We start from the raw sequence: 138,666 nt of genomic DNA on the forward strand, positions 1-138,666 counted from the left end.
ACACGGGAAAGAAATTTCGATCGTCTTTCGTTCGCCTACAGTCCTTTTGTCCTACACCGATTCCATAGTATGGAATTAATAGAGAAGATTTAGCAGCAGGACTCTCCAAATCGCCAACGTACGACAAGGTCAGTAAATGCAATGTCTCTTTCCCCCTGGGATTGATGGTATTGAATTGAATAAGTCCCAATCTGCGAGTCTAGAATTGCGAAATTCCTTTGCAAAAGAAATGGTTGTCGGCTAGTTCTAGTAGAAGAGACTTAAAGACGTTTTAACGCTGTAGATTGATTTTGATGCCTGATTACTGACGTGATCAGTATATTGTTAAAAATTTCATCAGATCGATACACCACGAGATTCCTATACGATCAAAAGACAGCAAGGCGTCGAAACGACTTGGAGTAGTATTTGATAGCAGACACCCACTTTGGCCTAGGCGATGTAAAGAAGAGGCATGCACACTGCACCGCAAAGTAAACACTGAATGACAGAAATAGAATGTGGCAGAAAGTGACAAAATGATGTGGCATATGTGACGGAAAGCGAGGTTTTACCATAGCCTTTATAAAGGCCATATATGGTTTTACTATTAGATCGTGGTCCGGTAATCTCGAGCGCTGTACCGTGGGTTAGTAACAGGGCTGGGCAAAATCTACTACCTGAGTTTCGATTGGTATTTCTTCGACCATATACTATACCTATTTCATTGAACTTTGTGGCAGTGCTGTGGGTTGGTCCCAACTTCACAGACATGTCATTTCCATTAACGTGAGTAGTTCTGTTTCGTATGCTACGACACGACGACCAATCGAGGATTACAGCCTTCATCAGCGGAATATAGTAGCGAGACTCTCGTCGATAAATTATCTCTTAGTGGCAAGGAGTGTATAATTTCAGTACTGGAATCATTGTGCCCAGCCCTACAGTTCGTTATCTATAGATATATTTCGACTGAAGTATTTTATAGTCCAGACCGCCAGACTTCGTCTGAGATTTTTCTCGCTCTTGCGATATTTGGATTGATGATATATTGCTTTGCAAATAAATGATAGGCCCAGTTCCAGTAGCTAGTTAGTCCAGCTCAGTCTTGTGCTGTTTCTTGTTTGTGGTTTCCTAAAAATTCCGTAACGTGATTGCGATTGCCCGATGGTCAGCCTGATGAAGGAAATCATCCGCTCTGATTGCCCATCGTCCTCGATGTCGACTGTGAGCGCAGTGTTGCATGGTTTATTCACACCTGGTGTTGGACGGAAAAGTAGACCACGGCAGTGTCTGGGAAGTGTCATGGTAATTCGTCATCACATTCACATCAGAAGACCGTCGTCGCCAGTGACCGCTGCGAGCATAGCGTGCCGAGAACGAGAAGCTCGCTCCGAGGTATCGGTAGCAACTGAATGTACCGTATGATGAGTATGTGAGTATATCGTTGCGTTTGGTGTGATGCGGCATTGACTATATATGTTCAGGTCATCATTGTTAGTCTTGAAATTCCAGACAGAGTGAAGCTGTTCTAGTTTTTTGGAGAATGAGCAGAGGTTATTGTACATTAGTGACCAAACAATCGCACATAATGCAAGATAGGACCCCGAAGGTGACCGTGAGCCGTGACCAGGGCGAGGTCTTGTGATATTGCCTTGTCGGTTGTTCTATGTAGTGGTACATCGCACAAAGCTGTGTCTCTTATTTGAAACGTTTTGACCAGTAATATTCCATTGCTCAGCAGTGTTACTGAATTGATGAGATGGCACAGTACAGCGTTGGCACGTCATGGGGCTTGAACCCCAGTTGAATCTGGCCACGGACAGGACCTTCCGCTAACTGTGAAACTGCTAGGCCCTCGGCACAGCAGGATTGCATGGAAATACCCCGGAACCGGAAGGACTTAACAGACCCTCGCATCCCCCTCGTCAAAGTAACTCGAAGGTGCAGACGAAAATATATGCTCCCTTTTCTGTAGGGTAACAAATGAATTGATTTTGACCACTGGTATTGCGGAGCTTGTAGTCGGTCATCTCCTTCTAGATGTAACAAAGTGAACCTTCTTTGAGATTTATTGAAAAAGCTATTATCATTATTAGTATGGACGTAGCCTCTATATCAGTATTAGCTAGAATATATCCGTTGAAATAGCTCAATTCAGCTGTTTTGAACAATTTTGACGAGAGTTTGTTAATATCTGAAGAGGCATTTCTTACCATCGGAACACTATTGAGTCCATGGTGGAACACTTCAGACTTCAAACAATTTCTCTTACCACATGCCCTAATTGAAACAATGTAGGCCGGTCTATTCAAGCACCCTGTTTGGAATCGGTGTCCTGTGCTCTCACTATGTTTTATTTTTTCATTATTTTTCATCAAATTACTTCAACTTGGAAAATCATCGCTGCTCACCTGATATATCAGGCGAAACGGCCAGCGATTCCAGTCATGTCAAGCACATTTAAGTTTAGACCACTGGCACTGCAGGATCGTCAATCGGTAAGCTCTTGTAAACCCACGACCACGAGTGCTGTATTTAACAAGTTTGTACTTCTATTTTGTTGTATTGATCAAAAATAATATTTTATCCTGTATTTCGCGTCATTCTGGGTCTTCATTGTCATCAGAACTTGCTAGACTACTGACTGTGTTTGTCATGCTATAAATTGCAGAAACTGTGACACTGTCCTGGACGTGAGACAAATCTTGAAATTTTCGCCCCATTCCCTTCAAGTGTGTGGATGTATGTGTTATGTACATATCTAAATCTCTCAAGTTCTTGTCTTGCCTTTTGACTCAAATATCTGAGTCTATATTTGGTCATTTTACAATGCCAAAATGTTGTAGGTTCGATTTTTGAATTAACAATCCTCCATGATTTTTACTTGAATGGAGCACTAATGATTGCTGCATTGATGGAATACGAAGCACTAATTATTGCTGCATTCATGGAGTACGAGCGTGTGGCTGCGATTGCATGTTGTATTTCAATGTCTGTAGATGCCAGTAATGACAGCTACTGAGCGCTTCGGATTTACGCTTCGATTACTTTCATTCTTCAATATTATTAAGCTCGAGTTGAGTTGTTGACTGGATTTTAATGTCTGCATTAACGGAGTGAATGACCACATTAAACATTGTGAATGATACCAAGGCAAGATGGGCAGGGCATTGTATAGATATCGAAGCTTGTGGCATGATCATTGATCAGCCGTCCTGGATTAATCTTGGAGGTATTACATCTCATAACTTCATTCATACTCAATTGATGATGTCTGGCATTGGTTGCATCACTCCCAAACCTGATCACATTTTTATTAGATATAAACCATCAAAGCTATCAGTGCGATTTCAAGTTGAATTTCAAATGTCGATTCATTTAATATTGTAAAATTCAGGGTCTATCGTAATTGTGATTTGCAGAACAATGAAAAGTCAATATTTCAAGCCCAGTCTACTGTTGAAAACAACTCTAGGAGCCCGGCTGATCAGAATTTTGATCTAATACAGATATTGCATATATTTTTGCTGATAGTGGAGGTATTTCATGCCGATGTCAAGATGGAATTAGAAATTCTAATTTGTGACTGTAATTTGAAAAAAATATCCCCTAATAAACATTTTTTTACAATAACACCCAGCAGAGAAAGAAATTAGTGTTCCCATTTAGACAGGCACAGGCCTACTTGTAGTTAAAGGAGCAACTGCATGAATTTTCGACTGCAAAGCGCGTGAAGATTCAATCTGCTTTGAGATATATTTAAAAAAAATTACAAGTTAGTATAGCCTACTCAATTAACCTTATCTTAGGAAAGTTTTTGCAACTTTGTTTTTTACAGCTTTCGGCAGCTTCCCAAATACTTGTAAGATATGTAGAATGCTGTTTGAAGGAATCTTGTAGTGCAACTTTTGTCCATTTTTTTTCATGCAACTTTCCACGGATTTAACTGCAACAAAAACTTGCCCTAGTTTTAACCAAACGAGACATCGTATGGGAAAACTTTTTCAGAATGAACAGCTGAACAAAATAATTCAATGTCAATGTTTCACCAATTGTTTACAAGTAGATAGGCTACGACATATCTTTTGAAATCCCTGTAGTTAGTTAATAGATATCGAATCTGTGTAGCAATGACACATTGCAGTCAAGTTTCCTATGGCATTTTCAACAGTTGAGCTTTTTGTCACTGGATGCGAGGTGGATTGCTGAATTTGGTGGTGACTGGTTAAAATTTCTTATTCGACCTAGTTCCGTGTACATGTACTAGTATGTCAACTCATGACTACCTATTGTAGAGCTCTGTATCTGTAGACCGCTTATTCCTCTTTTCCTCCTAATTGTCTTTGTGATTACATTGCACATACCTTGAATAGTTTGAATCATAACCAGCAGCCCTCATAATGCTGGCAGACTGTGACTCTTTTTGCTCCAGTTCGTAGGTTAGTAGTTGTCTGATTGTGGTTATGACCATAACAGCGACTCATTATACGATGCGTCATCTTCCGTTATGCAAATACAGTCATGATTGTGTTTCTTGTAATTAGCTTGTGTCAATGAAAGGCGGCTGTGACAGGCATCAGCTATCAATTGGTAGATTGCCAAACATGTAAATTGCGACTTAGTTTTGCCAGTCCCGGGTGTGCAGGGCATCGTACATGCATAGAATCCGCATGTCAAATATATAGTCATGATTGTGCTTCCTTGTAATTTGTTTGTGTGAATGAGAAGAAGAATCAATGACCTATGATAGGTTAGGCGTTACCGCTAACTCTGGATTATTTAGTCTCTGAATTGCCGGTGGAATTTCGTTATGAAGTCAGGTTTCAAATCGATTTTAGCACGCACGCGTTACACAGTGGATCCCGTTATCATTAGTGAGCCGGGAGTGGAAGAGCGAATAGCTTATCCGTTGTGATCGAACAATGCTCTCTCGAAAGTAAAGCGAACAGGAGGTCTGCGGGGGATCGATCGCACAGAGCGGCCCATTTCGCAGCTTTCGCGCACGATACGCCATTCATTATTCATTGCAGCTGCTTACGATTCGCGAACGGCCGCCCTGCGTAGGTCATACGCTTTCATCACTGACCTGCTTCGATCGAGAAGGTTAAACGCGCGCTCGCTACGAAGCCTTTCTCGGCCGCGCGTTTATTACGTCGATTCGAGTACTGCGACAAGAGCGCGGGGCGGCGAGGCGTGACCAATTGCTCTTCAATCTTATCGAGTGAACGCCTCTCGAGTCAGTACTGTGCTTTTTTGCCTCTTGGCGTGCGTTGCACAGGCCTGGCTCCCGTTTGGGAATTGGGAAACGCCTAGCTCGGCAGTTATTCAGCGGAGCATGGTTGTCAGTTGTCAGCCTAATCGTTATCGTGTACGTCGTCTTGTCTGTGGTAATGTTATGTTAAGGCCGCCGTTACATCGGAGGAAAAGCGCGTCCATCGATCCGTCTCCCACTGTTAGCGAGACGCCCCGCTGGCTATTGATTGAGTAATCCGGCTTTGTTCGCTTCCCGCGTTCTCGGTGGGTGCCAGTAAGTTGAAGTAGTCGGTCATTGTAAGGTTGTTTGAGCTTATATCTTGTTCAGGTTTTATTCGAGTGCCGGGTTCTTTCCGAACGGCGGAAACTTCATACGTTTGTGCGTCTCGTGTCATTTTTGTATTATGCAACTTGTTCGTTTCATGCTAGTTGCATAGTAACAAAAGTGATCATTCGACGTTGCAGAATAGCATCTATTCCCGTAGTATCGCGAAGGCTCGCAGTTACGGGCGCGCAGCTATCGAACGGGTAGTAGGCGGTGTTATGTCTGCCATCGCCTCGGGTTATCGTAGTCGCTCTCGGCACCGGCTTCGACATTTCGATTTGGTAACGAGACTCCGTCAGCCTACTGGTTTCCTCGACTCTAATATTGCATCGCTATGCCTAACGAGGCTCGGCTTTGATATAGCTACCGAATGGAATTTGAACTGCCGCGATCTCCCGCCGCCTGCGCTCGTTGTAAAAGACTTCATTGAATTCGGCTCCCGTGTTGACTCAAGGCGGCATGCGTGTTGACGAATATAACGGGTTACATCAAGAGAAGGTTTCAGTTCCATTCGAGCTTAGTGTAGCTCTCGTTACTTGACATAAATTCCCCTTGTCGACTTGTGTTACCCGTACTGAGCGCGCTTATTTTTCGATAGTAAGTCGATAGTAGTAAGATATTTCGATATACCGGTTCGGCTCAAAACTCGAATTCAGGCTCCGTTCTCCGTCTCAAAGCGAGTCCCCTTCTTTCGTAATAAAAACGCTTGATGTTACGATTTATTCCGAAACAATCGTCTATAAATCGCGAATGCTGTCTCGCGATTTGGAATGGCGTGCATAGATTTATTGGACTCTGTAGTCAACTCTGCCAATACGATTCCATGATAATGTATTATATATATATATTTATGTATTCCCACGGTTGAGTTAACTCTATGAGCGAGAATCAGTATTGATCGTGGGATAACCGATTACTGCGCTTATGATTGTAGTCCGTTACGGAACAGTGGAAATGTAATGAAATTACGCGGGTCCAAGCAACCTGACGCAGTGACATTTCAAATGAATCGATTATGACGCTACAAGCGAATGCGTTGCGGTGCGAACCTGGGATTAAAATTTCGTCGTAGGCGAGGCATTCGGAATACTGTTTTGTAATATCGACCTCCCTTTGTTGTATTTTCATCATGAATGTTCTTCTACGGCGGCTGTCTAGTGGTACCCTCGAGTTGCCCCACCATCACGTTGGTGCTACCTTTGCGGAGGTTACTTACGGAGGTGGGCGTTCTAACACATTGTAAATTCGATATTGGCGTGCGCAGTGCAGCATTTGCTCGTGTCTAATTCTACTGAATTTTCGCCCTATGAATTATTCAAGTGCCAACATGGATAGCGTCGTTGAAGATATTTATTCGCCTGTCATAACAGCGAGTTCAGGCTACGGGAACGGTTTGCGATGGGTACTGGTCGGAAGTATATATCTAATTATCCACTACGATGGTTTCCTCTCGAGATCATATGTCAGGAGTGATGAGTGACCCTATTCGTGTTGAAATGATGTGATGCGTAACGATATTCCTTTATAATCATCCCAGGTAACAAAACTACACTGGTTAACATAGATTGCGCCATTATACATCTGCTGCTGCACCTCAGGTACCGTTATCTTCTCTTCATCAACTTAGCGAATCTAACAGCTACCGATACATTATAATAACCGTCTTCACTTGCACCACCCATAGGCATGGCACAATTTTATTGGGTATAAGTCTTGTGAATTGAGCACGTTATCGATTTGAAAACTCGTAAGAAAAGTGAGACTTATAGCCGATTTACGGTCACCAAGTCCTATCGTGGTAATACTGCACTCGTGGCCAATGGCCATGTGAGGTTTTCTGTTCATGGAAGCCTGTAGTTATATTTTTCGCGATATATGATAAGAGTCTATTGGTTGCTGGGATTGTAGGGCGAAATGCGTCGGCGACGGCTTCAAAATCGACGAGAACATTCAAATCGAGGGTTCGAGTCCGACAGACGGAGCAAGACGTCGAGCGACTGTATCCTTCGACGAAGAGGATGATACTGGTTTGTATAAAAACAAACAGCAAAGGATTAGCCGGCTGATAATCTTGCAGGAGCGAAAGTTTTCGACAGTGACATTGCGTCACGGGTCAATTATGACGAAGTGAGCAAAGGACGGCATAATGTTCGAAGTCGCTAATTGCGGGGCGAACGCACCCGTGGCCAGACTTGACAACTGGATATAATTCTAGTTTTTTAATTAGAGCGAAATGCCGGTAATCTGATTCTAATATCATCTGTTTCTTTGCTTCAATTAGAATATAATTTGCGAATTGATGCTATGCTCTAAATTCAGGTGTCTCTAACAAGCGGCCCGCGAGATTATTGTGCGGCCCGCGTCGCCGTTTCAGAGTTGTTGATATACAATGTTCTTTCCAATTCTCTACTAGTTGCTGACGATTACCCCTGACGAGTGTCAGCCGAAAATATTCGGGTTCATTTCAATATGAATATACTATTTAATTGTATATTGAAGTTCTGTACCTCCAAGAAGCTCTTCGTTTTAGAGTTCGGAAGTATTCGACAATATTTGACTGCCACGTATCTTTTTTAATGTTGAACGACTTGAAATTCGCACCAAATCTTCTCAAAAATCATCAAAACCACTTATCAAACTTCACTATTACATCACTTTCAAAAGTCACCATGAAGTGCCAGATCAGCGATTACGTCACATTACCTGTTTATAATAGTAAAACATGACCCGTTGATGATTCGTGACTGGAAATTGTGATTTGGACTTGGGCGCGGCCTATTGGCGAATTACTCGAAATCGGAATGAACGGGTGATAAAATAAAAATGACTATAGAGTTGAGTCGGGAAACGTTGCAATCAGAGAAGGACTTGTGACTCAGAACGCCGCGTCTTGTTACAACCACGGACGCAACAAACTATTAAATTGCTATGTGTAATAGTAATATGTCGAAGGTCGTAGCTTGCCGAAGTTTCTGAAGTGCGGGACAACATAAAACGAATGACTGTCGTCGTCGTTCACTAGGCGCAGTACAACGCAATCCCGGAATTGTAATCAAGTTATGGATATGTCAATTTGACATGATATGATCAATAGTCTACTTATCAGAAGTGTACCCAATACCCGGATGAGGCTCTACTGCGAAAATGCACTGATATCTGATCAATCTTTGTTAAATAGTGAAGTTTTCTTCGTGTAATTGTAACAATCGTAGAGTTTTACAATGCGGTAAGACACAATGCGATGGTACGTCAAATGTCCGCAACAGCTGCAAAATTATAACCCGACAGCTTTTACGATGTCCATGTATGTCTACTATTTCATGGTGTCTGTAACTAATCATTTTGACAAACTATGCCGAGTACAACAACAATTTCCTTCGTGCCAGTCGTGAATTTCCAACGGTAAATCCCATATTCACGATGGGTGTAGAATGCCAGTCTGCAAGGTCCCGTCAAATAAGGCCTACTTGTAAATACATCGAATACCCCTAGTGCTAGTGCTGTGGCCCGCGACGCCATCGAAAAGCAGGAAAATGTCCCGCGAGCACATTTGAGTTTAAGACCCCTGCTCTTATTTTTATTCTGAACCATTTCTGTTTTCCCGAAAATTCCACAAGAGAACTGTTTAATACGAAACGAGACGAGCTTGTCTACACTGTGTACGAGTGTACGTGCGGCCTTTTGCCATTCTCTTGATTTATCAGAATGAACTGATTCAATTTTCATGATCTCGCGAGTTCTGTAATACTAATTCTATCTCATTTTAAAAAACAATGGCTAGCACCTAGCATGATTGGAGAATTGTAGTTACCAGGACCGTAACTGCCGCACCCCAAAACCCCCAATTGGGGGGGCCCGAGCTCGAAGGGGGCCCAAAATTATTTCGTGGATTAGCATAAATTATAGAGTATATTTTTTTAAATTCAAGCAACTTTTTGAAAAGTTTTTCGCTCTAGGCGCGATTTCAAGTTGCCAAATGGCTTGAATTTTGAGTACTCTTTCCCCAAGAAAAAATACGCAACATTTATAGAAATGGGCATGTCGGCATTGGCCATTACCGCGCCACGATTTACCAAGACATATAAAGTTTTAGGCCATGTAACATGCTACTCCAAGAAGTGGGCCAGACGATCGGCAGCGAGAAAACCTTGGCCGAAAAGGACCGCCCTTATGTTGACCGAAAACTTCGCTATATATACAAAATAGTGAAATACAAATAGGTTTAACTGTCCATGGGCGCCTAAATGACTGGCGCCGAATATTTCTCTTGGCAATCTGAACATCACAAGACAAATACCATCTACCAAATTTTCGCGCTTCGCGCGCCTAGGTGAGAGAAGCTGGCCCATTCCAAGGCGGCCTATCTAGATGACAAGTATAACGGTAAACAGCGGATAGCGTGAGGGGAGGTTCGGTTCATCATTGTGAGGGGGCCCAAGACCAACGTTTTGGGGGGACTGACGTAGTGCTGTTATGGCCCTGGTAGTTACATAGTTTCATGACCAAGATTCCCATTATTATCAACCCGCGTTGAGTAGTGAGGTGTGTTACGCGCGTTGCAGAATACTTGGACCTACTGGACGAGAACGCGGTGCCGGTAGAGCTTTGTCATCGCGAACCGATGAGCATTGCGAAAAATTACTTGCGGGACCGAGGCGAATACATGCTCTGCAGTGTGAAAAGTTAGTGACCTTGAAAGTTAAAACCACGGCTGGCTAATGTTGGCTTCCGAATGACAGAGACGAAAGACGGTTTGATCAGGGACGCGACACCTTTGCTATCAAGACCGCCCATCGACTTGCAGCGTGAGTTCGGTAGTCTCTCATGCAGACTGGCCAGAAATATTTACTCTAAACTTCCTGTACCATTCCTATCTTGGACACTCATGGTCAGGATATATTGGGTGCGACGTAATTACGGCAAGTCTGAAATTCTTCAATTATCAACCTGGGAAACAGATTTGTAGCCTATAAGCAGAGATGGTTAGTAACGAAATACTGCAGATCCATGATCGTCCAACTATAGAGATTGCCCTACAATCTCTATCTAGTCCAACCATGAAGTTTATATCTCGCGATTCATCACGCCGTATTCTGGCAATCTATCCTGTAGTAATTTTCTTCATTCATGAAATGCCACGATTCGAGTAAATCGAGGAGATTCATTTGCGTAACCTACTTTCATTAACGTCTGGAATATATTGGTATGTCTTGAGTAATGTCTGTGGATTAAGAAGATCTAATACGCCCAAGACAGGACTTCCCGGTTACGTAGCAAGTCAGCTGAACATATAGCCTAGTACTTCGGTTAGCTCTTGTACTCCGGAAATCCCTAAAACCAGCACTAGTACAAAAGACGCGATTGTCGCCACGCCACGTTAGCGCACCAATACGCCTCTTCAACTGATCCGTATTATCGTTCACCAATTCGTACAGATCGTATCATGAGCGCAATACGTGCGCTGGATCGCTTTAAACCAAGTTCGCACAAACCGTCGAAGTCCGAAACGAGACGCAGAGGCAACAAGAAGAAATTTTGACGAGTCTCAGGCCGTCGTCAGCTTTCCATCATTCGTTCTGCTTCTGTTGTGAATTTTTTTATATATATTATCCGTTATGGCTCTCGAATGCTGTCTACTTGTAAACGAGAACGATCACAGCGCAACTGCTGAGGACTTTTTAACAGGATAGGCGCCTTACGAATCATTTTACCACATCACCGCATCGTTTACGTAAGACTATAACGCTCACAGCGGAAGTTGAATCTCATAGTATAGTGATCAGTGGTGGCCCTATGAACGAAGGGGGGGGGGGCGGGTGAGACTTACCGGAGGGGCCCCTATGAGTATCTAACCGTAACTTCTGGGGGGGTTCCGCCCCCCAGACCCCCCTTCCGCATATCTTATAATTACCTATCTTTCACCGCGTCAAGGTTTGGCCAGATGCTGGATTCGGCCATATCTATTATTGCATGTGTGCAAGGATAGACTACATCAAAACTAAGCAATTCTACCGCATGCAGAGACGTGCTGATTAAAGGGATGCGGGACTTTTCTAACAAATGCAGAGATTTGATGATGATTGACACCTCTGTACGGAATCATATTCTTGCTTGGTACACGGATTTCCATGTTTATTCGCTATTATCCCTGAAAAAAGCGCATGAACCAAAGAGGGGGGCCCCTTCGACCAGGGGGGCGGGCGACCGCCCACCTCGCCCATCCCAAAAGCCACCACTGATAGTGATGTAGTCCGTAGTGAATAGTAGGCCTACAAACTTAGCCTTTTCTTGAAATTGGCAATTCTTGGGCCAACCTATCGGCGTTGTGATTTCGTAGGGGCAACCCGAAATCATGTGAGATGCGATCATGAGGATCTGTCAAATTGGTCAGGTAATGCGTAGTATAGTCAATAATGCCTACCGACAATTCCCGGTATGAATCAAGATACGAGCGAATGGCGCTATCGCAAGAGTCCTGATTGCCTTTCACGCCAAGCTTGCCCAGAGCCGAACTGTGTCTGGAGTTGTCATTGCATAATAGTGGAGTAGCCTATTCACGTAGGGGTTTCGCGTTCTAGCCGTTTTTTTAGCCCGTGGGCAGGCACCGAATCGTCGTTGTAGCCTGTAGGGTTGCATTTAAAACAAACGGTGTTTTAAAACACTTAGTTTAAAACATGTTTTATACAGTGTTTTGAAAAAATGCCTTTACCAAAGAACAATTTTTTTTAATTAAAGTGGTAAAATTATGCCATAATTGTGTAAATAATTGACAAAAACATGTTGTATGAGCCTACGGATAATTAACACTCGATATAGCCCACGTATATGGAATATGGATACGGGATGGTTGCAACCCTCAAAATAGTCGGTTCAACAGCAAATAGTAGCCTATACATATATTTCGTCAAAGAAGCTATTTTTACTCTATATTTTCAATTGTCAATGTTAATCCCCTATGACGTCACAATTGAATATCCGTGACGTCATGGATTAAAAAAAACATGAAAACAATAAAAAGCATGTTTAAAATTAGGGCCTTGTTTTGAACATGTTTGTTATAAATTGATTTTTGTTTAAAATTCAACCCTAGTTGCATTTAAAGCAAGCATGTTTAAAACATGGCCCTTGCTTAAAACATGTTTTTTTAAGTCATGGCGTCACGAATATTCAATTGTGACGTCATAGTGAATTGCCATTGACAATTGAAAATACAGGGTAAATATAGCTCCTTTGGCGAAATATCGGTACTATTGCTATTGAGCCGACTATTTTGGGGTTCCAACCATCCCGTATCGATATACGTCGGCTATATCAGGTGGTAATTGTCCGTAGGCTCATACAACATGTCTTTTTGGTAAATATTCACACAATTATGGCATAATTTTACAACTAAAAAAGATACAAGTGTTTTAAAACACCGTTTGTTTTAAATGCAACCCTACGTCGATGTATTCGAGTCGCGGCTTGAGATGTCCGGGCTGCAAACGTATGTCCAACGTTCGTGCTTTGAACTGAATGCACCCCGATTGATAATGTGCTGTGTCTGTGTTGGCGTATATAAATGAACTATTGATTTATCACACTTGTCTCTTGGTATCATTAGTGCTGACTGTGATTATGTGAATTGTGGCTGCGCGAAATCGATAGTTCCGTCTGTTCAGTAATTTAAATCGTTGTGCAACAGTGTGAAATGTCCACGAGGGCACATTCAGATACATAGGCTTCTACCCCCCGACTGCAAAATCTAAAAAAAAAGGCAAGCTGTTTGCTCCGACTCGCTGAGTAGGTTGTAACAGTGCCGGCAAAGATACTTTTACACTCAGCCGAAAAAAAACCTACATGTAAGTAAATCTGCACATGTTCGTAGCTTATTGTTCCCGCTCGGAGGCGGCTCGTGCTATAGGGAAATTCTGTTCAATAACAATTATTTACCATTTATAGACGCACAGGTCGCACAGCAATCAATATATACCGAATTCACAACGAAAATAGCATTATTCTTGTGCTTTCGCTTGTATATGCCCAATATAGCGGAGTCTCTGCGAAAATCGAATTCTCTTCTGTGTCTTCGCTTTGTAACTGCCTAGCCGGGACATGCCCCGGTAGCGCTCGGTTCGTTCTCTCAAAGTCCCTCACAATAAAGAAATGGTGATTTACTCTCTCATATTCATCAAATTACCGAGCAAGCGGGGCAACTTTGTCTAGTTGCCCCTACAGTGTGATGCAACAATCGTATCTTTATCTGAACTCTGTTACCGTCCTATGCGTTGAGTCGACCTTTGCTGGTATAGGTCGATTTTGACGGTGTTTAGCAGCATAATAATTCTTGAAACTTGGTATGTTATGTCGTGATGGTGATATTTAACACTGCTCCAAGTTTCAGGGTTGCTACTTGAAGATTAGGGTAGTAATTTCGTGTCCGAAGTTCAGTGTGAGCTGAACCGTCATGTATAGCAAACAGATTCTACTCAAAAGCCGGTCGACGCTCGTTATTATGCCATTCGCCACCACCTATATCTGTAGAAATATATTTCCGACGCTCGTTCATATCAAATCGAAGTCGCGGATTTTCAAGACACGGCCACATATCTCAAGAAATGAAGTGTCAGAATTCGCTACCGTCTACCCAATTTCCACACAAATAGTGTGATGATAATTTGTTGCTATTGTCAATAGCTTGCGGTTAATATTCGCAAAACACAGATGACGGTTGCACGATAATTCAGCTAAATTTGAACGAAAACTTGGGGGGTCTGCGGGGTCCTTGACGGTCCAAAACGGGTCCGCGAAGACAAAAAGGTTGAGAACCACTGGTCTAGAAATTGTCCGTTGATCTAATCGTACGCGGGAGGAAAGGGCAATCTTACCTTTTTCCCGACGTATCTCGATAAAAATGAATGGCTGAGTTACAAGCGAGGATAAGGACGCCTTGTTATAAACTTTTACAGTGCTGGTACCAGAGGCAGTGTCTCTAGTTGGAACGAAATTGAGTATCGTGATCTGAAGCACGGTGTCTCGATATTACCCGATGGTAGACCTTGCTCGGCTCTAGTTGACTTGTTTATATTCCAATACATATTTTTCCGAAGTAGTAACCACTAGTGAATTTTCAAAATTCCTAATGTTGAAAAATCGCTTTCTATCAACTTTGCTGCAATAGCTATCTTTTTTAATATCATATTGACCATCCCCGATTTCATCCGCAGAATCCGAGCGCGGTTTCAGCATATTAAAACGCACCGGGACTTTTCTTGGAATCGGGATGTGTAAAGATATATTCTCAACGCTTTCATTCTGGGTATTCCAGATTTCAATGAATTCATCATTGAACATTTTACAACTATGAAATCACGCCGCACGCAATAGGCTACTGATACAAACGTTAACATATGAAGGTATGAACTACTTTACTTCATATTATTTCCCGAATAATTTGAAATACGTAAGCCTAGTTAACCATGCCTAATGTCTATACCCCATATAAACTGTGTGTGACTACCACGAAGTCACATTTTCACTTCAGAATACACTATTGTGACGTCATTTAGACCAGACATGGGGTAATCGCGATTAGTAATCATAATCGATTACGACGATTACAGCATTTTCAAGTAATCGTAATCGCAATCGATTACATTCGAAAAAATTCCAAAGTAATCGTAATCGACTGCTTCCCATATCTAATCGATTTCTTTGTGAAAGAACGATTACTTTTTCTTCGTGCAAGGACTATGACATAAACTGAACATTCGTAAACAAGGAAGAGATATTATACCACGTTAGAGATAGCACAAATGTATGATTTTCAAACGCCACTGCTCATTATTACGTCAGAAGTATTAGCCTTGCTCGTCATTGCGTAAGAAGTAGTAAATAGATATTCGATGTACATTGCGGCGTGATTGTGAGCACACCCGCAATGATATCAACTACACTGGACGACAATTTTGGGGAAAAATTTGTTGACTTTGATTTTGCACTTGATGTAGGCAAATTTTGGCGTGCTGACTCCAAAAATAACGTTGGTTTTCTTCCATCACATCATGTTTTTGCTCTTCACCATATGCCCAAAATATGCAAATTTTTACGAATTTAGCCATATTACTTCTCGGTACCATATAAAAATCCACACTTTTACCATATAATAAGTTATATAGCCAGGGGCTCAATTGAATTGTCAAGAAAAAAAGTTGCTGGTATCGACCTAGGCCGATGCTTTCGACCATTTTTGGTTGGAGGATGCAATCATCCGATGAGATGTCACACACATATTTGATACAACTGGAAACTGCAGGATACGGCTGGAAAGATAAATATTACATTTACTATCAGCTATAGGTTCAATGACCCATTCAGCTTGTCCAGTGTAACTTGAGACTCCTATGCGCTCGATAATTTGGATCAAGAGGAAGATCTTAGGGATAGCCGGCTAATGATGAAGATTTTGAAATCGAAGATGATTCAGAACGTAGAGTAGTTCGACTAGTTCATTAGCACAAGATATTGATCTGACATAAGCATTGGGACTCACAATAGAGATCTTCGGAACTTTTGACATCCTTACGAAGTGAGAAAAGATTACTTGGCAAAGTAGAGAAAGTATATCACTTTCGATCAGGAGAAACAGCCTTTTCTTCATAAGCCTACTTTCGGTAGCTTTGTGTATTGCAGTGATACTGGCATTGACGTGATTCTGTTACCATGGATTACTGGAGGAGTTAGGAATCCCGATATACAACGCAAGTGAATACCAGATGCCTGTAGGTAGCTCAAAAAGAATCCTAAAGTGTGACGTTCTTCAAAATGCCAATGTCTTAAGGAGCAGTAGCAATTGCACACTCAGTTTCGTCTTCGCGAATTATACAGAAACATTGAGAATAATACAGAAACATTAAATTGATTCAATATCAAGAGCACGATTGGATCATATGTGTCAACTTTGAAATATCGTGTTTTCTTAGTGGTCAGACAACAAGGATGCACATTGCACATGTAACTCTGATATAATACACATATAATACACGTGTGCCACGGTGATATGTTTATGTCGGACAGCAGACGTTAAAAAACGATAAAATAGCTAAATACTTTTCCTGAAAACCTTGACATAGTCAGAGATGGGCATGGAGAAAATGTCCCCCAACATCTGAAGATGACGGGAGTCAGGTACCAGAGTAGATTGGAGCTTACATATGTTAGCTGACTATTGCTCGAGTATCAAACTAGACAACCTATAGAATTATTGGTCATTAGCGTATATATGGACCCTGAAACTCGCACTGTAGAAGCAATATCAGTTTACATCAACCAAATAAAGCAGTGAAAATGTTTATTTGAAGTCTATTGATTTACTTTCGACTGCTTGTTGTTTTTGAAACGTTTTATACAATAAACAATAAATATTAAAAGTAGTGCTATTATGTGGGTTATAAGACAATGTGGTGGGTGCCTAACCCAAAAACTTAACGTGATGGAGAAAAATGGAAGTCATTTTTTTAATTCAGTGCCCAAAAGTTAGTCAAATTCAATTGTCTGATCAGAGTCAACAAAAGTTGTGTTGACCAGTGTTATCAATACACTCCAGACGCCACTACCTCGCTGCAGGATAATAATAATCACTCTTACTAGTTTAATATAGTAAGTTATGTATTGATGCTAGGTTATGCTTAATTACGCTTTAGTTTAGATCAGTGGTTCCCAACGTGGGCGATATCGCCCCCAGGGGGCGATTTGGCGGTCTAGGGGGGCGAAAATAACGAAGAGGGCGATAGGGGGGGGGGGGGCGAAAACGGACGAAGGGGCGATAGAGGGCGAAAACAACGAAGGGGGCGATGGCGCGTTAAAACGGCTGTATTGGAGTCGGGACCGTAACTACTGCACCCCAAACCCCCACGGGCGGGCGGGGGCCCGAAATCGAAGGAAGCCCGAAATTATTTCGTGAATTAACATGAATGATACAGTCATTTGTTAGAAATTCATGCGACTTTTTCATGCGATTTAATCTTTTCATGTATCTTGTTGTTGGGGTACCCGTCACCCAACAAAAATAAGCATGATTTATGGAAATGGGAGACTTCGGCGTCGGCCATTACTGCGCCACGACGCACCAAGACATAAATGAAGTTAGAGGCCATGTTACATGCGACTGCGAGAAGTGTGCCAGAACGATCAGCAGCGAGAAGAAATTGGCCGAAAAGGAACGCCCTTGCGCTGACCGAAAACTTCGATATATATACATATATGTATAATTGCCCATAGGCGTCTCAATGGCTGGCGTCGAATGTTACTGTCCTGGCGACCTTAATACTACAGGACAAATGCCATCCCACAAGGAAAAAATTATTTGCCAGTGAAGAAATACCAATATGAAATCATGTCCGTCTTTTAGTTTGGTACGTTTTGACGATTTCCATATCTTCTGACATAGCAGATATAGGAGGTCACGAAATAGCATCATGTAAAGAAGTCAATATATCAACGATTCCGCTCGAAGATGTTTAATTATTATTTAGGGGTCCTACCCACATCGACCATATTGACCGATTCAAACGTGAATTATAAAAATTTGTCGCGCCCCGCGCGTTTAGGCGAAATACGGTGACTCACCAAACAGTACATGAAATAGGGTATAGTTGATATGTAGCGACAAAATGCCCACTGGCTGAGGGGGACTGGGGTTTGGTTTATCACCCTATGGGGCCAAAGACCAACGTTTTATTTGGGGGGGGGCGTCACGAAGGGCTGTTTTTCGGTTCCCAATATTTGGGGGGCGATGATTGGTGTGGAGCTTCAAAAGGGGGCGATGAGTCGAAAAAGGTTGGGAACCACTGGTTTAGATTATGAATATGAAATTTTGTACTCGTCAAATGAAACATTACGATTTCCACAACGAAGCATTAAATCAACAGCTGCTGATATATATATCATGACACAGCCGTTCTTTGCCGTTTCTCGCAATGGCAGCTTGTATAGTATATATATTAAGTGGACGGTAGAATTGTATGTTCACTTTATCTTATTCTCATGCGGCTCTATTTGAAACGGGCGCCAATCGTTATTTCGCATTTATTTACTCAACATTCGAACCTTCCACCATAGCCATCCGCTTCCTCACCAGGTTAAAGCGTGGGTTGTAGCTAGAATCAGGACCAAAACAGCAATTCATCCCCGCTCTAAAAGTTGGTCTCGGGCCCTGATACGGATATCCTGGTCATTTTTCAAGTTGATGACTGCATTTCGTCAATAATATGCATTTCGTCAATAATATTGGTAATTGCATTATATTATTACTCTCACAGCCCCCGATTGTCATATTTACCTATAGAGCTGGGCGCACGTAATTGATTAATTATAACTTCTAGTATATGTTGTTATAATTATGTTATAGTATGTTGTTGAATCGTTACCTCCCGTCTGTTATATAATCAAAAGATATTGTAGTCGCCCAAACGCAGCAGACTAAAAGGAAAACTGTCGTGAGACGCCCGCACAAATTGTCATGTCTTCATTCCTTTGTGGGTGCGTCTGGTGACATATGAGATGTGCGGCTGAGATTGGAATGACAGGACTATTCGCCACGCCCACCCAGCTCGACTATTTACATAGGACATATACCTAAAGTTCCGGTCAAGGTCTTTGGTAGCACACTTCGTGGAGTCGGACGTTCGCCGAAACTGCATATGTCCTTTGGTGTGTTATGGCGCGGTAATGACCGGAACCGAAATGCATATTCCTATAAATCATGCTTTTTTCTTGAGGGAGACAGGTATGCATTTCAAAATCAAGCTATCTAGAGGCCTTAAATCGCGAAGCTCGAAGAAAATTTCCAAGTTAATATAATCTCTCGAAAATACTCCATAATTATTTGACTTTTGAGTCCCCTTCGAGCTCGGTTCCCACCCTATTGGGGAGTTTGGGGTGCGACAGTTACGAACCAGGCAAGAATGCAAATCGTTGGGTGCGATAAATCGTCCCCTATAGAGTGGGACAATTAGTACATTATGACGTAACAAGCAAAGGGCGTCTCATTTATAAAGGAAGTTGTTATCTCATTAGGTCTTTTCATCGCAATCCTTAATTCCCTATATTGTCTTCCAATATATCTTCTAAGATTAGTTCTGAGAAGCAAAATTAATGTAATCGTGAGTAATCGTGATTACTTTTCCAATTTAATCGTAATCGTAATCGACTACTTCCTGATTTTGCTGTAATCGTAATCGCGTGATTCAGAAGTAATCGTAATCGCAATCGATTATATTCATGAAGTAATCACCCCATTTCTGGTTAGGACACAGTCGCGCTTGGCAGGGGTAGTTGCACTTTTTGCTTGCAAGCCATTGTATCATAGATAACAGAGTGATATGTAGCTAACCCATCATATAGCTCTTTGTTATGCAAATAAATGAAAACAGAACCATACCATGAATAATTTATAGCATGTTTTTGCATCACTCCTTTATATTTGATCAAAGTTGCAGCAAAAATTGGTATGAAAAATAGAGAAAAGTTGCAAAAAGTTACACTATAGAATCCCTCCAAACAGCTTAAAACATTGATAGTATACATAGATTCTGAGTATCTAGGAAGCTGTCAGAAGCTGTAACAAAAACTTGCCCTACAAATCACTTGAGCAGATAGAATAAATTCCCGATAATATTGACCGATTAAATCAATCATTATATTAAATTTTCGCGCATCGCGCGTTTAGACGCAATAAGGTGGCTCACTAAAAAGTATATCAAATGTAGCAGATAAGTAACGGCAAAAATCGGACAGGCTGCGGGGTGAGGGGGCAAACTCCCCAGAAGTTTGGTTTATTACCCTATAGGGGCCCAGACCAACGTTTTTTTTTTTGGGGGGGGGGACTGATGAAGTGATGTTACGGTCCTGAATTCATTACACTACAAGTCTACTAAATAGATCTTCATAAATTCCAGTACTTAGGCCTAATGTACGAATTTGCTGAGTAACATTGGACTTATTGCCGTTTAGCCTATACTTGACTATGAGCCGTTATTTTGATGTTAGTAAAATTATGTCGAAATTGACTCTTCATAGAGACTATATATACAGGTCTATGACTAGCAGAACTCAAGATATATCCTTGTCTGCCGCGTATTCATCTATGCGTTCGACGCTATAGTCTCAAGCATGCATGCCTACTAAATGGCCTACTAAAAACATGTCTCAAGAAGTCTCTTTACCGGTTCTCAGAAGCGGCCTTGAACGGCTCTATACATAACTAATATACCTCATTTTAGCGTTTCAGAAACCTGAAATCTCATCAAACTTCACCATCACAACACTTTCAATAGCTACCATGTGGTGGAAGATCAGCTATAGTATGTCACATTTCTAGCTCATGATGATAAAACATGACCCGTTGATGATTTGTGACTGAAAATTGTGATTTGGACTTGAGCGCGACAGTTCGTGAAATTACCTCGAATTCGGACTGACTGCCGGGTGATAAAATGATGATGACTCGAGTCGAGTCGGTTTGAATGCTAAATTTAGAGAAAGACTTGTGACTCGGAATCACCGTGACCTTGTACGACCATGCACGGACACAACAAACTGTCAATCTGTCATGGGGAATAGTAAGATATCAGAAGGTCGTAGCTTGCGCTGCGTAGCGTATATAACTATTAACTATAACCATGTCAGTATGGAACCCATTGGCATTCTGTTGTCGCGATGATGTATTGTTATAGTTACATCCTTGGTGATCTTTGGTCTCCTCATTCATGTTATTATCGGCGGTGGCGAGTAAGGTATTGGTACCATCCACAGCTGTAATCCCAATAGATTCTTCAGCGATCGGACATTTCTATTCCAAGGTTCTTAACCAGGGGTCCACGGATGCCTTCGGGGAACGAAGTACTATACATTTGGGGTATGAGATGCATTGTGGAATTAGGGCCATATGCTATCCAGAGCTTGAAATTATTTTGCAAACCAAGAAAAAGTGGAATATTTTCGGGCTAATTCATTCAACTGAAAAATATTCTTCGCGCTATGCCCGATTTTATGTGAATTGGCTTTTTGGTTGGTAACATCATAACTGGTGTTGAAAATGGACAGAGACACGAGAAATCTCATTGAAAGCACAAGGGGTATGATCGCTAAAAAGGTTAAGAAACACTGCTATTATTATTACACAATAAATATTATATTTAAATTGTTATTGATCTGCTCCAATCGAAGGCAAATCTAATGCAGATTTAATTCGAGTTTTGTAATGACATGAACAATAGCCTACTATCAGGGCTCTACCAGAAACCCAGATTAGGCTACATATCTCAAATGCTCTAATATCAGAACAATCTTTGGTAACTTAACTTCTAGAATATTCATCCTATAATTGTGGCACGTTAAATGTCCGCTATAGCTGCAATATAATAACGCGACAGCTTTTACGATGTCAAGATGCATTTATGCTCTCGCATGGTGTATATAACTCATTATTTTAACAAATTATGCCCGGCACAAAGACAATTTCATTCAAATATTTGGAAATGTGATTTTTTTCGTGTCAAGCGTGAATAGTACAATAGCGAATTACATTTTCACGATGTTTGTGGAATGCCTGTATCCAAGGTACCGTCATATAAAACCTATACTTGGAAATTATACATTGAATATCCCTATTACTGATGCTGCGGCCCGCGGCGTTATCAAAAACTAGGAAATTGACCCGCGAGCACATTTGAGTTTGAGACCTCTGGTATAGACAGACAGTTCCAACCAGAAATGAAGATAAGTAGTGCAATTCTAAAATTATGTGCGAAAACACCTAATTTGCATACACGAGGTCAAAATTTTGTCAAAATTAAGTTTTTTAATGCTACAAAATGTAGAAATTTTTGATTTTTCAAGTCAAAATCTTCCGTGTGTTAGGTAAAAAATATCGCCGTGGTAATTAGTAGCTTTACAATGCATGTTTCATATGCAGGTATACGACCAATCAAGATTTCAAGACTTCCACAATGGAAAATAGTATCAGGTGGGTGTCTGATTTCGAAGACTACTCCAAGTCGTTTCGACATTTTCTTGTCTTTTATTTTATCGCAGTCTTGTGGCGCATTGAAATGATGAACCCAAACTGCTATCATGTATGCAAATGTAAAATGCACGTATAAGAAAAGGATATTCTCTGTGAAATACGGCATCAAAAGCTCCGAAGCAAACTGCGCGCGTACCTTTGGTACCTCATAATCTCAAATCCAATCACCATCACCAACTGGCTTTACTTACGTAACATTTTGGGTATCGTTTTCACGCGACGGTTTCATGTTTCTCTGAGGCTTTATGAGTATCGAAAGGAATCGCTACTTCCATCTCGATATGCCGATATTTAGTTCAGGGATATCTACACATCCCTGATCCAATATACATAAAATGTATGCCCATAAAAAGGGATTACAGTGTTTGGGAAAATAACTATATCCGGAGCCGATCGTCGGCCCCCGTTGTATCCATGTGAAATACCAATATATCATATGGGGTTATGACGAACTGTGCTAATTTCATATCAATAAAATGAAATTGCTATAACTATAACTCCAAGACTTTTCGGATACTTTTTGGGACTTATCGGCACACCAAGGTTCTCAAACTGATTCAAAAGTGAAACGATATGGATATGAGTATGACGTACCATTCCCGACATTCGAAAATTGTTCGGGCTGTATTTGTAAAATGGATATTGCGATGTCAGCAATCACGTTATGTAATGACACTGACTCAGAAAATACATAAATATTCACGCATAGACTATACAGATGCGCAAATAAATAAGGATAAAGAAAATCTTTAGTTCGAGTTAACGACTAATGAGAGGGAAGGATAATTTCAGACTACTGACTAAGTATGGGTGTGCAAGAACTACGTGGTGTTTGTTCTAATAATACCCGTATTTTAATTTATTGATAAATTATATATTTTGAAATTCCTAAACATCCTCACTCATTTTTTCTGTTAGTTTACCAGTGACTATTTGTGTATTCTATAAATATCAAGAATAACGACAGTCATGAGCGTGCGGAAACTTTCCCGCGAGAAAAATAATAACAAGAACGTTGGAACATGTCGACTATCCGCTTGAGTTTGGGGTTTGTAACTTAAACCTGCTACATCGCTACCCTCGATGTCGGTGCTTTTCCCTCAAAGCTGTTGTTCCCAAAATAGTTGCCACGACAAACAATGGAAAAGATCTCTTCTGCAGTGACTGTGATAGTTGATACCCCACCTTTCTTTGAGCGCTATGCGGATTCGGACGATGCGTTAAAATGGACGGGAATCGTCATACTCAACCCCCGCCGACGGTTCTTTATAGTGTGGGACGGAATTTTCAGTCATATTGGACCCAACGCCCACTCGGGACGTACCCAGTATCGACGTGGGGCGCTCCGGTGCCATCAAGTATATATAATGGGCATATCCTAAGAGCAACCAACGATTCCTTGGATCCACTGCGATAGTGCTTGCGATAGGTTTTAACGAATCCTTGATTTTGCACCAAAATGAAGATGACTAGCGTGGTACTTATTATCTTGGTTACTCTGCTGGTATGTTGATATATTGATACGACTATATAGATGTAGGACCGACTTTATACTTATTTGCGACGAAGCAGCGATAATTGAACCCATATTCAAATTCGGTGCCACTTATCACGAACCGATATTTTATCCCTAACATATGATTGCGACGATACGTATTGATCTCATTCTGTAGCGTATGCGACTCTGCGAGTTATCGCTGAGAAATGTGAGATATGACATGAGCAATGAGCAACGATACTATCCCATATGAATACCCATGTTGATTAAAGAGATTCTATTAATGCCTCACCATGAACCCCTCGTTAAGAGAATTTGGCATTGAGGCATAGTTACAATAACATTATTGTTTACTTGGTGCCATTGAATCTGACGCAAGATTCTGAATCCGCAATGCGAACATGTCAACCTATATCAAACAGGTGAAAGAAGCACAATCTCGCAGCTTGCCGATACGGCATCAAAGCTCCAGACTTAACTGCGCCACGGTCGAACATTTCTTATTACCGTAAGTGTTGACTGTTGATCCTTGAAATAGTCTCTCTCACTCGAGCTATATATATGTTTATAAGTGAAATAGGATGGAATACGATATAGCGTACTGAACCACAATACTACTTGTTTCGAATTTTCAAACTCATCCTTACCTTCCAGTGCTCAACTCAGGGCTAACTGCGAAATGGATGATCCAGTACTTCGTGCAGGCTCGGCCATGGGATTTGCGCCTTTCTGTACCCAGAGGTAAAGCAGACATGATAAACGTTTTGATCGGATTTGACATTCAACATGTATTGTTCTGTTATGTAACCTATATGTTCCATACTTGGAAATGCTTAAGATAGAAACATTTTTACGCAAGATAGCCTCGCTTTCCTTTTATGGTGACACAATCTGATTCGTAACGTTAAGTAGCGTCAAAATTTATCTCTTGCACTTTCGTTGTCAGACTTGCCACAACGGTAAAATTATTTTCTGACTCCAACGACGTAGGTGTCCTCTATCCTCGTGCATAGACGTACACGACTAACTAGAGTTAGATATATATCTATACTAAACGCGCCAAAGACATCTGCATATCTAATTTATATATCTATACAACTTTGCAGGGTACGTTGCCATGACACCGAACCCAGTCGATTCAACGTCAACATCTGTCCCACGTCATGCGTAGAGCCAATATCGGGGTTATTGATGGATAACAGAGTATACGAGCAGGATTCGGTGTACACGAATAAAGAAATTCGAATTAGCCGAGGGCAGGAAACAGTGAAGCTGATATTTCCCGTCACTTGCAGATGCACAAGACGGCTTCGTCGAAGAGAGTAAGCGCAAAGCACTGAACACGAAGTCACACACGACTTCCCCACGGCACTGGACAATTTTATTCGTTTAATTTATTTGTTACCTGCAGTGCCTTTATTTTTATTATTATCCATATTTTATCAAATACGCTGTGATCTTTTGTTGAATATCAAATATATTATAATCGGGAAGTTGAAAGTTATATTTAGTGTGTCGCTTCTAGGTTGTTCCAAGCTGATGTCGCGTTGATTTCGCGGAAAAGTAACGGCTGCCGTAGCTATTCTCTGGAATAGCTGTGCGCAGACATGGAGTAATCGTGATTAGTAGGGCAAGTTTTGTTGCACTAAAATCGCGAGAAAGTTATACTTAATTTTAACAAAAGTTGCATCTACAGTTTTTGTTGAATTATTAGGGTATGAGATACTCGAAAGGTTCCGTTGTAAAACATAGTTGCCGCAGAGCTGTAAAATTTGTTTCTTCGCCATTTAACGGACGTTTCAATACAACATCAGTGTAGTAGAATATTTATTGAACTCGAAGACTTTTCGGGTGCCTCTTTTCAAGAGTTAACGGCACACGGTCTGGCGAAACCGCTAAAAATTACAGTTTTTCCTGGCGAAAATTACACAATGCAATGGGGCAATAATTTTTCTCCCAAAAGCCAAACGGCATAGCGATAACCCCTCCCCCAAAACAAGTCAACACCCCTTTAACAGAAACACACAACTTCAACAGAATCAATAGCCTGAAAATGTAATTTTCGGCGGTCTCGCTGGGGCGTTCGTGAAATGGAAAACTATCTCAAATTTAAACGACTGAATTAATTGAGCGATCTATTTACATGGTGTTCGGGCACGGTCATGCTTGGCAGGGGTAGTTGCACATCATACTTGCAAGCCATTGAGTCATAGATAACAGTGAGATGCAGTTTACCCATCATATAGCTCTGTAAATCAAAGATAATGGAAACATAGGCCTACTAGAAGTAGTTTATGGCATGTTTTTAAATCAATCCTTTACATTTCAGGTAATATTTGATAAAGGTTGTAGTAAAAGCTGCACAGAACACACAGAAAAGTTGCAAAAAGTTGCACTATAAAATCTCTCCAAACACCTTAAAGCTTCATAGTAGGCCTCTGAGTATCTAGAAAGCTGTCGGAAGCTGTAAAAAAAAGGTTGCAAAAGTTGCGAAAACTTTCCGTTCGAACATTCGAAAAATCCAAAGTAATCGTAATCGTTATCGATTATTTCATATTTCTAATTGAATTCTTTGTGAGAGAACGTTTACTTTATACTTGTAAAAGGACTATGATAACTGATGACCATTCGTGAACTGAACAAGGTAGAGTGCGATATGATATCAGGTTATCAGAAGCGTAGTGTAGTGATGATGTAGTGGTTACGGTGAGCGCCCACCAATATGACGGATCGGGTTCGATTCCCGTCGGATGTTTATCTGGGCTCCTCTTCCCCCGCCGTTGCCATTCTTACGGCGACATAACAGCCCAGTAAAATACCCGAAGAAAGAAAGCAGTCACAAGAAATGGAAAGAACTAGTAGAAAGGGCCGCGGTTTCAAAAAAGGATCAACATCGAAAAAGAACTGTGACATCGGGGACTCTAGGCCGAGGTGGATGTTAGAGTAAAGGATCGCTACTGGTGCGTGTCGTTCGACATCCTCATATCTGTTCATGACATCGCATTGTGTCTTATCGCATTGTACATTGTGTGTGACTTGTTCAGATGAAAAATATAACCCAATGATGTTATGATAGGATTTTTAAACTCCACTGCTCATTATTAGATCATGAGTATTAGCTTTGCTCTTCATTGCGTAACCAACTATCCACGCGTAGTAAATAGATATTTGATGGAAACATTATTCTTATATAGCTAGGGTTACCATACGTCCTCTTTTAAGAGGATTTGTCCTCTTTTTTGACTTTTTTTTAAAGTGTCCTCGGAGGACGCCCTTTTGTCCTCTTTTTTGAGATTTTGTCTTCTTCTTTGAAAATTTAGGTAAGATTTAGAGCAAATTGCGAGTGATATTCCGTAAATTAGCACAGAAGTAACGCTCCGGCGGGAATTTTGGAGTGAAAAACGGTGATTTTAGCTCTGAGCGAAAATATGACCTTTTTTTTAGTCAACCGATCACAAAGTGGGAAAAATTCACCGGTTTTTGAGTTTTGTCTCAAGTCTCAAATTTCTGAAAAAGTGTCCTCTTTTCAGATTTCCAAAATATGGTAAGCCTATATATAGCCCTCCTTGAAACGAGCACTAATCGTTATTTGGCAATTCTTTACGCAACATTTGGATCAGCCGCCACAGTCATCTACACCAGTGGTTCTCAACCGCCGGTCTGCGGACCGGTGCCCGCGACGACTTTTCTGTCGGTGAGCAAGATAAATTAAAATTGTTTAGATCAATTGTGAAATGCAAGATGTTGAAGGCTTCTCCATGGATAATATAGGTAAAATATCAAAGGTTAAACTGATTTTGAACTTCGCCATATTACGTAATTTACCGCCTTGTGACATAACATTTGACTTGGTAACATCTTCGATTTGTCTTGAAGTTCAAGCCGTCTGCGAGTTGACTCGTTTATACTCGCTGTTCACATGGACAATGGACATTATTCGTTAAGCTAGTTTGTTTGTGCCGCTGTGTCGGGTGTCGCTGTTGCCAGGCTTATCCGTGCGACGTGTTGTATTTGTGGCACGTCTGGTGGTAGTGAGAAGTGAGCAAGGCAGCACTAAAATATGTTGGTCCGACTACGAAAGGCTTCCCCTCTAGCTATTGTCGAAGAGAATAATGTTATTCTAATTGGGTCGTCGGTCAATCCACGGTCTTCGGCGCTGAAAACTGTAATTGAGTCACGGTGGTAGCACCTTTATCTGGCAAGGCAATTTAATCAATTACGTCAATAACACCATGAACGTATTTAAATAAAAACAAAATCCTCAAAATGACTCGTACCTTACTTGCTAAAAACTGCTGTCGCGTATAGTAACTACATTTTAGTTCGATTTCAATTTTTGAAGGTCCACCGGTCCGCCAAATATTTTTTGAAGTTTTACCGGTCCTCGATCTAAAACGGGTTGAGAACCACTGATTCAAACCATATTAACGTGGATTGTAGCAAGAATCAGGACTGATACAGCACTGCGTCAGCCCTTCCCCAAACGTTGGTCATGGACCCACATATAGGGTGATGATTCATTGATTCAAACTTCAAATTCATGACTGAATTTCGGCAATAATAATGGTAATGGAATATAATACTATTCATTTCTGATCCCCTCGCAGACCAGGTGGTCAGATTTACCGGTAGAGCTCAAGGAGTTGGTCACTGCGAAAATGTAGGACACCTAGTTAATAATTCTAACATATTCGGGCGTGCTCGTTGTTATTATTACTTTGATGCATGTTATTAATTCGTGACCTCCCGTCCTCTATATAGTTAAAATACATTGGAGTCGCCCAAACGTATACCAGACTGAGCTAAAAATACTTCTTTCGCGACACGCAATCATCAATTATCATTTCCTAACGTGCGCATCATTGCCTCTTTGGGTGCCTCCGGTGGCATTTGTAATGTGGGGCTAAGATTGAAAAAACAGGACTATTCCTCACGCGCATTCAGTGTGGCTACGGACAATGGCCATATTTAGGCAGAAAGTTTCGGTCATGGTCTTTCTTTGGTAGCACACTTCGTGAAGTCGATGGAGGGGTATGCATATTAAAACCAAGATATTTGCCGACAATAAATCGCGAAGCGCAAATAATATTCTCAAGTAAAATAGATGTTTCAAAATATAGTCTATAATTGGATTGATTTATACGAAATAATCGTTGTCAGGCCACCTTCGAACTCGCCCACACTCCATTGCAGGGTTTGGAGTGCGGTAGTTGTGGCCCTGGCGTGAATGCAAATCGTTAAGTGCGATGAATCGTGCTATGAAGTCGAGGAATGGGTATATTGTGACGTAACACGCAAATGACTTGTCAAAAAAGTCAAAATTAGGTCAAAATATTAGTGTTAGGTCAAAAAATGTCAAAATTTTTTATAAAGTCAAAAAAGTTTTGCAACCTGCATTTCGTCTGTATCGTAGATTTTCCACTGTCGGTGAACTTATCGTTTGAAATTTTACAACTTGTAGCCTACAGGCCTACCGTTGTAGATGGCCCATTCTCTGCTCATTGTGAATCATAAACATTCAAATGAAACAAATAGGTTGACATGGTGTTATGCTCAACGTACCGCAATATCCTAACTGAAGCAAGACTGCGTGGGCATTGCGTGGTTTTTATATCAAGATGAGCATTATGAAAATCGGTGTCCGGTCAATACCGAGAAAACCATTACCGAGAATGCCATTACCGAGAATGGACATTACCGAGAATGAACATCACCGAAAATTGAAATTACCGAGAATGGACACCACCGAGAATGGGCATTACCGAGAATGCAATATATGCAATGCAGGCATGTTATGCATATGCACAGGTCGTGTGTGTGCATCACGGCGTCGCCACATTCGGTATCGATGCTCAGGTATAAATTTCTCGACAACGTAAAGTCCCAGTAAGCTATATTCTTGACATTGGCCATTCTCGGTAATGTCCATTCTCGGTGGTGTCCATTCTCGGTAATGTCCATTCTGGGTAATGGCATTCTCGGTAATGTCCATTCTCGGTGATGGTTTTCTCGGTATTGGTATAGAACCATGAAAATCGTGATGCAGACATTATTGTCAGAATGAAGCAACACGGTGTGTCACCAGCAGTGTACGCACGCACAAATTCAGTGTTGTCAGCCAACAACTGCTACTGTTGAACGTTCTTTCTTTATTCTTGGCAAGTTACTTAGTAAGGAAATATACTTTCTACCCGAGAATGTACGAAAGTATCATTCGTTGGGGGCGATGTGGCACCGGTCGATCAAAAATGGCAAAATGATGTCTGGTCCTCAAATCTTCAGCCCAGAGTAGCAGATATTTTGCTGGCGCAACACTTTGATCCAAGCTCTACCTATCGCAAACATTTAAATGAATATCCGCCTTTTGAAAAGATATTTAGGAACGTTCAAAATTTGTTGCTCGAACCAATCATCGGTCCCCACCCACTGGGTCCAAGGCACACGACCATTGAACCTATGAGACATACGCTCAAAAACTCAAATTTCCATCTTGTTTTCATTTATACTATAGCTAGGCTACAGCAAGCCAATGATGAATGTATCGTCGCCACCTTCAAGAACAAAATAGATCATATCAACTCAATTGTTGACATAAAATTACGTTTCGTATTACGCCCAAACTTACAAAATTAATGGCACATACATATTACCCGTAAATCGACATTTTGACTTTCTAATACCTCGTTATAGCGATAAAACACCACAGGTAACTAGGATTTCCAGCCTCTATATATGTAGGTGAGTTTCTGTTGTTCAGTGATTAATTGGTCCAACTATTTTGCGTGATTTGACTCGGGCACCCACAGGCCCACCACTTATAAACATTGTAATAAAATTGAAAATAGTCCACACGAGGATATATTGAATGAATGAATATGTGGCATTATATATCCTGATACAAGCCCTACACTTCATATTAAAAATTATCGCTGGTTTGTTAGTGATAAAGGTGATAAAGAAAAACGTATACTTCCATCCAAATTTATTTTACACCCCCAAAACATTAATCATCTGTCACGGACCCCGTAACTCACGCAGGTCGAAGTTTTTTTGCACGTGAGGAAAGATTATGTCCGCATGCAATTGTAGATCAATTCGCGGACTCTAACCACGGCATTATCACATATATTATTTCAAATATTTTCGGTCCCATTGTCTCATCGGTACCACATCTCCCCTACTACAACAAATTTTGATTATTTCTACCATAATACGTGATGTATTACTGGAATTCTTCAAAGGGCCAGATTTCGTTAAAATTTAGTTTTTTCGTGTAAAACTTTGTCAGTTTTCGAGGCAAAGAAGATTTTTCAGGCCAAACTACTTCGTAAGGACAAACAGTTCGAACCAGAAATGAAGATAAGTAGTACAATTCTAACATTTTGTGGGGAAAACACCTGATTTGCATACGTTAGGCCAAAATTTGGTCAACATTAGGTTTTTCAAGTTAAAAAAATGTCAAAATTTTGATTTTTTAGGTAAAAAAAATCACCCTACTAATGAGACATATCCAACAGATTCCGGTAACGTTCGATTCGACATGATCGAAAAGATCTCGTTATTTTGGGCACTGTGCATATTCTTCGGAAGGCCTTGAATGCACCACTGGACTAAAATTACACAAAGCATGATTTCTGTCATTTCGATTCTTCATTTTCAATCGTCTCTACCTCTGCTCTGCAACCCTCACCAATTCCTGGTCTACCGCAATTCAGTAATCTGACCTCTTCAAGTATTGCATATAGGAATAACAATTTGACTGTAGTACTGAAATTTCAAAAATTTACTCCAATCTCGCCATTTTCTTTTGCGGGCAGGTTGCTCCCCGGATTATGTGAGTATTTACCAGTTTTACTGTGTATAAAGAATATAATAACAATGTGTCACTGCGTCATGGTATTGTACTGCCAATATCAAAGTTATAGGACTAACGAGTATTGATTTCTCATAAACTTTTATTAGGAATATGACTAAGAGCAAGAGGCGTAATAAGCAAAAATGTTGCAGCATACTTTTTTAGATTAAGTGTATAGCCTGTAGTGTAAATGACATTCCTTCAACTGCGGACTATATGCTACGGAGAACACACCTGCAGCCATGCGTCACATAGAATATACGAGTGTCAACAAGGACAGCGTGATAGAGAGGTTCGACCTGGTAATCGTCGCCAAGCCTACCATTGTGTGGGTCATGACAGAAGTTCAAGCACGTTATTGAAGAAATCTCCTGATTGTCTTTCATGTAGGTAATGTTGATTTTTGGCGCAAATGAGTCCGAGTCGTTCGACATCGTCTTGATGGTCCAGTCCTGCAAGAAGTCAAATTGTCTTTCCTCCCTTCAAAAACAATATATTAATAATGTAAAATATTTATACATCAGTGTCGTCCTCGAAACAATTATAGTGTATAATTACCGAGGTGAACGAGAAGCAAAGGCAATGGACACTGATACTGTCGTGACGATATACATGAATGCGATGTTGTATAGATTCATGTCCTTTTTGGTGAAATCGAGATGTAACAGGCGCTGTGTGGTGTAGAACGTTGCTATTTCTACTTAATCACATAATGACACAAGCTTTATATAGTCTGCCAGTGAGGAGTAGGCTGGCCCAAGGCTAACCATATATAGGCAATAGGCAATTAGGCATATCTATATCTTCTCTCGCTCAATCAAGCCGCAACTGCATTGACTGGTATGAATGGCTGAATGAAACCATAGTTTGCGTAGTGAATAGAATTATAATTCAATTGTCATGCAGCGGAATATCCCGTCAATAGAATTCATATGCTATGATTATAATCTCCTAATATAATATTCTATATATAGGACAGGGGAATAGTCAGCATGGAGTGCAACAAATGACAGACTTATCGGCACCGATGCTCCGCTGGTACTTGTTCTGGTTCATTTAATTATTATTTTATCATTTTAAAACACCACCAGATTAAATAAGAAAGCATAGGCGCCGAAACGACTATGGGGTGCTACCTGCATGAATACGATTGACCCACTGCAGAAACTATGATATCGGATCATCCGTATCATTGCCAAAGCCCCACGGGGGCCTGGATGTGCACCTGATAAATCGCTACTCAAAAGATTTGGTGTTCTAAACATTGAAGATATGAGGAAGCTAGAAATTGCCAAGTTTATGTATCAGTTCCATTGCGGTCACTGTCCCTCAAATTTCAACGACTACTCCACCTCGGAGTCAAAGGTGCACATGTGCACAAGTATACGGCACACGCGCGTCAACGAAGAACAACTACCATATGATCGGGACGGAATACTAGAAAACGCATTGTTCCATCACGTATGCCGTACCCCATTTGCGGAACAGCATCTCGCCGGCTATCCGACAGTCGCCGAGCATGTCCGCATTCGAAATACAAGCAATTTCTTCTAAATCAATACATAGTCAGCCTTCAGGATTACCGAACCACGACCGAACATCGATATCTCGCCTTCCGCCACATGCCACCTCATTTTGTCGCTTGCCTTCTTTATTCTCCGCTTTACTTTTCATTCAGTATGCACTGTGCAATGTGCATGCCTCGTCTTCATTTCGCCTATAGGCCAAGGTGTGTGTCTGACCCCAAAGACTACTCCAAGTCGTTTCGACACCTATCTTGTCATTGTATCGCAGTTTTGTGGAGTTTTGAAATGATGAAAATATTAATAAAACTCATTGATTGATTGAAGTCCCTACCAGTCGGGGTTTTCCGAAAAATTGCACGGGCCTCCATGATCTTTTTTAGTGTAGTGTTTTCCAAAAAATTTAGAATTTGAATAAAATAGTATTTACGGTGACCGATTCTTTGTTTATTTATTATAATTGTGTTCATCGTAAATACTATTTTATTCAAATCCAAATTTTTAGACGGCAATAACTTCGCTTCCACTGGTTGGAATTGAACCAAAATTGGTGAGCATTGTTTCTATAGACAGCCTAACACTTTCATGGGGTGAACAGAAAATTTTCAAATTTTTCATTATTTATTTTTATATAATAAATAGAAACTTTCTTCTCCTGTAGCAAAGCGGTTACTGGCTGGAATTGAACCAAATTTTGTGTGTAGGCTTAAATTAGGTAACCTAACAATTTTATCAAGTAGCCAGTACGATTTGAGAAAAAAAGTCATTTTTGAAGATCCCTACTGAACGCGACTCCCGTGCGGATAATTCGTAATACCACAATAATTGATACTAGTCAGCCCTCACGATTACCGGACCATTACCGACCTAACATCTCCATTTCGCCTTCCGCCAGAATGCCACCTCATATTGTCGCTTGCCTGTTATATTCTCTGCTTTACTTTTCATTCAGTGCGCATGCCTCTTCTCTACTTCGCCTAGGCCAAGGTGGGTGTGTGATTTCAAAGACTGCTCCACGTCGTTTCAACACCTTCCATATATCTTTCATTGTATCGTAGTTTTGTGGTGTTTTGAAATGATGAAAATTGTAATACAATGATACAGATACTATAATACGCACATATGCAATTGTGTTTCCGATGATATAATACTTGTGGATGCAATCAAGAGCAGTGACGTTCACAAATCCATAATCTCAACAGTAAATAACCAGATGTGGTCAAAGTAGTTATCGTTGGTACTCAAGGAGAAGTAAGAGTAGAAGTAATGTCGTAAAGTTCCACTCGAGCAGAAATGGAAGTAGTGATTTACAAGCAAGCACATAAGTAGGCATTCTAGACCTAGTTTTGTCTACAAAACGGAAAACTGTCAGGTAGAAATAACAATAGTCTATAAACAAAACCCCTCCTGGAAGTATTGTAAGTGGACAAAATCTACTTGATGTAGAAATAAAAAGACTTCGCTACTGACCACATCTGTCAATAACGTGATACATCAGTGTCAGTTTATTTATAATTTCCATTTTCATTTCAAAACAGCACAAGACTGCGATACAATTACTTCGTTTCCATGCACGGCCGAAAGGCCTTGTCGCATGCGTTGTACAATCAGGGCCGTAACAGCACTTCGTCAGCCCCCCCCCAAAACGTTGGTCTTGGGCCCCCCATAGGGTGATAAACCGAACTTCTGGGGGGCGAAGCCCCCAGGCTTTACTCTGTTTATGGCTACTTATCATCTACTATGGGGGGGGGGGGGCTTTAGTGAGTCAGCTTTTGTCGCCTAAGCGCGCGAAGCGCGAGAATTTTATAGCATTCTTGATTGAATCGGTCAGTATGATCGGGAATTGCATATATATTGTTATCAATTTTTATCTTATCTCTGCTCACGTAATCAGATTTGCCGGTAGAGCTGAGTGACGTGTGTTCGAAAAGGTATAGGACCACTCGATAATAATTAAACATCTTCGGGCGTATACCCGTTGGCAGGAACGAAACAGCACCTCGTCAGGGAACCCAAAAACTTGGGTCATGGGCTCCCATAGGATGATAAAACGACCCCCCCCCAATCACGTTGTTCGCGTTTGTCACGCAATGAGCTGTACTGTATAGCGAGCCAGCGTGAAGCGCGAAAATTTTCGGTAATTTATGATAAAATCGGTCAATCAGATCGGCAATTGCATATATATTGCTATCATTTTGTTGTTCTCTCTACTTACGTAATTAGATTTACCGGTAGAGCTGAGTGAAGTGTCTCGAAGACGGGAGGGCCCGTAAATAATAATTAAACATCTTCGGGCGGGCGGACCCGTTGATATGACTTCGTTACATGATGTTATTTCGTGACTTCCAGTCTGCTAAACCAAAAAAATATAGAATCGCATGAACGTACTAAACTGAAAGACGCACACGATTTCAAATTGGTATTTCTTCACTGGCGTAAAATTTTTCTCAGCGGGATGGTATTTGTCTTGTGAGGTTCAGATTGCCAAGACGGGAACATTCGGCGCCAGTCATTTAGGCACCTATGGAAATTAAATCTATATGTATTTTGTATATATAACGAAGTCTTCGGTCAGCATAACGGCATAGTCCTTTTCGGCAAAGGTTTTCTCGCTGCCGATCGTTCTGGCACACTACTTGGAGTCTCATGTTATATATGGCTTAAAACTTGATTGTATGTCTTGGTGGGTCGTGGCGCGGTAATGGCCCAATACCCAATAATAAAGATAAATGGCATCTTGAATTCGCGATCAGCGCGAAATTAAAAAAAAAAATTGCATAAATTTTTAAAAAATACTCTATGATTTATGCTAATTCACGTAATAATTTTGGGCCCCCTTCGAGCTCGCCCCCCCCCCAATTGGGGGGTTTGGGGTGCGGCAGTTACGGTGCTATGTACAATGTCGGCAGTTTTTCCATGACCAGCGTAATCGGACTGTGACTTGGCCGAACTAGGTGGGCGAAGCGATCGCGATGACGTTTTCGGTTTACTTACTCAGTATGAATTTCATAATATTCACAAGATTGCGATAAATGACTCGGTAGGAATGATCCGAGATGACTTGCAGCGGTAATTCAATCAAACAACCCGCTTTGACCTTGAGCACGCAGGCCTAAATCCATCCAACATGTAAAATGGTCATGATGAACCACTTGCTTAAAACTAACAGGAGATATAATAAGATGGAATAAAGATGACAATTAGGTGGCATATCTTAGTATGTGAGAGATATAGATATGGGATATCGTAGTCCGATAAATTCGAGTTGCTACTGGTAGTAGTAGCTACCGGTACTACTGTTTCGTCGTCGTGATTCAGACATGAACTTCGAGTGTCCTTTTGATGATTTGCTTACCAGGGGAATGTGAATAAGTTCACCGAGTTTGTGGTCAAACGGTAGTTTGTATAGTAGCCATGCACCAGAACACAAACCCTCGAATTGTGGCAGCAGCGTATGTGAGCAGATCGCTAAGATTTCGGTAGCCTACGGGCAATTCGTAGCAGTACCGGTACTACTAATTTCCGCTGCAATCATAATTAAATTCCTGGTTTCTCAATGCGTCCAAGATCCATGCGGAGTGCAGCTATGGTAAATTTGATACCAAAAGTGTGTTGTAAGTAGCAAATAGCGATTTGCTAATCGTAGACACAGCGCAAGCATGGCCGAACGGCTAAGCCGAAGTACTGTATTCACTCGATGGCCGACGTGGGTGTGCTTGCGCAACAAAATTCTCTCGTTCGTCGGCCGAGTCTCTCGAAAAGGAGGCCCATCGGCCTACTTCCTCTATAGTGGTGAGAGTCGGCGCCATCCAAGCAGGCATCCCGGGTTTGGGCGGCCGTCGGAGGTTATTCTGGGTTCCTCGCCCCCGTGTCGCCGTACTTACGCCGACAAAAAAAAAAACAGAAAAAAAGACCCGACAAATACTGCGTTTCCATGCACGGCCGATGGGCCCATTTTCGAGAGATTCGGCCGACGAACGAGAGAATTTTGTTGCGCATGCACAGATTGCACACCCACGTCGGCCGACTCCCCGGCCATCGAGTGAATCCTTCGGCTTAGCCCTTCGGCCATGCTTGCGCTGTGTCTTGGATTAGCGAATTGGTATTCGCTACTTGCAATACACTTTTCGCATCAAATTAACTATGGCTGCACTCCGGACGGATCTTGGACGTCTTGAAAAACCCGGAATTTAAATATGATTGCAATGGAATTTAGTAGTAGCCTACCGGTACTGCTACGAATTTCCCGTAGGCTACCGAAATCTTCGCGATCTGATCACATACGCTGCTGCCACAATTCGAGGGTTTGTGTTCTGGTGCTATTGGGTACAATACAAACTATCGTTTGACCACAAACTAGGTGAACTTATTCACATTCCCCGTGTAAGCAAATCATCAACAGGACACTGGAAGTTCATGTCTGAATCATGACGACGAAACAGTAGTACCGGTAGACTACTGGACAAGTTACTATCCTGTGCTCGAAATTATTGGACCACGATATCCCATATCTATATCACCCACATACTAAGATATGCCACCAATTTTCATCTTTTTTCCATTTTATTTTATCTTCTGTTAGTTTTAAGCAATTGGTTCAACATGGCCATTTTACATGATGGATGGATTTAGGCCTACGTGTTCAAGGCCAAAGCGTGTTGTTTGACTGAATGGCCGCTACAAGTCATCTCGGCTCATTCCTACTGAGTCATTTTATCGCAATCTTGTGATTATTATGAAATTATTACATAAAGTAAGCCAAAAACGTCATTGCGATCGCTTCGCCCACCTAGTTCGGCCAAGTCACGGTCGGATTACGCCTGGTCATGGAAACACGACCGACATGTACAACGCATGCGTGATGGCCTTTCGGCCGACCGTCGGCCGAGCATGGAAACGAAGTAAAAGAAAGAAAAAGAGCAAGAAATAGCTTCTAAAAAGGACCGACGATGCAAGAATAACATCGAAGAAGACTGTGACATCGGGCAGTTCAAGAGACTGGTTGGAAGGAAGGAAGGAAGGGAAGGACGTAGTTTATTTTTGTCCTTGATGTTTTTTGCGGCATATACACCGACTCATGATACACATACACACGATCTGCGCATATGCATACCATGAGTGCATGATGTGCATATGCCGCTGGACAAGGAAGTGCAGTTTATAGCCTTTGCGGCTTTCTAAGTCATACACCACCCCTCCATGCTATCCTAGTAATGCATGAGCGCCAAGCAGGGAAGCCATGGATACCAGTGTTACTAATCAGATCTTCGGTCTGACCCGGCCGGGAATCGAACCCACGACCTACCAATCAAGAAGCCGGACGCTTCACCATTACGCTATCTTGTCTGGTCGTTCGGCATTCCCCTACCTGTTCAATACATCGGATTGTGTGTCTTGTATATCGCATTGTACATTGTGTGTGTGTCTTGGGCAGATGAAAATATAAACTGGCGATTGATTCTCAGAATCACAAGTTCCGGCTGACACTTGGTGATACATACGTAATGGGTCAATTGAGACGAGTTAGCGATTCCACATCGGCACGGACTTGCCAACTCTTGCGCCGGTGCTGCATCGATGACTTCGGTACTACGCTGAAGTTGCAATGCAATCGGCGTAGAGATCTGAGTGAGGTTAGTGAACACGATCTTTGCAGGTGGCTTGAGATGGTCTCGCTGGTATCACATCGTTTTAGAAACGTTGTAACAATAATGTTATGAATCGCGCCAATGCGCAGTTATGTCGCGCAGTAAAATTCAGAAGCAGGCTATTCGTCATCTCCTTCACTCACGATCTGTGATTTGAAATAGAACGACTGATCTATCGCTGTTGCGAAGACTAATGTTCCTGGCATGAACAAGTCCGCAAGTGTGCAGCCTGTTCAACACTGGACTAGAGTTGTGCAATGTGCACTGTGCATGCATGATACGTGGTTTCGTTCGGTAGTTCACTTCATTAATAATATCATCTTCATCATATCAAATACTACCATAGATTACGATTCAATGAAAAGATAGGAAACATTCTTGGTGAAGTGAATCAATCAAACTTTTTCCAGTCTAGCTCTTACCTAATGAATAAAAATGAAATAATTGTTAAGAGAGGCATGCATGCTTGATGAGATAAAACCCATCTACACAGAACACAACATTGAAAACACGCGATTAACAGGCAATTGTGACTTGCGCGTTTTCTCTGTCATTGATGAAACTTCGGAGCTTTCTAAATTGGATTGAAGTTGTAAGCTTTGGCCTTTGGTACGAATTATAAGATTCACAGACACTCACGACAACGGCACCAAATGATGTTGATAGTTCAGGAATATATATGATTTTCACTGCTTGTTAGAAAAAATTGAAATCCAGTACAGTAGCTCATGTACAGTAGCATTTTGGCCTCAGTGCTATAGATGCAATTGTTGGGACTGAGGATGTCATGTCGTAGGCCTGTCTTAGTTATTGTTTGAATCTGCAACCTACATCGCCTTACTCAGCTAGGTGCAACCTGCACATTTAGAAACTGGGAGTGCAGCTTCAATGTTTGAGTAGTAGGCTATATTGATGATTTTCAACTTAAGTTATCAAATGATGTTATCATCCATTGCGGCAACTCAACTTGATACTAGACTCCTGGAAACGGTTTTTATGCGATAATCAGAGTCCTGGCAGACCGGGCTTTTGTTGAACTTGAATATGGTATGCCCGTGTCGTAGGTGCCTATGTTACACCCAGGGAAATGTTGTGAATGGGAATTATAGGTATTTTTGAACTGCGAGTACTGATCACATCTGATGATGTTTAACAATATTGCATTTTGACACCAGCTGTCTTTTGAATGTGCTATTCAGGCCCTACAGGGCATTGAGTGTACGTGTAGTAAAGAAGGCTGCTGGCTGGAATGAGGAAAAATGGCTTCGTCTCAGTTGATATTTTCCTCGAGGATTGTGTCCGTGGATTCGTACATGACGGAACCAGTTGCGGGATTAGATCTGGAAAAATCCGACTTCCATAAGACAGCTATTCATTCTGTGCCGGTTGTGAGAGTATTTGGCTCGACTCCGGCTGGTAAGTTCCCTACCGTTGATGCATTGTTGGCTGCTACCGTATATGGACTATTGTGTGCAGACTGCATAATATTCAATTCTTTGCGCTCAGCAACTTATGTTTCACAGTTGTTTGATTGGTTTCGTTGTGTGTGAAAAGGTTTCAATTCAATTTGTGGTAAGCTAGTAATTATGTCAATATTTAATTCTCTAGTTCTAGTATCAACTTAGATAAGTTTCTACATATAGGTTGCCAGTTTCTCTCGTCAATTTGTTTCCATGATTTCTTGAAGTGTGTGAAGAAACATGGGAAAAATTTCAGGTTTCTGCCAAAATGTCCACTGTTACTGTGTGAAACATTGAAATAAGTTCAATCAGTTGTGGCCCTTTGACTCATTTCCATACCGTTGCTGGTAAAACAATGAGCCCAAGAACAATTGTGTCAAGCTTACATGGATTAAGTAGATAGGGAAAAGAATGCTTTCTAATTTAATCTTTCAACTTCACACTTATGTAATGAGCAACTGCTTTCTGGTAGCAATCGTAGCAGTATTTAATATATGCGTTATTCAAATTTTCATATTGTTCACATCCAGCTATGACCCTGTTGATCATTTGTATATGCAACCTGAAACCTGCCGTACTGTATTATTGTAGTTGTATTACATTCAGTTACACATACTCTATAGTGCGTGCTTTGTATTTAAAGTCATGAATTCTAATTCCGAATAGGAGTCATCACAGCCTATTGAAGTAGGTCTGGTTTCTAAACTCATGATAGAAACACGATAATGAGCAACTTGCACTATGCTCCCCAATGACAGTGGAGGACAGTGGGGAATTATCTAGATAATTGTTACACAATTCCATTTCAGGACAGACAACTTGTCTCCATATTCATGGTGTATTTCCATATCTCATGGTGCCATACAATGGACCAGATGTGACCGAATCGCATTGGTCTGAAATTGATGTATATACACACGTGCTTGCGGCAGGATTGGACAATGCATTGAATGCTGCAAGTGGTAAATCGAAGTCTGCAAGGCAACATGTTTTCAAAATTGTGCTATTGCGTGGAATGTAAGTCTTTTTGTTCACGCTGCCTTCTACTAGTCAGCCTTAATCGCTAACAATTCAGCTACGGGCCTTCATTATCCTAGAGTCACTGAGACAAACTGAAATTGCCTTATAGAACATTGGCCATGTAACTTCCAAAATTTGGCATGTTGTCCCTGGTGAACTGCCCTTCTAAATTAGTCACACCTATCATGTGTCATTTTTCACTTTCTCAGACCTAAGATAGATAATAGCTGTCTCATTTGATATGTTATATTAGAATCCCCCATTTTTAACTGGTTAGTAGGTATGCTATTTTGGTATCTAATACTGGTTGATATCAAATTGATTCAAACCTTTGCAAGTCGTGAGTCTCTGCATATTTTTGAAGTAATGAAACCCTGTTGGGGCTCGAGTTAATTGTGATTGTGCTCCTTTCCAAATAATGATTTCACGAAAGTGTATTCGTTTGATTTGTTTGTGAAAACACATCACAGCAGTCGCACCATTCTTGTTCCAGACCTTTCTACGGATATCACGAAGACGAAGAGCTATTTCTCAAAATATATTTCTATTTTCCGGGAGATGTCAAAAGGTGAATAATTAGCGTTCTGAGGTCATGAAATTACCTATACCGTCTCACTCATTGGTTGCTCACGAAACTATGTCCAGTACTGACAATTGTTCTGAAGACTACACTCATTGATATCCAGCAAATTCTATAAAATGCCATGATATAAGCATAAAATTGCTTATACTTGCGCATTCACGATAGTTTCCTGTTGTATTTTGATCATTTTGGGCTGCTAAACCAGAATCTCGCAGTTGTATAGTTCTATTGTCTCCAATAGAGAACGGCTTCTTACCTTTGAACTGTCGATGGCAGCCATAATGCTTAAGTACTAGGTTTGTGTGCAATCCATTCTGTCAATTGGGACAAAATCGAGTCTTGGAAACGAATACACTCACCCTTCCATGGTTAATCTTCACTCATGCTAATTCACAACAGTTCATCAAGTTCATTAAAATTTCAGGGCAGCGGACCTGCTTCAAAACGGGGCAGTATTGGACAGGTCGTTTCAAGTACACGAAGCTCATATTCCGTACATTCTACAGTTGTTTTTAGACTACAATCTATACGGAATGAATTTGTTGCACGCAAGAAATTGCTGGTTTCGAATGCCGATCGGTAAGTGGCTTTTTGCTGTCATGATTCGGTTTAACGGAGCGACCTGTCCTGTTTTGACGCCTCAAGGCTTAATTGATTACTATCATCAATTGATCAGATTCAAATGCTATTATAGTAGGCAGCTACTTGTTTGGTGATGCATCAAGTATTTGGGATTATAGTACTCACTGGCAAGGAATGCTGACCTATTTTATATTTGATGATCATATTACTCATATGGATATAGGGCAGAAAGGAAGGATTTGTTGGAATAGAGCCAGTCACTAAAATTGTCCCACTTCCAAGTAGCTTTGCTCTTGCAGGAAGTAATGACTCTGTAAAATGTGTCATAGCTTCTGTCAATATCTTGTGAGCCTGATACACAATGGGATTTGCTTGTCTCAAAATCCTGTGGAAGGAATGACTACAAGGCGGCATTGCGGCATTAACTGCTTGTCTCGTCTAGCTATTTTCACCTACAATGGCAACCCTCGGCCAATTCCTGTGGTGATGTGATCTGGTGCCTTGCTGGTGGCCATTTTGATTCGTTCTTGTATGGATTTGTGGGAAGTCACGCTGTTTGCGTGAATGCCTGCTTGGCGGCTAGAGAATCGTATTTACATAACGATTTCCCAGCCCTTCTATTGTTTACAATATGAGAATGACAGTATTTAAAATGAGGAATAAGACTTGAGGTTAATATTATTTCTCATGGTAAAGTTGTACTTTGGAGTTGGTGACAAATTGGCCTGGATTTTATCTGTCTGAACTACTGTAACCTCGTGTATGACTAGGGAATTTCGGCAGATTATAATAGCCAGGAAATTTAGTGACTCAAAGTCTGTGGTAGTATAAACCACTTATTCAAAGTATTCAAATCGCTGATTGATATACAATACACCTCTACAGTGTGTTAAGGAATTTGGTTCACAAATTTTTTTCGAGAGTACTATCTAGGTGTACAGAAAATGTGAACGAAATTTTTTTGGAGCTTGTTGGAAGCCCTGGAAGATTTACCTATATTGTAAGTTCATAAGTAAGTAATGATTAACTCAGAATATTAGTCCTATATAATAATTGATAGCCAACTTCTTGATGTGTTGATTTGACATGATAAGAGGAAGGTTAGTTAACACTGATATTCATTATAAATCTTGCTGTCATTGGAGTTAAGAAAGATGATCCGAATTGCTAAAGATGATAGATGCATCCCCATGCAGCGAAGTGGATAATTATATAATTCTGTCGTGCCAATATGAGGCATGAATGGTTGAAATTAGCAATGTAATGCCTGGACTGGCCTGCTGCAAGCTATCTGATTCCAGGTAGTCCTCATATTGCACAGAATCGGAGTGTGGTGTTGGTGAAGCGATTGTATACATACATTTGGTTGGCCAATGCTGGTAGGGCTTTGTTATCATGAAGTTGAGATGATTTCAAGCAATTGAGATGTCAGGCAATGGACTCAAAATCGAAAATAGGTTGCGACATGTTCTTGAGCTTACTGATTGTTTCATTTCACCTTGTTGACCTGGTGTAATGTATGCTTTTTTCATGCAACCCGAGTCATTGTAAAAATAAACATTTCTTTTCTGTAAACAGAAGATGGTGCTATCCTTCTCTTGTTCAGTTCTGTTGGTTTCAGCTTACTGAAGGAGCATAATTGCATAGCCATAAGAAATGCCTCGCTGGTCACACGTTTTCTGCTCTACTACTGCAGTGTACTCCCATTATTTGTATGGACATTCCTGAGGTGTGACTGACTCGGATATTTGAGAATAACGAGAAGTGTCCTTCAGATAAAACTCTGCTGTGGAATTATTTGGGCTTTGGAAACGAGCTCTCACGTTTTTTCCATTCATGGCTCCTGTGTGATAACATCCCTAAATCTGCCTTTTGTCGTGCACTTTTCGTAGTTGGCTGTGGATAAATTTGCATACAATACCACAGTTTTACCTACTAACACTAACTACATTGGAAGCACTGGTATTTTAGCTCTTGGTTGCTAATTCCTTAAAAATTTTAAATGGTGAATTACGTTGAATAATTTTGTAAGCAATCTTCAAAGAGACACGGGGCATTATTACTCCTTTCGTCCTTTGGTAATATTGAGAAGAGCTAAAGGGTTTAAACCACGATAAGAGGTGAAACGAACTAGTTATGAATGGTGGACCGATAAAATGTTTTTTGATCTATTCGATAACTTCCTGATTGTGTTACTTCCAATGTTAGGTATACTGCAATTATCCAAGGGTCTTGGTACATTTTTCATCAATTTGTGATTTGATTCCGTTTCCCACAAATATTTGATGGAGAGTAATTTCAGAGAGTAGCTCGATAGGTGTCGGTTACACCAAACATTTTACTATGCTCAAAATTGTTGGCAAACTATTGAATGTGAACAGACCCTGCGCATAAATTGCCATAACTATAGTCTCTTTTGATTTTGTTATCATACATATTCCGGTATTGACATACGATGCTGTGCAGCAATATAAGTACAATTATGTCAACACTAATCCCTGGGTTAAATCCTGAAAAATCTACTGTATCCTGTGTTAGTCATATCTGCTGTTGAGATACATCTCTTTTCCATTACTCCTCGCTTCCTTATTATCTTGCTTTAATGGTAAGGTTACAGAAGGTTACCTATGCCTACAGGATACTGTATGATCATATGACACAGTCTCCATACCACAATAAAGCCTTCCTATGAGTCGTGAAGATAATCTCTGAATTCATTCATCTTGTTGAATCTATTTCTCTATCAAGAGTGCAGCTAGCTTGTGTGCCCCACACTGTACAGTGTACATAGATTGATAATAATTAATAACTCACTCACTCAAAGTACCATCAATGTCTTGTCACCGGTTTTTGGATTATTATTTAAGGCCGAAACCGATTATAATGTCTCGCCACCACCACGATTTTGTTCGATGCGTTGGAACAATTGACTTTTGAAACAAGTGCAGCTTTTGCGGGAATCGTGGTATCTTTTGGCTTCCTTCTTGAGCACAATGCGGATGAATCTTACCCCTCGAATAAATTTTTCATGTGCTTCTATCGTGTGGTCACTGGATGCTCGACCATTACTTTATCTTGGATGTGATCAGGGGGGGTGAAACGTTCATCTTGGAATACGCTCTGCTCTGTTTTTGGTGTCTTGCATATTTCATGCATTTTCTCGGCGGCACACATTCTTTCGAAGCTTTTGTAGGGTGATTCGTTATTCATTTCGCGTGGAGTCGTCGATCAAGTGTCGACTTTTGTGATTTTTTGACAGATTCTATCTAAATGGGTCTGCGGCCTTTCCATTATCTTGAGTCTTTGAATACCGTACACACCTATTGCTTGTGTCTTATTTCCGGAGCAAGTCAGTGATGAAGAACCTGTACTTGTTGCCAGTATTGCGACTGGCGACTGGCAGTTTTGAGAGTGCTTTCGCTTATAGAGGTGTACAGACCTAATCATCAATTTTTTCATGCAGATTTAGTGTTGCGATCAATTTGTTCTGTTCTGCCGTATCCTAGACGCCCAGCTCCCGGATTGGATATAGTCGACTTTTTTCTTCAGGTAAGCCGGATATGATATCCGAATTGCCCGTTATTCAAAGGCCTGATGACATCGCACCCAACGCTGATAAAACTGTGAACAAAAAATCCTTCGAATGTCAGCTCAAGGACGAAAAAGATAAAGGTGACGTACTTGATGATTACGTAACTTACAACGGTGCCGTATCTGATATTGGCAATACCTTTTCCTCACGATAGTAGCAGTTCCGGGTGGTCTGTAGACCAACCTTTGGTACCTAACGTGGGCAAGCATGCGATGAGGGACTTGCTGCATTTTGATTAAATTGTGGTGCGGGGTGCCATGCTCCCCAATTTTAGCCTAGAGTCCGTCTCGAGTTTACTATTTTTGTTGACTCGACTTTTTCTCGAGTCATTGTGCATGACTCAACCAAGTCATATGACTCCAGACTATGACGACAAAGACAGACATTTCATTGTAACTTCGAAGAATATTAAGGTTATCAAATTTTTCGGTATTTCATCCATCAGTCCCGATACTTGGAAAATAGGGCCAGAAACTGTCAGGGCTGAGGAGAATTACAAAATTATTAATAGGAGACGTCCTATGTTATGCTAGCAGACTTGAAAAATTTGGGTTAAACCGGACGGGTCTCAAAACTGAACAGTGAACGCAATGACTTGGATTGGACTCTAGTCGCGACATTATGACTCGGACTCGACCCTGTACTCACTGATTTGACTCGGTAGTGAATTGAAAATGACTCGACTTGAGTCAAAACCATAAAAGTGAGATTGACTTTTGACTCGGAACCTTGTGACGTAGTTACAACCCTTTAAAATACTACAGAAACTGAAATTTTCGTCGATAAATCAACTCTTAGTGGCAGAGAGCGCATAATTTAAGTTCTTGAAAGAATCCTCACTCCTTGACTCGAATTATTAGAACTAATACTCGATTCAGATCTGAGTACTGGCATCATTGTGCCAAGCTCTACTAATGGGCAATCGATGGCGTGGTGCTGTTAATGAAATTTTTGCGCCCGACCGCAGCACAACGCCGAAATGTCTAGCGCGTTCATCAAATATTCATGATTTCAAAAAGTGGATCACGATACCGGCTTTTGTCGTTGAAATTTCTTATCGCGTTATCCAGGAGGCGATTACCGGGCCCCTACGACTTCTCAGCTGCGCAACTTCGATTGGAACACGCTACGCGACGCAAACCTGCGCCAGGGTTCTCAAAACGCGGAGCTCGACCCCGAAGAGGAATACGTCAACCTGTCTGGGAATAAATCCGAAATCGTTAGGGCGAACGAAAACGCCGGCGATTCTCTGCCCAGCGTGCGTGGCGACTCCTGCTCGGATCTGTGCAGTACTGTCCTGTCCAGGACCGTCACCCAAGATTCGACATTGTTGAATTCGCCCGGGCGTAAATTGTGTCCCCTGCACACGCTGTGGACTTCCAACCTCGTTCCCGGCTCGGCTAAATTGGCCGGTAGCGTTTCGCGGCATAGCACGTGCGATATTGAAGTGGACGTCCTGGCTGCTGATATTGCGAACAGGTGGGGAGCCTTCGTTTGCGTGCAGTGTAAAAGTGTTCTTTCAATCTTATTGCCTTAATTTAGCTTGAGTATGTTGTCTACTATCTCAGAAGGTTTGGGCTTTCGTTTTTGAGTAGATCGATTCTGTAACCTGTGTAGAAATTTATTTTCTGTGAAGCGGCTGTAAATGTCCCGACATTCCATATCCAGCATACGAATAAATAGTGTGAACACGAAAACTTGTTATAACATACGACTATGCGGTTGGTGTCTTATTCAGCTGGCTATGATAAAGATATTGGTCTTTACAACAAATATCCGAATAGAGTATTGAAATATTCTGTGTACAGTACAGTACAATACATTGATGGATACATACACATTACACAATTACACATCCATCCATATATATATATATTAATATATACATATATACAAACATAACTGTAGGTCAACAGGATATAGCATGAATAATTGCATGATTTAGGTCAGCACACCCAATCCTCAAGTGTGTGTGTGGGAACTGTAGCATGTTAATCTTGAAAAGATCCCATACTTATGTTTGCTGTGGATATGGAACAATCATAGTTAGAATTATGCCTCTGAAATGACTGCTGACATTTCGTATCTATCGTGACCACTGTTTTGTTGTCTTTTTCGCCATCTCATGATTGTAGATTTGCTGGCACAAACGCGGCTTCCTGCAACGCGCAAAGATGTTCTTCCTGCTTCTCAGCAAAGCAATATAGTCTATGATTTCAAGTTCCCCTGTGGTTGTCGGTACGTGGGAAGAACAACTCAGCGCTTGCAGGAACGCATCAAACAACATCTTCCGAGCGTCATTAGATCGCGCACATTAGACGCTCATGAAGATGCAGTCGTATCTGATCTGCGATTGCTAGAACGTAATCAGGCCATGGCTATGAACTCTGCCATCGGCAAGCATTTGGCTGAGAATGCAACTTGCGCTAAAAACTATCACAATGAAAGATTCTCTATATTAGGTAGAGGCCGCACTCAATTCCATCTGTCTGCACTGGAATCGACTTTTATTAAAACCCACCGACCGCGTTTGTGTCAGCAGAAGGAATTTTTAGTTAATCTAAACATTGGCCACTAGCTGCGCTCGCGGTTCTCCTGTATTTTATTTCATGTTGTTTGTTTATATGACGTCATAAATTGGTAGTATGCATTGCGGCGTGTAAAGCATGCGCCACTGTTGCTCGGCGAACACTGGTACAGCCTGGCACATCTGTTAAGACGTAGTATGTTAGCCTAGAGATTTGAAACATCCAATCCTAAGGCAGCGACATTAATTACTCATGTTTCAGGATGGATTAAGTGTGTTTTTTTCGTGCCATATCGTGCCGGATTATTTCATTTCCGTATCCTAAATTTGCCGCCAGAAACTGCGATCTGTATACAGTCACAAAGCTGCTTATGCTTGCTGTATTCAGACGATTGCATAGAATGATTTTATAAGTATTACACCAGTAAGTTGAGGTGTAGTTGGTAATAGCTTTCATGTTAAAGGGGCACTGCGCTCTAAAAATGATGTGGTCTCAAATTGAAGTTAAAAACGAACAAAAATTTTTGGCCGCAGCCATTTTCTTCAGAACGCCACCGTAATGGAGCTACAATTTATTGAAATTTCTACAAGACCAGCTGCCGCGGCTGCTTAACCCGTTACATGGCACAATATCTTCACCGTCGCACTTGCTCGACGCGATTAGGCAGTCACGCAGAGAACGAATTTTAGATAGTAGGAAATGTGTCCAAGTTTCGTTCTCTGCGTGACTGCCTTATCGTGTCGATCAAGTGCGACGATGAAGACATCGTGCCATGTAACGGGTTAAGCAGCCGCGGCAGCTGGTCTTGTAGAAATTTCAATAAATTGCAGCTCCATTACGGTGGCGTTCTGAAGGAAATGGCTGCGGCCAAAAATTTTTGTTCGTTTTTACCTTCAATTTGAGACCACATCATTTTTAGAGCGCAGTGCCCCTTTAAAATCAAATTGATCCTCTATCTTAAATCGTAGCAGGGTAAGACTGAGACTCAGACAATTTGTCGGATTTATTGAATGTTGAATGAAAGGAAGAGTTCAAAAGTGGTTGTATCTGTGCAAAATGAAACAAGTCACTCAGTTTTTGGAGGTGACTCGAGTCAAGTCAAGTCAAGTCGAGTCAAGTCAAGTCACGAGTCAAGTCACTATAGTCAAGTTGAATTTTCAACGTACGAGACATGGTTCAAAGTTGTTGCATTATGCTAACTGTTTTAAACACAGATGGAGTCCCAATTTATTCTGAATCGAGGAACGAATAAAGAGTTCACGCCAGCGTTAGCCCCAGTCTAGAATTATCAGCCAAATTACATGATAAAATACGAAACCTCAGAAAGTTTTAAAAATGGTATAATGGTCTATCCACCTATTTACCTATAAAATACAATTATAAACGATATTCGTTCGATTTGAATCATACAGCAGGGTTGGTTAAGGTGAGCACTGGGCACAGTGAGCAGTTTATAGAACAGAGATACATTGCTAGTATATTACTTTTACTGAATACGACAACGTAAGCTGTAAGCTACTGCGTGTGTGATCAATTTATTTGTGATATAGCAATTTAGGCTCGGTAAAACGCACAATCATTGAGTTATTGGTTGCTCTATCAGGTCACACCAGCGTATCGTTAACAATTTGAACTTGTGTAAGGTACAGCGGTTTAGTCGACATCGATTACTGATGACTTGAAATGGACTCGTGAATTTAGCTTCGAGTCACGAGTCAATGCGCAATTTTGAAACCTCAAGTCAAGTCATTTTTGCAAAGTGACTAGAGTCAAATCAAGTCATCCGAAAAAGGTGACTCAAGTCATCCCAACTAACCCTATCTGCCTGTTGTTAGTGTTCTGGGTTTCAAATGTGGTTCGATCTCACAGACATTTGAGTGGTGCATTGCTATTCTGTTAACAGCATACTTCGGGATGCAAATCATTTTGAGAGATATTCTTAATTATGCCAAGAAAATATATTCTGCCTAATGTCGCCGACATAATTACGATGGATATCCAGTTTTCCTCGATTTTTCGCAACCTTTGCAGATACGAGCTGTTGGAGGCTACGACAAGCAATCCAGGCATCGAAGCGATTTGGGAGGATGAAAAATCTCGGAGACGGAAGAGAGACGAAGACTCTCAAATTGTGATGGAGCAATCGCAGCCGAGGGCGATGCCCGAAAATCTTAGCGAGAGGGAGGCAAGATATTTCCAGGTAGGTTGAATGTATGCGGGTTGGGGTCCATGCGATCTGTCACTATTTGGCCCTCGTTTCTGTGAGCTTACTGCTGTTTACTAAAGGGAGAGGTTCTTGCTATGCAAGTGCTATGGAGTGCAAGTGATTTTTTGTAATTGTTGGCTCCGTTACTAGTTACGCTGTGTACAATACACAATTACGCATATTTCAGTGCATAGGCTACAATACACTAATTTGAACACAGGTATTCGTTATATTAGTTTCAATGGTAGGCTATGGTACGGTACTCACACCTAGGATCTAATTTTGCTAGTTCAGACCATGCATATATTGTAGACAAAGTTTCTAATGGAACCGTGTCTGTCAAAAGCTTTGCCAGCGTGATTTTAGGAGCTGACTCTATCAGTTTCCTGATTCGTGATGCTTACAAAATGCTTACAAAATGGTGCAATCTTTTGAACTAATGCACTCCACAGAAATCGGAGCAATTCTGTGTGAGTAGAGATAATCCAATTGATAAGATTGAGGTCAAAGCTCTGTGGATTGAGATAACGGCTGGTGTTATGATAAGGTAACCTTAACCTAGATTATACATATACATGCGAGATCATACATTTTGTTCCAGTATGGGGATGTGGTAGATTGGCTGCAGTCGCCACTGATCCAGATACTATCTTTTCGCTAATTGGATTTAATTTGAGCTTCTCTCTCGTTATGGTAATGAGAACTAGAAGGATTTGGCGGTTGGTTTGAAAATTGGCATGGATAGAACGTTCCTCACTATGCTAAAAACGGTATTGATCAAGTTCGCGAAGTTATCATAACAGCATTACCAGTGTTGTGTGGAGTTGAACTGAGTAATGCACGCAGTCAAATCATAAGTACATCTCAAGTTCTAGCTGATCAGATTTATAAGAACGTCTGGAATAGCGACAGGAGCCATTTTATTCACTGATCACAAACTCCTTATTCCCTACAAATGTGGCCGACAATGTCTCTCTCCCCAACAATGTCTCAGTAACGAAAGACTCCAATTAGGATTAGTTAGTCAAGTGGTTATGATTTGAGTCCACTCGACGGTTTTCAGTTTCTTATGCAAAAGCAGGCCTAGAATGCTTACTTATTTACTTGGAAATCGCTGCTTGCACTGTACTTATATATCTGTAGTGTTCTTTGTACGTGGTGTTTTTGTGTTCCTAGAAACGATGAGCATAAGTTTGCTCTGTAGTCTTCCTTGAATATGGATCTGTACTCTTCAGATGCTGTACGATGCCCTAGATCGTTACAAAGAAGAGAACGGCGGCCAATCGTTCAGCGAGTCACTGTCATTCACGACGCCATCCACCGTCAGCAAACTATCGCCGGAATCGCTACAGTCCCGGCGCGAATCTGTGGATTTTTTTGCGTCTCCCAGTGACGTGTTGTCAGACGACGGCCTGGCGCTGTCCGGGGGATCCACGTTACCGGCTGGCAGCCAGGGCATGAAGTCTAGCGGCAGTTCGAGGCTGAAATGGTCGCAATCGAATAGCGCGTCGATGATGTCGGAGGATGATATTTCGACTTTGGAATTACTGCGGCGAATGGAAGAAAGGTTTGTGAGACATTTTTTTGATGTGGACTTCTCAGCTGAATAGGTTATGCGTCGACTGTCGGAGGAGACGCCAAAGGGTTACCTTACCTAGCCTGTTGAATTCGGCTCTTGATAAATTTGGCAATAGAAATGTAGAATAGAAAATAGAAACTCTTATTTTTATCAAAACGATACATCAATGTTGTATTATTAAATTCGAAAATCAATGCTTCACGGATTATGAGCGTGAATTGTGATATATTGCACTTAGTTAAAGCGGTATATTAAATTCAGCACGTGGTATGCATGGATTTAAGTTAAGGTTATTTTAGGATTAGGAGCCCGCCAAGTGCCTAATGCAACATGCCAAACTAACCAAATGGTAACCCAACATTGCAACAAAGCACAGTTCATGTTTGGTAGATAATTATTATTGACGGGATCATTAATAATCAATAATTATTTACTAATTGCCGAATACTGACTAAACCAGTCCATGATTTCGATTGATAACTGTCTTCTAATATGCAAAACTACGGAGAGATAAGCTGCTAAAATGAACTGCTATCGGCCAGCTCGTGTCAAGTCGCGCCTTCTTTTGTTCTAGTGGGTGTTGCGTCTTGGTTGTTCAACTAAGGACCCTTCCGTTTACCACCTGCCGAAAATTGCCAACGACACCCACTTTTCCGTTAGTCACCACTCTTCCATTGTTTGACCACTTGCTAGGAATAACAGCCTGTGCAGTCAACATTTTTCAGTTTGTTTTTCTGTGATACTTATCCAAACAGCGGTATTATGAATTAAAAGTCTAGAGGCCGTGAGCCAACTATCTTGTATATCTTGGCAGTAATTGTTATTGTGAATGTGTGATGCTGTATGAATCAGGTTATGGTAATTTAATTGTTGTAAAGTGAGTAATGGTAGGTACTTGTTCAATATATCTGGTCACTGCGTTTGTTGAGAATAATTCAAAACCCTTTCAGAGTGTTCTTGTGCGTTTTTCGAAAGCATTCTGCATGTAAATTTCTCATGAGAGTAGCCTTCTGCTTGCAATATGATTCCCATGAAGCAGAGGCTGGATTCCTGAAAATCACACCGTGAATGAGCCGATGTCAATGTCTTGTTAGCTGCACGGGCAGTGCAACGACACACGTTGTTGCACAATATAATTAGTCGCCCATCAATCATTTTTGACGTGAAAAGGGGGTGTGTCATGCCCAATACTTGGATAGGCCAATACTCAAATAGGTTTGAGTCTGAGATATTCCACAGCTCCGCATCAAAATTTTATCTTGAATGCATCATTCCATCTTGTTATGGTGGCAAAGTCACAGCGAATTACAGAATGGATAACATGCCCTTCACCCGTTGTGATTTTTCTCACAGCATGCACTCATCTCGTAGACGACATCTGTGTACATGTGTGCGTTGGATCCCAAGAGGCCTGTGTAATTCTAGAGTTTTTATGGCCACTCTTACTGGAGGCAAAAGTGGTGTGATTATGTTGTCGCAGAGATGATTGAGATAACCTGTGTTTGTTAAGGTTTCCTCGTGTCTGTCTAGTGCAGGGGTGGGCAAACTTTTGAGCTCGCGGGCCGCATTCAACATCTGAATCCTTTCGCGGGCCGCACTATCTAAAGTTGGGATCATAAACCAAAACGCAATATTGCTGGTAGTAGTAGTATATATAGTGAGGACATGGAGATAATATATATGCTTATTTGAAACAAACCAAACATTGCTTTGCTGATATCGTACACGCGCCAGAAACAATAGCGAGATTTCACAGGCTGGTCGACCTCAATAACCAATTTGTCAAAACTATAGCGATGATGAAAATCTGATGTCCCGATTCTTAGAACAGGATTGAAATTTAAATCTGTCAGCAGTGACCAGTTCATAGATTTACTAATTCCGCTTTGGGTTCAGTTCCAGGACACACAATGCTGACAGCATCATAACCGTGTTAGCTTCAAACACGCTTCTACTATATGTGTAGATTTCGCGCCCCCTTATCGTCATATCACAAAACGCAATCAGGATGCCATAGAAGACCTAACGGATTGTTTGGTGGCATGGGAGGTTACGCTATTGACGAGAGATTTTTAAATATGAAATTCGTACTATATACAGAGCAGTAATTAAGAATTGGAAGGAAATCGCGCGAAGCGCGAAAAAAATTTCAGTTAGCTCAGCTTCGCGATCCCCTTCAGATGCTTTCATGACCCCAAGGGGCACGCGTCCCCCAGGTTGAGACCCACTTCCTTAGAATTATCATGGTGAAGTATACCAAGAAAAAGTTTAATCAAGTCCCTGCATTAATTCGATTTTAGTACGCATTTTATCAATCTTTTTAATAAGTTTCTTTAGACTCTCGCGGGCCGCACAGAACGGCGTTGCGGGCCGCATGCGGCCCGCGGGCCGTAGTTTGCCCACCCATGGTCTAGTGTCTAATGTAATTACGGGTCTATTGTTCAGCACCGATGGAAAATAATACAGTGTTGCGACGGTCAGTAGATTTCTTATGTGTAAGTGAATTTAACCTTACATTCATACACTTTATGTTCGTTCTTGTCCACATTTTATTCCTTTTCATCAAACGAAATAATGCTGTTTTCGCTGTCAAGGGAGTGCCAAATTATGCATCATCTCTGCTGTGTAAATGTAATTATAGCATTCCGTGTTGCGGTACATAGATCCAGCCTGATATTTTTTGATTTTTCGTGACCAAAATTTTGTAGTCTAAACGCCTGTCACGATGTAATTCACACGTTCTCATTAATAATATGAGCTAACCGACCTCTGTGAAGTGGTGTGAATAGCAAACGTTTTAATAAGTAAGGATGTGTTTCTATTATTTCAAGCACCCGGCACTTGCGGCTGACAACACTACATGTCTAACCAGGATAATGAGGAATAACGTGAAGCAATAGATGTTTTGAATTTCACAGAAGATCTCTACCCGATAATGTACCCTATGTGTCACCTATTGCTATAGTCATGATTTTGTGGAATTATGGCTGATTTTGACCTTGATAGAATATGTTATGAGATGGCCTTGAGGTACAGATTTGCCTACGATTCCTTGTACATTATATATAGTCATACGGCAGTATCATTCTCTTAGATTTTGCACTGGTGATATCTGTGTACTTTTTGTCAGACTGCAAAGGGTGCTAATGGACAATTTTTGTTTGACACCAGAAATTTATCTATTCGCAAACTCTAGGGAGATATTAAGGTGTTGATTTGTGGGTGTCTGTGACTAAAACTTAATAGCCTATATAGAAAGCCTAGTGCTTGGATGTAGAGAGGTTAGAATTTGAAGGGTAGCGTTGTAGTAAATGACATTCCTGATAGTTGGTCGTTCGTCTATAATATATATATTTATGTAATGATGCTTTATTAGCCTACTATCAAAGCTATATAAGCTAACTAAACTTTGTTCATAAAAACACACTATTAAAAATTCTTAATTACGAAATATGTCAATTCATAGACTGCATTTAGCCAATGGCGCGCAGAAGGCATAACGGACATATTAGTTTTGACTCATCTCATCCTAATCCAATATGTTGATAGCTGCATACTAGTAGTTTTCGAAGTCTTGTAATCAATTGAAGACCACTGAAAACAGTCAAGGTTTGAATTTAGGATTGATTTCCCCTTCCAAGGCATGAATGATCGTTCCAGTTATATTGACTTGAAAACAGGCTATACAGTCCAGTGCTTTATTCATGCTCGACTGCGCGGAAAATCATCCATTTTATTGTGTCTGGTCCATAACTGACAGTGCCAATACAGGTATACAATATGGGTTGTTTACAATAGCAAATGTGTAATTTGTCAACGTCAAGGTAATGAATCGCCTGGAAGGCGCACAAGCTTTTTTTCAGCGCCCAAAGCAAAAGCTTTGCTCGAATCATTGAGGCATGTTCGAAATGGATGATATTAAATCATCTTGCTTACTAAACATATGCTTCTTGTTGATGGTCGAGACTGTTGGTTATATTGTAAAGCTGTCTGAATTTACGTTTACATGTGAGCGAGTAGCATCATCCTTATGTGGTTTTGTTTACAACCATTGGGCTTTCCTTGAAGGGACATATACTTCACTTCTCCTTTCACATCATATTTAGTTTTCTCTGTTGGCTGTTGTGTATTCATAGATTAATAAGGAAAAAGACAGGGCAGATTAGGGTTCGGCTTACTTTTATCTTAAAATTCACTTCAAAGTCAAAGTTTTAGCAGCGATCGCTTAAACATGTTATCAGCTTCGATTTTTTGCGATATTGCATTTTACTACAACCGTTATTGTGATGACTCGAATCACGTCTCGGGTTGTTTGACTTGACTCGAGTCACTGTCCTAAAATGACTTCACATGGCTCGGATTCGATGTATGAAAAATGTGGAATAATCTTTACGCAGAGCAAAATTTTAAGGTCAATTTTAAGTCTTCAAATATTTACGGTTTGTGGTGTCGTTTGATTTTGATCGGTAAATCTGAAGATTTTATATGACTTGAGAATTGTCTCGAGTCGAAGATTACAATGAATCGAAATGACTTTATACAAACACTGCTTTCTACTTCTTACTATCACAGAATTACATTTTTTCATCTATAAATTATTTATAATATGTAATGCTTCCATGCCGTGATTCGTTCCACATTTTCCTATAATCCACGAAAACGGCTAGGCTCCGAATACAAGTTTCATGCAACTCATAGCCTCGCGTGTTCACCTCATGTCATCCCCAGAGACGCGTTGGACACTTCGGTAGCCACCCAGCACGGAAACGGCCCGTTGGATGCAGACCACGAGCGTCTCGACGTAGAAGAATGCGAGCAGTCTCATAACCGAACGATGAAACGCTTATCGCAATCCTTCCGCGAATCGCCGCGCATCGAATCATTTTCCGACGACACCCGACCTTTGCCGTCGCCTAGCGATGACGAGGACGCCATCGAGAGCTTTGAAATGTCGCAGAGATGGGACAGCGCGATACGCGACCTTCTCGATGACCTGTCCGCGTCGGAAATTCTGGAGTTTACAGACTCTGAGGACGACATCGTTCCACAGTTGGATGGTACCTCGGACGATCTACCGAAAAGTATGGCTCTTCTCTGTGTGGCTGATTATTCTTGTCGATGGGTAACGCTTCTACCTGGTTTTGATCAAGCCCAGACTAATATTTATCTTGGTAACATGGGTGTTGGCCTACCTTGGCAGCCGGGCAATATCGATTACCTGGGCGCTTCGATTCTTGGTCGAGTATCTAACTTTCATTCTAGTTGTCGATTTGAAAAGTTGTGCGTTCCTAATCTATGAGCGTCCTCCCCTCACCTGGATGAACTGTCTACTACTTATCTTTTACCCCGCTCGGGTTTAATTGTAAGTAAACGAAGTTTACAAGGAAATAGTTTTAAATGACTGCCGCTCATTAGAGCATGAATTGTTCTCATTTTGATATGGGGTCGTTCCATGCCAGATCAACCGAACTTTTTTGCCAAAGATAACCCTGTGGTTTTGAATTTCGGTGAAATTGCACTCAAACGAAGACAATCGTAGCCTGATAAAAATAAACCTGATTTTATCAAAATAGGATTAGTCATTTGGATTTTATCGCAGTTACAAAAATAGCACTTTTTGCGTTCATTAGACCATGTAAAAATGTCCTTTCCTAAAAATTTATTTTATCAGAAAATATTGGCTTTACCGGCAAAAATAAGTGATCTAATATCATCGATATCAGTATGGAATCAAAATATGATATTTATACACCCAACACTGGAAAACAATTGCTGAAAAAACTGTGACCAGTGCCTCTCATAGGTAATTAGGTATAACTTGATAGTAATGAGATAATAGATTTCTGACTATGTGAACATATTCGGAACATTTTCAACCTAGAATTGTCGGCACTTCTTCGGTATTCTCCACTCAGCGACCAGTATTCCCCCATGACACCAACAAATGTTTCCCATGAACACGAACAAAAATTTATAAACGTAAAAATAAATTGCTTTTTTTGTGTCTTTGTAGAGACGGATATTTGGGTATTGGGATATTTGGGGGTATTAGGGTTGGGGAAAGGGGGATTGGATGCGGGTTAGGGCCAAGGTTGGGGTAGGGTATCCCAAGATTAGGGTTGGGGGATATTAGGGTTAGGGTAAGGGGGATATTAGGGTTGGGGGAGGTGGGATATTAGGGTTAGGGGAGGTGGAATATTAGGGTTAGGGGAGGTGGGATACTAGGGTTAGGGGTTAGGGTTATGATTAGGATTAGGGGTTAGGGTTATGATTATGGTTAGGGGAGGGGGGATATTAGGGTTGGATGAGGTGGGATATTAGGGTTAGGGGAGGTGGAATATTAGGGTTAGGGGAGGTGGGATGTAGGGTTAGGGGTTAGGTTAGGGTTATGATTAGGGTTAGGGGAGGGGGGATATTGGGGTTGAGGGTGATGTTAGGGGAGGCGGGATATAGGGTTGGAGAGAGGGGTGATATTAGGGTTGGAGAAGAGGGTTAGGGACATGATATCCAACCCTAACATCCCCCTCTTCCTCAACCCTAATATCACCCCCTCTCCCTAACCCTAATATTACGCCTCCCCTAACCCATCCCGCCTCCCCTAACATCACCCTCTCCCTCAACCCTGATATCCCACCTCCCCTAATCATAACCTAATCCTAACATCCCCCAATCCTAATATCTCCCCTCAACCCTAACCCTAATATCCCACCTTCCCTAACATCCCCCTCTCCCTCAACCCTAATATCTCCCCTCCCACAACCCTAATATCCCCGTTCCCTAACCCCAAGTTTGACCCTAACCCACCTCCAATCCCCCCTTTCCCTAATATACCCTCATTACACCCCTAATCTTGGGATACCCTAACCCACCTCCAATCTCCCTTTCCCGCAACCCAGTAGTACAAAGACACAAAAAAACAATTTATTTTGACGTTTATAAATTTTTGTTCGTGTTCATGGGAAACATTTGTTGGTGTACCGAAGAAGTACCGAATTGTCACTCTTGGCTATTTAACGAAGGGTGGCCTATGATTAGATTTGCGAGATTATTGGAAGCAACATTCGTTGTTAACCGTGTGCCATCATTATCCTAACTGTTCTCTTTGATATTTACCTAGGCACCGCTGTTATCGCCAGTGAAACTGACAAGCGAGTGTCTGCCGTACCAGCAAAGCAACATTTATCAAGCAAAACACCCACTATTGAAGCCGACTCGATTAACGGAGATGACGTAGTCGGTGATGAGAAACGAGGGTCCCGCAGACGATGTACCAGACGTAGCCGTACAAACTCGGCACGCAACAATGCCGCATCGGCGGACACAAAATCATGTACAGAAAACGTAGTGGATTGTAAGAAACTCGAAGACGATACACAATGTAATATATCTTCCCAAAATACCTCTTTTGATACGCTGCTAAAAGACGAAATTGCAAAGAGTAACGAAACAAGTGCAAACGAAACTATCAAAATCGCAAAGTGTAAAGACGAAAATTTGCCTTCTACTGAAATTATCAAACCTACTTTGAAGCAAGCGATACACGTTGACAAACCGGACGTGGTTCTCACTAAACGGCAGGGTGGCGCGAGGACCAACGTCTTCAAACAGATACTTAACGAAAATCCAGGGGTGACTCTATATGACAACGACCGACTATGCAAGTTCACCCGCACCGCGGTCATCAATCTCGATCAAATGCCAACCCCTGACGCCCGGCGGACGTACCCGATTTCCACGTTTGATGGTAATATGATTAAGATTACCTCGGTACCAGTTGCCGGGTTAAACACGGAATCGGAATCACGCGGTGATGTTGCCGCAGCGACAAAACCCAGGCGTGTTCGCAAAAAAACTGACGACGTCGCCCAGAAGGAAGCGTGTCAACAGACCAGGGCCAGGAGGCCGAGGCTGGCTTCGAAAAACAGGTAGGCCCAAGTTAATTTGACGGTTAACGCTGTGGTTAACATGTTCTCTGGGGTGTGAAACACAGTTTCATGATATTAAGGTCGGCTAATCTGGGAGCAGGGCTGCTTGTCATATGTGTGGTTGGTGGATGTTTGAATGCAATAATTAGGGCGATTTTTTTTACCTGAAAAATGGAAGATTTTGACCTAAAAAATCGAAATTTTGACATTTTTGACTTTGAAAATCTTAATTTTGACCAAATTTGACCTAACGTATGCAAATTAGGTGTTTTCCCACATAATGTCAGCATTGTACTACTTATCTTCATTTCTGGTTGGAACTGTCTGTCCTTGCTAAGTAGTTCGGCCTGGAAAATAATCTGGCCCTATGAAGAATACCAGTAGTTACATTACGCATTATGGTAGAAATAACTGAAAAAATTTGTAGCACAACAAAAGATACTTTCCTACATTTCTACATTCTCGGGTAGAAATTGTCTGTCCTTACTAAGTAGCTTGCTAATAGAGAAAGAACGTTCAACAGCAGCAGTTGTTGACTGACAACACTGAGGTTGTGCGCACACTGCTGGTGACAAACCGTGTTGCTTCATTCTGGCAATGGTGTCTACATCACAATTTTTCATCATGCGCTTCTTGATATAAGAACCATGAAATGCCCACGCAGTCTTGCTTCAGTTGGGATATTGCGATGCGTTGAGCATAACACCATGTCAACCTATTCGTTTCATTTGACCGTTCATGAGCAGATAATGGGCCGTCTACAACGATGGACCTATAAAGTAGGCTACAAGCTGTAAAATGTCAAATGATAAGTTCACCGACAGTGCAAAATCTACAACACAAACGAAATGCTGGTTGCAATAAAGATTCGACTTTGCAAACAATTTTGACAATTTTTGACCCAACGCTACAATTTTGACCAAATTTTGACTTTGCTTGACATGAAGGCTAAAAAAAATTGCCCTCGGAGCCATAGGAGTTGGAACTCGGAAAATGATGTAGGCCTGCCTACCTTAGTCAGCGACAATTGTTTGTTCATTATTACGACGTTTGATCTGCATTGCTGCATTTCCTGATCGATGTTGGCAAAGCCTTGTAATGAATATGCAGTTTGCGCACTTCCCAGGCACGCACAAATACACTGTCCAATTTTGTGCTCCAATTAAAGGATCACGAATAGGGGTCCAAACAATTTGATTTAGAGAAGGAGAATGTTAATTTGCTTGTGTGGTCGATAGAGAGGATGGTGTTTCTCAGCGAACGCGTGTCAAAATCGCAGTCATCAACGAGGCCGCTTCGATTGTCTGATTACCCAGGCGATTTTTTTTGACATGTCAAAATAAGTCAAAATTTTGTGAAAATCGTAGCGTTAGGTCAAAAAATTGTCAAAATTGTTTTAATACATGGTCGTAATTTGCGTCGCATGCAATTATGCCAGCCCTTCGGTTACGCTTTGATCCCGATTTCAGCTACCTGGAAGATCCGCTTTACGAGACCGCCTTCGATTCGGATTTCGAATCTGACTGCGACGACCCTAACGCAGTAGCGCTCAGGTCGTCTGTGCCGAGGCTCAACGGCACGAAAACCAAATCCAGGAAAGCGAAAGAACCGAAGAAGAGGAAAAAGCGACGAGCCGTAACGAAATGGATTATCGTCAACAGGTTATTTGTGACTATTAAGACATATTTACCTTCTCGATGTGTTATGCGTTGGCGGATTCCCGTCGACCAAGCCGAAATTTCTGTGCTATAGTTGCCGTTTGTGTGGCCGGGTTGCTAAAATCTGGTTGGCCGCTAAAAGTGGTATGATGCAAACTGATTTTGGCTGGAAAAACAGATAGGCCTGGATTTTATGGTCAAATTGTCTGGCAATATAGGGCCACGTAGTTGAAATCTGGCCACATTTTGCGAAAGTCGGCTGTAAAAACAGGATGTTACCGTCAAACTGGTTTTGGCCGTGGAAATTTATCTACTTTATGGGGAAAAAAACCAAAGGACATTCTAACCATCAATTCGAACGCAGTTGTGTTTTATTCTAAATTTAATGAATATGCTTTATGCATTAAATGATAGGTTCATACAGTTTTTTTGTAATATTAACGAGTAATATTACTACTTTTAGAAATAGCGATATTTAATCAAGAAATACCAATGCGAAATCACAATTCCCTTTACGACGTCACTGCAAGGCTAGAATTTGATCGCATAAATTTGCCCGTTCGGTCTTGAGGGCTCGGTGTAACACCGCAACCCTGTTCGGAACGACCGTTTCACTCCCCCTTCCGTTTCAGATTCAAAGGCGTCTCTAGCATGCGGGTCGGGCTCTGGCGAATACCAAACGCCAAACGGGTGAAGCTGACCGCAGAGGGGCTACGGCTGTATGAGCTCTACTCTCCTAAAAGCGCCGACATCGTCGCAAAGCCCGTACGGCCCCCTTTAGTGCCTCCGCCAAAAAAGCCACGGCCTATGGGCCGCAGGAGCAAACACATGCTGGCCAGCTTGTGTCCGTTCGGGCCGCGGAGGTCTGAGTCTAATACCGCGGATGTGGCGTCTACCGACACGGACGCTGCATCTAATGCCGCTGGTGGAAATACAGAGATTTTGAATTCTAGTTCGAAAGCGCCAGACGCTGCCTCACCTTTGACCTCAAACCCAGAACCGGTACAATCAGATGCTCCGATCTTGGAGAAAATGGCCTTCGACTTGCTGCGACATGGCGAAGCGTTGTCCGAGCAGGTATCGGACAGTCATACTCGGTCAAAGGTCAAAGTTGACGAAGACCAGACGAAAATCTGCAAGAGTGTTGTCAGCACAAATACCGTCGAAGGCGTTAGTGTGGAATATCACGGGAAAACTGAGTTGTTTGCGTCTCTTAAAGGAAGCTGTACCGGTGTGTCTAACGCGATTGTCATGAAACAAAAGCCGTCTGCCGATGCGGAAAAGGCTGTTGTCAGCACGGGTAGTCTGACAAGTTGCGTCATTGACAATACTCCCGCTGAGGCGGAAAAATTGGTTTGTACGTCAACAGGAAATCATACCTCGCCTCAAATTGAATCAAGTGTTACCGGGACGTTAGCGTCCGATGTTGTGTTGCAGTTGGAAGACAGGGTGGTGTCGTCGGAACAGGCCGAGCACAGCGTAAGCGCGCTGTGTACGTCCCTGGTTGACGCCGTATGTAAAAAGGGACGCGGCGATAACGAGGTTTCGGTAAATTGCAAGTCGCGCAGCAAAACCGCCGACAAGACCGCCAAGAAGAAGGCCGTCAAATTGAAGAAGGAGGCGAAAAAGCGGAAGCTAGCCACAAAGACCGATCGGGACTCGCTCTCGCCGAATGACGACAGCCGAGAGGCAAAAGTGACGAAATCTATCGTCCCGGTCGCGAGCCGAACCGTCCAGCCCATATGTAAGATTGCGTCCGTCGATAGCGACGCCGGCAACTGCACGATCGACCTGGTCGAAAACAAAGAATGCGGTGCTGCTAAATCTGCCGGGAGCACGCTGGGCGACGAGGATGACACTGTGATTGCGAAACGTGGCCTGGACTTGGGGCAGGAGAAGAAGGCGGTTTCTGTTGCCACGCCAGTTAGGAGGGTCTACTCTCCGAGCAAGAAGGTGGGGATCGCTTTGTCGAAGGCGGCTGACACTCGTCAGGGGATACCGTCAACAACAATGCGAGCACTCGAAAACTATGTTTAACAACAATCGATATCGCTAATTACAAATTCGAAAAACGAGAGACCTATAGCGCATGCAAGGAAAGAACAAATGTGTCAATGTGCGATTTTTAAATGATACACAAATTCTTTCTGTTGGCATAGACTAAGTTGACTTGTAGTGATGATGATGGACTCGCGAACGGACAAATGAAATAGGCGTTGGATTTTAAACATAATTTTTGAATGCATTATTGCTGACGATATCCCCTGATGAGTGTCGGCCTAAAAGCTTCGGGAATAAATATGAATATAATATTCAAAAAGTAGATCAAGTTGATGGGTCGCGTTCTTTTAGTAAATAGTCAGAGGCTGCCGCGTTGCAGGGTGCATCTTCGCGACTACCACAAAATGACCGATACACACCTCAAACAGGTGCAATTTTTTATTAGATATTCAATCACAATGATAGAGATGCTTTCCTCCCCGATTTTCATCGCAGTTACGCTCTTAAAGGTGATACAAGCATATACCAATACAACTCTCTACAATATACAAAGTGGTTCGGCCTAAAACTTAACTAGAAGATGACTATACTCAGATCATTGATTGGTCACATCAGAATTTGTCTGATCATCTGTTTTTATCATCGTTTCATGTTTCAGGTTACCAGAAACAGCGTTACTGTGAAATTGAACTCGATCCACCGGCCCCGGACTATGTTCACGGCGTCTTCAGACGACAGCCGCGAGCCTTTCCCACCGCCGAACGCGCTCATGTCGGTCGCGTACCCTCCGTCTCCAGTGGCGTGTCCCAAAGGCGTCACCGAACCGCCACGACCGTGGTCTCCCGTGATGACGCACGGCACGGAGGCCGCGACGCAGGAGACGGAAAAGGATTTTTTCGGCGAGCTGGCTGAATCGTTAGGGGCAGACGGTGAGTTCTTGTGATAATATGCCTGATAGGATTGTTGATATACAATGTTCATATATATACACAATGTTACAGGTATATAAAATGTTTTAGTATTCTTCTAGTTGCTGACGATCACCCCTGACGAGTGTCAGCCAATATATAAAATATTCGGGCGTGTTTCAATGTGAATATATTCTTCAATTGAGAATATATGTGGGCTTCAAATTTATAGTTGACTCTGTGCGAAACTATCTGAAGCCGGTCAAAGTGTTCATCGTAGGAACTCCAGTAGAAGCGCTATCTGATTAAGTAGAAAAGTAAGTGTTCTCGGCCTGATTTTGTCTAAGCGACTGAAAACTGTCTAGTAGAAGTGGTAATGGACTGGTCTGTCTGAGTCGCGACTCGGCTCGAATTGACAGGTACAAAGTTGCTGCGTGCCACATTCGGCGTAGGCCCTGCTTCTTTGTGTTATATTTGCCAGACAATTTGACCGTAAATTCTGTTTGTTTTCACGGCCAAATATTGTTTTATCATACAGTAATTTACCGACCATCTACAGCAGCGTTTCTCGGCCTTTTTTCGACACAGCACCCTTGACGATAGTGAAAGATTCCGCACACCCCTTATCGTCATATGATATCAAAAATTAAAATGAACGAAAAGAATATTTGCAATCCCAACGTATCGTTTGGTGGCATGGAAGGTGGTGTGGTATGGCTGTTAAGACACTTCACAAATATGGAATTCAGACAATGATTATGAACTGGAGGTAAATCGCGTGGAGCACGATATAATTTCCAGTTCATATTTTATTGGATGCAGTCACATTCACGGTTCAGTCAAAATCTTGAATCAGTGTGTGGATGGTGCAACACAATTATGACATTTAAAATCGAAATATAATTGAGATTATTGCCATTGTTGAAACTTGGAAGTTTCAGCAGAAATTGAACTCATTCTGAGTTCAAGAAACACCATTTCTCTAAGGCGACTTCGCGCCTCCTCTCAGGTACTTTCACGCCCCCCAGGGAGGACCTGCCCTCCAGTTTGATAACCGCAGATCTATAGTATAGCCAGATATGGCCATGAACATCGCTAAATGACAACCTTGGCGCCTTGCCCAGTTCACTTGCGACTAAGTTCGTGTGTCGTACACCACTCAGTCCATTTCGAATTCAGCTTCGAAAATGTTCGACCTCGTGGACGACTCGCTCTTCAAGAACATGGGCGGACTCGAACAACTCATCGCCGACCATCCTGCCGAAGGTCAGAAGGAGGAACGCCCCGAAACGGCCCCCGACTCGACCCGAGACAAAAACGAGACCATGCTGCAGCATTTCGACAAAGTCTTCGAAGACGTCACTTCGAACGGACCGTCCAGTAAGAATTTTAGCAAATCTCTCATATATGCCGTTGTGTGAGCCAGGTTTGTAGCCGAGTCACAAGGTTCCGAGTCATTTTCTATTCACCACCGAGTCCAAGTAATAGAGTAACTGGTCAAGTTCAAGTCATAGTTTTCAGTGTTCGTTATTGAGTTCTAACTTCTGTGAAACACTTGGGTGATATCGAAGGCCTATAATTCATTATGTACCCATTTTTCTCACTCTAGACATGCTTATTTAAACAGATAGAGAACTGTTTCTTGCCATATTTTTGAATTATCGGCAGGGTTGTAACCAAGTCACAAGTTTCCGAGTCACAAGTCAATCTCACTTTTGAAGTTTTGACTCGAGTCAAGTCGAGTCCAAGTCAGTGAGTAGAGGGTCGAGTCCGAGTCATAGTGTTGTGACTCGAGTCTGAGTCGAAGTGATTGTGTTCACTGTTCAGTTTTGAGATCGATCTGGATTAAGCCACTTTTTTCAACTCTGCTCGAGTGATATCGAATGACTCGCATTAAAAATATCGTAATTTCTCAGTACCACCAGTTTCTGGCCCTATTTTCAAAGTATCGGGACTGACAGCCGAAATAACAAAAACATGGTGACCTTGCTCTTCTTCGAAGTTACAATGAAATGTCTGTCTTGCCCGTCCTAGACACGAGTTATATGACTTGGTTCGAGATGTGCACAAATTGACTCGAGTCGAGTCACAAAAAATCGTGACCGAGTCAGAGCTGCGTTCGTATTTTTAAGGAAGACTAGACCTAGAATACGTGCTTTTTTGCTTCTATTTCAACTCAAGTACCAACGATGGCTATATTATTGTTTCGATCCGAAATTGATTTGCGAACTTTTTCAGAAGCGTTTCGTGCCGGGGCAAGCGCCAATTTGGACCAATTCGAAAAAGAAACCCTGATGGAGTTCATCGACGAGATGACCTCGCCCACCCAGCCGGGCGACAACAATCCGCCGCAGACAATCGCCTACCCTGCCCCTGCCCCGACGCCGCTGAACCCTCCCCAGAACGCCACCGCGGCCCCGAAAAAACAAGCCCCGCCCAAAACCCAGGTACCAGCAGCGCGACGTGCGAAAACACCATTTCCAAACGCGCCGTTTGTGAATGAGAACTGGGTGATGCCGACCACCCACAACAGGCCGCAGTCTTGTTACCCGGGGCAAAACTTGCCCAACGTGACCCAAGTCACGAGACCCGGCACTGTCGCGAATCAGTGGCGTAAAGACGTTGCATCACCCGCGCTGTACAACGACGCACACATGAAAGAAATACAAAATAACTTATCTGCCCCAAAGCCTTACGGGTACAACGCTGGTAATCACTGTTTCGAACCACAAAACAAACCAAACTGCTCGTATTTCAACACCCCTGGGACACCGTCTCGGTGTACCCCGCCGCAGTCATCGTATCCGTACGCTTTCAACCAGTATTATCGCGACCCTGGACAAATTCCCAGGCCTAACAGTGTCTTAGACACGCCACTTCAAGTGTTTCACACACACGTGCACCACCATCATCACGTTCACTCTATCAACAATTCCGAAGGCAGAGGGACGCAGGGTGGTGCAGTGGCGCGGCCTTACTTTGACCCGGGGGCAGTTAAAAGGGAGGCTGGCGGTTGTGATGTGAAAGTTGAGAAAATACCAAATCCGAACTGGCCAAAAACTACGGCGCCCGCGGCGCCAAAGCCAAAAAGTAAATCTAAAAAGACGCAATTCTACGTGTCGAATTCACCTTTTCCCTTTCCGAAAGCCGCGTCCCAAGTGTGCGTGCAATCGCAGGGCCTGGTGCAGACGCTGACGTACGTCGACACGGCCGTTGCCCGAGACCGGGCCGGCTCTAAATCGGGGTTTTACAAGTTTACGGGCCTGGACCCGAAAAGTCAGGGTATCGTTCAGTCGGCAGTCGCAATACCGCGGTGTCAACGGCAAAGTACTCTGTTTTCGGTGCTTTTGAAAGGCACATGTCAAACGGTAACGCCACGCCGTGGCTACCATGTTAATTCGGCACCCTTTGAATGCGCGGCTAAGCCGAAAAATGCGCCGAAAAGTAAGAATTCGAAGAAAAAAACGAAATACAAACCCGCAATACCGATTTGCTCAAACACACAAGCAGACGCACAGTTGCCATCCGCTAAGACTCCATACGGAATTATGAAGCAAAGCGCTTTAAACGCAGCGAAAAAGCAGGATTTTATCCCGAAATCAGCCGAGCGCAAGCGGAAACAGATTTGCGATTTTGATGCCCCGCCAGACACGCCCACCATATCGCTGTCCGGGTGGTCGTCGTCTTCAGGAGACAGGAAGACTGCCGAGTCATTTGAATTGTCGCAGGATATGTACGACTCGACAAAAGCGTCCGAACGAGAAAAAGCGAGTGCCCCGCCAAAAAGCGCAGACGCGCGACCCGGAAAATCAACCCTGTCCCCCGACCCGCGTCCCACGCCGCAACCAGGCGAGGAACTGATTCTGAACTCTGCCACGGGTGAATGGGAGGTTGTCCCGGCCGAACCGCACAAGTCCGACGATGAGGGCGGGGCAGCCGTGTCAGGCCCGGGAGATTTGCCGGGGCGGTCGCCGGCACGGAAACGCGCCCATGGGAAAGCCCCCGACGTGTCGTCCGATGACGACGGGGCTGATGTTGGGGTGAAAACGAAGTGTCTGAAGACGGGTCGGACCAAAATCGCGTTTTCAACCCCAGAGTACATGGTGTCGTCGGTCGATCTCAAGTCGGACTCTCCCAGGTTGAAGCTGACTCTGAAGAAGGCCCCGGCTGGCAGGGGCAAGCCGCAGATTTCCGCTTTGCCGCCTGCGGACCGGGGCGGCTCGGAAAATTTCGGGCCGAAAACCTCCGACGAACTCAAGCCCTTGAAAATAGTGAGGAAAAAAAGCGGGCCCGCGGAATCCGCGGACACAGACGGGGCGCAGTTTCGGATCTACGATTCGGATTCTACAGATGATGCGTCCGAAACCGACGATGTCATCGACGAGTCTTTTCCGGCTGGAGGTGTGGCATTGGGGAATCGGTCGTCTGTAACAGTGACAATGGGCGAGTCGCAAGCGATCGTGGCTCTGGCGACGTTGACGTGCGGAAGGGGTGTTACTAAGGAGACTGCGTCGGCTGATGCGAGTTCAGATATGTCGGGGCGATTTTCGGCGTGTGTTACGGAATCTCAAGGTGTGCTTTTGATTATTGGTATTCAATTAACGCTGCTGCACGTGAAGGGCTTCTTGGAGGTGCAGAATACAGTACAGCATATTCATATTTAAATGAACCCCAATATCTTTGGCTGACACTCGTCAGGGGTAATCGTCAGCAACTAGTATATACGATTGCTGATATGCAATGTTCTTTCCGATTCTCTGCTAGTTGCTGACGATTACCCCTGAGGAGTGGCAGCTTGAAGATATTCGGGCTCATTTCAATATGAATATACTATTCGGTTGCTCTACGTGTGTCGACTGTGAACCCTAACCTAACCCAAAGACATTACTACATGCACTTATACCAAGTACCAAGTACCATAAATATATCGCAATTTACGCTCATTTTCCAATTTCTTACTACAATATTGATGCATCGCTTTCATAATAATATTGATATTGCCAAATTCATTTCACTTGAAACTTCTCGGTCGACTGTCCTGAGGACTATCGACTGTGGCTAACTTTTAGTAACCAACTATCTCCTGCAGTAATCGACAAAGAGTTATTATTTTTTATTTATAATGTTTATCAATTTTTTACTAGAGGAAACGGGCGAAGTTGCGTCGAAAGTGCTTCGCGAATGCTGCGATCTGGTTGCCAACGAAGCGACCGAATTGAAACCCGAGTCACGGCGCCCCAAATTACCGGACCGGGCCGGCGGTCACAAATCCTGTTCCGGAGGAGACGCGAAAAAGGCCGAGACGCGCAACGATCGGAAATCAACCGCAAAACATGTTGCAACCTCAAACGCCAAGGACATTCGAATGGCGAGGACGACAAACCCTAACGATAACGCCGGACCACCGTCACCCCCGGGCAAGCAAAGCGATACACTTACATCGCGGTCCATCGCCGTCGAGAAGTTTTACACCACCTCGGACAAGCCTCCGTCGCCCGCAGTCGTCATGCAGGACTTGGTTTCTTCAGGACAGGCCAGCCATTTGTCGTCGGACGAGCCGTTTTACGGAAACGCCGCTGACGCCGGGGCACCGAGCAATAGGTCAGCATGACAGATTGGTTACTTAGAGACTGTGATTTTGTGGTGCTTACATTCTGACGGCGGGGCACTTGTTTTTTTGCTACGGGGCTTACCGGAAGTGTCATGGCACTTGTCTTTTTATGTTTACGTGCAATTGGCAGGGCTCTTGATTTTTTTACGGTACAAGTGCCGGGGCCCTGTTTTTTATGGTGCTTAGGTGCGCAAGTGGCGGGGCACTTGATCTTACGATGCTCGCGTGCAATTAGCTGGACACTTCTTTTTTTACGGTGCAAGTGACGGGGCACCGCGTTAGTTAGGCGCTCACTTGCCAGCGGCGGGGCACTCGGTCTATGTATGCTATTTTAGCGGTTTCGTTTCGTTTCAGACTGTCAAATTTACCCCCTTATGTCAAGCGACCCAAACCCCGAAAATCCGCTTGCGATCTACCCGAGCACGCGTCATCATTGCCCATAGAGGGGGGCATTCGTCATTGGATTGTCATGGCAACGGCTGGTAGGAATTACAGGGAATCGGACAGTTGTGCGATGAGGCAAAAAGCGGCCGCAATTCTGCCTGTAAACGTGCACGTCTGGGACCACTTAGACGCGGCGTCCAAGCTGTCTCAGTACCCGAGACTGTCCGAGGTTTTTTTGGAGGGTGGCGATGTTATTTTGAGACCTGCCCTCTCGCCGCCGACGTGGCGCGACGTCCAAGAATGGTTGGACAGCAAAAAGAAGACCCGGACGGATGAAAAATTTCGGACCGAGTCTGACCTGCCTGAATCCAGCGTTAGCAACAAAGGTGGGGACCTCCCCGTAAAAACCCCAACGCCGTCACTACGTCGTTCTCTCTCTTTCACGTCCCCGACCACGTCAACCGGCCGGCCCAGGCGGGTCAGCTTTGACGTGGCAGATGTGGACCGCATCAAAAGCGGGGACTCTGAAAGATTAACGCTGAAACCGATCGAGGGTAGCCCTGTAAAAAAGTGCGATGAAGCCTCGAATTCGGACGTCCCCTTCTCCGTGGCTTTATCGCCTGTCGGGTGTGACTCGAAAATCGGTGGGTCACCTTTGACCTCTGAAATGAGCGATGGGTTTTTGGATAGTCGGGGCAGTTCGGCTGAGGATGCCCCCGTACACGAGGGGTCCATTAAAAAGCGACCGCAGAGCACACCAAGCGCGGGAGACAAACGTCAAAGCAAGCACGCGCACAAGAGGTTGAGTTACGCCTCGCGCGCTAACCCGGACGGGCCTGCGACGGTCTCGCCTATTTCGGAAAAGTCCCCGCACACCCACCCGCAGCCATCCGGACTGCGGAAAGTGTTGCTTTCCAAGAAATTTTCAAATCGAGGCGACGCCGGGAGTGAAAGGTCGCCTGGTTCGAACTCTTTGAGTCTTAGCACCCCGTCGCAGGGGTCGAAGAGGGGTTCGCAAGTCGACGGGCCGACTCTCGATAATACTTACGGCTTTAAAGGTTTGCAGCAGCATCTCGGCGAGGCGAAGTCGTTGCATGTCGTCCAGCATGTAACAACGGTGAGTTTTCTATTCTATCTCCTCTATATGAGTCACACGTTATAGATCTGGTAGTAAAAATATAATCATCACAATCATTTGTTATAGGTGAGTTTGGAACTGCATGTGAAAACGCGGATCGACCTTCGACCCGATCCAGACATGGACGAAATCAGATGCCTCTTCTACTGTCTGGACAGCGACTCCTGGACCGGGTCCGAAATAGGGATGAGGACCGGCGTGATCGCGGTAGACCCATCTTCCTCCTCTAAGGTATTCGCGTTCGATCATGGATTATTTATTTTTTTACATTCTGACCAAATATTTCATTTTATCGTTTTAGAATGGCGACGCCACTATGAATGCACCGTCTACGTCTTCCGCACCGAATTTTACAGCCCGAGAAAGGGAACTGTTTAAAAAGTCTGGCGTCACGAGTTTGGACGTGCGCTACGTCACCGACGAGACGGAGCTTTTCCTGCTCTTTGCGCAATTCATGCACCGCTGGGATCCGGATATACTAGTTGGTACGTGAGATTCGCGATCGGCATCCTGATATCGTCAAGAGGACAGCGTTGATTTGATACTCGTGTAGAAGTAGAAGTAATGCTGAATATTTCTACTCGATTAGAAGTAGAGATATGTAAGGCATTAAAACTATTTGAAGTGAAGTAGACAATGAAATTGTAAAAAATGCTGGTAATTAGTTTCAAGGTATGAATTTGATCGAGGGGTTCAATGGTTCTAGCAGTTAATCAACGGGGGCTTCTTTCAAAATTGCAGAATTTATAATCGTGACCGGCACAAAGTGATTGATGACACTGAAAATCATTGCGTTTTTCATAAATATGTTCGGTAATCGTGATTCAGGGATGTTTCGCCCGGTAATTGTTACAATTTATCTCGTAAAAATGCTGCTAATATATACCAATCCTACTTTCTAACTTACAAAGTGCTAAGTTTAAAAAGTGAGTAGTTTCACCTAAAAATTGTTGAGCAAAAGTGGTAGTAGTCTAAAAATACATCCACTCACACTGAAAAAATAGAAGCGACGAATCATCGACGACTGATTTCGCAAAATTTCACGCGCGCCCATCTTTTTAAAGGTTACGAAGTGCAGATGCTGTCCTGGGGCTACCTGCTACAGCGCGCCGCCCATTTGCGCTGCGACCTTTGCCGAGCCATATCGAGAATTCCGTCCGACGAACAGCGCAACAGGCACAGCGCCGACAGCGACGTCTACGGTGCCGACAATGCTTCTGAATTGCATATCGTCGGAAGGGTGATTATATGTGTTATTTCTATTATACATTGAAACAAGACGGTGATATTGCCCAGTTGATTCTGCTCTAAGCATTTTGAATAACTCTCAGGAGCCAACTAACGTGAGTAAATATAGTTAACTTTGTGCATAGCAAAAAGAATGTCGGCCGTGACACAATATTTGCAAGTAATAACCATATAACAGGCGTATAACACCACACAGTGGCGGTACTTAAGAGAAATATATACAAATAACCCGAGATGCAGAGATGTTATTGGTTCTTGTATTCAGAGAGAATCGTATGCATTGTGTACAAAAAAGATAAGCCAGTTATAATCGACCCGGCAGCTTTTTGATGCCTTTGACGCGATTGAAATACTATTTCAAATTTATATTTGCCTGTACGACACTCATAGTAATAACTAGTGCAGAGGTCTCAAACTCAAATGTGGTCGCGGGCCAATTTCTAGTTTTTGATGGCGCCGCGGGCCACAGCAACAATAATAGGGGTTTTCAATGTATTTCCAAGTATGGGCCTTATTTTACGGGACCTTGCAGACTGGCAGACAACACGCAAAGCGAAATGTAATTTACTATTGTGAATTCACGCCTGGTATACGAAAAAGATCACATTTTCAAATGTTTGAATAAAATTGTTGCTGTACTTGGCATAGTCTGTCAAAATATGTAGTTATAGACACCATGCGAGAGTACCTAAATACATCTCATGATATCGTAAAAGCTGTAGCGTTATAATTTGGCAGCTAGCAGACATTTGACGTGCCGCAATTATTGGTAGATGATATAAAAGTTTAACAAATATTGATCTGATCGAAGCATTGGAGCAATACATCCTAATCTGGGTTGCGGGCATACTCCTGATAACTTGGCTATTGATCATGCCATAACCAAAGTAAAATTAAATCAGCGTTAGATTTACAGATCAATGACAACTGCTGACTGATTAATGTGCCATAGCAATATAAATTTCTAGTCGCTGACGAATCCATTGGCGTTACCTTCAATAGGCAATATTACCATGGTTAAAGAGACCCAATATTACGCAGGAAATAACTAACTTCACATTAAGAGGGGGGACAGAATGTCAATGGTTGCCATACCGGCCTACTTGGATAGCTAAATACGCTCCGCAACGCAAGCTACGGCCTTTTGATATATTACCATTTCAGTTTGTTCAGTTCATTTACTATAACATTTTGATAGTTTGTTGCGTCTGTGATTGTACCAAGTCACGGCTTTCCCAGTCACATGTCCTTCTCTGATTGTAACGTTTCAACCGACTCAACTCGAGTCATCCTTATTTTTTCTCCCATTCAGTGCGCGTTCGGGTAATTCTCAAAACGTCGCGCCCAAGTACAAATCACAATTTTCAGTCACGAATTATCAACGAGTCAAGTACTATCACCATAAACAAGCAATGTGACGTATAAAGCAGATTTTCCACCTCATGGTAACTTTTGAAAGTGATGCGATGGTGAAGTTTGATGAGTATAGTTTCAGGATTTCGGAGTAGTTTTAGAGCGAATTTCAAGTTCTCAAATCTAAAAAAAGATATGTTGCAGTTAAATATTGTCGAATACCTAAAAATCCGAACTGCCGTCGCGGGCCGCACAAAATGATCTGGCGGGCCGCATGCGGCCCGCGGGCCGCGTGTTTCAGACCTCTGAACTAGTGTGTGTTTTGCTTTGTTGCTCGACATAACGGTTGCTGCAAATTTATGAAAAATTGGTTTGCTGTCTGCACAGTAAATAGTAAGCGGTTAATGGTTACCCACTTGTATGGAGATTGATGTGCGGTTTTTCTCTGCATGTGAAATCTAATATCCTGTATAAGTACACTTGTCTCATAAACTTTAAAATTTGACCGTTATATACTGATGTTATCCCGGTTTGAGAGACATGAATAGACAGGTCATATTTCTATTTCGCAGGTGGTCCTTAACCTATGGAGATTGATGCGTACGGAACTGGCGTTGTACGATTACAGCTTCGAAAGCGTAGCGTTTCACATGCTCCACGAACGTCATCCGCGATACGACCATAGAACCTTGACAAACTGGTTTGACCCTCCGTCGCGGTCTGGTGAGTAATGGCAGTTTGATTTTGTGTGATTACTGTGCAATTCTTGCCCTGTAGAGTTGTTTTTGAGTGGAATTGAGTAGAAAGCAAATATTTTTGGTCTAGTTTTACTTGAGAAATTGAAAACTGTCCAAGAATAAGTGGAATTAGTCTGAAAGCATAACCGCTCAATTAAGTTGAGTAGTACAAGACCCACTAGCATACGCCACACCTCCTTTAGTGCTCGGGTACGTCGCATTTATGATATTCGGGCAAAATAGCGAGTGCTAGGGCCTTGGGTTATTTTGAATTGCTTGCTATTATGACACTCTCTGTTTTGACACAAGCTATTTTGAACGTCTTGCTGCTTTGAATACTTTGCAGTTATGACAATCGTTGTTCGACACTAGCTATTTTGAGCAGCTTCTTGGAGGTACAGAACGTCAATATATACAATTGGATAGTATATTCATATTGAAATGAACCCGGATATTTTCGGCTGACACTCCGTCGGGGGTAGAGTAGAGGATTGGAAAACATTGCATAAGTGGAAACTGGAAAAGGGGAAACACAACTGGTGACGTCATATTTTGTGATACGATTGTTGATGTACAATGTTCCTTCTAATTCTCTACTTGTTGCGGACGATTACCCCTGACGAGTGTCAACCGAAAATAGTCCGGTTTATTTCAATATGAATATATTATATACTGCTCAATTGCTACTTTGAACGAGCCATTTAGGATGCCTAGCAGTTTTGAACGCGTGTGATTCCGTATTTGTCCAGGCCTGGAATATCACTGCCATCGGTACCGCGTGATCGACTACTACGTGTCCCGTGTTCGCGGAAACATGCGCCTGCTGGTTCAGCAGGATTTCATCGGACGTACGTCGGAACTGGCGCGGTTGTTCGGGATCCAGTTCTACGAAGTTCTCACCAGAGGATCGCAATTTCGGGTTGGTTACTCTCTCATATTGGGCTTGTTTTTTGATAATTAGAATTAATGTGTCGCTATAAGAACGAGGGGCAGAAAGCGGTACGGCAATGCTACTATGATCCTTCCATCATGGTGACTTTTCACCCGGAAAATTGGTTGTTCGAATCATTCGGAATAAAGTCACTGTACCGTGGTACCTGTACCTGTTTCAAGCAGACATGGCGCGATTACTGCATCAATGTAATCAACTACGATTACTCCTGAGTTATGATTATGATTATTATGATTATGATTACAGCAAAAACAGCACCGGTACTTGATTACGATTACAATTCTTGGAAAAGTAATTGTGATTGCATTTATTTTGTTTTGATAATGGAGATTGTGGATTTTTTGTGTTTAATGCAAGAAGTCGACGCTTGTCCATTGATGAGAGAAATGAAATGATCTAATAATACATGGAGATCAGGTCTTCTTCTGCTTTGGACGTAGTGTACGTTACAATGCTGCAAGTGTCGTGCGAAACTGTTTAAAATTAGCCGAAAACTCGGTTAGGAATAGTATATGTTCAAACTTTAAGAAGACGCTTTAAAACAAAGCTCGTTAAATTTCGACAGTACAATTCAGTGACATTTAGCGGTAGAATGGAGTCTAGCAAACTCACATTACTTTAAAAATATATACCTTTTAGTTGCATGTATATGTCGTGATTAGGGTTGGATTATCCGGATAACGGTTAACCGGTTAACCGCAGGTATTTTCACTATCTGATATCCGGATATTTTTCTGCCGGTTAACCGGATAAAAAAGAATCGTTGCTAATGCATTTTACACGTTTTAGTAAGCTTCAATAAGTCGTATTCAGTGTTGGCGCGGCCGATTAACGATCAGCGTGTTGCCAATTAGCGAGATGCGTCTGTACACATTGCACAATGTAATGTGACGCGATCTCCTGCTGAGAAGATCGTTAAATTAGGTCATTGATTGCCGCGCGCTCGGCTATTGTCTCTGACCTGATTTATCGCGTCTTCAACAAGCCGATAGTTCCACTGGATTGAAGAATCGCATCTGCAATAGGCCATGTGCAGTGTACACACTATTCCATCGCTGGCCTGCACAATCGCATCTTCATAGGCTTGGTGCACACGATGTTATCGTTGACCTACACAATCGCATCTGCAATAGGCCTACGAACGATATAATCGCTGGCCTAACCATCTCGGACCCAGCATGCATTGGCTCCTATCTCTCGACGGCTTGTTGACGATATGCCGTTAAGTGTATTCTAATTCGTGATTCTGAGAGTGACACCGCGAAGCTGAATGACATCGAATGTTCGCAAAAATGTGCGTGCGTGCAAGCGTAATTGATTTCCGCTGATGATTAATTCGAAGAAAAATCGAAACCCCCTGATTTTATTTCAATCCCCCTACATTTTCGGCTGGCTGCGTGCCTGATCACGTGAATTAGAGCGAGGTATCATGTCGGCATCAATTCCAGTATCAGCTAGTCGTCCTTCTAGTACTCCAAACCCAAACATAAGGATGGTCAAAAGGATGTAAAGCTGTTGAAGTTTCCGGCGTACGACCTGCCAACCTTTTGACTCTCTACGAAGCGCTGCTTTCTATTCAGCCCACTACTGTGGAAGCTGAAAAAGCATTCAATGAACGTGGACTCTTTGTTACAAAACTCCGGTCCCGGCTACAGGATCCCACAATTGATGCATCTGTGCTTTATAAAGAGGGCATTGCAGAAGCAGTGAACATTAAATTTGCGTGGTTTTTCTCGTATTCGCTCATACTGCGCGCTTAGGTAGGTACTCTACAATAAGATTTTGCGATCCGTTTTACATGCAGACCTAATGAAATCGATTGTCTCACTTAGCAGTTATTATCCGGTTAACCGGTTAGGTAAATTCCAAAATATCCGGATATATCCGTTATCCGGATAGTGAAAATTATTGATATCCGAACTAACCCTAGTCGTGATGTTAATTTAGGTTAATTTTGTTTGTTGTGCCAGGCTGCAACATAATTTTTAAATTTTATTGATCCGCAAGGACAAAAAGGCTGAGAACCACTGATTTGGAGCATACGCAAGTCTATTTTTGTAGCATCGCTTCCACTTTTACCCAAGCCACATCCGTGAATGCAGTCGTCTTCTCTCGCGCGCAGGTGGAGAGCATGCTCCTGCGGACCGCCAGGGCTCGCAACATGGTCGCCGTCACTCCGAGCGTGCTGCAGCGTGCCCAGATGCGCGCGCCCGAGGTCATCGCCCTGGTGATGGAACCGGAGTCTAGGTTTTACCGGGTGCCGGTGGTCGTGGTCGACTTTCAAAGCCTGTACCCGTCGGTGGTGATCGCCCACAATATCTGCTACTCGACGTGCCTGGGAAGGGTGGAATCGTTGGGCAGGTGATATGGGGGTTTCTCTTGCCGTAGTTGGGGGAATCCTCTGAACTAGGGTATGACTACAATTTTACTTGCTAGGAATGTATAAAACATGATTTCGTGACATCTTTAACCCTTTGTAACCGGCCGGCCTACTGACCAAAATTTTACTGCATCCACATAAAAAACGATAAAATGCCATCCGTATGGCTTAAATCGACGCCCAATATATTGCCGTAAACCTGGAGTAGCCGCCTAGCGGTCTGAGATACTCTCACGGCTCAGACGCCAGAGGGAATAGCGTTATGCGAGAAAATGTTCTCGATTTCTTGAAAATAAAATGCAATTTTGTTCATCTATATCTCCTGACGTCATACCTAGACCCTCTCTTAGTATATGACCACCTGATTGACTTCCGCATGAATCTCTACGTTCCAACGAGACATTACATGCTACTATAGCGCTTCATAGCCCAGCGCTACGATCTTGGAAAGGTAGACATGATAAGCACAATCACGCGGTCGCCGCCGATGAGTAATCGATTACGTAATCTCGTATTCCCGCTGAAGGCAACGCGCGCCCAGTTCTACATAACATAGTAACTGCCTTGGCAATTTTGCCGTTAGTATACATCTCCATGCTATTGAAGTGTTATCAACCCCAGTTGCTTGTTATATGTAACTTGCAACTGCAAGGGATCCGTAAGTATACACATACACATATTGCCTTATTCGACACTGCCCAGTGCCCTTATACGCTCGGGAAGTCATTTCACGTGATACATTGCTTTATTTCGCACCAATTTGAACTGTATTCTACACGGGTAATGTCCCATGTATGATCAACAGTAGTCATAGAAGCCAACAGTAACTTTGTGTGCCATCTAAAACAGATACATAACTGCCTCTATGATGTTGTTATCACAGGCTCGGGTACAAAAATAGCCTAACTCGCACGCTTATTTGTGCAGTGTTAGGGCTGGTGTCGGCTTTCTTACACAAAACTAAGCTCCATGATAGGGATATTGATAGATATGCCAGGATAATGGCTAACCATATGTATAATTTGCTATTGCCTGAAGCAATTGTATATCTGTTTGAAACCACAACGAGTCGGGCCATCTCACGCAGCCATGATTTTCACGTAATAAGGTATGCTTCTTTCACGTCAATTTGAAACATATTCTACGTGCTAATCTTCGATATAAGGACTTTCATAGAATAGTATGACGAACAATAAGTCATAGAAGATAACTGTAATCGGTTATATGACGTCTAGAACGGAATATACAATGGTTTATATTTCAGGCGGTCACTCGCGCGAACATCATTACAAATTCAATTTTGCGGGAAACATTTTTGCGTGTTCAATCAGCATTTCAAGCAGGATATACATTGCAACATTAGGTTATACATGGTCTGATGTATGCGTATTTATAAGAGCTATACATACAAACCGATTGCGATCGTTTATGACCAATACAGGTCTAGCTATCTTGGACTAAATATCGACTCCTCTGCGTTAAACAGTCGCGGTCTAGTATACTAGACCGCCGGTCGCAAAGGGTTAACGGAGTATATTGGTATAACGCCATTTAAATATTAGTCGATAAGGAGTTGGTAGACCTTACGTAATTCCCTGAACTGAGACCTGATAAGACCTCTGTGAGTCGTATATTTTGTCGTGTGAACGTAGATAACAATTTGGCATGTACTCTCTCGTGGCTATGAGAGACGGTCATTCAATTCTTGATATTTCGCTGATTCGGAAGTCCGTTACTTTGTCGTACGTGATTCAATAAAGTTACACGTCGTGGAGACAGAAACAAAATATATTCGTCAGTGTGATCCATCGAATACGTGTCCAATAGACAGGCTTCGTGGTACGTCAGCCAACAAGGCCGTACGGCGCGGTTACGCCGGTTCGTCGAACGAAAGAAGAAACACGCAGCGAATTGTAAACGCAACCTTCTTGGAGTCAATAATACATCTTGGAGTCAGATATACAATTATACAACTACAAACGTTCGCTCTGCGTTAAATGGTGACCCCGATATTTTATTAATCACGACGACCGGCCGACCGAAGACAATATAAAGATTCGCCTTGCACGACGGAGAGAAAGAGCAATACAGCAACGACAGAAACGAAGGATTCGAGTCGACACGAAGAGCAGCAAAAGCCGTCGCGACGTTCTCGCAGAAGAAACGACAACGAAAAGTGCCTATTCAGAAGAGACGAAGGATTATAACGTATTTTGAAGTTAAGTAGCTTTCCCGGACAGGGATTTGCATTTTATTGCGGTTTCATAGACGGTGGTGGAGTGTGTATTGAACTGTATAAATATCAGAAGTATTTGTTTAGTCATATCAGAGTTTCGAGATATGTTGTATGATTGTGTGTTTGGGAAATTTTTATGTCCGTTGAACAGGTTAATGACAATTAGAAATTGCTAGTAAGTTTGGGTGAATTCCATGGTGTTCATTGTAATTTTGTTTTCTCAGTGATATAGCCGCTATTTTGTGATAAAGTCTGAGTTGGTGTTGCTGCTGGAATATTCGTCTGTGTGCAGTACGACATTTGCGTGTACGGGCTACGGAAAAGGTAATCATTTTCAATTCTCGCATGAGCAATTGCTATTCACTGTCATAAATGGAAGTGGAGAGTAGTGACAACGAATCTCTGGACAGATTCACCTCTTGCGAGATCACTATCAATCGACCTTTTAACAAGCAGGAACCGGCGCGGTATTTCCGGATATTAGAACATCATCTCGCGGGCAAAAATGTAAGGTCGCAAAAAGATAAATATCTCATTTTGTAGGAGAACTTGAATGACGCACATTTCGCCGCTATTGACGGGATTATTCCTAGCCCACATGATCCCAATTGCTACGACTTGCTTAAAAAGGTTTTGTTGGACCGTTTTGATGTTCCGATTAATCAGAAGTTGGATAAATTTTATGCCGAGGCAGTTCCCGGTATGGATCCCAGAGATTTGCGATCGCGGATTAATGAGTTTGCGGGTACCGATAATTCACCGTATATGGCGGGGTTCAAGCGCCATGTGTTCTTGCAGTACTGCAGACCTGACATCGCTTTCGCATTGCGTGGACATTATAGAGATGATTTTGATACTATGTGTCAGCGCGCGGTTGAGCTGTATTGGGGGTCGAATCCCGGTAATAAATCCATTGAAACTAATGAAGTAAGTGTGGGAAAACAGGGAGATTTGCGCGCGGTTAGAGCTGAGGAAGATACGAAGTTTATCGAGTCGATAAATAAGCAACTTGCTAGGATGGAGAAGCAGATGGCGGAATTGAAAGGGGCCGATGTTAAAGTGCAACCAAGTGATGATTGCAATAACTCTTTGAACCATTCTCCCATGACGCAGAATGGGGCTGAGTCAAACCGCGGAGGTATGCGATATTATCGGGGCGGCAACGTTGGTACCCGAGGTGGCAGTAATACTGGATGGGTATGCCAGAATCATCATCGATATGGTGATCGGAGCTTTTCATGCGATCGCGGATGTAAATATTTTGATCGTAGTTCATGACTACATGGCAGTGGCTTTCGTTCGAGTGTTCCAAGTATTAATTCTTTCGATTTTGAACATCTGGCTTATGCGTTTGATAAGTTAAATGGTTTGAATTTCTTGTGTGACAGTGGTTCCATGATTTCTAATTTACCAGCGAGTGAACATGTAATGCGGCATTATACGCCGAAATGGCAATTTCGGGGAGGGAATGGCTCTGTGATTAATGCGTATGGCACTAAGACTTTGATGTTGCAGTTCGGTGATAATGAGCCACTTGAATGTCCTTTTGTGATAACGGAAGTGTCTAAGCCTATATTGGGTTGGAATTTCATGAAAAAGCATAAGTTAATTCTGGACCCGGAGCTTGATGAGCTCGCGACGCGTGACCGCAGTGTTGTTATTAAATTGTCTCAAGATAGATTTTCGTCTATTGTCGCGCATATTGATGCAAGTGAACGCACGCCGTACGCTGATTTACTTAAAGAGTTTCCGGAGATTTTGGTCCGGCAACCTGTGAAACGGCGAGATATGAAGCATGTCATGAGAATAAAAACGTTTGGGTATTTAAAGTCTCCAAAACCACGGTCGATCCCACCGCAGTATTTGTTAGAGGTCCGGCGGCAGATTAAAGAAATGTTGGAGCGCGGTATAATTTCGAAATCGGATTCGAATTTTTGCTCGCCGATAGTGTGTGTTCCAAAGCAAAGTCACGTTGAGGGAAAACCTCCCGGTGTACGGTTGTGCATCGATTATCGGTATTTGAATTCACATGTGGTCCCTCAATGCTATCCATTGCCAAATATTGCATCGATGCGAACGCAAATGGCAGGGGCCAAAGTTTTTTCCACTCTCGATATAGCGAGCGCGTATCATAACATTGAAGTGGCAGAATCAGACCGCCATTTGACCGCGTTTTATGCGAAAGAAATCGGTAAATTTCAGTACAATGTGTGTCCATTCGGTTTTCGGTCCAGTGGAGATCAATGGTGTAAATTGGCTTATGAGTTGCTTGGTGACATTCCTAACACTTTTCTGTATTGTGATGATATTGTTGTAGCAACGCCGGACGAGAAGTCTCATTTGGAGACGTTGCGGGTAATTTTTGAGAAATTGAAGAGTGAGTCCCTTTCGTTGTCTATTGAGAAGTGTAAGTTCGGAGCAGAGTCAGTTCGATTTTTGGGGTTTTTGATAGACAAGGATGGCATCAGACCGGATCCCAGACGAGTTGAGGCGATTGTGAAATTTCCAGTGCCAAAGACTATTCGCGAGGTGAGGCGTATGATCGGCATGGTTAATTATTATTCGAGAAACATCAAGAATTGCTCAGCGATTATGCAGCCGCTCTACGATGTATTGAAGGGAACAAGTGCTCGAAGTAAGCTTAAATGGTCCAGTGAGGCGCAGAAGGCATTTGAGCAGATCAAGGCAGCTTTGATAGATACAGCGAGCTTGGCTTTTCCAACATTTCAAGGGCCTATACAGCTGGTGACGGACGCGAGTCAGGTTGCAGTGGGTGCAGTTATCAACGAGTACCAGAACGGCAGATATGTGCCCCTGGCTTTCTTCAGCAAGAGTTTAACTGCGTCTCAGCGAAAGTGGTCAGCGGTGAAGAGAGAGACATATGCTGTATTCATGGCTCTGCAGCATTTTCGAGATTTTTGCATGGGCAGGTCAGTGAGTTTGATCACAGACTGTCAGGTGTTGGCCAAGATGATTATCAACCCAAAGGAGTGTGCTGATCCAGCCATGTTTCGGTTTCTTGAATACATTAATTACTTTGTAAATAAATCTACATGTATTCGCGGTATTTTCAATTCTGTTTCCGATTGTTTGTCTCGTGTCGAGATTAATGAATTTGTTGTGCCAGAGGGCTTGAAACCTGATTTTATAAAGCGTATTGCAGTTGCACAGAGGCAAGACAAGGGATTGGCAGAATTTCGTGAGCGTACTGTGAGTGAGACTGGTTTGAAGTTGAGAGAGTTGAAGTTGGTCGGGTGTGAGATGGGCGTGATCTGTCACGTCCCAGATGTAGATGCTAAATCACAGAAGTCGTCTGTAATTCCACGAGTGTGGGTTCCACGTCATATGAGGCGTGAGTTGTTTGAACATGTGCATTCGTTGTCGCATCCCGGTATTCGTGCGACGTTGGCATTCGCTAAACGGCATTACGTGTTCCCTGACATGGATCGTTGGTTACGAGAATCTGTGCGGGCGTGTCCGATGTGTAGCAAAAGCAAAATAATTCGTCATGTGCGTTCCGCTTTAAAACATGTGCCGCGCCGTAGTGATCGTAATGCCGACATTTCAATTGACATCGCTGGTCCGCTTCGTGAAACAGAGGATGGTAATCGATATTTTCTTATCATTGTTGATCGTGTCACCAATTACACTAATGCAGTCCCCATGAAAAGACAAGATACGGACACGGTGATCCGTGCTTTGATTGATGGTTTTGTAAAGGATCGTGGAGCACCTATGGTTATAAGGTCAGACCGGGGCTCAGTGTTTACTTCGTACGAATGGGAAAAATTCATGTCGGTCCTTGAATGTAAACATTCATTTTCGTTGGCACTTTCACCACAGCAGAATTCGATCTCCGAGACGGGGATTCGACGAATCAAGCGCGGTTTGCGATGCGCGAATAATCCTGCGGCGTGGGATCGGTTATTACCTTTTGTGATTTTGTCATTAAATGCCTCGGTGCGCGAGGGGTATGATTATTCCGCGGCGGAAATGACGTATGGGGAAAATGTGCGGTTACCTGGAACCTACTTTGAATATGACCCGAATAAGTTCAAGAATAGTCAAGCAGAGGTGCTTTGTGATGTGCGCGAATTTTTCGAAAACTTGAATTTCAATAAGTCCAACATACGGACGAATGTCAATGCATATGTTCCGCCAGATCTCATGGTTTGTTCACATGTTTATGTAAAAAACGAGAGAGGTAAAAAGACCGCTTTTGATTTCTGGTATGTGGGTCCTTACAAGGTAATCGAGAGATCGAAATCGGGGAAGTCCTTCACTTTGTTGATTAAGGGGAAAGAGAAAATCGTGTCGATTGACAGACTGAAAGTGTGTTACTTTCCGCCATTTGATGTAGATAACGACGCGTTCGATGATTTCGTTCAGCAGTTTCCGCCCGTTGATGCGGACAAATCGGTACTAAACTCCGCGGCTAATCCGGTTGCCGCAGGTGTAATTTCCTCCGGTAGTGAAGACAGCGAGAGCGACTGTCCGGGCAGTGTTAGTGACGCATCTGCAGAGCGTGTATCTGATTGCTTAACTGTTGATGTTGATCGAGTAATTCGTAGGCGTGAATCCCGCGTGCGCGATAATGCTAAGACCCAAATATCTCGTGATTGCAGAAATATCACCGAATCAAGTCCAAGATATACGTCCAGAGGGAGACGAATTGTTAGACCAAGACATTTGAATGATTACGTGTTGCATTAAATCGCGTAGAATAAAGATATGCGTGATGAGAAATGCCTTGTGCATTAATATGTTGCATAAATGCAGGATTGCTGCATCATGTTGTGACTCCCCGTCGTAGAATGTAACGTGGGATCACCGAAGCTCGTTGCTGAAGTATGCGTTGTAATGATAAATGCTGACACCAATATGTTAGTCTCGTGTAGGCCCGTTTGTAGTCGCTTGCGTCATATTTGAAATGGTCACTGTAGAAGGATTGTGGGATTGTCATCAGCCCTCTGTTGTTACGTAGACGTACGAGCAACACGGATTTGGAAGGAATGATTGTTGATCCCGTTGGCCAGGGGTTAACAGTATTGATGAGAAAGTAGAGGAAGTTAGTGAATGACAGTGAATAGCATGTTCTGTGGGTTTTGAAGCATGATTGCTGGATGAATTATGGTGTTGACCTTGCATACACGTAGATGGTATTCGTCAGTGCATATAGACTGGTTTAGACTGGTTACGTCTGTGAATTGCATTGCATTTTCTAGTTTTGTTGCTCTTTATTATACATTTTCATTAATTTGTTGTTAGTGCATGCGAAGTGATCTGTAATGTCACGGTTGTAACGCTTTTGTGCTGGTTTAATTATGTATTTTATTTCTTTGTTTTGTTTGAGCGCTAACTATTGTTGATCTGAGTTTCAGTTGCCAGTAGGACGGAACGATGATATTGCGAGTCGTTCCGAGATGGTTATGTAAAATACGGTTCCCGCCACGCCACGCTTGCCACGCTTGCCACGCTGCCACGCTTGTATGGTATTTCGTTTCATTAGTTTACTTTTGCCCCTGCATATAAAATCGTTTCCTGTCTCCAGTCCCTATGATTAGCCCCAGTCCATATGTTGTATGACCCTAGGTTTGAGATTTTGACCAATATACTCGTTTTTTTTACACCAAGTTATTTTGGTGGGGAGGGGGAACTTTTAACGGAGTATATTGGTATAACGCCATTTAAATATTAGTCGATAAGGAGTTGGTAGACCTTACGTAATTCCCTGAACTGAGACCTGATAAGACCTCTGTGAGTCGTATATTTTGTCGTGTGAACGTAGATAACAATTTGGCATGTACTCTCTCGTGGCTATGAGAGACGGTCATTCAATTCTTGATATTTCGCTGATTCGGAAGTCCGTTACTTTGTCGTACGTGATTCAATAAAGTTACACGTCGTGGAGACAGAAACAAAATATATTCGTCAGTGTGATCCATCGAATACGTGTCCAATAGACAGGCTTCGTGGTACGTCAGCCAACAAGGCCGTACGGCGCGGTTACGCCGGTTCGTCGAACGAAAGAAGAAACACGCAGCGAATTGTAAACGCAACCTTCTTGGAGTCAATAATACATCTTGGAGTCAGATATACAATTATACAACTACAAACGTTCGCTCTGCGTTAAAACATCCATATTTCCTGTTATTTTATTGTCGATACAATCCAATTCTCTATTAGTTGCTGGCGATTATCTTTGACGAGTGTAAGCCAAAACTATTCGGGTTTATTTCAATATGAATATATTATTCAATTGTGCGCTGAAGCTCTCTGCTGTCAATAGCCTCTACAATGTATAATGTCATACTCTATTCATACATACTGTACTGTATTTTCTTCTGAAAACCTGAAGTGTAAGAAGTATGTGGTTTTGCCTAGAAACAGTTTACGCTGAAGTCGAAGTAGTATAAAAACACTACTAGTTCCATGTATTTCGATTCTAATTGTCAGTTTTTGCGCGTCTAGCGATGCGGTGTTCACGTTTGGCTGTACCTCGCTTCGAATACCGGCGAAGACGCTGCGGAAACTGCTTCGGAAAAACTTGATTTCCATCAATCCGAGCGGCGTGGCGTTCGTGAAGCCCAAAGTACGGAAAGGGGTGATGCCAAGAATGCTCGACGTAAGTCCATTGTTGCTCCATTTTTTGAGTAATGTGTGTACGAGTGGTTATTTGAGAGTGGTCTCAAGAGAGTTTTCAGGTCTGGCCATAGAGCTATTTGATAAATTCTGAAATGTTTGAAATTCTGTTTTTCTTGCAATTTCAGCGAAATCTAAATTCCAAAATTATTCGGGTCTGCCCCGGAATGAGTTTTGCCGTTACGATTTTACATAGCCCAACCGTAAAGAGTGAAGTACCCCAGCCAGTAGTAGCGAAAAATTATCGAGACGACCGATTTCGAATCGTTGGGCGGGGCCGCTCACAATTCCACTTGTGTGCCTTGGAGTCGACTTTTGTCAAAATACACCAACCAAAACTCTGTCAACAAAAGGAGTTAGTGTACCACCTAAAAATAGTACATTGAACGCTCTCTCATTCGAAATTTCATGCTGGTGACGTCATATTTTGTGATACGATTGTTGATATACAATATTCTTTCCGATTCTCTACTAGTTGCTGACGATTACCCTGACGAGTGTCAGCCGAAAATATTCGGGTTCATTTCAATATGAATATAATATTCAATTGCATATTGAAGTTCTGTACCTCCATGAAGCTCTTCAAATATTTTCCCCTTTTAAAGCACACACTGCTCGAAGCTAATACTGTGCAAACGTTTTTCTACGATAAGCTCAAAAGTTGATGACGGGTGCCTATGCCTATTAATATTCCCTCATCAGGTCAAGAAGGGAATTCAAGGCTAATGCAAAAGATTGATTGTCACGTGTACATATTTAAGATTTTTGTATCATTTTATATTCTGAGTTTATATAAATATTGACACGGGAATACCGGCAGTGAATCAACTCATTCTACGAGTATTCCCTTACCGCTGGCAACGTCTTTCGTATCGCAGTGTCTTGGTAAAAAAACTACATTGACATATGACGTGTACACGCGCAGGAAATTCTGACGACAAGAATCATGGTGAAGGACTCGATGAAAAAGCTGGGTCCGGACGACGCCGCCACCAAGCGCATGCTCGACCACAGACAGATCGGGCTCAAGTACATCGCGAACTTCACGTACGGTTACACCGCCGCGAATTTTTCCGGCAGGATGCCTTGCGTCGAGGTACGAGCTTTTGGTAAAATCTTTCGTGGGTTTGCCTGTAATTTCAATATTCCAAATTGGAATTATAATTATATCAGGCATGTTCGTAGTGGAAAGTTCAATACTGTGAAGTAGCGTTTGATCTTCTGCATTGTTATGCATCGCCTCTAACGCGTTGTAGAAAAGTTTGAAATTATTTAAATATTCCAGATTTGGGTAACCGCATTTGCTGACATTTGCTCCTGAAGAGAGTCAGCCTAAAATATTCGAGTGGAATAAGTTATCAATATGAAGATATTGTTTGTTGCGATGTTGAAGTTCTGCATTTCTACAAGCATAATTTTGATTGAGAGTGTCAGACGAAACTCACATACTTGAACTCCTTAAAATCTGTCTTATTGTTATGACGTCATGATGAGGAGCACCCGACAGAGGTGATCAAAGTAGTCACCACCTCTGGTACCCGAATACTGAACTCGATTTAAAGGTGCTTAATACTAAATTTTGTTCTCCAGATCGGCGACAGCATCGTCCACAAGGCCAGGGAGACTCTGGAACGTGCCGTGCGGCTGGTGTCGGCCAATTCCGCGAAATGGGAAAACGCCAGAGTGGTGTACGGCGACACCGACAGCATGTTTATTGCTCTGGAAGGGGTCAACGAGATGGGCTGTTCCAAGGCGCGCGCTTTCGAGGTGGGGAGGGAAATCACGGCGGCCGTCACCGCGGACAACCCGACGCCCGTTAAGCTGAAGTTTGAGAAGGTTGGTCGCTTAAAGTGGTTTTTGCGATCGTAGGACAGTAGTGCTTTTGTAAACTTCTCAATTTTAAAAAGTAGAGACCGAGACATTTGAATACTACTTTGCAAACTTGGACAACTAAAACATTTTAAGGTTTTCTCGACTTAAATAAGAATTGGGATTAAAACTAAACAGTTTTTTCTAAATTAAACCAGGACTAGGTTTCCTGAATTTGTGAAAACTTGGACAACTAAAAAATTTATAGCTACACATTTTTTCCAAATTGGATCAGGATTAGGTTTGCTGAATTCGCGAAAGCTCATTTTTCACCTTGCAGTTTTCCTGTAGCATTTTCAGGAAAGCGAGAAATTAGACTGGAATTAGCAACATTTCACAAATTAGTTTAGCGACATTTCCCGATAATTAGTATAATGGGAAAACTAGAATGCTGCTGCCTCCAGTAGAAGTTAAAAAGGCTGAAAATTATTCATATGAATAGCTTTGAATTGTAGATTTGGTCAAGGTGTAGCGTGCATTTAGTGATAAATTGGAAATGGTTTGATTTAGAATTGGCAAACTGCGTCTTAACGAGTAACGGAATATTGCTGAGGACACTATAAATACATGTAATTTTGAAAATGTATTCTGCTATCGTGACACGTGGGCTATTTCACCGGATTAATATGATAATTTTACTCAAAATGGATCGAAACCAGTCCCAAAACTACTTTGTACTTTACAAAAGCCAAAGTGTAATGAGTTATTAGTTTTGCGTCAAAAACGTTTATGCAGAAGTGGTAGTACTTATGAAAACTTAGTCTCTTTAGTAGTGCAAGTAAGCAAACCGCTTTCAGTATGGGATACCTAGTGCGCTGTAAAGCTCCTGGTGTACGCGAGGGAAAATACCTCGCGTTGTAGTGAGCTGTAACGAGAAATTCTTCGTCAAAATAGCCGGCTTATTTGTAAAGCGCGATTTTCGTTCGCAGGTCTACCTGCCTTGCGTGCTAGAAACAAAGAAGCGCTACGTCGGTTACGCCTACGAGTCGGAAGAGCAGAAAGAACCCATATTCGACGCGAAAGGCATAGAGACCGTGCGCCGCGACGGCACCCCTGCCACTGCGAAAATCCTGGAGAAGACGCTGAAGATCTTGTTTGACACCAGGGACGTTTCTAAGGTTTGTTGTTACGTTGAATATTTTGCCGTATTTCGGGCAATTCGTGCTGGACTTGAGGTCAAAGTTCATTGTAACACGCCGTTTGTGACATTCCTCAGACACTATAAACTAGTGTCGGGTATTTGCTAGCAATTTTATACTTCGTAAGGTCCGTTGATAAATGAGCGTGTGACAGTTGAGCATGACAATTATAGGCGGTGATGGGTCGATTCGAGTCATGTTTTTTTAATGACTTGAATTGGCTCGAGCCTGCCTTACAATGACTTGACTAGGACTGAACGTATGTGGTCCGTGACTCGGAGACAAATTTTCCCAAGACATTAAATATACTACTTTGCGAAGTCATATGAATAATGCTGATGCTATATTTTCTGAATTTCATTTCTGTGCGATGCATTGAATTGTACTCCCATACTGTTTTGGCTGGAGCATACGCAGGGGGCAGTATTCTCGTCCATTTACATAAACATCCGCGACCACTCATATCGTTTTAGTAGTTTAGAAATGACATGGGCTCCAAGTTGGACTAGTTCTGCGCGGTCAATCCTCCATCCGAAACCTGAAATTTTGAGATTCCTTGACTCGAGTTAATTTGAAAATTTGTGTGATTTGATATGAGTCAAGTCAAAATTTGCTGTGATTTGATCCAACTGCAGGTTAAAGGTAGTGTTGGGGTTGGGGTACGGGTTGTTTTGCGCCGATCTGAGCAACTGATAATATCACGTAGGTCAAGGAATACGTGTCAAGTCAATGTACCAAACTGCTGGACGGCCGGACCACGCTTCAGGACTGTGTCATCGCCAAAGAATACCGCGGAAAGCAGTACTATAAGCCCGGGGCTGTGGTTCCTGCTTTGAACATCGCCAGGTGTGTACAAAATTGGGTGTGCCAGGGACTTCCAATTCGAGAGAATATTCGGGCATTTGAAGGGTCTTGCGTGTACCTACCCTGACATTGGTTTTCAAGCAGAGCTAGTTTATGGATACGTCAACGCTAGAATTTAGGGTATATCTCCATGATATTTGTATTCGCTGACATATCTATTCATTTTATTTCATATATCTATATCTATTCTATTTATCATTCGTTTGATAGGTTTAGATTGCAGCCCGGCAAATTCGTTCACATGCAAAAAAAAATGTGCAATCAGGAATAGTTTGACACCGTTTTCAAATTCAATCAATTTGAAATTGCAAATTCATTTTTCGCGATGCCCTGACATGAACCCAGGGGTGGTCATCAGTCAATGTTTGTAATCGAGTAGAAGTAGTGGTTTACTAGGAACTGAATAAGTAAGAACTGAGAACTGAAGAAGTAGTACAAAATTGAAGCCGCTTGAGTGCGTACTGCAAGTATGCAAAATGAAATTGAGCACCCTGAAAAAGTAGAAGTAGGCCTGCTTTGTCACTGGCCACCTTTGCTTGGATCCTATCTATACGGTGTACGCTCAGCCTAGTGCTGCTTCAATAGCAACAGACATACAGCTGATCAAATCAGCAATGATTAAAAACACTACACGTGACACAAGGCGTTGATTAAGCCTTTTTATCTGCAGAAAATTACTGGCTTTGGACCGAAGAGCGGAACCCAGGGTCGGGGAAAGGGTTCCGTACGTTATTGTGCACGGTCCGCCTGCCACCCCTCTCTACCAATTGGTCAGGTCGCCGCTGGACGTGCTCAAGGACCCGTCACTGCGTCTCAACGGGGCTTACTACATAACGAAACAAGTAAGTTGGATTGGACAATGATCGTCGATGATACCTTCGTACATGTGGTCGTAATGCCATAAATATCTACTTAACTACATGTAGAAGTAGCATTTTCCTAGACATGTATGAAGAAAATGCAAAAATATTATAAAAGCTATTTTTGAACAACTCTATGACCCTATTGCACAGGTACTGCCAGCTCTTGACCGCGTACTAAGCCTGCTGGGCGTCGACGTCTTCCTGTGGTACAGACATCTGCCACGGACTGTGCATCTCTCTCGTGAAGCCGTGCCACAAGACAGCCAAGCTGTGACGACGAAAAAGGTTGGTGGCGTCATGCCGTTATCGCGTGCAAAGCCGGAGGCTCGTAACCGTGGTTCGTCTTTCAGGCCACCATTTCGCAGTTCTTCCAGTCGAAGCATTGTCTGGCTTGCAAGAGCCTGTCTGTGGGCAGGGTTTGTGCGGACTGTCTGAATGGCGACGAAGCAAGGCAGAGAACGGCGATTAGTTTGGCGTCGGAAGCGAGCGCTCTTGAAAGAAGGAAGCATGATATCGATCGGGTAATTCTGCAAAGTTGAGCTTACGACAGGGTTGTAACTAAGTCGCAAGGTTCCGAGTCACAAGTCAATCTCACTTTCATAGTTTTTAAATAGGTTCCTTGTGGTACAGAATTTGAATATTGCAACGAACAACACATTCATATTCGCAATTTTTTCACTATTAGCTTTTCAACTGACCCTCGTCGGTAGTGGCCGTCATTATAATACGAAGATTGCAATTCGAAATATAAAGATGAAATAGGTAGTGTGACGTAAGAATGGTATAACTGCAACAACGAGAGAATTCACAAAACGAGAACGTTGAGAAAAAATGCAATAAGTGCAATACAAATTGGCTATAATATATAACCAGAGACGCAACACCAATGAAATACACGGAGAGAATAGAGTCGGTCCTTTTGCCGACAAAGAATCGGTTGCTCGAGCTTTATTATAGTCGATTCGAGAACCTTTAAATGGAACTGACTTGCTACGTCCACGAGCAAGAATTGAAAATCTGATATCGTTATACTATTTTGCACACTCTGGATGCGTAAGAAGGTGCTGACCTATTACAGAGTTACATACCATGGTCTGGTCATAGTCGCGCAAGAAAGAGTTACTTGTCTGTCTAAAATAGCATTGACGTCAGGTTTGCTAATCTGCTTGGGCACATGTTGGTTGATTCTTTGTTGCAAACGAAGTGAAGTACGACCCACATACCGACTGTCGCAGTGGCACATATAACTGTAAATAATACTACTCTGTATTGTGGCAGGTAGTACATCCTTCTGTGTTGCGGGAAAGAGAGATTTTGTGGTGAAAACAATCCTAGGTTGTGCCCACATGAAACATTGACTAACAGACGACATGAATTGCTTCTCAAATCTACCAGAAACTTTACCAATTCATGGTAAATGTAAATATACTGGACATTTACTGGGTCCAATGAATTTAGAAGAAGGATGTACTAACGAGCAGATACAAATTATAAACTAAAAAATTATAAATGCAACTTCTCCACAATTTAAGTGCGACAAAAACTTGCCCTACTAATCAGTGATCAGTACTGATCACCTGTGCTTATGAATCCCGTTTTTTCAGGTCTGCATGCACTGCACCGGAGCGCCAAGTGCATCAGAGATCCGTTGCGTGTCGCTCGACTGTTCGACTTTGTACAAGTCATTCCGCGCCGCTTACAGTTCCTCCAAAGTGAAGGCTCTGCGAAAATCCCTTCGAGATCACGATCTGCTGTGAGAAAAACTCCGCGCCTCTCGAGTGTGACAATGCAACTGTCTCAATTGCGGTCACGTGTCCGCGTCGGGTTTGGCGATGATCTAATTGAAGCTTGTTAACTTAACCTAACTTAATGGGGTTAATTCGTCGACTTACCTTTTGCGACCACAAAAGATCTATGTGAATATGGTCAGTGGCACATCATGATTACCTCATTTCTCATCTCCCGCTGCCCCTCGGATACTGAACAATTTTTCTTGTCAACTTTTGTACCAGTCACCGTTTCTCGTTATTACCACACAATTTCTTGATGTCATTTCTCGATAAAATATATTTATTTCGTTTTTATTGCTGCTTCCTTCCTTGTCGTAGGCAAAGTTTCGCTTGATTATGATCTGTCGCTGCTATTGTAATTTTTCACGATATTCGGAGTACCTCAATGTTCCCGGTAGCGTATCACATTTTCGTTTTGTTCACTTGTATTTGCATTTCTTTTTGATTTCACCGCGGTGTGTCTCACGATTAACAAGAGTTTTTCGATTCAATACTCGTGAAGATTTTATATCGCGGGCCGGAGTAGGTGTTGCAGGTGGTGAACGTTTTGAATTAGTGGGCTTGCGCTGTGTTGAGACAATAAGGGGACGGGTTGTGACCGCACGTAGGCTGTCATTTTTTCATGTGATTGGTGCTGTCATTTTTTCATTAAACAGCTAAAAATGAGTTGGCGATACAACGGTCGTGGCTGGCGTGTATGTATCGCCGAGTTGAACAGCTGTGCAAATTCAACAAAAGTCATAATCAGCAATTTATTATATTATCCTTTGAGGCACACAATGTACGATGAAATATAGAAGGCATAATGCGAACAGATGATCGGAAGATGTCAAACTGACTGAGTATGGCCTGATGTCACAGAGTATGATCTTGATCTTTTGCTCGAACGACAGTCTCTTGTGCCGAAGGCAGTTTTAACAAAATCACTCAGATCTCATTCCACCCCATCTAGAAGGTTCTGGCAATTTCTATAGACAGTGAGCATTCCTAAGCTGTGGCGCGCCTGATCATTGAAGATCATTTCAACAACGTCCGGAGTCCATCGTCGTGTAGTGAACACAAATAATGTCCCAAGTCGGATCTAAAACTGACCGCACAAAATTAATGCATGGACAATTAAACATACATCACGACTTCAGCTTCGCTATTGCATCATTTATTTGCACAAGTATAGCAGTGAAAAATTATAAATTGATCGGATCGCAGAAATGAAGTAACAGGGGAAAATGCAAAAATTTTTGTGACACTCTCTTGGTCCATCGACGTGAATAGGGGAAGTGCGGTTCATCTTTCATTCAAAGAAATTTGCTGGGCAAGAATCTTTCGAACAAAACAACAACTACAGTTGACCTGTTCACTCGCATTTTTCTATTCAGCTGTTGAGGTAGCATTGAGAAGAAGGGATTGTTGATAGGTAGATGTTTGAAAATGTAAAATCTGGGACCAACATTGTGATTAAGTTGCTATCGTTAGACTGATCATCCCATGATTTGGAATGTCGAAGGCTAGCAATGTATGGTCTTAACGATGCACAAGAATGCACACAGAACGATATCTACGTCGAATTGTCCTGTAATAGAAATGCTATTTCTTCAATGACATGCTTATTTCTTTGGACATACATTTTCGCAGTCCATAACATATCCACCAATTTCTCATCGTTGACCTCGTTCATCATTACTTGCTCTTTAAGTTGCGGTTGGAGACGGAAATATTGTGCACCGATCGAGATACACCACGCCTCGGCCCGGGCCACAATGTGACCGTTGGTTTCGGTGGCTGCATCAATCATGACTTGAGTAAGTTCTACACCTGCTAGCGCAGAGTTGACTAAAGTGAATGGGTTTGGGACGGTAGGTACTATCAAATCAATGGATTTGACTTTTGACACTGGGACTTTACCTGTTCCTACAGACACCACCAATCCTGGCTGTGTGACATCTACCGATCCATGACGCCGCAATGCTTTGTTATATTTGATTATTTCGGTCAGCGTATCCAAAGTAGGGTTATTCGCCATTAAACCACCATCCACAAATAATCCCATTGGCCGAAAAAATGTAGGAGCAGCACCACTGCTCCTAGCAGCTTGCCACAAGGGTGTGCTGATAGGAGATAATTGCATTTCTTCAATCGTAAGGGAATGCGATTTCTTCATCGGCTTGGTGTTCGGCACATTTTTTGCAGTTGATTCATGTACTGGCTCGTAATTTCTAAAGAGGTACAATTTTCCTGGTTTTTCGTCGGCCAAAACCGATGTGACAATTATTCGCGGATGATTTGGCAGGTCGGAAAGAGTAGCAGTAGCCCCGAACACTTCCTTGAGAAAGTCTTCCATTGGACCGGAGTCATACGGACGTGGTCCGGTAAATACACGGTCTTTCAAACGAAAGTATATTTTCTGGCAATCGACAGCTTTTATCCCTTGAGACAACGCGATCGCTAAGATACCGCCAGTACTGGTGCCAGAAATCCAATCGAAAAGGTCACGACACTTTTTACCAGTTTCTTCTTCGATAGCAATCAAAATTTGGGTGAGAACCAGCCCCCGGATACCGCCGCCGTCCAAGCATAAAATTTTTGCACCAAGATCTGTCTTTTTCGTGACACATTTTGTAGGTTGGCCGGCTAACTCGGCAGTTTCCTGTAAATGTTCTAATTTTTTGTGTTGCTCACGGTTACCCACTATAATACCTCCTACCATCGACAGAAGTTTAACAATTTTTTCTTTGTTGGACTTCGCACTTCTTACAGCAAAGAGACCTGGCGTCTCCCCAAAATCATTCTCGATCTCACAGTTTGCGCCGAAAAGTAGCAGCAACTTCACAAGTTCAACGTTATCGTTCTTGATAGCCAAATGAAGGGGAGTGTTACCATCTTTGCCTTTTCCATTGAGATCTGCGTGTTGAAATATCAGTCCGATCGCTGCATCCAATCTGTCTTTAATAACCATTATATGCAAGGGAGTATCGCACGTTGAACTCATGTATGTCGCATCACTGCCATTTTCCATTAATATCCGAACGTCTTCAGCCGTTCTTGACCAATGTATGGGGAGGCTTTTGTGTTTTGCACACACAAACCCCACTTGTTCTCGGTCTAACGACAGCAGGTCTGATGCCAAATTACCATTCGCGTATTTCAAAGCATAATGAATTGGGTATCCAATTTTGCTGCATATATTCAAACTACAGCCTTTGCTGATGAGGAATTTGGCTGTCGTATGTTTATTGTTTTTGATAGCTACATGAAGGGCTGTTTCTCCGTACATATTTTGAATATTCAGCTCGTTTTTCTTCATGTTCCTGACGATGAAATTAACAAATTGTTTCGAGTTTTCAAGTACAGCATAATGCAGCACTGTGTCTCCATTTTCGTCTTGAAGGGACAAGTCGCCTCCCAGGAAAACACATTTTTCTAAAATATCTAGCTGGTGCAAGGTGCACGCGAGGTGCATTGGCGACTTTGCTTTGTCGCAAAATTGGTTGTTTATTATACGCCCAGCTTGGTCAGGTGTCAAATATTCACTGAGTCCGGCTTGTATGGCGATATGGACGGATGACCAGGATTCGTATTTCCGTATCACTTCGCTCAAATTCGTAAGCTTGTTAGCTGTATACCATTCAGTAAAATTGCGATAAAAATCCGGTATGTGTGAGGATAAGCTCCGGAAAGATATTTTTGCCAAAGACAAATCCGACTTTTTCAATCTGAAGATACGAATCATCATGTTTTTCCGATTGGGATGTTGAAGTATGCAGTCGACGTATTCGTGACTAAATAAAAATAGAGGCGGATCTTGCTGTACTGGAGACAATTTACTGTATTCCGTTGATGATACTTCATTAACAACATATCGGTTCCCGAATTTTTCTGATATCCTGTTGTATAATGTGCTGACAAGCTCCATTATCCAACAAACCACTCATCACCGCAACTCGTGAAGTACGTCAGGCTATATCCGCATTCACGTACTGAGCGCGCCGGATAGAACTACAGTAATAACAATACAATACAGCATAACTGATGAAATAGCTGCGTTGTTTCGGCAAAGCTAAATGACGGACTTAGGACGCTTAACCGTAGGACCAGAGTGGAGTTGGCGATAACTTTTGCTGCCGTGAAATTATAGTATCATGTTCGACTATAGATAACTAACCTACGGGTTAGGTTAGGTTAGGTTAGGTTAGTTATCTATAGTTCGACAATAGCCAATAATTGACTCCAACCATAATGCGATCGACGTATTTAATTGTAATGTGCTGATGGGGTTACGATAAGCGCTCACCAATCTGACGGACTGGGTTCGATTCCCGTCGGAGGTTTATCTGGGCTCCTCTTCCCCCGCCGGGTAAAAGACCCGAAAGCACTCACAAGGAATGGAAAGAACTAGTAGAAAAGGCCGCGGCTTCAAAGAAGATCACCATCGAAAAGAACTGTGACATCGGGCACTCTACGCCGAGGTGGATGTTAGAGTAAAGGATCGCTACTGATGCGTGTCGTTCGACATCCTCCTATCTGTTCATGACATCGCATTGTGTCTTATCGCATTGTACATTGTGTGTGACTGTTCAGATTAAAAATATAACCCAACAATGTTATGTTATGTTACGCCCCCACCACACCTCCCGCACACACGCGTAGCCGGGTTCAAGTGAGATGAGATGACTTGGAGAAATATTCTGCATTCCACTTTTGACACAAACATATAATGTAGTAGTACTTTATTCGTACCAAATTACATAGAGATCCACAACAGGAATACGTTCGGAGGCTTCCCTCCTCCCCCGAAAATGAAATCAGGCGGACTGGTAGACTAGACCTGGGCAATGTGCGGCCCGCGACGCGATGTTGAACAACCCGCGCGAAGTTACCAGGAATTCAGAACATAAAACCTACTTTTGGATGTTAATCCGTGGACTAAAATCATAGGCTGTAGTGCAGTGGCTCCCATTTTTTTCGGTCAAAGGGTTACATGAGATTTGCGAATCATTGCGCGGACCACTTGAATGTTGATGATCTTTTCATTTAATCGCCCTATAGGAGCGAACCGGATTAGGTAACGATGAAAACAAGACTCCTATAACTACGAATCAGAATCGATAACAATTATGTCATGAAAAGTGAGTGTGCAAAGTGCATTATCGACCTATCGCGCGAGGGTGTCTAATTCCATAGACTACTCCAAGTCGCTTCGACACCTGCCTATCCTTTCATTGTATCGCATTTTCGTGGTGTATTGAACTGATAAAATTGCTAATAAACCAATGATGAAAGCACGAACCTTTTTCAAAGTTAATGAGTGAGTTCGGCCAATACTAATGTCACTTGCATATATCGTATCTATATACCGATGGGTTAATTTGGCAACGACAGGAATATTCGGCGCTTGGACCAGGGATATCTAGACCAGTGGCTCCCAAATCCCGACGTGGGCGATATCGCCCCCCAGTGGGCGATTTTAAGAAACAAGAGGGTGAAAATGCCCAGGGGGCGATGGGGGGCGAAAATGTTAGAACGTCATGTGAGATATATCTGCCTAACTAACACGGCCTAAAAATACACGGGAAGGCGGTTTGTTCTTCATATGACACGAAAGTTGACTAAGAAAAGATCAGGGCGATTTTTTTGACATGTCAAAATAAGTCAAAAGTTTGTCAAAATTGTAGCGTTAGGTCAAAAAATTGTCAAAATTGTATACAAAGTCAGAATTTTTTTGCCACCTGCATTTCGTTTGTATCGTAAATGTTTGCACTGTCGGTGAGCTTATCATACGGCATTTTACAGCTTTTAATTATAGCCAACTTTAGCCTACCGTTGTAGAAGGCACATTATCTGCTCATTGTGAATCATAAACGGCCAAATGAAACAATTAGATTGACATGGTGTTATGCTGAACGTGCCGCAATATCCTAAATTAAGCAAAACTGCGTGAGCATTGGTTCTCATATCAAGAAGCGCACGATGAAAAAGTGTGATGTAAACAGCATTGTCAAAATGAAGCAACACGCTTTGTCGCCAGCAGTGTAAGCACAACTTCAGTGTTGCCAGCCAACAACAGCTGCTGTTGAACGTTCTTTCTCCATTCTTGGCAAGCTACTTAGTGAGGACAGAAACTTTCTATCCGAGAATGTAGGAAAGTGTCTTTCGTTGTACTAAACAAATTTTAATTATTTCTACCATAATGTGTGATGTAAGTACTGTAATTCTTCATAGGTTTAGATTTCGTTATAATAAAGTTTTTTCGTGTAAAAACTTGTCAGTTTCTAAGTCAACTAAGCTTTTTCAGGCCAAACTACTTCATAAGGATATACAGTTCCAATCAGAAATGAAGATAAGTAGTATTCTAACATTATGTGCTGGGAAGACACCTAATTTACATACACGAGGTCCAAATTTGGTCCAAATTAAGTTTTCTAAGGTCAAAAAATGTCAAAAGTGTGATTTTTTTTAGGTCAAAATCTTCCATTTTTTACGTAAAAAAATCGCCCTTGTCATAACGAAACGGAAAATGGACGCGCAAACCAGTAATCCAGAGCACCTGCTCGGAAAAATGACCTTATTTATAGTCAATTCACCAGCGATCAGAGTTAGAACCCGTATGTCCTCTTTTTTGGATCCGTAAATATTAGGGGGGGGGGGCGAAAATTTGTTTCGAGCTTGAGAAGGGAGCGATTATTGGGAAAAGGTTGGGAAACACTGATCTAGACTAAGGAATTGATGACTAGTCACGTGACCGAGTACTCAATTGACGGTATGAGCACATTGTTGTCAGACAAGGGTCGAGGCGGAGGGGTGTCGTTGCGCTCGCAGTTCAGTTTTCGTTCGTTGTTGCGAAGTCGAAGTGCGAAGTCTAGATATCCCTTGCTTGGGGATATAAATATCGAATATTTCGGCGAATATCCGTATATCAATTTGTGCAAAGGTTTCATTGCCGACCAGACGCGAAGTCGAATGTTAGACGACACGTTCTCTCATAATTCAAATTCAATTCAGTAATTGGGCGTATTTTTAATTTTCAAGAGGGGCACTGAAAGCAAAAAAATGAGTGACAATAAATCGCGAGAAGTGCCAGTAAAAATATCAAGCCAAATAAATGTACCATAAAATAGTCTACTTTATGCTCACATAAGAAGATCTACGGAAAATGTGGCTGGCCCCTGGTGTATACGCCAATGCGTCGGAACTGATATTTTTGTCATCAATATCCCAAATTCTGCGGTCAGGCGATTCAAATTTTTAATTGGCCTGCATGTTCGCAATAACTTACTCGGGTAATTTATTATTTGATATTTTATCTAATTTCGGTCATTTGTTACTGATAGTTCCGAGTTCAAACCTTCTTTGTTGCCATTGTCACAGTCTTTACTCGGTCTGTGGTTCAGATTGTTGCGTGATAATGACTAAGTCGTAAAAAAATTCAATTCGTGCTTGTGATTACTACGGCGGTTTTTTTTGACGTGTCAAAATTTGTCAAAATTTTGTCAAAATTGTAGCGCTAGGTCAAAATTTGTCAAAATTATTCATAAAGTCAAAATTTTTTTGACGTCTGCATTTCGTTCGTATCGTAGATTTTACACTGTCGGTGAACTTATCGTTTGATATTTTACAGTTTGTAGCCTACGTTATAGCAATGTTGAGATGACTCGAGTCAACTTTTTCGTATGACTTGACTTGACTCGAGTTACTTTGAAAAAATGACTTGACTTGACTTGACGCGGCGCTTCAGAAATGTGGATGGACTCGTGACTCGGAGCGAAATTTACGAGTCAATTTCAAGTCATCAAGTAAACGGTGTCCTTTAAATCTCTTTATCTAGTTTATGTTCGGATTATTCGTGCTACGCCTGTTTCACTTGTGAGAGCAACAAGTAATGACTGACCAGCAATCACTGATTGTACCCCCCTTGTTACATCACAATTAAATTGACCGAAAACGAACTGATGACAGCTTACGTTCATGTGCTATCGGTAGCATAATCTTATTGCAACGGATCTCTGTTTCTTAGACGGCTCAGTGCTTACTTCGCGCAGTGCCCACCTTAGCCAACACCCTTGTATGATTTGAATCGAACGAATATAGTTTATGCGTTTATATTCTCACGGATGTGTAGATGGGTAATAGTGTATTATACCATATCAATTTGTTTCTACATCTCGACGCTTCGTATTCGATCCTCTATTTTGGCTCACGAATTTTATTAGCCGCTCTACCAGAGATGAGCATGGATTAGGATTAGGTTTTGAAAAAACAGGATTTGTGAAATTTTGTCGGATTTGGATTGGATTTGGATTAGACATTTTTTCCAGAACGGATTAGGATTTGGATTGGATTTACCTATTTTCTGGGAGATTAAAATGTCGTGTGGCGAATGGCGACAAACTTCATTCAGATCAGTCATTAATGTACTTATGGTTACTAAGTTATCTTGAATCAAGTGAATCGTTGGTTGTGAAAGAAAATTTTCGACTCCCTCCATTGCATAAATTAGTATTTTTTCTGAATTTCCAGTTGGAATCGGATTAGGATTGGGCATGGACTTGAATATGAAAAAGTTATGGATTAGGATTTGGATTTGGATTTGAAGGTTCGGATATAGATTGGATTGGGACATAGAAATTTCAAATCCGCTCATCTCTGCGCTCTACATCTGTGTGAGCGATACAACGCCCTTTTGCGTGTAATTTGACTTTATACTCGTTATTTGATTCAAGATATATGAACAATACATCTGTTTTTCACATATCTAGCAAAACGCAATGACTTTGAACCATCACACATACTTCGAAAAACCATTTTGACTTGAATTGTGACTTGACTCGTGACTTGACTTGACTTGACTTGACTCGACTAGACTCGAGTCACCTCCATAAAACGAGTGACTTGACTTGAGTCGAGTCACCTTCGAAAATCGATTGACTTGACTTGACTCGAGTCAAAATGTGCAATGACTCGAAATGACTCGTGACACGAAGGTAGTGACTTGATCCCACCACTGCTTTATGGGCCCACCGTTGTAAACGGCTAATTGTCTGCTCATTGTGAATCATAAACGGTCAAATAAAACAAATAGGTAGACATGGTGTTATGGTCAACGTACCGCAATGTCCTATCTGGAGAAAGACTTCTTGGGCATTGCATCATTCTTATATTACGAAGCGCATGATGAAAAAAAATTGTGATGTAGACAACATTGTCAGAATGAAGCAGCAGCAGTGTACACACAACTTGAGTGTTGTCAGCCAACAACTGCTACAGTGTTGAGCGTCCTTGACAAGCTTCTTAGTAAGGACATGCACTTTCTACCCAAGAATATAGGAAAGTATGCCTCGTTGTACTACAAGAAAGTTTAATTATTTCTACCATAATACGTATCGTAACCACTGGAATTCTTCATATGGCCAGATTTCGTTAAAATATTGTTAGTTCGTTTTTCACGTAAAAAGTTGCCTGTTTCTAAGCCAGAAACGTTTTTTCAGGCCAAACTACTTCGTTAGGACAGCCAGTTCCAACCAGAAATGAAGGTAAGTGGTACAATTTTAACATTATGTGGGAAAACACCTAATTTGCATACGTAAGGTCAAAATTTGGTCAAAATTCAGTTTGTTTAGGTAAAAAAAAAATTAAAATTTGACAAATTTTGACATGTCAAAAAAACCGCCCTATTAATCACTTTGTTGCATGTCGTTCTTTTCTGAACTGCTATCAGGATTGTAGGCATAATCAAATTATCAAAATATATATTGGAATCGCGAAAACGTATGAGAAAAACCTTCATTCGTGAGACGAACACAATTCCGACTTGGTATTTCATTATGAGGTGCATCATTTTACTCTGCCGATCACATTTGTACGGCGGGGCTCAGATTACACTATGATATTAAAAACGTAAAATTCAAGTCACCCTGAATATCGCCAAGCGTGAATAGAATTTTCAAGTTTAATTTAAAACCCTCAAAGATTTGGGAATCAATTCGTTAATTCAAATTGCATATTGACGGACGCCAACACACGCTAAGTTAATTACGTGTAGAGGGCCGCATAATTATTAACCGTGTGTCTGCATATTGGCCACCTCTGGCCTGTTGAAATAAGGATGAGCAAGACTACTCTAGGTATGTGAAATGCAGAATACTAATCAGGGCTCGAGGTTATCGTACTGCCGCCGACCTCTGCGGTTCTCCAACTCGACTCCTGGCTCCCCCTACAGTTATGTGCACTGTGTTGCACTGTGCTATTTACAAGTACATCGCAGGAAGTATATCAATTGAAAATTTCTAAGCTCTCGCGGCGGTCTCCTCAAGATCCAAAAGGAGCCAATAAGTCCATTACCAACGTTTGAATGATGATAAGCATTTGCTCATGTGACATCACAAAAGGAATCTAATTTACAAGGTAGTCAGGGTGTACGATACACCCGGTTGAAGAGCCCTGCTCTAGCTGTTCTCATCTTAACCAAACCGATTGCCTGCTGTAATTCGAATTCGAATTTAGTATATAAGTTTATAATACTCGTCAACCATTGGAGCAGGCTTGCATTGTATCTCATGAATCTGTAGAAGGGTAGTCGATTGCATCATATCGTATCAATTCGTTTCTACTTTCTGACGTTTCGTATTCCATTCTCGATTTGGCTGAATGATAGACTGAGGATATACAGTTGTAGTTTAGTCCTATACGTATGTGAGAGCGATGTAACGCTGTTTTGCATGTAGAATCATTTATATATACGTTTCTCGTTCAAAGTAAATGACCACTAAATCCATATTTATAAGATTATAAATTCAAAATTCAATGACATAATTATGCCTCGTACCCGAAAAGGCAACTTGACTTGAATCGTGACTTGACTCATGACTTGACTTGAATTGACTTGACTTGACTCGAGTCACTTTCGAAAATCGATTGAATTGACTCGAGTCAAAATAAGCAATGACTCGAGATGACTTGTGACCCAAAGGTTGTGACTTGATCCCAACACTGGGCCTTGGTCCGGTAAGCCCGTAACCTGACTTGTGTTCATTTAGAAGAAATTGCTTGTATTTTAACTTGAATGCAGACATGTTCGACGACTTTCGAATAGCCGGCGAGATGCTGTTCCACAATTTGGGTCCGGCATACTTGATAGAGCAATTGCGTTTTCTTGTATTCCGTCCTGATCATATATGATAGTTGTTCTTCGTTGACGCGCGTGTGTCGTACTTGTGCGCTTTTGACTTCGAGGTGAACTAGTCATTGCCTAATACCAATATATACCCTGAGCAGCATGTATTAACAATGTAATTTACAGCTTTCAATTTGGAAATACAATTAATAAGCCGCAGAATATTGTTAAAATTTTTGACTCGGCCCGCCGCAATTTCTTCTTTTCATTTGGCCCGCGCGGAAAAATAATTGCTCACCCCTGAGGTATAGACACTAGACCAGGGGTCTTAAACATACGACCCGCGAAGCAATATGAGTAGATTAAAAATTCCTTGTATTATCATGCATATTTATAACAAAAGATTTCATACTAAGGAATACTTCCATTAGGCAATCCCTCAAGACAGCGACTGTCGAACATTTTCATAGGCTACATACTAACAATCCTCGAGAATCCAAAAAGTGCACATCGAGTAGGCCACGGGGTTTTATGGAAAAATGGACCTAAAAGTAATTGTTAACGCCAATGCAAAACCATTATATGCAGAATATAATAGTTACACAAAAATAGAATCGAAATATCCAAAGTCGCACTGCTTAATCACTTCTGACACAAAACACTCCGATCTCACCCGAATCTCGATTAAGGAATCAAATTTGAACGTCCGCATTTACAATTAAATCTCTTGCATTGCATACATTTCATTGCGCATTCGCAGGGCTAACGACCAAAACAAATGGAGCATAGAAATGAGCCAACTTATATCGCCGTTAGAGTGACTGTCTCCAGTACCTTCTCGGTTTATAACTGTATTCAACCGGTAAAACCATCGTATTTTTGCCAATTCTGTTGTTTTGGGAGTTGCTGGAATAGAATCCTGATGATCCGTAATCAGAGGTGGTCAGTAACGAAGTACTTCTACTTTTTCGAAGTACTCAAGTAGTTTTGATTTACTTCTGGTACTTACTCACGTAGATCTGATTTTCGCCACTTCTACTTCTACTTTGTGATATTTTGTGATCTTCTGACTTGGTTTTCGCTATTTTCAGTTTGTCAAGTAGAAGTAGTTTAATCCACCAATTGCCTGAGGAATTTCGGGGCTGTTTTCACGGAATATCAACATTTACTTTTCATAAAAGTTGAGTAAAGCCCAAAATTTCCGTCGCGCTTCGCGCTCAGTGGATACAGAGTAACCATTATGATTTCACGAAAGTATCGGTGAATATAATTTAGGTGGCGGGTTGACCTGGTTTCGTTCACACCTTCGCCCATATCAAATATTTCATCACAGTATAAATGGTTCATCCATCATATCGTTTGAAACTGATGTTTCGCAATCTAGCATTTACTTATCATATCGTAATCTAGCGGTCCATGGCGTGTCCTAATCTGGAAAAATGGACTCTGACTTTTTTTAGTTTTAGAGCTGTTTTAGCATACCAGTTTTGAAACTTTCTGTACTAAAGACATGAAATGCATTTTCCGCGTTTAGAAGTAGTATTTATATTTCATTTTCCATTTCCCGTATCATATACTTTGAGTTCTAATTGATATCAGTTCTTTTGTCTGGATGACATACATGTTGAAGTATAAAAGCAATTGTAGTAATGCCTTTAATTTCCGGAAAAACATCTGCACAATATCGCATTTTACCGATCCTCCATATTTTTTATTAACGTTGACTAATCGCGCAAAGTGTTTACACTGTATTCTATACAACTTCTCCGTATTGCTCTTCGGCTAAACTACGGGCCTTATAATATGGGAGAGTTCGCCATACCATGATATTTTCTAAGACGTGCTGTTCGATTAAACAGAGGATTAGTATCGCATTTCCATAGCAATACTATCATTTTCATCCCATGATCCGGACGAATGCTTATGTTGTCGATAATTGAATACCTCCTGGTATGCATCAATATGAATCAAGCTCGTCACCTTTCTCATAGCTCAATTTGCACCTTTTTACAATCCATGCGAACGAATTACGATCGTTTTCTCAATTACTTACTTACATGAGTAGATTTAAAGTCAGTCAATTCTACTTCTACTTCAAATAGTGTTAAGTTGCTTATGGAAGAAGTACTTCTACTCGTACTTGAGTAGATTTCTACGTCACTACTTCTACTTCTACTTGAGTAGCTTTCTTCACTACTTTGACCACCTCTGTCCGTAATATAATGTATTATAATTGTAATATTATGTTGTATGTCTCGATAATTTTTCGCATAGACACAACTATCCAACGAAAATTTGGTAAAGGCTATCGCCAAGGCTTGAATATTACTGTAAACGTTCCGCAGGTTAGTAAGGGTTAAGACCCACTGATCTAGCGCGAAACTCGATGAAGATTAGCAATTACAATAAATCTCCATAAAAAAACTCTATAATTTATGTTGATTTACACTGTGATTGTTGGACTGTTACGTTACAATCAGGGAGGCGGATTAATCTGTGGCTCAACTGTTTATTGTTTCTCTGGGCTCTCATTGTAAATAACGGAGTCTAATTATACAGTTTAAGGGGATTCTGGTGCTCTGGTATAATTAACAGTTCGATTTTCGGAATAATTGCGACAATAGCACTTGATAACTATCAGGTGTTTTTCATTCTGAGCTGTTTATGATGAATTGCGCTACCACATTTGAGGCTTGGCCCGTCTGTGCCTCACCTGTGTCTCTCCTCGCCTTTCTTTCGCGCTGTATTTTTGAACAATAAATATGGAAATTCGGTGACTTTGGGTGTAGAAAAAATGTTCGAAATTTTGTCATTTCTGAGCATCGATTGAAAATATCAATAACACTGAAGGTTTTCACAATTCGAACGGTGATGCACTGCCTCACTTGTCGCCGCTGACCACACGTATAGCTGTTGGCGACTATATATAAACATGATAGACCGACGGTTTACTGAATGATACATGAATATCGAATAACTACCGACACTTATAATAATTCGCCTCGACTCAATTAATGAGGTATGAGCATAGCTAATAATTGTGATGCAATAGTGGGCAAAATTATACGATCCTATTGAAACATCACACTACTCCTTGTTCAATTTTCAGGTACATTGTTCATTTTCTATTCATTGACCTTGTACAGGGAAAATTTTGAGTAATCGTCCTTTTAGAAAGCAATCGATTATATATGCAAAGTAATCGATTTGCGATTACGATTACTTCGGGAATATTTCTAATTCAATCGATCACGATTACGAGTACTTGAAAATGCTGTAATCATCGTAATCGATTCTGATTACAAATCACGATTACTTCATGTCTGGTGTTGGATATTCGAAGATTTTCGTAAATTTTGTATTGTATCATAAGTTACTTCTATCACGTTTATTGACTTGCGCAGTAGCACTATCCAGTTACATCGAAAGAATGCCGAACGAGTCGTACGCAATATTTTGAAGATGTTTTCGGCGGAGTTGGACCTGGTTCTGTGGTAGTTGGTCAAAATAAAAGTATTTATTAGGGTACATTGTCAGCGTAACATTATTCATCTACAACTCTACGATTTGGTACATTTTAACCGTTTATTTTCGAGCCCCGTGATCCGTGCGTAACAAATATAGTATAGGTATTAGTAGCCTATACTGTGTCCGTCTTGTGTGGGATACTATAAGAAAACGATATATCGTTGCTATTGTTTGCAATAATTCACTGCGTCCATACTATGCATTTTGTTCGAAGCTCACGCACCGTATACCACGCATCTAAATTTGGAACTCTGACGTCGATACGGAGCATCGAAGATTAGGAATCCTATTATTACACCGAAAATACATGTATTCAAACGTTTTGGTAATTTTGGTATGGAATTGGTGATTTAGCGATTAGAATATACAGCTGCATGTTCGTGCTACCCTGTAATTACTGAGCGGTAAGTTGCTGCGATCCGAGACACATCGTATGAGCAACCACCGTTTCTGAAAGTTATCCGACGAATTTATTTGATACTGAGAGTATTGGCCAATATCATGGCACCGTTCTCCCAAAATATAAGCTGCGATTCCGATAGAATTACAGTAGATAACGTGTTCTCAATGCGTGCTAGTATCTTCGAGTCACAGGTCAACGCCGGCAATAACATATATTACTAATGGAACTACATGGCGATCTTGCATTTTTATCTTGTACTGGTTATCAATATGATACTAATGGAACATGATCCGTGATACTATAATGGGAAAAATGACATTGACGTGTTGCAATGAAATCGATTGTCACTCTAACCCTCTGGTCAGTTCAACATCTTAATATCGCGACCATATATATACATGTAGTCCAGGTGGGTCCGAGATTACGAATACGGCCGGCGACGGCGGACCGCATTGAAGTGAGAACCTCGTGGGCTACAGAAGGGAAAGGTCCAGCATAACCAACCTAAGCGATATAGTGTTTTATGCGCGTCCTTCGTGTTTCCTGATATTCTCTGTTTATTTGAAAGTCAAAGTTCGATTTTATGCAAGTAAAGGAAATATAGGCCATACATCGGACAGACGACCTAGAAGTACCGCGTCATCCTCATTATTGGGACAATGTTTTAATTCATTGCTATAGTCGACTACCGTAAGCACTAAGCAGGCATACACGTTTTTTCTCTTGATTATTTCTAAAGAAAATGTATCAAGATATTATTCATATTGATAGCATATAAAACGTCCCTAGCGCAGTGTTGGAATCAAGTCACTACCTTCGAGTCACGAGTCATTTCAAGTCATTGCACATTTTGACTCGAGTCAAGTCAAGTCAATCGATTTTCGAAGGTGACTCGAGTCAAGTCAAGTCACTCGATTTTTGGAGGTGACTCGAGTCAAGTAAAGTCGAGTCAAGTCAAGTCTAGTCAAGTCAAGTCAAGTCAAGTCAAGTCAAGTCAAGTCACGAGTCAAGTCAGAATTCAAGTCAAGTGGCCTTGTCGAAGAATGAGGCATGATTACGTCATTACATTTTGCTAGCTTTCGGACATACAGATTGAGTGGTCATTGATTTTGAACCGATGAGCGAATATAAAGTTAAAAATACACGCCGAACTGCCAAATTACGTATGTAATTGCATAGCCTCAGTTTATAGTTACCAGCCAAAAAAGAGAACTGAGAAATGAATTAATAAGATGCAATACATTACCCGTGTACAAAATGATATGATACAATTCCAGCCTGCTCCAGTGGTTCAGGACTATATAAATTATATTCGATTTCAATTTCAATAAAACAAGAGGTTGAGGTAAGAACAGAGAACAGAAATAGACATGTTGCTATTAAATTACTTTACTATACTATACTAGTTTACGACAACGTAAGCTGTAAGCTTCGATCACTTCTTGCGGGGGTGGCGAGAAGGACGTAGGACGTAGTTTATTTTTGTCCTTGATGTTTTTTGCGGCATATACACCGACTCATGATATACATACACACGATCTGTACATATGCATACTATGAGTGCATGATATGCATATGCCGCTGGACAAGGGAGTGCAGATATAGCCTTTACGGTTTTCTAAGTCATGCACCACCCCTCCATGTTATCCCAGTAATGCATGAGCGCCAAGCAGGGAAATCATGGATACCAGTGTTACTAATCAGGTCTTTGGTCTGACCCGGCCGGGGATCGAACCCGCGACCTACCGATCAAGAAGCCGGACGCTTCACCATTACGCTATCTTGTCGGTAAGATAGCGCGGTGGTATAATCCGCGGCTGCAACACCAATTGGTTGCGGGTTCGAGTCCGACCTAGGTCGACTTCAGAATTCCTACCTAAGTGATGGAGGTTTATCTAGGCTCCTCCTCGCCACCTCATCCGCATAAGCGGTGTCTTACAAAAAGCCTAGAAGTATGGGCCGTGCTATAAGTCGGCAGTTACGGAATAAAAATGAAGAGTATCGGCCTGGTGTAAATGACCACAGCAGTCGACAAACACCATGAATATCTCAAAACAAACAAAAACCTTCGTTTGCGGCCGATTTATTTGTGAGAGAACAAAGGAGGCTCAGTAAAACGCGCGATCATTGAATGATTGGTCGCTCTCACGGGTTACAAAAGCGTTTCGCGAAGATACAGTGATTTTGATTGAAACCGATTACTTGATGACTTGAAATTGACTGGTCAATTTTGCTCCGAGTCGCGGGTCAATCCACATTTCTGATACGCGGAGTCAAGTCAAGTCATTTTAGCAAAGTGGCTCGAGTCAAGTCAAGTCACACGAAAAAGGCAACTCGAATCTGACTCGAGTCAAGTCATGACTCGAGTCATCCCAGCACTGTCCTAACGTCGATTTTTTTTGACAAACGAAACGCGCTTTGTTCAACGCACGTTGTTCAATGTTCATTGTTCCTCGTGGTGTGTATCCGCGGAAATGTTTTCCCCCTGGAGTGGTCACCTATGCTTCTGCGTGCGGTATGATTTAGTAACAAATTTGCAGGGAGAGAGAGAGAGAGAGAGAGAGAGAGAGAGTCTTTATTTTCATCGAACCAAAATACATAACAAACAGCAGTGATGGTGGTACAGAAAATATGCGTGCACAGTATTCGGTATTAGATAGGAATGATCGATAAGACCGTGAAGGTCATCTAGTCTGATCACACCAGCATCAAACAGGTACACTTGACTCAGAACAGTCTGGCTGTAAAAAAATGTTTAGTTACGAAAGGAAAATAGAAAAAAAATTAAACAATGGTAGCAAATGATCAATGAAGCAATGTCTGGGCGAGGTAGGGCAACAGTGTTAGTGTAACGACAAGAGGTGATCAAGTAGGGCTTTTTTGAATCTATTTTAAGGCAATTCACGGATATGTGATGGTAATGCATTCCAGATGATAGGTCCCGAGTAGTCGATAGATCTCTTAGTTAGGTTGCTATTGGGTTGGGGTAAGTAGACGTTTCCTTTAGACGAAGATCTCGTGTAATGGGAATGGACATGTTTAGCAGGTATGAAAAAGTCATCAAACACAGGAGGGAGACTATTGGAAAAATATTTGTGAACAACTTTTGATACTTCGAAGCGATACAGTTCATCAACTCGCAAAATTCGATGCTTACGGTAGTAAGGCGATAAATTGGTACGTAAAGGTACAGATGAGATCAGCCGTATCGCACGGTTTTGCAGGGTTCGAATTCTACACAAAAATGTTGTACATGCATTTCCCCATACTACGATTCCATATTGCAGATGCGAGTGGAAAAGACAAGGCCACAAGGCCAAGACACACCAAGACACAAGGCTCCGTTTCACAAGTCAATCTTACTTTTATAGTCGAGTCATTTTCGATTCACCATCGATTCAAGTTCGAGTCCAAGTCAGCGCGCAGAGGGTCGAGTCCGATTCATGGTATTATGACTCGAGTCGAGTCCAAGTCATTGTGTTGACTGACCAGTTTCCACTTCGAGTCTCGCTAAGTATTCTTCTTATAACTCTGTTTGGTGATATCGAATAGTTCGCATTTATAATATACTAATTGTCCTCATTTTTAGCGGTTTCTGGTCGCATTTTCAGGTACCAGTACCAATAGACGAAATCCCATTAGTGTGGTTACTCTAGTATTCTTCGAAAATCCAATGAAATGTCGGTCTTGGCCGTCTGAGTCTCGAGTCATATGACTTGGTTCGAGTCATGCGCAATGACTCGAGCCCAAGTCGAGTCAATACACAGATTGCCTCGGGTCGAGTCGAGTCATTTCCGTACTTTGACAAAATGACTCGAGTCAAGTCGAGTCATCAGAAAATCGTGACTAGAGTCAGACTCTAGTCGAGTCATGACTCGAGTCATTACAACCCTGCAAATTTGTTTGTAAAAGTACTTGCACGTGTATAACATGTGCGGACATCCTTTCATGACAGTCTGATAGATCAATAAGCGACTGGAAAGCTATATACATTCGGTACAGGATTGCGTGAATACAAGGTAGAAATACCTTAACGAGGGTTGATGAATTTCCAATTTTCTCGCTAATTGCAATTGGTGGTTTTGCGGGCAGTCTTTGCGGACTGCAAAAAATCGAGTAGCGGGCATATGACTGGGAAAGAACGTTCTGAGGCCGTCAATCACGCGATTCGAATCTGTTATAATTGGCGCCTTGGCGGACACATTTTTCTGTGCATTTGCAAGTAAAGTGGCTTAAATGTATCACGTGACGTTACCTATCCCATTTTTCACCAAGTCGCTGTGAGAGTTTAATCACTATATTACGAACGAACTTAAAATAGTAACACAATTGCAGATTTTCGAAATAGAGAACGCAAAATAACCAAACCTAATTCCACGTCGAGAGTGCGACTGTTGAGGAAAGCATGCTTCAACTTCGTGCCGCATATTGTTGACAGTCATTTCATCGACTATATTTAAAATCAGCTTGTATGATTCGAACCAGTGGTTCTCAAAAACTTTTTTAGACGCACCTCCCTTTCTGATAGTGAAAGATTTCGCGCCCCCTTATCGTCATATCAAAAAAATGCAACCAGAATGCTAGCAATCCCCACGCATAGTTTGATGGCATGGAGGTTATGGCAGTTGATGAGAGAATTCTTGAATATGAAATTCGGACTATACACAGAGCAATAACTACGAATTGGAGATAAATCACGCCGAGCGCGCAGATTTCTTGTCAGTTGACGGCTGCTTCGCGCCCCCCAGTTTGAGAACCACTGATCTAAACAGTGGTTACCAAAGTAGGCGTTAGTGAGCTCGGAGGGAGCGCTAGAATCAATTTGGGTGAAGGTGGGCGTTGAGAGATAAAATGGACTTGGAGTGTAAAAGGGGGCGTTATGCACTAAGGAAGTCTATTTGGAAAATATGTAAATTACTAGCTCTCTTCATACGCTAAGAATACATTTATCAATATGATATTACATCGTTCGCCATCGTGTAAGAATTTAAATCGGAAATTGTTACTAATGCCATAGTTATTATGCAACTGCAACGATGACTTTTCTAACAAACCAATCAATTAAGAACATATAGCCAGGGGGGTATATTTAGTGCATTGTCCTGAACGCCTGCACAACAAGGATGAAGTTTGAAGTTACTAAGGCACCACCACGAAGTACGATTGTTTTAAAAGGGACATTGTCTTTTATTTTAATCCGGTCATTGATTGTGTTTGTCACGAAATTCTACATATGTTGTGACTGTCGTGGCGAGCATCGGGGTATGAATTGGAGCAACCCTAAAAGACCATAAGCGCCCACGTATTACGTGAAGGCATCAAACAAAACACCTTATTGCCGGGGTCGGGGATTAGAGAGGGGCATTGGTAACCTATAGTTCGTTGTCGCCTGGGTGGGCTGGAAAAAAGTTGAAAATAGTGATCTAAATAATAAATTGCATGTGTTTCCTATACCTGGGTATTCATTTTGATGTTACGCTGTACAATAACACTAGACGACATTTTTCAACTTATTTTTGCTTTTTTAGAATGATTTATTGAGTTTACCAAATTTGACGACACTGATTCCAAATTTGCTGTCAGAATTCACTCATCACGTCACAATTTTCGCAAAAAATCGAACAAAAATTTTAGTCAAAAACGGCTGTAAGGCGCTTATGCCCGTTTAGGTCCGTATATGATACGAACCACATCCTACAAAGCTCTCAACTAACTTTATTGAACTTGAGGTTTTATTATCTTAAATTAAACCCTCCAAATAATCAGGATTCATAGTATTTCCAACAAATTTAGATGCAGCTTTAATAAAAGAGAGTCATGCTTTTTCCAAATCTATCTAACTAATAAGAAATAGGGGTATTTAGTGAGTGTTCTGATTTGAAGTCCCACATATACACCCTCTATTGCAGGGGTCGCCGACTCAAAATGGGTCGCGGGCCACTTTTTAAAATTCGTAGAGGTCGTGGGCCGCATGACTTCAATAACGATATTAAAATCGGCTACGAAGTCTAACAACCATGTTTTCATAACTCTGCGTCAGTACAACGCTGTGCTCTAGAACCTGGGCGACAGGCATAGTTACCACAAAAGACATAATATTGTATTGAATAAATACAAATACAACAAAAAATATAACGTCTTCGAAAATTTAGGGAAGTTATTAATGCTGTGCTGCATCTTTGGGTGGGATAATTGTTATCAGTACCCTTTGTTGCATGCTGGTCTTTCTTGATATCTTATCAGAATTGTCGGTATCGTGGAAAGATTGGATTCGCCCAAACGGAGGCCTACCAGATGATGATGCGTCCCATAAAGAAATACCAATTTGCAATCGGGATGAGGAAAGCACGATTACAAATTTGTATTTCTTTATGGGGCATCATTTTCCTCTGCTGTTCGCATCTGTACTGTGGGAGTCAAACTACAAAGGACACTACTGTATTAAAATTGAAATTAACTCGCATTGTGCCGCCCGTAGCGCGACAAGAATTTAAATAATAATTCTAGCCTCTCATTAATTCAGTTTGCATATTGCGGGCCGCCAACACATCCCAATTGAATTAATAATTTTCAGCCCAAATAATTTTCCTTTTACTGTCGCAGATTGGCTATCCCTGGACTAAAGAATCGATATTGGCGTTAGCTAGACATGGTACTTGCTGGAAAACTATCTCCTCGTAAAGTTTGGTCTGTTGGAGATCCCGAAGTCGTTTTTCAGGCGTCTCGATCATGGCAGTGGTGGGCTATTGCACGTCAAGGCAATATGCCCATTCATAGCAGCATATTCTTCCTCTGTGCAATGATATCACCATCGCCGAAGCCGTATCAACCAGTGAGGAATAGTGATATTGGACAAGGGAGAATAGTTTATACTTTGAACGACAACAACAATATGTTTAAACTGAAATCAATTTCAGCATTTCAAAATGCGTTCTTCCGCAATTTCAAACCTGGTCGCGGGCCGCGTGTTGGTAACCCCCGCTCTCTTGTATTAACTGAAGTGAGGAAACTTTTCGTGAATGTATTCAGAACGTGCTCTCTCTTTGATTTGAGCTTTTAAAAACTTTTTATAGAGATTCAGTTTAATATATAATGCAAACCTGTCGATAAGAGATGGCTCTGAAGCATTTTAAGGCCTGGTGTTAGATACTCCCTCATCAGCCATTTACGTTTAATTCAATGATTTCTATTCACACATAAAACAAGGATGCCTTGCCTGTAGTTGTGGACAGTTGAACCAGTAGCATATTTATGAGTTAAAAATCAACGGAAACTCTACACGTTTGAGTAGTTTGAGTACTATATTCCAAATTTGAAATCAAAATTTCATATTCGTGTAAGACCCCTTGATGCCAGTTGTACCAGCCACAGGGATTGAAGCACGAAAGCACATTGATTTGTATTGTGCGACAAAACCGCTTTTAAGCTTGATGCATAAGTAAAGAGGCGCAATTCACAGTTCCTATAATGTCTCTATGAGACCTTGAACATAGTCATAATAGACTAAACAGGGTTCGGATGCAAAGAAGCGTGTGTATTCACTATCACGATGCATATACCAAGTAAAAGTGGTATCAGTGTCAAGTAAACGTATGGCTTTTAATCTGGAACCTACAATAAGAGAAGTTTTTTTTGGTAAATTCAAATTTATGACAAAGTTATTTAGTTCAGCTTGATTCAACTTTATACAGCTGCTGATCACCATCACGCTTATGCTGAGAGCGTTCTTCAGACAAAGGCTCTTTACCGAGAGAATCTTCTTCAAATGTTGGTAAAACTTTTGAAGGACATGGAATTGTGACATCTGGCCTATGAAGAATCGGCCAAGTCAAATTGGATATTGAATTTCATGCTCATTTTTGATATTGAATAAAAAAAAAATAAACGACATCAGCAAAAGTAACAATCTTTTCCATGTTCATGTGGCTCTCTCCAAACCATTGGTACACCAAGTGTTAAAAATATTTGTTTTAAGATGCTTCGCAGCCTCAATGTCGCTTTATTTTTAATTCAGTGTGCTGTGCGTACCTCATCCTTGCATCGCCTAGGCCCAGGTGGGTGTCTGATTTCAAAGACGACTCCAAGTCGTTTCGACGCCTTCCTATCTTTTCATTGTATCGCAGTCTTGTGATGTTTTGAAAGGAAGAAAATATTAATAAATTGATACTGATATCAGAACCGAGGCCTAGAATTCGTAGTTTTTTACATGCGTATAAAAAGTTAATTTTACTTCTACTTGAGTAAAAATTGACTCCGTTACTTCTACTTCTACTTAAGTACCTATGGTAAGTACTTTGACCATCTCTGATGACGTCACCATGGTTATAGGTATGACCAATCAGCAAAGAATACGTCATAGAACAGGCTGTTTTTATCACTGAAATGCAAAATTGTAAAACACAGATTATAAAAAATCTTGACATGATAGAAAAGCATACGAAAATTGACTTAATTGACCATTTTTGCTAGAAAGCAAAAATCTTGTCGACCAGTGTAATCGATGATAGATCTTTAGTTTGTGGGCTTATTTTTTGTTTCGTATTTTAACTCTAACCCTATCTAAACCGCAAATGATTCTCATAGATAACATCGATATTGGATGGTTTATAAGTAATAACTTCCATCATGTTATGATTTGACTCGCTTCACTGTACGTAGTATACCAACACGGATCGCGAGTTTTGATTGTGTCGTAGATGTATACCGAGTAATTTAAAGAATGCAATCATGTATGTATCAGCTGTTACCATAAACGGTTTAATCTTGCCTGATACTGATCTGGAGACAGCGTATTCGATATTGACCTACACATAATACCAGATTGGGAATGGATGCAAGAAGCATATACTCGATGCAATGCATGCAGTTCGGCTAATCACCTGTGTACAATGACAGCTTTTACAACACCGTGCTATCCTTTGAAAACGCTCTCCGTTCGCATTTTTCTGAGAGTTAGCGTAGTGATACTTTGTACTGCCGCAGTACTAACGGGTCGCGGGTGCTACTAGTCCGACCGAAGTTGACTCCCAGAAAAATTAAGCATGCAGTGTTGGAAGTTTATCTAGGCTCCCAATCTCAATCCGATCCGCGTATGCCGTGCTTTACGAAAGGTAATTTCAAACATTGGACGTTTGACAAGTCGGATGTTAAGGATCGTAAAAATAATAACGCCCTTGTGCAGGACAAAAACATGCTTCTGCGCATTTTGACATGTAAGCCAACAGCATAGAAGTGCTTTATTCCGATGTACCAAAACAATGGGATAGGAGTGGTTGCTGCTGTAATCGTAATCGTAATCCCGTAATTCAGAAGCATCGCAATTTACTACATTGAAAACGTAATCACCCAATATGTCTGGTGACTATACAATCTAATTTCAATTGTGGTATTGGCATATCTATAGTCCACACTGCTAACGTACGACGTTTTCAGTGCATGAGAGTAATGATCACTGACCATGACCAGTGACCACGACGTCAAGACAATTGCAATGTGTTGATATTGAAAAATCGATTCTGTCGTTATTTCGCTCTTAGTCGTGTTATATAACACCCACTTCGTCAATCTGGGACTATGGTTAGCTAGCAACTTGGTGCAGGGGTGTAATGGTGATGGTAATGTAATGGTAAAATCTTAAAAACGAAAGTTAAAGCGCCCATTCTATGTGGCAATACCGAGAAACAATGTACATTGGACAATCTAATAAGTCTAAACGCAACATAATAAAGAGCTCATGTTCTTCTACTTTGAGCCTGAACCACCAAAGCCCATCACGACTATCTTCGATATTAGCACTTAGACAGGTACACCCATACGGAATTCAACGTGGGCGTCTATAAAAGCACGCATATTGAGCTCCTGCCCACGATGATTTCGACAAAGATAGCTGTTCTATCCTATTAATTCATAATTGCGTAATCACGTTTGCACTGTTGCCATATCAATTTCAAGTTTCCAGTGATGTACAACAGCACCGGTGATGTCCAGGATATAGCCCCAGAAATTCCAGGACCAGTTGGTTAAACACTGCAGCCATGACACCAATGGTTGTTCGTTCGAGTCTCGGCTCTGCCATGCTTCTATGTGTCGGAGGTTTATCTGGGCTCCTCATCGCCGATCCCTCTGTAAATACAGCGCCTTCTAAAGCCCAGAGGAAGAGAGAGCCGAACTCTAGAAAGATGGCAGCTAAAGGTCACGTTGACGGAGCAAAAGCAAAAAAGACATCTGACATTAATGAAATTCATGTACTGGGCGCAAATGACCGTATATAGGCGATAAGCGCCAATGATGTGTTGATAAAACAAAACTAACAGGTCTCGCTATGAGCAAGCAACCAATAAACATCAGACTTCGCAGATGTGTTTTTATCGAATATCATGCTCTGATTCGGAGGCTATTAACGCATTCATGGCTGGATATAGTTTGGGAAACGAGGGTTGCGTTGGCTACCGTAAGGCAAATTCCTAATCTTCATCTCCAATCAGAAATCGTTCGAATTATAACTTTCCGATCCGGACAATAGGAAGCTTCAAATAAATAAACCACAGGGTGATCCCCGTGGATCAAAGCGAGAAATATGTACAATTTTACGGGATTCGTTTGAATTGTAATCGCACGCGACTGTGGCAACGTTTGGTAGTACCGAGAATATCAGGTTTACGATTGATCAATGATCATATACGATTTTAATTTGTTTTCGAGCATGTGATCATATTTTTGATTAGAGACAATGACGCAAATAATATCATATCACCTGAAACTTGTGCTACGGATATCTATCTGGTATTTGGAAGGCACATTTTATTTGATATGGTAATTCAGCCGCGTGACCGCAATTCGTGTAGATGTTGAGGTTGACGAATGTTCCATGAAGCATGTGTGGTGCGATTGAACGATGCGATGAAACGTTTCATTTCACGAATTATCTACATAAAGGAACACGGAACGAAGTAAGACATGGTTAATATTAGTGACTTGATAATAAATCGACTGTCCGCAAACACTTCTTTCATCATCTAACATCATAACTAAGCAATAGTGTACCTTGCTTTTAAACACACTGATTACACTAACCATGGCCTTTAGTAGGCCATGCACTAACGAAATATCCATTGGATAGATAGTAATAGGGAAGATTTGAGTCATTTTATGTAACTCACTTAATTCCAGACTGTATAGCCTGTCGGCACGATTCGCTCTGTTGTTCTTAGTACCAAACATTTTCTGCTTTGTCATCCATAACAAATAATGGTTTGCGAAGTATTCCCAGAAAGCGTAAATATTCTGTTGTTCATATAATCTTCGAGGATTTCTTCATAGTACCGATATTTTTCTTGTTTGGGTATCTTTGCAATCACGAGAGGACACTGCTAAATGCGGCTGCACTGTAGTGGATTATTTAGGTGTGAGCCGTACAATAGCGGATGCATAGCGTAAGGTGCGCCTGATTAAGACCACACGCCGATTAGAACTACTCTGAACTGAGTTGAAGTTGCAAATTATCCAAAATCTAGCGAAGAGCATACGCGAGAACACAGATCAATAAAAGTCGACCAGATTCGGTCAGCGCTCATATAAACGTTGGGAACCAGAGTGTTCTTGTTAGGAGTCGTATGTTACATCTTTAGTTTGTAGCGGGAAGTTGACTCCATATCGCTGGTTCCGTTTACGTCGTCCTGATATACCGGTTGTCAATGGCGCGAATTATTTAGGGAACCTTCATCTTACATAGATCACCGTGATGCAATCTATTTTGCATATTGCCCAGTCTAGTCAATAACAGTCCATTTGCATGCATGTTCACATGGTGGTATTAGTTCACACATATTGTTCGATTTTCTCGGATATGAACCTTTTTGTTAGTCCAGTACATCCACGGGGTATGAATGCTACGATGCGTGTAGCGTACTGACAATACAAGGAAAATATATTCCCAGAAATACTTCGTCAAGTCATTATTCGTCGAAGCCTTATATGTAGTAGATGACCCAACAGGATTCATAGCTGTGGTGGGATTCAAATTTTTGTTAGCCAGTCTTATGTTAATAAAAGTGTTTGACGATACCCAGTAATGCCAACCGGAGGTCATGTTGCAAGCTTTCCACAATTTCCGAATATCGTATATTTTGACGTCACCACGTCACTCTATGTCATCTCTGAGCTGAATTTCAAGTACACTTATAGTTAGCCGTTCAAACCCGGTCACGATGATTACGCATTTCGTCATACCTGTATAAGTGTTTTCGCGACGTTACACCGTAAGAAATGGATCAATATATTTGACGCTGGGTAGGGATGCACGCAGAGGTTTCCATACATTCTACCTCAAAACGTCACGGATTACGTTGCTCATGTATCGCAAACGACGGAGCAGTTTCGATCTGTGTCAGTCAGTATCAAGTCGGAACTAATAACAAATGTTTAATTTATTCAATTCTTCAGGTCAAGTCTGTTATCCGTGATTTACGTTATTAAAACAAGGTGAAGTTGATTACTTATTGCGCGGCCTGGTTAACACTGCCATTATCTGATGAGACGACATCGCTGTAATTCGTAGACTTTGTAAAACGAGCGATATTGGATTTAGAAATCCCTAAAGATAAACATCTGCACACTGCACGTTCGTATACGATCAAAAACTCACCTGTGACTTTCCTTGTCAGGTTGCTACATCTGGAACATAATATTGTGTTACTTTATTTGTTATTTTACATCATCAAGTTCGAATATAGATTTATCAAACGTTTTTAAAATGTCATTTCTCGACCAATTTACAGGTTTCATCAACGTTCAAGTATGATTTTTAATTAAATATCATTGTTCTAGGAGACAAAAAGGAATTTTCAAAAAGTGCTACCGGCCATAAATAATATTTTATAACAAGTTGGCGTGCTACCTTAATAAAAGGCATGTAGTGACATGTCGAAAATCAATATGGACCATGACTTATGATTACATGACTTGTAGATTACAGCGGCAATGTGTTGGTTTCGTTAAACTAGTAATTAAAATGATATAACCTCTCCTATGATTTGGCATCGTGTAATCACTACATAAAATGAATGTAACATTTGCAATGATTCTCGAGCCCAGTTTCGACAGTATGCGACGAATAATCCTTCTTTCAGTTTTAATACATCGTGTTTTCGGATTGCCAACATCTCAGGGAATATCTAGGCTCCTCCTCGCCATCTCATGCGTGTAAGCGGTATCTCATAAAGCCTAGAAGTGGGTCGTGCTACAAGTCGGCAGCTATGCGGAATAAAAATGAAAAAAATGGCCTGGTGTAAGTGACCACTGACCATACTGGTCGACAAACACCATTAAGACCACGAAACAAAACAAAATCTCAGGGAATACAATCAGAACTAGTACCACTCCCAGTCTTGCAAATGTAGTAGGCCTACCGCATCATATAGGCATGCTGTGAAACTTACAGATGTGTGGCCTATAATTGCGGATATAATAAAAAGGCTGTCAGGTCATGCCCGACAAAAAAGCAACAGCCATAGGCTTTGGACACCATTGGATCGCTACGTAAGCTCTATTAACTTGTATCCTCATAGTACATCTATAAATACGCACAATTTTGCGCTATTCATGATTTAGCGTGGGGATCATGGATCACGGAATTTTCATTGTAAATTGGGATCTGTTTTGCGAAGCTGTACTGTTGAGCTGATTTCGCTAATCGGGAGGATGGTAAAAATGACTTGTGCGAGGCATGCTGTAGATCAGTGGTTCTCAAACTGTGGTACGCGAGACCTTTTCTAGTGGTACGCTATATTTTTATTCCGTCTGTAATTTTCGGTCCTTTGCAGTAACTAAAACAATTGTAAATACGCGGCGCAACAATTTCTTCAGTTGTGCATGCACAACAACTTCACGGTAGTATTATCGCGTCACATCTTATCTATACAGCAACGAACTTCAAGCAACTGGTGAGATTGGCTGATTAGGCTAATTAGGTTAATTCATCAGTATAGTAAGGAAGATAACTTTTTACCATGTTATAGAAACGAGAGTCTCATCCCGAATACATAAAGTATAGATTCATTGTAATCGCATACGGAGGACAACGTCTGCCACAGTGTTTGTTTGGTAGGAAAATCTTTTCGCACGTGGGGCATGAAGCCCAACGTGTTAAAACGGCGCCTTGATTACAAACATAGGGAATGAAGCCCAGCAGCATGATACAACGGCGCCTTGATTCCAAAAGCATGCAGAGAATATGAAACGAGATCCCTGTGCAAGGGTTCTCAGCCTTAATCGCAATGAAGTCTGATTAAGTATGGTTATTATGACACCATGTAATATGATTAAAATTTAAGTCATCCAGGTGCCAGGTGGCACGCAGTGTAGCAATACACAAATTAGTGCTACGCGATCGGAAAAAGTTTGAGAAACACTGCTGTAGGGGCTCTGAGATATGGCGTAAATCATAGCAGTCGAATCATAATTATTCTCCAACAACATTGCAGTCACATTAAGCAGATTTCAACCTTTCGATCACATATATAATAACTGCTGAGACATTTCGACAATATAATGATGAAAATTATCACCATCGCAAGTGAGGTGCTCCCACTTCAGATACCATTGGAATACCACGTATTGGCACGGAACCAGAGTAAAAAATAAATGGAGCTATTCTGAATGCTGCGAAACCATCTATATTTACCGTGCGTCTTCTCGTACGAGAAAGATACTAGTCTTGTAATATATCGCAATCATTGCTGCCTTCAGATGAATGCTGAACTTAGCAGTCATAACCGACGCATAAAAAGGATATAGGCTAGGGATCGAATGCATATATTATTGCCGGAGAAGAGATATCATAAGAAGAAAGTATTGGACATCGCATTCTATAAAAGATGTTTCATTCCTGATTCAGTCAGATTCTAAACTGCCGCATTTAAGAGGAAGACAGCGCAGTACACCATATTTGCCGGGCTGCAAATCGGGAGAAGATGTACCGTAATTCTATCTTTACGATAAAAAGTGTATTGAATACCACGGTAAGTATACGCTATAGTTGCGACCATACGTTGAAGGCGTTACCTAATTCTTTAGGACTTTTCTAAATTCATCCAACCTCATATTGTGTAATGTAAAACTCCTAAGCTTCTTTGCCAGCAGGTATCAAGGTTTGAATTTGGCACATTTCTCAATAATACTATATGCAAAAATGTACTGAAGAAACATCGAAATATCACCTGAAGCGATTTGCCGGCATCGGCTCGTTCTCTTATAGTCCAGAAATTGTACAAATCATAAACCTAATTACATTAGTCAGAAAACAGTACCTCGTGTGCGAAATACTCAACTGAAGCAGCCTACGATTTTGTACTTTCCGCGAAGGTGTTATGGGTGTAGACATGAATGCATCGCTCTTTAGCTGTAGTTTCGTCTTTGTTCTTATATTCTTTATTTTGGCCAACCTAGTTCTGCTCAAAATAGACAGGAAGTGACAGTAATAAGTCAAGACGTTTGTCGATTGCCAATACCGAAACCGGGATAAAATGGGACAGAGGTTTCGGTGCGACCACAGATTAGTATTACACACTATAATCAAATATTGCAACTTGGAGCTGGTACGTGAGAGCTTAGTAACAGCATTCGGAAAGTTCGCGACGACTATTGCAGCTATTCGACATACGAATAAAGATTGGGTGCGAATGCGGCCTGTTCATAATAGTTCGTTAGTTGGGATTACGCTGAAAGAGAAGGCGTACGAATCAGTCCACGCCGTGTGCCATTGTACAACGTACAGTCGTACACGTCTCGCCTACAGTCAGCTGTTTCCCGCCATCCCAAGTATCAGAGTGGAAGCGGCACTTCGCTCCATAATGATTGGGTTTGAAATGATTGTCATAACAAAACATATTCTGGGGCATATCCAAATAATGTTGGCGTCATTGCGGTAAACCGAACAAAAAAGAGGAGAATAAATTTGGCAATGTGAGGAATAAGAAGAACGAATATAACTTTTTCATAGTTTTCCAAAGAGCTTCGTGGCTCACCTCAAAATCCTATTGTGACCGCCGGTTGAATCACTGTTGCCGTGAACAGCTATCATTGTCGACCCATCCTCGCAATATCGCGATAAGTAAAATTTGGGTATGAAAACCTGCATCCCTTCCGCTGGACAGTTTGCCTAACACTAAGAAGCCACCTCTTTTGATGCCATGGTTATTTATGTTATGTCATCTCATATTCTATTTACAACGCTAAACACTATCGCATGTACTCGGTAAATGACAATTAATTGCGTAAAATCCCTCCCGAGGCCTGCCCACCCAGAGAAAACTCGCAAATGCTTTTAACCGTAACTAACACGTAGTTGCTGACCTGTGCTCAATGCAAATTCATCCTTAGTGGCATTCAACCTATATCGTGATGCTACCCTCAGTGACGTCAGTGTAAAATTCAATTCATTCTTATTCACATTCTAGATCATAAGTAAAGTTCACTAGCTACTTAGATACTAGCTAATTACAGTCCTCAGTCTAGATCTGTAACGTTCGAGTCAAAAGTTGGCTTATGCTATCTTCAAATTCACTCGGTTTCTTTCTTTCACGAACGAACGATATCAAAAGCGCTAAAGGACACTTCAGTGAAATCAGATTGAATTCTGTTGAGGTCTGTTGAGAGTTTTATTGGTGCATTTACTAAAAAATGAATCTCTGTGGGGCCAGTGGTGCGTACAATTGCCTTATAAGTGTATGCTATGGTCTGACGTCTATGCAGCAATTGCAATTGCAGCTCACAAAAAAGTAGCGAGGACAAGATATGAGAGGAATTAATAGTGTAAAATCCAAATAACGAATGCGCATCGACAGAAATTAAAAATTAATGTGAAATACGATGTCCGAATCTAAATTCCATTTCAGGTCCGCAAAATTCTTGGACCTAAACCCGCCCGATATCTTTCATTTGTCAAGCCCGAATGCACGATCATATGCTGGTCACGTCGCTCCCCTGACATAAAATACCGATATCACGGCTTAGTGAATTGCCATTACACGTATACCATGCCTATCGAGAGCTCCGCATATCCTCCTACTCAAACCGGGATGTATTCGTGATAACTGGTCAGCACGATGAGTGTTGAGAAGGATTATGGAGATGTATATTCTGACATGTAATAAGCGTGGTGTGGTAAACATTTTTGAAAAATACGGCAAGAGGATTGAAGCATACTTGATAATTAGCTTTTAGTATGTGCAATTCATATCTTAACATTTAATCTGTTGAACTGTGTCATTCAAAGTAACAGCGAAGTTTTATTCACCAACATAAGCGCTGATGAAGATAATATTCACGATGGCAGATGGTGCTAAAATAAAATATCCAATCAGTTCCACTGTGAATAATTGTTCGTCGAGATAGGCCTACATCAGATGGATGATACGTTATCTTCAGACGCTCGTGTCTATCGTGTGATTTCTAATGTCGCGGTGGTGTAATTTGGAACGAGGTCTAGACGTTATCAAACTTTTAACGACTTTATCTTGAAATACGAAGCGTAAAAAAGAAATTCCTCTTGAAGAAGGCACCGCTGCCCTTCTATTTACGAGTAGAACTTATACCATAATATTCTTTTTGCTGGTCGCGCATGCCGTGTGCTTGTGATTGCTCACTGTCACCCCTCTGATGTCTATACCCTGAATAGAGCTATACACCTGTCCTCAGGACAGTGCATGTGTGTGCTTCAGGATATAAAATGCAGTCATCAACTGTTTTGAAACGCCTCACAACTACCGTTTGTCACTACTGCTATTTAAATGCAGCTCTCGGTGTTTTTATCCTGGCCCCAGTATAGTTAGACCACACTGGAAGAATTTTCCAAGGCGCGCGAATTTATTATGTCCATTTGATAGTGAAGTTGGTAGGGATTTCTCAAATAATCATTGTAGAAGGCAAAAACCATTCTCAGCTTGGGGATTGGGCCGTTTGGGGTGCATCTTTTTTCATCATTGGCATATAAATGTTTATTTTCACGGGCGAATCGGCCGCAGCAGTTTGATAGTTACATAACCTTTCCGAAACCCGACGTCACAGTACATAGATCGAAACGAATAGAAATGAGATTATTACGGTTTTCTGCACTAAACCAAAGCTGATGATTCGTAGTAATTGGACAACTCTCATTTTACGTTTCTTTGTGGAATCCGTACACAGCGGTGAACTTTGTTATTTGGTAAGGTACCTGATATATATAACTTCCAGTGTCGCGTCATTAAGTAAGTGACGGTATTTTAGCATCGTTTTAATCATGGGTTGCCAACGTGGGCGATAAAAAATGTCCCTTTTTATTCAATTCACAACCGACCTGAGTTAGGTGAATAAATCCCAATTATATATATATGTTTGTCTTCTTTTTCGGATCCTCAAATATGGGCGAAAATTCGTGTCCAGCTTAAGAAGGGGCGATGAGTCGAAAAAGTTTGAGAACCACTGGTTTTATTGCTTCGATTATCTCTTCCAGATAATAATGGAGATTCTGTTGAGGATGGGGATATGTATGAGTTGGTAAGTAATCCGTTTTCGAACTATCGGTATATATGGAAATGCAATTTTGTCAAGCTGCGAAACAAGCGACTATAAGTAACGCAAAATCACAAATAAACATAAGGGTTCAGTTCTGATTCAGATCTTAAATCGAATACCGCGTCTGATGGAAAATTGTTCCCCGCGATACGTTATCCACTAACTCTATAGATTCGTACAGGCTGACAGTGATTACATGTTTGCTAAATATGGGGCGGTCTATCTAATAATAATTCTGTTTAACTACAATTCAATCTTAATATTAACAGGGAGGAATTCAAGCAACAATACTCGTGTGAAGCCAGAGGAGATCCTGACTACCACTGTCTTGGGTTCGCGCCGTACGCTATGTCGACGTTTGCGTGCAGGAAAATCCAGGATTCCGACATGCGAATCATTGACGTTGTGGAATGCGCCAATAGATGCAGGGACCCGAACACCGAAGAGTTGTTGAACAGGACTGTGTACCGACCGAAGATCCACTACATTCACCGAAGCTTCTACCCGAACAGAACGAGAATTTCAAATTGTGTAACTCGACCCGCCAAGCAAGTTGTGCTGGATATTCCATATTATTGCAGCTGCGAGAAACACGATGATCACAACACTAGACGCAGACTCGATCGCGCGGGAAGCCGCAATGCTAAACGTATTCTGAAATACTGTAACAGGCACAGTTACACTTGAACATATAAGTTTGAGCTATATCGGTCAGTGTTGCGATTTCATAACTGCGAATTACGATATCTACGAGTCCGATGTAGTGGTCAGTAAAAGTCCCGGGTTGGTTTCGTAAAAATCAGTCCGTATACAACTATCACATTTTTTCTTAAACAAAACGCACTGTCATTACTGTGGGTGGAAATGCTATGTCATCAGTTAGAAATATTGCACTTTCTCGTGTTAATTTATTTGATGTGAAGATCTCAAATATATTATATATGGAATATATATATATATTCGTATATAGACTGGAATCCTACCCATTAGGATTTTAACTCTTAATTTTGTTACCAGTAAAAGGAACCGCATACGATACCGTGCAGAATGTATCTAACATTCGGTTGATGCATACGGACATCGTATGCTCGGACAGTGAGACCGCATACGCTTCTTGTGAAATTGGATACCATTAGCTGGAACCTCAATTTTATCGACGTGGCGTAGAGTATATGGCGACAGAGCTCTTATTATACCATTAGTATCCAAACTGCTAGTGTCACAATAGCGAGGCATTCAAAATAGCCAGGACCGTAACTGCCGCACCAAAACCTCCTATTGGGGGCCCGAGATCGAAGAGGGTTCAAAATTATTTCGTGAATGAACATAAACCATAGAATATTTTTCGAAAATTTACGCAATTTTTCAGAAAATTTTCGCACTGTGCGCGATTTCCTCAACAAAAAATATGCGTGAGGTATAGAAATGGTCACTACAGCGTCGGCCATTACCGCGCCACGACGCACCAAGACATTTGAAGTGATAGGCCATGTAACATGCGACTCCGAGAAGTGTGCCAGCAGCGAGAAGACCTTGGCTGAAAAGGACTGTCCCTGTGCTGACCGAAAATTTCGATATATATATATAATATATATACATATATGTTTCATTGTCCATTGGCGCTTAGATGGCTGGCGCCAAATGTTCCTGTCCTGGCGATCTGAGCCTCACAAGACAAATGCCATCTCGAGGGAAGATTATTTGTCATCAAAGAAATACCAATTTGTAATCGAGTACGTTTGTGCAGTTTCAATATCTTTTGACATAGCAGATAGGACGTCACGAAATAGCATCATGTAACGAAGTCAATATACAATCGGGTACGCCCGAAGATGTTCAACATTATTTAAGGGTCCTAATTTTTCCAACACACCTCACTCAGCTCTACCAGTAAATCTGATTACGAGAGCAGAGCGAAAATAAAAATTGATAGCAATATTCAATTCCCGATCATATTGACCGATTCAACCATGAATTATAGAAATTCTTCGCGCTTCGCGCGTTTAGGCGAAAAAAGCTCACTCATAGAATGGACACCAGATATAGATGATAAGTAGCGGCAAAAAGCGTATAGCCTGAGGGGTTCTTGGGAGTGAAGCCCCCAAAGAGTGGTTTATCATCCTATGGGGGGGGGGCAATACCAAAGTCTTTTGTGGGAGGGCTAACGAAGTGCTGTTACGGTACTGAAAATAGCCAGCGTAAAAAAAAACAAGTCATTCAAAATAATCCAAATTAACCAAGCCATACATTGCGTAAGACCGATATGCAACATGTTATTGCAAATCACTTCGATTAAATGATCTGTTTGAAGTATTCTTCTATTATATCGATTGTACCGCAATGTCGAGTACACCAAGATCTTTTTGACGCTAATCAAGTGGCGGGGAGGAGCGTAGATCAGTGGTTCTTAAACTTTTTTCCTCCAGCGCCATTCTCAAAAATTGCGTAGGTCTGGCACCCCTCATATTTTAAGGACTTTAGCAAAAACAATGGATAAAGAGGTCGAAGTCCGGTCGGTATTTTCGGGTTGAGACTTTACTATTGGAAATACGCGCCCCAGGACCACTCGACTAATTAACGATAAAATAATTGTATGTGCTATATTCGGGATCAAACAATGGTTGTTATAACAACCAACGGGTATACGGACTCATACCATCTGGTTCGAGCCCGACGTACACATCCAGAATTCACCTCTGCGATAGGCAACACGGGGAAGTTAATTGCATTGGGTTTTGTGTTATTGCTTAGTGCGAGAGTGACTATATAGTAAATCAACTGAGAATATCAACAGGTAGTGATATATGCTCACATTGAATTTAGTACTGCACCTATAGTTATTAACTTAACATGAGCCTATTCCAAACAAAGCAGCCAATGTTATATATCGTTCATGGGTCACAAAACTAATCAGTGTCATCCTTTATGATACGATGAAGGAATATCGTGACGATTTAATTTTGTAGCTGTCAAATACAAGTATATGCAGTTAGTCATCTTGGCCCAAAAGCTTGAAATCATCGTTAATTTACAAAGGGGTCTCGCTCTCAACAGAGGCACAATGTCTATATCTTCGATTTCGACACGATGTGCGCTGCAGGATACAATACCTTGTCCGAAACATATTGTGGCAAATAACCCGAGCTAGCCTGACGGGAGTGTTTTAAAACGGAGATTTGGAGATCTAAAAGCACGCGTAATTCGTTTTACATTAATTATAATAAACCCCTGCATTCATGGAAACATGTTGTAAACATCCGCGGTCATATTTCGTGTGGACCGCTACAAAAAATTCGAGATTACACAGATTTTGTTGAATGTTATTTGCAATGAGAACTCGAGGATATATAGAATATAGAACTATTGTTCTACTATTAAATCATATGTGCCTATTAAACGATCTACTGTGACGCAATTTTGTGTCAGTGCCTCCTCTTTTCCTCCATTTTTAGGCAAATCTACTTACTTTTTACTATCAGAATTTTGAAAAGTGGACAGTAGTTTCGGAACAAGTATTTATCACTTGTATCATGATAACTAAGCATATGTATTTTCGGAGATTGCAGAATCCATAGTCATTTGGTGCTAGTGGCGAACATTAATCTTGTGATTTCGATAGTAGCCACATCCGATAGATTGCTAAAAATAAACTAGTTACTTGAGTACTTTTCAGGCTAAATTGCTTCTTCCAATTGATGAGTAGCAACGATGAGATGACTACGTTGATGACATCTGTCTATATACCTAACTTATGACATCAAGCACGATAGATTATAAAAATAGGTGCAAATGTCAGGAAAATATCAAATCAATAATAATACATCCGAAATATCGGAATCGCGTCGTATCTAAAAACATTCAAACTAGAAGCATAGGCCCGCAAACGAATGACGAGTTATTCGTATTTCACCTTATAAACTATATATCGAATGTTAGAATATGTTATGGTGACTATAGCCATTAGTGCGTTGTTTTGCCATCGGACGCTTTCACTTAAACGAAATGGACAGTGCTGACATGTAGTGATGGCTCATGATGGGATTGATCTTTGCGTTAACGTACACAATTATTGCTACGTTATTCGCCGATACCATTGTTCAGACTACAATTGCCGGGATATTACCATAAATATTGACAGGTCGCACTATAGAGTGCACATAAACCGCTATGGAATAGCACAATTGTTAACCTCCACGTGAACTTATACTTTGGACTTTTATTGGTCGATTCATTTATATATATTATATATACAGCCATAAATGTGACATGGAAGATTGCTGACGCATATACGACTACGCGTATTTCGCGTGAGTCGTTCTAACTCTGTGGTTAATGACACATAAAGGTATACAAATACGAAAATCCTGTACTTGCTATTGTAACCTATAGAAGTTATCCACATCATATTACCGCTCGGTCTGGTATTATTTCAGCGGCTCTACGTATTGAAGTTGTCGAACTGCAGACATTCCGTCTACTTTTCCGTATCAATTGTTTATAATCGCTTGCGATGCAGAATGTATGTCTAACCGAAGTAGAGATGCATTGCAGAAGCATTGTATTGCGGAGCTATATTTGTGACTTTGCAAAAGTGATCGCAGCCAAGCCGACGTTTCATGGTTCATGGTATAAGGCGGTCACGGTTGACATATCGACACATGATCAATCACGTTATCTTACTCACCTCACCTCACTCACGTGCATTCTTTCGGCCTTACCAGTGATCCGTAGACACATGAGCAATGAGCATGATGCATAATAACATGCGACACTTTAGCATGCGACAATTGGGCATGCGACAATTGGGCATATGGGTGGAATCGGGGGTTACGGCCGGTCAGGCTTAGACTGAGGATTGGGTTCGGGTTAGGTTTGGGGTTAGGATATATTTAAGTGTTGATTTCAGCGTTATGACGGGGGTTACGGTAAGTTTTAGGGTTGTGAAAACCAGAGGTGGTCAGTAACGAAGTAGGGGAGATGTGGTACCGATGGATCAAAAATTGCAAAATGATCTCTGGCCCTCAAATCTTCAGCCGAGAATGGCAGATCTTTTGCTGTCTCAACACTTCGATACAAGCTCTACCTATCGCGGACATTTACATGAATATCCGCCTTTTCAAAAAATATTTATAAACGTTTAAAATTTGTTGCTCGAACGTGTCATCGGTCCCCACCCGGTGGGTCCAACGGCACACTACCATGGGACCTATGAGACATACGCTCAAAAACTCAAATTTGTTAACTTATTTTGTTGTGTACTATAAGCTAAGCTACAGCAAGCCAATGAAGAATGTTTAGTCGCGACCTTCAAGAATAAAATAGATTATATCAACTGCAATATTGGCATAAAATCATGTTTTGATATATGCCTAAACTTACAAAATTAATGCCACATACATATTACCCGCAAATCGACATTTTGACATTCAAATAACTCGTAATAGCGATAAAATACCACAGGTACCTATGATTTACAGCCTATATATATGTAGGCGAGTTTCTGTTGATAAGTGATTAGTTGGCCCATCTATTTTGCTCGATTTGGCTATGGTGCCATAGGTCTCCCACCCCAGAAATATTGTAATTGACTTGAAAATAGTCCACTCGAGGATGGTATTGATTGAAAAAATATGTGCCATTATATACCCTGATACAAGCCCTATACTTCACATCAAAAATTTTGTCGGGTTTGTTAGTCTGGAAGGTGATATAGAAAAATGCAAATGTCGATCCAAATTTATTTTACACCCCCTAAAACGTAAATCGTTCGTCACAGACCCCATAACTCACGCAGTTCGAATTTTTTTGCATGTGAGGAAAGATTCTGTCAGCGTGTAACTGTAGACAAATTCACGGAGTGTAATCATGGAATTATCATGGAGAATTTTTCAAGTATTTTTGGTCCCAGTGATCCATCGGTACCACATCTCCCCTACTTCTACTTTTTCTAAGTACTCAAATAGTTTTTCTCTACTTCTGGTACTTACTCAAGTAGATCTGATTTTCGCTACTTCTACTTCTACTTCGCAATTTTTTGTGATCTACTTATTTACTTTTCGCTATTTTCAGTTTGTCAAGTAGAAGTAGTTTAATCCTTTTATTCAGGAAGATAGCCTGAGGAAATTCGGGGCTGTTTTCACGGAGTATCAACATTTAATTTTCATGAAAGTTGAGTAAAGCCCAAACTTTTCGTCGCGCTTCGCACTCAGTGGATACGGAGTAACCAGTATGATTTCACGAAAGTATCGGTAAATATAATTTGGGGAGCGGGTTGCCGTGGTTGCATTGTCGCCCTTTGCCCACATGAAATATTTCACCACAGTATACAAGGCTCATCATAGCGTTTGAGACTGATGTTTTGTAATCCATCATTTACTTATCATATCGTAATCTAGCAGTCCATGGCGTGTGCTAATATGGAAAAGTGAACTCTGACGTTTTTAGTTTTAGAGCTGTTTTAGCATACCACCTTTGAAACTTTCTGTATTTAGACATGAAATACATATTCCGCTTTTAAAAGTAGTATTTGTATTTCACTTTCAATTCCCAGTATCATATACTTTGAGCTCTAATTAATATCAATTCATACATGTTGAAGTATAAAAGCAAGTGTAGTCTTTAATTTCCGGAAATAAAGCTACACAATATGGCATTTTTACGATCCACGATATTTTTTATTAACGTTTACTAATCGCGCAAAATGTTCACACCGTATCCTATACAACTTCTCCGTACTACTCTTCGACTAAACCACGGGCCTTATAATATGGGGGAGGGTGCCATACCATGATATTTTCTAGAACGGGCTGTTCGATTAAACAGAGGATTAGTATTGCATTTCCATATCAATACTATCATTTTTCATCCCATGATGCGGACGAATGCTTATGCTGTCGAAATTTTAATACCTCCTCGTATGCATCAATATGAATCAAGCTCGGCACTATTCGCAAAGCTCAATTTGCACCTTTTGACAATCCATGCGAACGAATTACGATCGTTTTCACAACTACTTACTTACTTGAGTATATTTAAAGTCAGTCAATTCTACTTCTACTTCAAGTAGTTTTAGGTTGCTTATGGAAGAAGTACTTCTACTCGTACTTGAGTAGATTTTTTCGTCGCTACTTCTAATTCTACTTGAGTAGCTTTCTTGACTACTTTGACCACCTCTGGTGAAAACCAGGCCTAATTCGTTCACATGGATTGTAAAAAGGTGCAAATTGAGCTATGCGAAAGGTGACGAGCTTGATTCATCTTGTTGCATACCAGCATGTATCCAATTTTCGATTGCATAAGCATTCATCCACATCATGATAGTATTGATATGGAAATGCGATACTAATCCTCTGTTTTCTCGAACAGCACGTTTTAGAAAATAGCATGGTACGGCACCGTCCCCCATATTATAAAGCCCGTAGTTTAGTCGAAGAGCAATACGGAGAAGTTGTAAAGGATACGGTGCATGTAAGCACTTGGCGCAATTAGTAAACGTTAATAAAAAATATAGCGGACCGTAAAAATGCCATATTGTGTAGCTTTATTTCCGGAAATTAAAGGCATTAACTACACTTGCTTTTATACTTCAACATGTATCTTATCCAGACACAATAACTGATATTAATTATAACTCAAAGTATATGATAGTGGGAATTAAAAGTAAAATATAAATACTACTCCTAAAAGCGGAACATGTATTTCATGCCTTTATTCCAGAATGTTTCAAAGGTGGTGTGCTAAAACAGCTCTAAAACTAATAAAAAAGTCAAAGTCCACTTTTCCAGATTAGGACACGCCATGGACATGCTAGATCACGATATGACAAGTAAATGCTAGATTGCGAAACATCAGTTTCAAACGTTATGATGAGCCATATATACCGTGATGAATTATTTCATATGGGTGAAGGGCGACAATGTGGTGTAAACGGAACCACGCCAAACCGCGACCTAAATTATATTCACCGATACTTTCGTGAAATCACACTGGTCACTCCGTATCCACTGCGCGCGAAGCACGACGAAAATTCTTGGCTTTACTAAACTTTTATGAAAATTAAATGTTAATACTCCGTGAAAACAGCACCGAAGTTTCTCAGGCTACTTCTACTTGACAAACTGAAAATAGCGAAAAGTAAGTAAGTAAATGACAAAATATTACGAAGTAGAAGTAGAAGTAGCGAAAATCAGATCTACTTGAGTAAGTACCAGAAGTAGAGGAAAACTACTTGAGTACTTCGAAAAAGCAGAAGTACTTCGTTACTGACCACCTCTGGTGAAAACACATGCCAAAGTGATGTATGGTAAAGTGTCGCATGTTGATCTGTTGTTTTTCAATTTGTCGCATGCTCATATGTCGGGCAACCCTTGCCAGTCAGAGCCGTTGTAAAGACATTATCTCCGCCCAAAAAAGATTGAACTTGGGCCTCCTATGACATTGTCAACTTAACGCCTTGGACCTGGAGTCGGAGTCGTGAATAAGATACTGGCTGGAGTCGGGGTCGGAGTTTGTGAAAATGCTCCTGACTCCGACTCCAATTTTTTTAATATGAATACAATCGCATTCAAAGATCTCTTAAAATTAATAATAATAAATAAAGTAGGATTTGTATGTACCATCAATCTGATTCAATCATTATCAATTGTTATTGATAAAATTGACATTATTTGCAAATGGCATTGGCAATTCAGTTGCATAGAGGAGGAAAATTGCAAGATACATCTTCGCGATGCAGTCACAATTGGTGCAATTTTTGTAACTATAATACGATACTGTGAAAGACTAAATACATTTTCTGGTTTTGTAAGTGACAACATGACTTGTAAAATTAATGAAAATATAACCAAACGCAGTTTCCCACTTGACAAAATCAAAAATAGTAGCTCAGACGCTTGGGTCGAAAGAATGCAAGCATAGTCCTAGTCCGTGAATACCTGACTCTCCTCATTTCGTTACTGATCACCGTTTATTAGCAGTGACAGTATATTATAATGTGTAATGAGAAAATTTGTACATCTCTGTATAGTTGCTGTTTGTATCTGTTTAATGGTTATATGAAAGTCATTTAACCGTCACTGTGGCATATAAATTTCGACGTAAATTTGTAGTACTGTTGGAGTCGGAATTGGAGTTATGTGAGGAAAATAGTCACAGTCATTTGGAGTCGGAGTCGGTGCGTTTAAAAACTATGGGGTGGGAGATGGAGTCGATGGTAAAATTTACGGACTCCACAGCCCCGCAGTGCAGTGCTAAATCCTGCGGAACAACTTAGTCGAAAGAATTCGTAAATCATAAGTTAATGCTGGCAGCTTTGATTACACGATGGTTACACTTTATGTGGCTTTTTATTGTTATTGGGGTAGCGTTCGAGTTACTATCCCACCTTCGACAGTTATAAACAGAGAAACTGTTAGTGAAGGCTCAGGTTACCACACAGAAAAGAAAGCTCAACTAGGCATATGATGTCATGTATAGTTATTGGCACTGCACGAGGAGTTGTACCAAGCCGTTGTAATAACCTTTTGACGGAGTCTTAACCCTTTTTTCAATTGCTACCACAACAAATGAAGCCACTGTGACCGCTGTGAAAATTAATATTATGCGGCGACATAAATCGCGCGAAGAGCAATAAAAAACATGATGTTTGACGAAAAGACATTATTTTTTATATTCATCCCTTCAAGCTCGGGCAATTGGGGAGGAGGAGCCTAAAATGATGTCGCTTTTACACCGTTATAGCGCATGGTATTGCCCACCATACCACTTAAAATTTCTGGAAACGATTCACTTTGAGCCTTTTACTTTAGAAAATATCTATATTCCGTCCCGTACACTGTAAATAAATGGGTGGAAAATAGGAGTGTGTACCAAATTTTCATGATAGCATATATGGTGCGAATCAAGCTATCGGCACTTTCAGATATATAAAATTATGCTTTCATGCCCATTTCAATGGATGGAAACGATTCAAATACGCCAATTCAAAGGGAGCGATATGTATCTCATGGGTCTACTGCCTCCTGTTTACACCCTTGGCCCTTGGTGTATTTAACTTGTTTTCACCAATTGGAATGCGTGTATAAACACGAAATATCGTACCATAAAATGCCGTTTATCTGATTTGCACCATACGCTATACTGAGGGAATCGTGGAAATACACAATGTTCTTCAACTGCATGTGTAACTTTATATGTATAACATGCAGGATCTTTCTGATGCCCGTGCATCTTTCCCATATTTTTCGATGTGTTCTGCTCACATCATTTCATCGAAGTCACGCGTAGACAGACATGTGGCCCGTAAGGATTATCGACGATTCGACAATTTGACAATCGCATGGTATATTATATTATTAGATCCGCGATTCGTAAAAGGTACCATTGCCCCGCGTTCCCAAACAATGCTGTCGGTTGATTATTATCTGCTGATAGCGAAATCGCCAGATATTCCAGATTCGTAAATTCGTTACGCTGATATAAGTGCGTGCATTGGGATCATAATGCATCACTACATTTTTCACGCAAACAAAAACAATATTCTTATGATTCGAGATCTTTGACATTTATAGTCACAAACAATCGATAAGAATAATGAATATAAGATCTGATTTTAACAGTGGCAATGGGCGCATGGTAATATTTGTCAGACTTATGAGTGGAGCGCATCACGTGATTACATTAAA

At 41.6% G+C, this 138,666-nt stretch overlaps 5 protein-coding genes across 5 annotated transcripts; 4 read left to right on the forward strand and 1 right to left on the reverse strand.

Annotated features, from left to right (window-relative positions):
• Positions 1 to 6,523: 6,523 nt before the first annotated feature.
• LOC145451914 (uncharacterized) lies at positions 6,524 to 11,187 on the forward strand. Its single transcript, XM_080330136.1, has 6 exons — positions 6,524 to 6,780; positions 7,098 to 7,158; positions 7,469 to 7,587; positions 10,123 to 10,242; positions 10,300 to 10,365; positions 10,996 to 11,187. Exons 1-6 carry the CDS (start codon positions 6,690 to 6,692, stop codon positions 11,097 to 11,099), a joined length of 561 nt encoding a protein of 186 aa, XP_080186262.1. The 5' UTR covers positions 6,524 to 6,689; the 3' UTR covers positions 11,100 to 11,187.
• A 12,690-nt stretch (positions 11,188 to 23,877) lies between these two features.
• LOC145452881 (uncharacterized) lies at positions 23,878 to 25,616 on the forward strand. Its single transcript, XM_080331012.1, has 4 exons — positions 23,878 to 24,129; positions 24,546 to 24,631; positions 24,778 to 24,864; positions 25,230 to 25,616. Exons 1-4 carry the CDS (start codon positions 24,085 to 24,087, stop codon positions 25,447 to 25,449), a joined length of 438 nt encoding a protein of 145 aa, XP_080187138.1. The 5' UTR covers positions 23,878 to 24,084; the 3' UTR covers positions 25,450 to 25,616.
• Positions 25,617 to 40,156: 14,540 nt separating this feature from the next.
• LOC145451892 (uncharacterized) lies at positions 40,157 to 94,888 on the forward strand. The gene is made up of 32 exons (XM_080330111.1): positions 40,157 to 40,565; positions 41,419 to 41,626; positions 42,123 to 42,197; positions 42,637 to 42,791; positions 46,344 to 46,466; positions 47,457 to 47,865; positions 50,946 to 51,114; positions 52,356 to 52,687; positions 57,428 to 57,780; positions 59,817 to 60,624; positions 62,094 to 62,285; positions 62,915 to 64,235; positions 64,942 to 65,212; positions 66,371 to 66,571; positions 67,430 to 69,763; positions 70,336 to 70,792; positions 71,157 to 72,303; positions 72,391 to 72,555; positions 72,626 to 72,809; positions 73,389 to 73,564; positions 75,498 to 75,648; positions 76,412 to 76,581; positions 78,737 to 78,975; positions 87,702 to 87,855; positions 88,798 to 88,968; positions 89,463 to 89,708; positions 90,671 to 90,859; positions 91,587 to 91,726; positions 92,415 to 92,586; positions 92,758 to 92,892; positions 92,958 to 93,128; positions 94,212 to 94,888. The coding sequence occupies exons 1-32, from the start codon at positions 40,409 to 40,411 to the stop codon at positions 94,362 to 94,364; spliced, it is 11,328 nt and encodes a 3,775-aa protein (XP_080186237.1). The 5' UTR covers positions 40,157 to 40,408; the 3' UTR covers positions 94,365 to 94,888.
• Positions 94,889 to 95,531: 643 nt separating this feature from the next.
• LOC145451900 (85/88 kDa calcium-independent phospholipase A2-like) lies at positions 95,532 to 98,412 on the reverse strand. Its single transcript, XM_080330119.1, has one exon. It carries the CDS (start codon positions 98,305 to 98,307, stop codon positions 95,953 to 95,955), a length of 2,355 nt encoding a protein of 784 aa, XP_080186245.1. The 5' UTR covers positions 98,308 to 98,412; the 3' UTR covers positions 95,532 to 95,952.
• Positions 98,413 to 124,339: 25,927 nt separating this feature from the next.
• On the forward strand, positions 124,340 to 128,743 carry LOC145452344 (uncharacterized). Its single transcript, XM_080330551.1, has 3 exons — positions 124,340 to 124,449; positions 127,923 to 127,966; positions 128,254 to 128,743. The coding sequence occupies exons 1-3, from the start codon at positions 124,402 to 124,404 to the stop codon at positions 128,669 to 128,671; spliced, it is 510 nt and encodes a 169-aa protein (XP_080186677.1). The 5' UTR covers positions 124,340 to 124,401; the 3' UTR covers positions 128,672 to 128,743.
• The last annotated feature ends 9,923 nt before the right edge of the window (positions 128,744 to 138,666 follow it).

This window comes from Botryllus schlosseri, chromosome 12 (genome assembly GCF_051294905.1).
Source record: "Botryllus schlosseri isolate E-star chromosome 12, Bs_hap1, whole genome shotgun sequence".
Taxonomy (NCBI): Eukaryota; Metazoa; Chordata; class Ascidiacea; order Stolidobranchia; family Styelidae; genus Botryllus; species Botryllus schlosseri.

Excerpts from the sequence above, each read along its gene's own strand:
- LOC145451914 (XM_080330136.1), top strand. The coding sequence starts at position 6,690 with ATGAATGTTCTTCTACGGCGGCTGTCTAGTGGTACCCTCGAGTTGCCC. Across the intron at positions 6,781-7,097 it reads TGCGGAGGTTACTTACGGAG|GTAACAAAACTACACTGGTT; the intron begins GTGGGCGTTCTA and ends TAATCATCCCAG. Across the intron at positions 10,243-10,299 it reads CATGCTCTGCAGTGTGAAAA|AGACGAAAGACGGTTTGATC; the intron begins GTTAGTGACCTT and ends TCCGAATGACAG.
- LOC145451900 (XM_080330119.1), bottom strand. The coding sequence starts at position 98,307 with ATGGAGCTTGTCAGCACATTATACAACAGGATATCAGAAAAATTCGGG.
- LOC145451892 (XM_080330111.1), top strand. The coding sequence starts at position 40,409 with ATGGCTTCGTCTCAGTTGATATTTTCCTCGAGGATTGTGTCCGTGGAT. Across the intron at positions 42,792-46,343 it reads CTGGTTTCGAATGCCGATCG|GTAAGCCGGATATGATATCC; the intron begins GTAAGTGGCTTT and ends TTTTTTCTTCAG. Across the intron at positions 91,727-92,414 it reads CCTGCTTTGAACATCGCCAG|AAAATTACTGGCTTTGGACC; the intron begins GTGTGTACAAAA and ends TTTTATCTGCAG.
- LOC145452881 (XM_080331012.1), top strand. The coding sequence starts at position 24,085 with ATGAAGATGACTAGCGTGGTACTTATTATCTTGGTTACTCTGCTG. Across the intron at positions 24,130-24,545 it reads TTATCTTGGTTACTCTGCTG|GTGAAAGAAGCACAATCTCG; the intron begins GTATGTTGATAT and ends TATATCAAACAG. Across the intron at positions 24,632-24,777 it reads GTCGAACATTTCTTATTACC|TGCTCAACTCAGGGCTAACT; the intron begins GTAAGTGTTGAC and ends CTTACCTTCCAG.
- LOC145452344 (XM_080330551.1), top strand. The coding sequence starts at position 124,402 with ATGTACCGTAATTCTATCTTTACGATAAAAAGTGTATTGAATACCACG. Across the intron at positions 124,450-127,922 it reads AAAGTGTATTGAATACCACG|ATAATAATGGAGATTCTGTT; the intron begins GTAAGTATACGC and ends TATCTCTTCCAG. Across the intron at positions 127,967-128,253 it reads ATGGGGATATGTATGAGTTG|GGAGGAATTCAAGCAACAAT; the intron begins GTAAGTAATCCG and ends TAATATTAACAG.